This window comes from Trichosurus vulpecula, chromosome 1, assembly GCF_011100635.1.
Source record: "Trichosurus vulpecula isolate mTriVul1 chromosome 1, mTriVul1.pri, whole genome shotgun sequence".
Taxonomy (NCBI): domain Eukaryota; kingdom Metazoa; phylum Chordata; class Mammalia; order Diprotodontia; family Phalangeridae; genus Trichosurus; species Trichosurus vulpecula.
The window spans coordinates 305,876,075-305,991,901 of NC_050573.1; the positions used below are offsets into that span (position 1 = coordinate 305,876,075).

General features: G+C 37.1%; 2 protein-coding genes across 2 annotated transcripts; both read left to right on the plus strand.

Moving 5' to 3' along the window:
• Window positions 1-7,427: 7,427 nt before the first annotated feature.
• On the plus strand, window positions 7,428-31,182 carry SLC7A13 (solute carrier family 7 member 13). Its single transcript, XM_036765704.1, has 4 exons — window positions 7,428-8,235; window positions 18,281-18,412; window positions 27,486-27,847; window positions 30,949-31,182. Exons 1-4 carry the CDS (start codon window positions 7,554-7,556, stop codon window positions 31,180-31,182), a joined length of 1,410 nt encoding a protein of 469 aa, XP_036621599.1. The 5' UTR covers window positions 7,428-7,553.
• A 7,458-nt stretch (window positions 31,183-38,640) lies between these two features.
• On the plus strand, window positions 38,641-110,196 carry LOC118855019 (leucine-rich repeat and coiled-coil domain-containing protein 1-like). Its single transcript, XM_036765158.1, is given in 20 exon segments — window positions 38,641-38,664; window positions 49,825-50,030; window positions 50,405-50,470; window positions 53,102-53,269; window positions 54,895-55,064; window positions 55,166-55,381; window positions 56,311-56,504; window positions 56,815-56,992; window positions 58,866-59,014; window positions 64,648-64,852; window positions 65,679-65,818; window positions 67,165-67,366; window positions 77,775-77,960; window positions 79,531-79,705; window positions 86,497-86,660; window positions 93,793-94,001; window positions 94,401-94,538; window positions 94,677-94,812; window positions 109,818-109,904; window positions 109,907-110,196. Coding segments are annotated over 20 exon segments (3,123 nt in total). The 5' UTR covers window positions 38,641-38,644; the 3' UTR covers window positions 110,021-110,196.
• Window positions 110,197-115,827: the final 5,631 nt, after the last annotated feature.

Here is a 115,827-nt window from a genome sequence, read left to right on the forward strand (position 1 = left end):
ATCCATTTTGCATTTCTTAATGTTCTCTATCTCTTGTTTGGTCATACATCCTTTCCTTCTCCATAGATCTGACAGATGAACTATTCCTTGCTCTCTTAATTTGCTTATGGTATCATCCTTTATTTTTAAATCATGTACCCATTTTGACCTTATGTTGGTATACAATGTGAGATATTGATCTATGCCTATAGTTTCTGTTATACTGTTTTTCAGTTTTCCCAGCATTTTTTGTCAAATAGTGAGTTCTTATCCCAGAAGCTGGAGTCTTTGAGTTTATCAAAAAGTAGATTACTATGGTCATTTACTGCTGTGTCTTATGTTCCTAACCTATTCCACTGATCCATCACTGTATTTCTTAGCCAGTACCAAATAGTTTTGCTGATGGACAGGGGCTATCTTTTGCCCTTCTTTATATCCATAGTGCTTAGCATAGTAAATGGCATATAATTTGTGCTTAATATAGACAGGATATAGATCATAATCCCTCTTCATCTTACCAGTCCTAACGAGCTGCTTTCATCATGTAGTAACCAATTTACTGTTGATAACCAAGGAAACTAAGTAACTTATCTAACACCCATTTCTTTTCCATCTTGTTATGATATTCTAAAACTTATACTTCCTTAATACAATCTTCAAGAACTCAGGGTCATCTCTATGCCACAGTGAAACACTAAAATGGAAGAGTCTCAGAAAACTATAAAAATTTTTGGAAAATGTAATAAAAAAGAACATGCAAAAATTTTCAAATGATCAGTTACCACTTTACACTTGTGGATTTAAATAAGGTTGAACTTTGTAAAATAAGATCATGACCAAGACAACTAAAAGAAGGTATTATCCCCAGATAGACATTTTCAACAGCAATAGAGGTCTGAAAGTTATCAGAATTCTGCTACCTGGTCTAGCAGCTGAAGACTCATGTGTTAAGCAAGAAAGTTGTAGAAAATAATACCAGCCAGCATATAATTGAGAGTATAGCATTGAGGAGCCAGCCAGATTAAGAGTCTATAAATAGCAATAATTTTTATCTTTCTATATCAGTTGTTATCAAAATTTTTGGTCTCAGGATCTTGTTACACTCTTAAAAATTATTGAGGACCCCAAAAGCTTTTGCTTATGTGGATTGTCTATCAGTATTTCCTGCATAAGAAATTTTAAAAATTAAAATTTTAAAAAATATGTATTTTATTTAAAAATAATAAACCCATCACATGTTAACATAAATAGTATATTTTTATTTAAAAAACATATTTCAAAAAAATAGTGAGGAGTAACACTTTTACATGCTTTTGCAAATCTCTTTAAAGTCTACGTTATTAGCTCCCTCCTACCTTTCCAATCTTCTTATACTTTACTCATCAACATGTACACTTCAATCCAATAACATGGCCTCCTGGTTGTTCTATGAACAAGACACTCCATCTCTTCATTCTGGATTTTTCGCTGGCTACTCCCATGCCTGGAACGCTCTCCCTCCTCCATTCCACCTACTGACCTCCCTAGCTTCCTTTAAGTCCCAGCTAAAATCCTCTCTTTTCCTGGAAGTCTTCTATGATCCTTCTTAATCCTAGTGTCTTCCTTCTATTAATTACTTCCTATTTATTCTATATGTAGCTTACTTTGTATATATTTATTCGCATGTTGTTTCCTTCATTAAATTGTAAGCTTCTTGATGATAGGGACTATCTTTTGTTTCTTTTTGTATCTGCAGCACATAACACAGTGACTGAAACATAGAAAGCTCTTAATAAATGTTTATTGATTTATTGATTAAGAAAACTGGATTCTCATGTCTGCTTCTGCATTTAATCTGTTTTGGTATATTGCTTTGGTTGAAGTGTATGAAGAAAATCCAGCCTCATACAGATATATAGTTAGAAAAGGGAGGATTATTTTAATAAGCTAATAATGTCTTAATATTATTTAAAAAATAATTTTGATCTCACAGGTCCCCTTAGAAGGTCTTGGGAACTTCCAGGGGTCCATAGACCCCACTTTGAGAAATGCTGTTCTTCGTGATTGTGATGTCTGGTTCTATCGCTAAAGCCACATCTCTATTCCGGAGTCTTTATAATATGTCATCTAGAAGCTTTCCTGAACATTATAGGCAAATTCTCCAGCAGCAGGACCTTGGAATGTAGACCATCTAATTGAAATGAAGTAATACTCAATGAAACATAATTTTGCATGTATGGATGTGTGCACTCAAATAATATCAAAAAAAATGAAAAATTAGATATTTAGAATTCTATTCCTTTTTACCCTTCAATTAAAGATTCCACTAGTTGTACTCTGTACATTAAGTCACTTTTGTGCTCCCCTCCTGTGTCTTTTAATACAATGACTTGCTTCTCTCAGGAAGCCAGACACCCAAGATAAAATGAAAATGGGTGAAAAGGCCTCCTTTCTCTCTGAAGATAAAATGCATTTAAATGCAGTCATAGTATGTGGACCTGGCAGAGGACTGAGAGATCATCTAGTATGTTCTCCTTGTTTTACAGATAAAGAAACTGAGCCCTAAAGTGGTGAAGGGACTTGCCTGAGTCCATAAACTTTCCAGTGGCATGGTTCAAATGTGAACCAAATCTTTCAATCCCAAATCCAGTGCTCATTTCATTCGTATCATACTCTTTTATAAAACTTATCCAGAAATGGCTTTAGCCACATAGTGCCCAGCTTTTGCGGGGTGGGGGTAGGGGAGTATTTATAAGGTCGTGTTTATTCACTTTGGTTGAAAGTGTTTCTCTTTTAATTTTAAGAACAAAATATTAAGAACAAAAGATGTAACATATGGGAGACCTCATATGAACTCTAGGCTTTGTATCATTTTTATCCTCAATCTGAGAGAAATATAGTATCCTTTAAAGTACTTTTACTGTTTTTGTACTTCTGATACATTGTTTTATCCTTCTAGGAATCAACACAATATAGGATTTCAAGGTCAGTCAAATCCCTTCTCTCTGCTTCAGTCTTAAGTTCGGTTTTAATTACTCCAGGAAAGTTGCCACCAGTCAAGATCCTTTTCCTAATGCTTCTTTTCGTAATTCCCTATCTTCATATTTGCAATATGATAGTCCACGAAAGTCCTATTGCAATTCTTTAGCATGGCATGGAGATTATCTTGAGTTATCAAAGGCTAGCAGAGTGCAAATTCTGGAAGTTTCTATTATGTTGAAAAAGCTTACAGTACAATGATGGATGAGGACTGCTTTCTGAAGGCAGCCTAGCTAACTGCAGAATGGCCCATCAGCAGTTAAGCCCACTTAGTGACCGAAGGGTTGGCCATAGCAATCAATGAAACAAAGATAAATACAAAGTGGCTTTAAGTCCTGTGCAATGACAAGAGCAGTATGGCAAAAAAGGGTTCAGACATGCAAAAAAAAAAATCACATAAGAAGATTTGAAAGGTAGGAGGGAGCTAATAACGTAGACTTTAAAGAGATTTGCAAAAGCATGTAAAAGTGTTACTCCTCACTATTTTTTTGAAATTAAATTCATTCTCCCAACCGCTAATATGGAATCAGAAGATTTAGATTTATATCCTGGTTCTGCCCCTTAATGTCCTGTGACGGGCAAATTTCTTAACCACACTGAGTATCATTTCCCTCATCTATAAAATGAGACACCTGTAAGGGTCCTTCCAGCTCTAACTACATGATCCTATGGTGGTATTTTAAATATATGATTCTTGTGCAATCATTGGTAAATTGACATAACATTGGAGGAATTTGTCAACCAGATCCGAACTGGTCTCTAACCTATGGGTGGCTGGAGCTAAACAAAGCAGGCCAGAAAAGGGAGAGTTAGGAATCAAATAGAAGTTTAATTTCAAGTGAGGAAAGTGCTCGCAAGTACAAGTCCTCCTGAGGAAGGCTTGTGGCTTGTGGCAGGGGTAGGGTTTTTAAGCATGAAAATCACAAAAAGGCAGGATCCAAGTAATTAAGTAAACGGTTCCCACAGTTGGCATTTTTGGGGACAATACAGGTGTTCTGGGGTCCTGTGGGAACAGTCTCTAAATTATTAGAATCATTGAGCCTTGTGATTGTCTCAAGTCTTGAGGGTTGTTGAGCCTTGTGATTGTTCAGCAGGGTACAGAACCAGAGGTAGTGTGGCAGGAACAGGAGTGCAGCACCTGGTTCAATTCACTTAGCAGTTACAGGCTCAGGGTTTGTTCAGAGTGTCAGGAGATTTGATTGATCACTTTCTGCTACAGCATGTCAGCTGTAACCCCAGCTCTCAGTCCAGAATCCCCTGGCAAATAAAGATTAATACGAAAATCATAAATCTCAATTCTGGGATTTTGCTGTGGCTGAGATCATCCAGAGGGTGAGAGCAAAGGACTGTTGTTGTGTCAAGTTCAGGGCACTACTTGTTTGCTGGGCCTTAGCTCTGGGAAACAATATCTTAACAAATTGAATTATATCAATATTGACATTCTAATTATAGTTGAAATTTAAAAAAACAAAAGGAAGTTGCAGCTAAATGAAAAGCTTGCCTGCAGATTCCTGGAGGAACAGGTAGAAGAATTTGCAGAGTTGATTTACAGGTAACAAAAAGAATTATTTCTCAATAATGAGAAACCTGTTTACTCTGAATGTGATACTTGGATCACTGCAGTAGTAGCAGAATTACAAATTGGCCTATGTGTTACCTTCTCTAAGCCTGTAGGATGATGGCATGTGTACTGTTAATGGGAAAGGGAAGATCTTTCCCATCCATTAATAAACCCATGTGACCTGCTTCGAGCCTGGGTCATGTGGAAGCCTGGGTCACATGTAACCTGTGGTGGGAGGAGCTTGCCAAATGGGTGGAGCAGGAAGGGGTGGAGCAGGAAGTGAGAGTGAGGTGGAGCTGGGAGGGAGAGAGTCAGGCACAGGCAGAGCAGCTAGAGTGAGTGAGAGAGGGAGTGATTTTTGCCTAAGGGAGCTTATTTGTGGGGAGGCCCTGACAGAGGGAAGGCTTGGGGATGGAGGTGCTCTCTGCTTTGGTAATGTGTATAAACTTCTTTGTTAGTATGGTGGATTTGTCTTTCTGGTGTTTGACTAAATGTCTTGGTTTCATCTTTGAGGAAGAGGGTCTGTTATATTTTGCAATTCAAACCTGGAAATACACCAGCATATTCATAGCAGCTGCTGTGGGTATGCATTGGCAATGTAGTATGTTACTGCATTAATTATCCAGCAAGTGAGCACTAAGTGAATTATCACAGAGGGTACCCTCCTAGATCCATCTTGATCCATGCTCACCTCAGTTCTTCTATGGCACTATAGCCTTTTTAATAAGCTACAGTATCCCCTCTGGCCAACAGAGCACATTTAGTTTACAGATGTCTTGTTGCATAGTTTCCAATACTGGCAATTCTCACCTGTTTAAACCCATCCTGATTGAGTTCAAATGTTAGCTAGGGGATGATATGGATTATTATTCCAAATATATAAAAAATGAAATATAGACCTCTATAGCCCGCACCTCACAACTGGATGTTCCTCTATATGATCACAACCCCTGAAGCCCCATTTTCAGGACTTGTAGTCTATATGCTACGGCCACGTGGTTTACTGAAATCTTATTTTAATCTCTACAGCACCTCTTGCATCTATCCCCTTCTCCTCACTCACATAGCCACGACCTTAATTAATTCAGGCCCTCTTGCCTGGACTATTGCAATAGTCCCTTTTTTGGTCTTCCTGCTCAAATTTCTTCCCACTCCAGACTGGACATCCTCCACTCAACTGCCAAATTGATTTTCCTAAAGTGGAAATCAAATGATGTCATTAAAGACTCTCTATTACCTCTAGGGTCAAATATAAATTCTATTTGACATCTAATGCCTGAAACAACCTATCTCTAAATTTTTTGGCTTTACTCCAGTTGCTCCCTTCTACACACACTTTAATCCAGCCAATTGACTTTCTTGCTGTTCCTCACACGTGGCATTCTGTCTCAATATCTTTGCATAACTGTCCTTGGTACCTAGAATCCACTCCCTCCTCAACTTCATTTCTCAGTCCCTAGTTTTCTTCCAGACTCACTCAAGCAATACCTTCTACATGAGACCTTTACTGAACCCTATCCCTCAGCTTTTAGGGCTTCTCCCCCTAAGTCACCTTGGATCGATTTCTTATCTATTTTGAATATACCCATGTACTGTATATACCTATTATCTCCCCAAAGTAAACTGTAAGGTCCTTAAGGCAGGGACTTTTGCTTTTGTCATTGTGTCCATAGAGACTAGCCCAGAACCTGGCACATAGTAGGCATATTAAACATGGTCACTGATTGAGTCACTGGTTGATTAGGCATATAAAAAGTGAAAGGGAAAAGGTTAAGTTCTCCCACATGGAGCCATCCACTCCAGCCATCTCTAATGACTTCTTCTGCATGCCTTTCCCATTCTTTGGGTATAATCTGGGTACCTACAGATCAGGAATCAGGACTAAAAGGACCCTAGCTCCAGGTCACAAATTATGCCAAGGGAAATCAAGAGGGGAGCAGTAAAAGAAAACAGTTTTCTCCTATTTAATCACCAGCCAACTGGATCCTCAACAGCTAACCATCTTCAGTATTCAGGACCTTCTCTCTCACTTCTGCACCAGGATCTAGGCTGCCTCTCCAGCCTCATGTCTGATAACAGCTCCTTATTCACAAAAATTAAGTACACGATCCAGAGAAGTTACAGTAAATCAAATGTGTATCTAAGCAGCACTATTATTAATCAAACTTTAAAGAACAGAATAAATTTAAATTTTACATATGCTTTCTCACACAGTGAGAGGGAAGGGACTCATTGCTTCAAAGATCTAGAACTGTAAGGGATTTCTGAGGCCATTTGATCCATTTTACATTTTGCAAAGGAGGAAACAAGGCCAGGGAGGTTAAGTAATTTGCCCAAGGTAATAACTATGAGAGGTAGGATTTGAACCAAACTCTTCTAACTCTGTTGTTGTTGTTCAGTTGTTTCAGTTGTGTCTGACTCTTCATGACTTCATTTGGGGTTTTCTTGGCAAAGATACTAGAATGGCTTGCCATTTCCTTCTCCAGCTCATTTTACAGATGAGGAAACTGAGGCAAACAGGGGGTCACACAGCTAGTAAGTGTCTGAGGCCCAAATATGTACTGTAGCTGGCCAAAGCACTATCCTAATCCAATAGTTAACCATGGAATATCTAAAAATGTTGAATCACCATGCATTTAGTTGTTTCTTAATTCTTGTTTAGTGTTAAACATTAAAAAATGTTGCACCACCAATGGAAAATCTAAGAATTCCTTGACAACTAACGCAAGTTTTAAAGTCTAACGGATAAAACATTTTAACTATGGAATTTAAACATATCACAAATTTCGTAGGTAAACTGTTTCATGTTAATCATTTTTAAGTCATCAAGTAATATAATAAAATGAAGCTCATGTAGTATAACATGGCTAATTCAAAAGGACCTAATGGTTTGACTACAGGGAGCTCTTTGGGACAGATTTCAAAAGTACAGCAAGGAGTATACAAAACAGTGATTGCAGAAGAAACTTTAAAAATACTTCTCTGGACTGAAGAAATGGACAAAAGGAACAAAACACAGCTCCAAAGGGCAATTGGATATTTTCATGGAGTGACTTTCTTACTCAGTACTATAATAGGTGCAGGAATCTTCATAGCTCCCAAAGGAGTGCTGAAATATTCTTCCCTCCATGTGGGCGTCACACTAATCATCTGGGCTGTTTGTGCAGTGGTGTCCGTGATATCTGCTCTTACTTATGCTGAGGTGGGCACAACTTTCCCTCGAAGTGGAGCTCAATACTATTTCCTCAAAAAATCCCTGGGATCTCCATTTGTTTTCTTCTGCCTCTGGACCGGTTTCTTTACAACACCAGCAGGAATTGCTAGTCGAACCTTATTGCTGACTGAGTATGTTATTCAACCTTTCTACCCTGGGTGTTCTGCACCAACATTACCCAAAAAATGCTTGGCTTTGGCCATTTTGTGGTCTCTGGGAATCCTCGGTGTTCAAGGTGTGAAAAAAGTAACTTGGTTTCAGACAATCAGCACAATGATGAAGACAACAGTTCTCTGCCTTATTGCCCTAAATGGAGCTGTGTTGTTGGTGATAAGAAAGGAGAATTTAATCAGGTTGGGGGATGCTTTCAGTTCTGATCTTCCTAATATCTCTCAGATTCCAGAAGCCTTTTTCCAGGGATTGTATGCATATACAGGCTGGGAAGCAATGGTTTCCATTGCAGGTAATTTTTTTTTCAAATCTTAAGGGAAACATTTGTCAGATGAATACATAGTCAAGCTACTAAAATAAGAGTTTTATGCTGAAAAAGAAATTTTGTCATGCCTATGGGTTTGCATATTCTTATCTGACTTTAGAGAGGGGATTCTTAACCTTTTTGTGCCATGGACCCCTTTGGCAATCTGGTGATACCTATGGACCTCTTCTCAGAATCATGTTTTAAATGCAAAAAATAAATGACTTAAGATTACAAAAGAAACTGATTATATTGAAATGTAGTCATCAAAACACAAACAAAAAACAAGTCCACTGACCCCTGGTGAGGATTCTGCTATATAGAATATATATGTGAAACATCATAGCTAATGTTCAATAAATGTTTGCTGCTTGCTTGCTTGCTTATCGGTCTAGATTTGGGGAATTAAAGATTTTCCTAACATATACTAATACCTGGGGTATTCACAGATAGAATTCTGGGCCTACAATCAGAAAGAACATAATTTAAATATGGCCTTAGATGCTTGCTAGCTGTGCAACCTTACGCAAGTCATTTAACCTCCATTTGCCTCAATTTTCTTAAGTATAAAATTGGGTTAATTATAGCACCTACATTCCAGGCTTGTTCTGAGGATTAAATGAGATAATATTTGCAAAACACATATGTGCTTGGCACATGGTAGATGCTATATAAATGCTAGCTGATAATAATAATAATTTGTTAGCCACGTACACATCTGCTCAGTGTGTATATACACTGGTAAACCATTGGGTAGAATGAGAAGCAGTGTGGCATAGTGGAGAATGTTAGGCTTGGCATCTGCACAAATATAGGTTTTAAAATAGGTTCAGATATTTACTAGGTAAGAATAGGGACAAATCACTTAACCTCGGTTTCCTTCTCTGTAAAATGAGGATAATAATACCTATAGTCCCTACCTCCCAGGAATGTGAGGACCTCAGTTTCTGCATCTGTAAAATATGAGAGGCTGACTTAATGATCTTTATGGGCCCTTCTAGGTTTATGTTTCTGTTCTACTACCAGACATATATCCCGAGCAAGTCCATGATTAATAATTAAAGGTCCAATATATACCAAAATATTCAAAGTAACACTCTGTGATAGAAAACAAATGAACAAAACATGAAAATAACATAGCTGCCCATTAATTGAAGAATGGCTAGAAAAAAATGTGTTACATGAATATAATAGAATTTTGTTGTTTAATAAGAAATAACAAATATGACAACTCAGAGAAACAGGAAGATTTCAGTAAATTAATACAAAGTGAAGTAAGCAGAACCAAATTAATGACTATAACAAGGTACATTAAAAGACCACTAAAGGAAGCCAAATGCTGGAAAAGTCACTGAAGGACCTAGAGAACAGATAATGAAATATAACTCATTCAGCATGGCAGAGAAATGGGTGACTACTAGAACAGAAGACATTGGCAAGTGTCATTGGCACTGTATACTATGTTTTGGCTTTACTGGGTTTTTTATTGTTGTAACAAGAAAGCTTTTAATCTAGAGAGGAATAAAGACTTACCCCATCCCCCAATAAATGTAAAGACATGTAAAGACAAAAGACATCAAGAAAATATTTTAAAATAAATACATCTTTTGCCCCAATATGATCTTAGTGCCAATATAATGTAAATGTGGCTTTGTATGTAATCTGTAATGGCTCATGGCTGAGCCAGCAATGAGAAAAAGTTAGAAATACTGTAGCTTTTCTAACTACCTTCACAAAACTTAGTTATCCATCACCTTTGCGGGAGAGGAGAGATGGGGAGCCAAGGTGGGGAGAGAGGTTGGAACAGAAGGACAAGAGCAGTGCTCAAGAATATTTTTCATCCACTTAAAGGTGGCAGGAGAGATTCAAAACTACAAAAACAGGGTCTTGGTTTTTCCTCAACCTAAAGTACTCACAATAGAAGAGAAATGGGTAAATAAAATTTAAAAATGTGACAAAAGATTAAGGTGATTATTTCCCATCTGAAAATCATCCATTTTCCTCTCTCCTTCTATGTTAGAGCAGTCATAGTAATAATTATGCTCTCTGTATAAAAAGGAGGGATGGTGCATTTTGCTAGAATTACTGCACAACTAAAGACATTTAATTTTATTATATAACATATAATATACAACATATAAAAACATATTATAAGACCAACCAAAATTTGAGTAAAGATATATGAAATGAAGAATAAAGTAATGTCAATATGTTATTATTATTTCAAACTGCGAAGTGTGAATAAAAATACAAATTAAAAGTGACTTAAATAAAAGCCAAAAAAGTCATCTATAATTATTACATAATTCATTTAAATTATTATTTCTTTCTTCCAAGACAAAGCATTTTTCTCACTTCATTTGATTTTTTATCAGTATATGACATTTACAAGTTTATAATAGTCATTAGGAAAAGATACTAGAACATATACCCATTATATTACTTCTTCACACTCATAAGATACTCATAAGTCAAATCCTAAAGCAAAGAGAACCCTTACACCGAAGTAATGAAAGGCATGTCTAGAGGGAAGAGGGAAATAAGGATGGGGGCAGAAAGAATGACAAAATGCCCTGATTTTATATCATCGCATTTTGATTTGAAATATTACTTACAGACGTAGCTAAATGTTCATATAATTCAGAGGACTTTGGTTAGAATCCCAATTTGACTGACACTATATGTGACCTGGGGCAATCTGTTTACCTAGCTGGACCTCAGTTCCCTCATTCATAAAATGAAGGGTTTGAACTATTGTACCTTCCAGTTCTAACTTGAAATTAGAAGCAGCTAGATGGCTAGTGCACTGGACTTGGAGTTGGGAAGGCATGAGTTCAAATCCTGCCTCAGATATTTATTTGCAATGTGACTATGGATAAGTCGGTTCATCTCTATCTGCCTCAGTTTCTTCATCTGTACAATGGGGACAATAATAGCACCTACCTCACAGGTTATTGTAAGGATGAGATGAAAAGAAATAATACATGCGAAGTGTTTTGTAAAGTTTAAGACACTATATTGATGTCATCTATTATTATTAAATCCTGTAATAATACAAGTAGGTAGTTATTTTATTCCTAATATGCCTATTTCTCCCACTGCCTGTCAAGTGGATGGAAACATTAAAACATATCTCTTTATCAGAGAATTTTAATCTTCAAGTGTTCCTTATTAATATGAGAATATACCAAGAGGAACCATAATAAGCAAGGGAAAGATCTGGGTTCAGATAGGGAAGTTGGGATTCAGGAAAAATAAGAGGACACTGAAAATGGAGGTAAGAGGGTCCCAATGGTAGATGTGGTCCACATCACAATTTTGCCTATAGTTATGTAGCTGAAGGAAAACATTTGTTCAGTAATTGTTAATATATTCTTTTTTGTATGTGCAAAAATGTTTAAAAGAGGCTTTTAGAATCTTTTTAAAGAAGGGTATACTTTTATAAATACTGCCAGTAATCCTTAGAAAAGATGTCTGTTCATTTAAAAATGAAATTGACATCTGAATTGTTGAAAATGGTAGAGAACTCTAGTTAAATGAAGATCCCAAAACATCAATGCCTTTGATTCACCATGTAGAACATGAGATTGAGAACTGCTGGGTTGGTTAATAAATGATTTTTGTTGCTTGTACAAAGTCTATATTTTGTCCTAGATCTGTATTCCTTCTATGTGATTCTGTGATTTTAACTATCTGAACCTGCAGTTTCATTGATGTGGGTTCCTCCCTACAAAGAATGTCAATTCATAATAGCTAGCATTTATATAGTGCTTTAAGGTGTGCAAAGTGCAATACATGGTATCCCATTTGATCCTCATAACAATCCTGTGAGGTAGGCGCTATTAATTATCTCTGTTTTACAGATGAGAAAAGATAGGCAGAGAGAGGTCACACAGTCCAGTGTCTGAGGACGAAACAGACCTCAGTTTTCCTTGACCCCAACTTCAGCACTCTTATCTACTAAGCCACTTAGTTGCCTCCATAATCAGATAGTCTGAGAAGGTTGCCAGAGACACTAAGAGCTTAATGACTTCTTGATAGTCATGTAGATAATTATGTGTATGAAACAGATCTTGTTGATAGCAAAGCTGGCTCTCTACCTATTATGCCAAGTTGTTTCTTAGTAATAACTGTATATGTAGTAGCTGTAATATTAAATTTTTTAAAAACTCAATAAATATTCATTAAATGCCTACCATGTGCCAGGTACCATACTAAACACTGGTGATACAAATACGAAATAGGATAGCCCCTTCCCTCCAGGACCTTACAATCTAATGGGGAAAGAGTGCACAAAAGGAAGATGAGAGTGGGGGAGAGGGGAAAGACTGCTGGGGACATGATGTTCACGGAGCATGAACCAAGAAGAACAGCTAGTGAGAAATGAAGAGGTAAGTGGCTGGAAAGTTCTGAGCCCTCTATAAAGGGAGACTTTGGTAGGAGGTTTTTACTCCAACCTCCAGCCCTCCAATCAGAGGGGAGAGGCAGTTAAGATTACTGAGGAGGTTGTGGAATAGCAAATGAAGTAGTCATCATGATAATGAAATTTCTGGTGATGACTTTATCCTGGGAAAACATGATACTATAGTAAAACTCAACAAGAATGAGGTAGATAGCCCCAATACAAGCTTACACGTGGGCAATCTGGCCACTTCTCTGCACAATTACTCCCAAATGATTTTCTTAGCAGATTTCCTTGATGTTCTAATACAATAGAAAGAATATTGTTCTTGGTGTCAGGGACCAAGACCACAAATTCTGCTATTCCCCTCCCCTTCCTTTGTGAAGGACACTTATATGGCAGAATAAGGGAGCTATCAGGTTACAAAAGAAAAGAGAAGCATTGAAGCATTAAAAAAAATACACAGAAGAGAACAGGCAGGGAAGACAACTTTGAAAGATACATTTAAAATTTTATATATATATATATATATATATATATATATACATATATATGTATAATATATATGTATATATACTTGAAAGGAAAAGTAAGCTATATGTAACAAAAATTCACAGTTTTGTATATAATCTTGTTTTCTATTTGCTTTGTATATGGAAATGCTCATTTCATTTGGTATTTCTTAAGCTTAGAATAAAAATAAGTACTTTTATTAAAAGCACTGCCCCCACACAAATGTCACACAACCTTTCTTGGCCTCAGTCTCCTTGTCTATATGATGAGAAGTTGGACTAGAGGGGCCACTAAGGCCCATTCCAGTTTCAAATCTATGATACTATGTTCCTAAAGCAGACCCTTAAAGGTTCCGACCAAAAAATGATACTGCAGTAATTCCTTAAGACTAAGAACCCAAGAGTGTCTCTTGTCACTTGGATTGTCCAATCCATAGGACTTCTTTTTAGCCAGTAATCCCTTGTTCCCTGTATCAAATAAGGCTAGATTCTCACTCCTATTACTATCACAGAAAATATTCATTATTTCCAGTCATATAAGAGTGTTTCAACATTAGGAAAACAATATAAATAATCACATTAAGAACAAATTCACCAGACAAAACTTAAGATATTTCCTAGACACCACTTCCCTACATGCAGTCTCTCTGCAATTAGAATGCTTTTGTATTTTTATCTCCAGCACTTAACATAATGCTTGGCAACCAGTAAAGGTTTAAGAAATGCTTTATTGCTTATTCATTAAAACCAGGTAATTGTATCAAAAAAAGAAAAGCCTTTGACAAGTACAGCCAGTCAAACATTTGTTAAACCTGTACCCTGTACTGGGCACTGTACTAAGCATTAAAGATACCAAAAAAGGCAAAAATAGTCCCTTCCCTCAAGAAGCATACATTTTAATGATGGAGACAACATGTAAATAACATAGTACATACAAGTTATATAATGGGTAGGGGAAAGGTAATTTCACATGGAAAGACTTTAGCAGCTGGGGGGACTAGGAAAGACATTCTGAAGAAAGTGAAATTTGGGTTAAGACTTGAAAGAAGCTATGAAAACTAAGAGGCAATGGTAAGGACAGAGAGCAATTCAGGCTTTAGGAGAAGTCACTGAAAAGGCACAGAGACAGGAGATAGTGTGTTGTATTCAGGGAACAGTAAGGTGGCCAGTACAGCTGGATAATAAAGTATGGAGGGGAGCTGAGCTTAAGAAGACAAGAAAAGTAACTAGCTCAAACCCAAGCAAATCTATGTACAGAAGGATATTTTATAGTATGATAAAAAATCTAAATCTAAAAAAATATATTATATGCAATGGGGAAACACAAGCTGTTTTCCCAATAAATTTAAGACTATAGCAAGGACATCTTCTTTCCCCACTATCATTTAACATGGTTTTAGAAGTTCTAACAATAACAATAAAACAAGAGAAAGAAATTAAAGGCATGGACATAGGCAAAAAGGATACAAAAGCTCACTATTTGCAGAAGGGGGGAGGGAAGGAGAAGAATTTGGAGCTCTAAAATAATTTTAATGAATGTTAAAATTTGTCTTTATGTGTAATTGGAAAAAAATAAAATACTATTTTTTAAAAAAGATACAAAATATCCCAATTTGCTGATGATGTTATGTTTTACTTAGAAAACCTCAAAAAATCAGCAAAGAAGCTAACACTGAGACAATTAATATCATAAGTAATTTTCAGGATACAAAATTAGCATACAAAAATCGAAAGAATTTACATATAACAATAAAACCCAAAAGGAACTAGTAGAAGAGGAAGTTACATTTAAAAATACTACAAGGTACAAAAATATCTGGGAGTCAGTCTTTTAAGAAATACTAAAGATCTATACAAATAAAATTATGAAATTCTTCTTAAAAAATTAGAAAGCTAATGAAATAATTGTGAAGTAATATTGTACTCATTGTTGGACTTCACCAATATAATAAAAATGATGATATCAAAATTCAGTTACAGTTTTGGTGCTATGCCAATAAAACTACCAAGGGATATGTTATAGAACCAGACAAAATACCTTCTAAAAATTAATTTCAAAGAACAAAAGATCTCTAGAGAAAGAATATAAAAAATGGTTGAGATAAAAGGGGAATAGTATCTTCAGCTCTTAGATTATACTATAAAGCCAGTAATCATCAAAAACTATTTGGTAGTAGTTTAAAAATGGGAAAAAATAGATCAATGAGACTAGAAAAGGAAGGATTTCTTAAAATTGAACCCACTAAACATTTGATAAAGCCAAGAGCATAAATTACTTGAACAAAAAACTCCTTCATTAACAAGAATTGCTGAGAAAACTAGAAAACTATTGGGTAAAAATTGTTTAGACTTTTATTAGGCCCATAAAAAATAAATACATAAACTAAATATTAAATATAATACCATAAAATAATTATAAAATAAACAAATTGGGTACCTTCAATAGTTATGGCTAAGGAGAATGTTAAGAGATGGAGGCAATCAGAAAAGATCAAATAGATAATTTTGATTATTTAATTGAAAAACATTCCCAAACAAAATTAATTCAATTAGGATTAGATAGAAGCTTGCTGATTTAGTTTATATAAATTATATATGTATGTATATATAATTTAATTTGTAAAAACTGTATGAAACAACCATAAAATAATCAAAAGTGGATGTTAAAAAAATCGGAAAGAACAAGCATGGCCACAAAGAAGAGATGTGAAAACATATTCTTACTCCATTCCTTTGCAGATTTAGGAGATCCACAGGTTTAGAACATTGAATATATTTTCAGACTTTTTTGTTGTATTGGCTGGCTTTCCTGATTTTTTCCTCCTTAAAATAATGTGTTATACAGGATGGAACTTTAGGAGGGAAAAAGAAGAAGAATACTGGGAGAAATTTTGATGATGTCAAAATAAAAGACATCAATAAAATTATTTTAAAATAAACATAACAAAAATAAAATGCATTCATGCATAAAAGTGTAGGAAACATTGTTCAAATAGCTGATTAGAAGAGAAATGCAAATCAAAACAACTTTGAAGTTTTATCTCGTATCTAGCAAATTGTCAAAGATGACAAGAGATGGGAATAGTGAATATTGGAAGGGCTATGGAAAGTAGACACATTAATACACTGTTAGCAGAATTATGAATTAGTCCAGTCATTCTGGAAAACAACCTGGAATTATGCTAAGAAAGTGAATAAAATCTGCTTTCCTTTCAATCTAGAGACTCTACTTTTAGGCATCTGGGCCAAGAAAGTCAAAGATAGAAAGATGAGAGAGAGAGAGAGAGAGATAAAATCAGTCAAGTGATTCAAATTTTGTATTCAAATGCAGTAGAATACTGATAGTTCATAAAACTCAATAAAAATAATTTACTTCTTTCAATAGGATTAAAACTATATAATTCACACACACACACACACACACACACACACACACACACACACACACACACACAAAACTACCCTGCTCCACATTCAGCAGAGAAGCAGTACTGCGTCAGAAAGGTTTTCTACAGGACAATGGGAACACTGGAAGAAAGCAGGAACACTAATTCCCCATAGGCTAGGCTTTTTAGTCCCCTTCTGTATAATTCACCAAATTGTACAGAGAGTTTCCATAAAGAGAAACCAGCCTGAACAAAATCATTGTTGTTCCTACCACATCTCACTCTTGGTGAACAGATCCAAAAAAATCTACCAAGGAACCTACAACCACTTTAAATTTCCTTAAGACAATTCTGACCTTGGGGGAAAGCCTAGTATAAGCTGCACTGGAAGAAGAAATTGATATAAATAATAAAAAGATAAGAATGTGAAGCAATATAAAAGTCTTTTGAAAAAGTGCAGTTCAAGCATTGGAGCAATAAGTAAGGCCATTCATAGTATCTCTTCTGATGTAAAACAGCAATGATAAACAGCAGCAACACCAGGAACATCAGATCCAAAGCAGCTCTGACATAATCACCAAGTCCCATCACAGGTCAGAGTAACCTAGAGCAAGATAGCTGAGGTCATAACTTCTAACATGCTACCTGTCCAGAATGTGGGTATAATCGAAGACAAATGGGTTTCTCTGGGAGAGAACTTCACCTTGAGGAGTCCTCACTGTTTGGTGAGAGAGTCTTTGCTTGGTATAATCATATCTTGAAAAGTCCTAATTATGCTGGTGACTTCACTTCCTGCTCACTCTCCAATCTGATCAGCCTTTATACCTACTACTGCCTTGAATCCATTCAACTCTTTCCTCTCCCCACTTTCAATCCCTCCCCATTACATTTTCTCTTCCCCTTTTAGTCTAAGCTCCTTGAGAGTAGGGTCTATTTTGTTTTCTTGCTTTTTTATCCCTGGCTCAGAGCACAGAGTGTGGCACTTAGTAAGTAAAGATAAATGTTCTACCTATCCATCCATCCATCCATTTAACTATCTATCTACCTATCAGCTCTGATAGTCTGTGTTTCTCCAAGTAAGAATAAGGATCAAAGGACTTGCAAGAGCTGCCCAGATGTCAGGATGGCGCCTAGCAGACTACACAACTAGAACGCATATCTAATAGCATATTTTTAAGATGCCTGTGCTTTAGAACAGAGGCATCAACCACATAGCCCACAATACACCTGAGTGTGGCCCAAACCAGATTAAAATATAATTGAGAAATATTTAACAAAATAAGTAAAAAAATACAATAAAATATAGATAACATTACATTTTGAAATTAAGTCAATATGCAGTTCACAGGGATCCTTACATATTTAGTGGTCCTTAATTCTATTTGAGTTTGAAATTACTACTTTAAAGAATCTGGGGTGAGAGAAGTGAATATCTCCTCACAATAATAATTTCCATTTTTAACAAGATTTAACTTGTCTATATACTGTGAGAGGTGCCATGGATAGGGAACTGGCCTCAGACTGAGGAAGACCTGGGGTTCAAGTCCAGCCTCTGACACATAATGGCTGTTTGACTGTGAACAGTGCTCTAAGAATATGAAATCACAAGTGTAACAAAAAAAATAAGGCTTTTTTGTTTTCTTTCCTTTTCTTATACATCATAAGGAAATATCTTATAAATAGTATGTTTGATAAAATATGCTCTTTATGATGACTTTCTTTCTCTATTTTAGGAGATGTAAAAAACCCAGCTAAGAATATTCCCAGATGCATATTCACTGCACTTTTCTTGGTGACCATACTTTACCTTCTGGTTAATATTTCCTACCTGACTGTTCTAACTCCTGAAGAAATCATCGCTTCAGGTATGGTTCTAGGTAACTGAGAAGAGTTCTCACAGCTGGATGTGATCTCTCCTTATTTTGTATTCTCATTATACCTTGTTTATACTTTCTATGCAATTGAATTTTATCTTGTAGTATAACTATTTGTGTATGTTGCTTATCTTTCTCACTAGAGTGTAAGCACCTCAAAAACTAGGACCAAATTATGTTTATCTTAGCAAGTTTCCTAGAATCTACAACAATGGCACACGCATGTTTTTAGATATTGAGTGAATGCATATGTTAACGGCTAAGAACTAGAGCAGATGATTGGGCACCAGCAGAAATTTTAAAAAGGAAGGTGTCCAAAGTTATGTCCCAAACTCTTACACATCTACCATTTAAAGCCTATATGCTTTACTTATGCTGATAAAGAGAGTCTAAGTTGAGGGATCATTGGAATACCAAGGGAATTAGAGCTATAATGAAGTAGCAAAAAGAACTTTATTAAAACAATAGAAAAGGATAAATGGGGAAAACATGCTTCTAATGGGGGGTGGGGAGCAGGGTGTTCTAGCGCTTAAGCTCCTTATCATAAAGCCTAGTCCAACACAGTTTTACTTTAAGATAAAGTACCTTTGCTGTTATGAGGGCCTATCCAAAAGCTTAAACAAATGAGGCAATGTATACTACACACAAATTCTACAAAATTTCAATTCATTTTCATGATCCAAGGAATATGCATTCAGAAAAAAAATTTCACTAGGAAATTCTGCATGTAAAGAAGAGGAAGTCGCACTGAAGGAATGCATGATTTTCTACTATAAATAACATAAGTAAAGTCAACGTAGAGTATGAGGGAACTCGTGCTCCACAAATACCTTCTTTGTCATAACAGGTATTCATGAGGACTTGGAAGAATAATAGAAGAATTGGAAGGGGGAGAGAAGAGTAGAAAAAATCAGGAGAGAACGATTGCTAGTCTGGTGTACTTGTGCAGGTGTAATCTGACTCCTATCTAGAGGGCTGGGGAGGTCCTAGAACAACCCTGTAGTGCTATGTTCTACAGAAAGAGATGTAATTCTTGATTGAGAGATCTCTCAGCCTATGAAGCTGCCTATGGCATATGTGGAGAGGTGATTTTAGGTTAGAAGAGGGACTTTGGAGAAGGAGAGAGAAAAGTGGAGTTCTAAGAGAAATGAGAGAGGGAGAAGGCAAAAACTTTTGAATGGCAAACAGAAGCCTCTGATATCTCCTACATGTGATTCCCTGACATGCCCCTTGATGCTCAGCACCTGCTTCCCATGGACTGCTCCTAATGAACTTCCCAAATGAGATCATTCTCTCCTTGAGAGCTGAGATAAAATCTCAGCCTTCAAGTACAAGAGTCCATTTACTTTTGAGTACTCTGCTTTAATCTGTAAAATTTACCAATTTCTATTTACTGTTTGCTTCGATAAATATGATTGTTATCTGAGAGTATCTTTTATGGATAAGAAAGAGCTAGTCTGAGAGTAAGCTGTTACTCTTTCCACTTGAGAGGGAGAGGGCAAATGGCTTTTATTCTGAACATCTGTAGCACCAATGCTATCCCCACAGCAGCTGCTATGAATATGCTAGCATGTTTCTGAATCGCAAAATATAACAGACTCTCTCCATGGAAGATGAAACCAATACATTTATTCAAACACCAGAAAGCCAAATCTATCATAGTAATAAAGAAATCCATCATAGTAACCAAGAAGTCTCTACACATTACCACTGCAGGGGGCACCACTATTCCCAAGCCTTCCCTCCCTTAAGCCTTCTCACAAACAAACTCCCCTAAGCAAAATCACTCCCTCTCACTCACTCATGCCAGCTGCTGCTCTGTCTCTCTCCCTCCTCTCTCTCCAAGCTCCAACTCCCTCCTTCTCTCTCCCAGCTCTGACTCACTCCAACTTCCTGCTCCACCAATTTGCCAAGCTCTTCCCACCACAGGCTCCATGTGATTCGTACTCATGTGACTCAGGGAGGTCACATGGGCCTATTAAAGGATGGGAAAGATCTTCCCATTCTGTTAACTATACATTAAGGACACAACACCTAATATGGATTGCTTCGTATTCACTAATAATTAAAGAAATATAAATTAAAACGACTGAGGTTCTACCTCATGTCTATCAGATTAGCAAAGATGACAAAATGGGAAAATGACTAGGGTTGAAGGGGCTGTGGAAACCAGACACATTAATATGCTGCTGGAAGAGCAGTGAATTGGTCCAAGCAATTTGGAAATATACCTCAAAAGTTACTAAACTCTACATATATCCTTGACCCAGCAATACCATTACCAAAGAAGCCAAAGAAAAAGAGAAAAGACCCACAGGTACAAAAATATGTACAGCAATTCTGTTTTGTGGTGGCAAAGAACTAGAAACTTAGGGGCTGCTCATTAATGTGGGGAAGATGAATGATTTTGGTGTATAAATGTAATAGAACATCATTGTGTCATGAGAAATGATGAAAAGAATGCCTTTGAAGAAATGTGGGAAGATTTGTATTACTTGATACAGATTGAAGTGAGTAGAACCAGTAGAACAATTTATACGACAATAATATTGTAAAGACAAACAACTTTGAAAGACTTAAGAACTCTAGTGATCCCAACTACCATTTCACACGACTCATAATGAAATGTGCCACTCACTTTTGTCATATGATAAAGAGGTGATGGACAGAGTCACACATTTTGGAGATGGCTAATGTGAAAATTTGCTTTGTTTGACTATGCATATTTATTACAAAAGTTTTGTTTTCCTTTCTTTTACAATGGGGGTTGGGGAACACGGAATGAAGAGACAATAGATTTTAATTGAAGGAAAAAATTTAATTTAAGAAACAAAAAGAGCTTCACATCTTTAAACTACAAATATACACTACAAATACAAAACTACAAATATAAACTACTATAAACTACAAATATATAACGTGTTGTCAATGTCTAGCCTCATACCCCTCTTGGAGATAGGAAAGCAAAGAAGTGATTGCTCAGCTATGGCTGTCTTACCTACCCCTTCCCCATTAGGTGCCTGGCAGAGCCCCAACAAACATAGACATTGAAATCTCCCTGGAGTTGGGGTACACCAGATCCCAGACCATGTCTATCTAAATATATCCCACAATTAGGGACACCCCAGTTTCCTGAGTTCATAAGTTCAAAAGCTTAAACAAATGAGGCAATGTATACTGCACACAAATTCTACAGAATTTCAAGTCATTTTCATGATCCAAGGAATACGCATACAGAAAAAAAAAATTCACTAGGATTTTCTGCATGTAAAGCAATCAAATATCCCCCTAATGATAATTTGGAAACCCACATTCAAAAAGGCTATGCCTGATTTGTTTAGAATAATAAATTTAATGCAAAAATCTTGCAAATAGGAGGGGGGAAATCACTTCCTTTATTACTTGTTTCTTCTACTTCCCTTTTATTGATTGGCCAGGCCAAGTAGAAGGAAGACGTTCTTCTCAAACTATGTAAGAATAAATTCAGAGAAGTTTCTTTATTGAAAAATTCCTCTCTTTTAAAGGGACTCTACATGGATTAAAGGTTATTTCTTCTCCATAAGTAGATCTAGGTCTCTTTGTGTGCAAAAAGACTCAGATAAAGATGACAGAAAACACTTTTAATAACATTCATTCATTCTACACAAGAAAGAATAATCATCTAAATCAATAAACTACTGGAAACTTTACTCAGGAGGGAAAGAGGAGAGCACTTAATCTATTTCTGTTGTAGAAACAGTTAAATTCTCTTCCAAAATGACTGGAAGGTTTGTTAGTTGGTTAAGTTGTTGGGTTTTTTTTTTCAGTCTCTACATCATTCTCCTTCCCAGGCTTGTTCAGATTTACTAAAACCAGAGGGCAAATGAAACTACAAAAAAAAAAAAATCTACCATGTATCTCCTTAAAGGAATCTCAAAATGAAAAATCTTAGAAATGGTATAGTCAAAATCTAGAGCTTCCACATCAAAAAAAAATATTGCAAGCAGCCAAAAAAGTTCAAATATGAAGAAAGAGTTAAAATTTGAAGGAACCATAGTAAGGAGCAAATTGGAAGGGCCTAAGCAATGATAAAATGAGTATATTCTAGTAGAAGGAAAAGAGATATATCCCTTCAAAATTTTAATATCCTGAAGAGTCACAATGGGAATTAAATAAGACAAAAGGCCTACCGACAAAGTTCTATTTTGATAGTTCAAAGAGGCAAAACAAAATGGGGGACAGGAAGAATATAACAGGGATGAAATTGGAAAGAAGGGGGTAGAACTTACTGTGTCTTATGCTTGAGGTGCAAGAGAAGGAAAGTATACAAACTTGGAAGGGTGTGGGGGAAGTGGGCATCATATGAACCTCACCTCTGAAGCTCTGAATAAGACAAAGGAGGGTTGAGCACACAACCATGCAGATGCAGCAAATTTTGATGCAGTAATACATTACATTTAACATGGAAATAAGAGGAAGAGAAGGAAGGGCATGGGATGGGGGTAGAGTTGGGGGAGAAATAGTCACAAAACAAAGTTCAACCTTGGAGGGTGGTTGCAAAAGGGAGATTGAAAGAAATAAGGACCAGTGAGCAAATTCTTGTTGAGGGGAAGGGAAGAGAGACAGTAGAGTATTTTTATTAATTCAATTACATATCACTAATGTTAATCACATTATTTTTTACCATCCTCTTATTATTTGTGAAGAGGGAAGAGAGGAACAAAGAGAGGAGAAAGGATGAACATATCATGGAAGGAAATATACAATTAAAAACACCCAAAGCAGTCCATAAGGGAAAATATACCTAACATTTTCACTAATAAGAGAGAAAAGAATAACAAATGGAACTTGCAACTTAAAAAAAAATCTACAATACCAACAAATCTAAAAAATCTCCAATTAAACACAAAAATAAAATCCTGAAAGGCAGACTAACAAAATTGAAAGAAAAAAAACCACTAAGTTGATAAATAAAACAGCTATTTTTAAAAATCTAAATAAAAATTTAAGACTTAGCTAATTTTATTTTTTTAAAAGAGATGAAAATCAAATTGCTAATATAAAAAATTTTTAAAAAGGAGAATTGATAACAAATGAGTAAGGAATAAAGAAATTATTAAACCATTTTGTATAATCAAATGGCCACAAAACTGATGATTTAAATGAAATAGATGAATATTTGCAAAAATAGAAAATACTTGAATTAGCATAACAATAAATAGACAAATTTAATAACAATCTCACAAAAAGAAATTGGACATGCCATAAATGAACTCCCAAAGAAAAAATCCCATAGCCAGATGGATTCACAAGAAAATTTTATCAATTCAAAAAATATTAGATATTACATAATTGTTTTTGCAAAAATAGAGAAAGGCTACTAACAAATTCCTTATATGATACAAATATAATGTTGATACCTATAAGTGAGATACAAAGCAGGAAAAGAAAATTAACATCTGTAATTAATATTGACACAGAAATATAGAATAAAATGTTAGCATAGAAGTTGTCATGAAATCATAATAGCTAACTATATAGCACTTTAGGTTTTACAAAGTGTTTTGCTAGGTTACATTAATATGATTATTTAGTGCTTCAACATATGAGAGTATGTATATATTCCATCTATCATATATCAGCACTAATCGAGGCAAACCAAACAACTCATCCCTTTCTATCTTCACATTCTACCTCACTCCCACTCTAAACTTGTTCTCTACCAAAACTTCAATATTTATAACTTGAGTTTTATTTCCTTTCTAATAATTTACTGATAGAAAAAAAACACATACTAGTTTTCTGTAAATAAGGGATACATTTTAAAAATTATTTCTCATTTTTAAAGGAATTTTAGCCAGGAAAGTACATCTAAAAAGGCTATTTATCAGATTCTTTGTCTATTCATCTATCATAGAAGCAGAATGATAATGAATATAGACAGTTATATTTTAGGTCCAAAATTAGAAATGAGATAATTTTGTCATTCAATAGTGAATAAAAGGTTAACTCAAAAAAAGGGTACTCAACAAATATACAGGATGTCCCTAAAGAGTCTGGACACATAGGAAATCTCATTAACATCTCATTAACCATTTCACCAAAGACTCTGTGTTGTTCAGCGACTTCTTTGTCTGGGGTAGGCTAAAGGAGAAGGTGTACTCAATGAAAATCACAAATGCAACACACTTGATTGAACACATAGAGAGTGAATGTGATTAAATTGACAGCGATGTGGAGCTACTGCATTGAGTTCATGTGAATCTTGCAAAGCTCATCAACCTTTGCATCACAAATGATGGAAATCATATTGAAGATATTATTTGCTAATATTCCAATTAAATAAAATGTTGAAAATTTCATTTGTTTCATTTCTTGAAAATATGCATTTTTGCCTATGTGTCCAGACTTTAGGAACACCCTGTATAACACTTGGCATGGATGCATTAGCCCGCTTACCTGTATAGAGAAACTGTCAGACTAGCAAGGTGTGTTGGGACTGAGTCTGAAGGTCCCGACTCCAGATGGGGGAAGGGGAGGAAGAGAGCGATCATTTGATGCCCTTCGGCAACCAGGAACCAATCAATATGGCTTGAGGCCATCAGAAGACCAAGTCAATTTAGGGTAGACTTGAGTCTTAGCCTCTGGGCCAGTCAAGTCCTGAGAACAGTCACCTTGCCTTTTAGGGAAAGAAATAACCTAACCTACATAAAAGAGATGGTAGAGAGAGAGATAGATACCCCAGAAGATACTGGTACTCCCTTCCTGATTCTCCTCCTACCTGACTGCTCCTTGTCTTTCTCCCCTGTTGGATCCTCTTCCAGATCACACTCTCTAACTCGAGGTATCCCCCAGAGTTCTGGCCTGGGCCTTCTTTTCTTCTCCCTCTATACTACTTCACTTGATTTCATCAGCTCCCACGGATTTAATTACCATCTCTATGCTCCCACTTCCATCCAGAGACACCAGTTTCCTGACTATTTGACAAACAAGACATTCCATCTCTTGGCTCTGGGCCTATTCTCTGGCTCTCCCTCCCCCACTACACCTATTCACTTCCCTACCTTTAAGTTCCAACTAGAATGCTTTCTTTTACTGAAAGGCTTCCCCGTCCTGTCTTAATTCTAGGGCCTTCCTTCTGTTAATTACTTCCTATTTGTCCTATATAGCTTGCTTTGTATATATTTGTTTGCGTGTTGTCTCTGCCATTAGATTGTAAACTCCTTGGGAACAGGGACTGTCTTTTGCCTCTTTCTGTATCGCCAGCATTTAGTATAGTGCTTGGCATATAGTAGGATCTTGATAAATGTGTATTGATTGTTGGATTGATTGATCCCTTTACAATCCATCCAAGCAAAGCTCTCCTTTATATGATGATGAGAAATTGGAAAAGGATTTCTGTGGCTCAGCTAAGGGCACATTCAAGATTTTGGGCACCAGGTAAGTGAAGGCAGCATTGTTTTGATGAAATATCTATCTTTAGAAAATTCATTCAGCCTATTTCTAGAAGACTAAGTATAGGTTACAAAACAAAGCTTGTGTTCTAGAAATAGTAAGGTTTGTGCATTTATGTTATTTAGTTTAAAAGCATAAGGTGAATTCACAGAATACAATGAATGAAATGAGAATGTTGCTTCCGCTTTATCACAATTTGTATAACGTAAAATGTTTAAAATTTTTTTTTATTTAATTGGTTTAGGGCAGGGGTATCAAACTCCAATAGAAACAGGACCACTAACCCATATATAAGGTGTGGGTCACAAACTTTTTAAATGTAATAATATCTGTGTTTTATCGTAGTTTTATTTATTTCATTAAAAATTTCCCAATTACATTTTAATCTGATTCAGGTGTATTATGGTCCCAATTCATCCAGGCAACTTGACACCTCTGGTATAGGAAACTCCCATTATGGAAACTGCCTCTACCAATGCAGATTGGCACTTACTCTGCAATTAAGAGTCTTAGAGAATTTTGCTCCCATGAGTTTTTAACAGATGTTCAGACAATTGCAGCTAATGGATAACTAATAAAGAATTCTGGGTAAAAGAGGGGAATAAACAAAGTGGTACTTTGGGAAGACTATCAGGGACTGAGTTGATTAGAGGATATAGGGCCCAGGGGAAAGGTTCCACTTAGGAAGCTACTGTTATGATTTAGGTGTGAGATAATTAAGGGATGGACTAGAATGATGGCAATGGACATGGAAAGTAAAGGACAAAAGCTAGAGATCATCCTAGCTCCATCCTCATTATCTCTTGCCTAATACATTGTGAGAGCCTGCTAAGCTCCTTTGCCTCTATTCTTCCTTTCCCAATCCATCTTTGACACTGCTGCCCAAACCATCTTAACACACATTTCAGTTCCTTTTTATCATTTCTCAAACATTTATTTCTGCAGGTTCCAGTATTGCCAGAATTCTACTTGGATTCTGATGAGATTCCTTAGATTTGGGAGCAACAAATCATTCTTACTCCACATAAATCCACTCCCTTTCCTTCATTCCAACTGCAGCCTCAGCTTGTCTTCCTTCTCTACTGCTTTTTAAACTTTCTGATTCTCAAAAGACATGTCACAAAATCACAGTCCCTACGTTCTGGCATAATCATGCTGGGTCCAAACATCTTTCTGAGAAATGAAGTCTTGGGAATTTATGTTGATAATTGATATTCCCTGAACCCTAGTATTATGAGAAATGCAGTTAGATTAGAATGAAGTCCATTCCCTCAGACTTGCCCCTATTCTAGGAAAATACTGCGAAGTTTACTATTGTTCCTTTTGTAATTATGATTATTATTCACTTTATAATTGAAAAAATAACAAAGCTGATTCAGGGACTTTTCAAATCACAGAGCAAATTAGGAAGAATCAGGGGGTTGTTACTCTACTATAAATTCTTCAAATATAAAGCAATGTGTAATATCCATCTCTTACACAAAATTGCACTATATTTAATCAACCTACTTTGTGATTTCATATACATGTGTCAATCACTACTTTCTGTCAAGATATGCCTTTCTGATGAAACATTTTTATTTTGAATCAGTCATATTCTGAATGATATTTTTTTGTGTTTTTTTAATAGATGCTGTCGCAATAACATGGGCTGATAGAGTAATTCCCTCCTACCAGTGGATCATTTCCATAGGTGTTTCTACTTCAATTCTCAGTGGCCTTTTATCTACTATATTTTCATCATCAAGACTACTCTATTGTGCAAGCCAAGAGGGGCAGATGCCTTTGTTGTACTCTATGCTTAACATCCACTCCAGTCCAGCTTTACCTGTGATTCAGACAATCATCATTGCGTCTGTTATGATTTTTCCCTCAGACTTAATCCGATTGATAAACCTTCTAGGCTTCTCAGGATCAATTCAAATGATGTTGACCATAATAGGTGTAATTAAGTTGAGATACCAGGAGCCTAATTTACCTAGACCTTTTAAGGTAAGGAATGCAGAAAACGTGAGTTTTCTGTTTCTTCTTTCTCTATATATAATTCATGTGTATATTTAATATGTGACAAAAGCTAAATCCTTCCAGACCATTGTAAACCCATTTAATGATCATGTTGCCTTGGCTCCTCATGTTTTGGTTTTTTGGTATGTATACTGCATGGGTCATATTTAACATAAGGGGCAAGGAACTTAGTAAAAAATATGAATTAGTGCTCAACAGAAAAAAAATAGATGATATTTTGAGTACTATTGGGTTGGACACAAGCAGATAATGGTTGTTGAAAAAGAAAGCAACTCTATTCATTTATCTCTGCTTCCCATGCTCATAGAAGCAACCTACTAATCACTCAGGTTCTCAATTTCTAAGTCATCCTTTATATTTTCCTTTCTCTCATCCCCTATAACCAATTAATTGGCAAATCTTATCAATTCTACCTACAAAACATCTAATATCCACCACCACCCCTCTCCATGCATGTGGCTTGTCCAAGCCCTTGTCCTCTCTCATCTGGACTATAGTGGATACAGTGCCGGGCCTGGAGTCTGGAGGACCTGACTCAAATCCTTACTAGCTGTGTGACCCTGGGCAAGTCACTTAACCCTGTTTGCCTCAGTTTCTTCACCTGTAAAATGAGCTGGAGAAGGAAATGGCAAACCACTCTAGGATCTTTGCCAAGAAAACCCCAAAGTGGGGTTGCGGAGAGTTGGAAATATCTGAAATGGCTCAACAGCAACAATAACAACGGGCCCCTGCTTTTCCAGTGTTTCCATTTTCTAATCTTTCTTCCATTTAGTTGCCAGAATAATCTGAATAATACAAAGGTCTGACCATCACACACACACACACACACACACACACACACATACACATACCCACCAAATCTCTACAGGTTCCCTTTCACCTGTAGGGTAGAGCCTGCCACACTCTGGCTCTAAGCCATCTGTCCACACTTATTTGATATTAGTTCCCTACACATAGGCTACATTCCTGGCAAACTGTCTTATTGGTTATTTCTCAAATTCCTTCTCCCATCTACAAGCTGTTGTATAGCCTGACTTCTAATGACATTTCCCTTTACCTCCACCTATTAGAATCCTAAGCTTCCTAAAGCTTAGCTCAGGTGCCTCTTACTAGGCAAATTTTTTCCTGATCTTCCCAACTGCTACTGCTTTCTATTTTCTCAGCTTATCTTGTTTTTAATAATGTGTATACATGTTGTCCCCTTAGTAGAATGTAAGCTTCTTTAGGGCAGGGGTGTTTATTTATCTTTGTCTCCTCAGTGCCTTGTATATCTTAGGCACTTAATAAATTTCTTTATAAACATAATAAATTAGACACTTAATAAATGTTGACTTAGAGGATAAAAACCCAAGTCCACTACTGAAAAACAGATTTTCACCCCATCTTTGTCCATCCAGGAGTAAATGAGTATTTTTTAATATATTTTATTTGCCCCCCAATTACATGTTAAAACAACTTTTAAACATATTTTTTAAATTTTTGAGTTCCAAATTCTATCCCTCCTTCCCTCCTTCCCCTCCCTGTGGCCTGAGATGGTAAGCAACCAGATATAGGTACGATATGTACCTATATGTACGTTTCCATATTAGTCATTTTGTATAAGAAGACTTGAATAAAAGAAAAAGAATAAAAAAGAAAATGAAAAATAGCATGCTTCAGTCTGTATTCAAACATTATCAGTTCTTTCTCTGGAGGCAGATAGTATGCTTCATCATTAGTCCTTTGGGATTGTCTTGGACCATTACTGAAAATAGCTAAGTTCTTCATCAAACAATATTGCTGTTGCTGTGTATAACATCCTGGTTCTGTTCAATTCCCTTTGCATCAATTCATGTAAGTCTTTCTGAAATCATCCTGCTTGTAATTTCTTAAAGCCCAATAGTATTCCATTACAATCATATACCACAGCTTGTTTAGCCATTCCCCAGTGATGGGCATCTTTTCAATTTCCAATTCTTAGCCACCACAAAAAGAGCTGCTATAAATATTTTTGTACATATAGGTCCTCCCCCCTCCCTTTTTTTTTAATGTCTTTGGGATATAGACTTAACAGTGGTACTGCTGGATCAAAGGGCATGCACAGTTTTATAGTCCTTTGGCCATAGTTCCAAATTGCTTAATGAGGAGTGTTTTTAAAATATTTTATAGTAATTATGTAAGAAGCTTAATAGAAATGAACTGCATTGAATTTCAGCCTAAGTGTGATTCCTATGGATGAGGCTTCCACCTTTATTCCGAGTGGAGCCTTAATCAAAGCAATATCTTTCGTTTTAGAAGTCATAATGCAGAAGGTGGAGAAGGGTATTAGGATTGTGGTAATCAAACTTCCCAAAGTAGGGAAACATGCAGTTATGAGATATGAGGCAAAATCTTGAGCTCTTTCTCCCCTACAAGATGCTTCCTCTTTCCAGCATCTTTTGTACTGAAAAAGAAGAGGGATGTACCAGTCATTTTGCATCTAAGTCATTGGACAATACTGATAACAACAATCCTTTCTTTTCCTGAGATAGGATCATAGATAAAATGTACCCATTAATTCTTCAGAACAGAAATGTTTGTCCTGTTTTAGTAAAGTAAGTCAGAAATGATAAATAATTATTTTATATCAAACCTGCTGAAGAATAATCTTGATTCTTTGGGGGTCACAGGTATATTTTTTTTTGAGTGAGCATATAGTGTGAACTGACGGAGAAAGACGGAAGTTGGGAAAACTGTTCTACTTTGAATTCTATTAGTTTACAAGTATCTTAGTTTCTATTTACTCATTTTCCTAAATATAGAACTGAAAATGAGAATCACATATTTTAAGATTATGGCATCATGGATTTAGAGCTGAGGGGGACCTCAAAGACAATCTAGTCCAGTCTCCTTGTTTTATAAATGAGGAAACTGAGATCCAGAGAAGTTAAGTAAAATTGCTCAAGATTACACAGGTGGTATTATGATCATTCCCTCTGACCTTGAGAAATGCTCAGGAAGAAAAAGTTTTGTTTTTAAAATTTCTTGTACTAGCTTCTATATGGGCAAAGTTTAGTCATATCTAACATTATTTTTCTTTTCATCCTCAGGTACATTTATCATTTGCACTAGGAACATTCATTCTGTTTTTCCTCTTGGTTTTGATTCCAATTATCCAATCTCCAAAGATGTACCATATTTACGTGCTTTGCTTTATTCTATCAAGCTTTTTGTTATATCTGGTTTTTGTACACTTCAAGTTTTGTTTTGGTTGGTTTAATGAAGTCACTTGCTATTTGCAATTGCTGTTGAATATTTCACCCCCTGATGGGTCTGAGGAATAGAAATAACTTTACCAAAAAAGTGTTCTGAATTTTCAACAAAAATATAACAAAGATTAAACACTTGTTGAAAAAATGACTTATTAAATTACTGTTTTGGAGCTATCCACAGCTCTTTATGTGTGTCAGACAATGAATGATCCATGAAAACCACAACAATCCACCTGTCTATTACTTGGAATGGGAGTCCACCAGACCTCTTCCTAAAAGAAGGCAAATAGTACCGCATGTGGAATTATTACACTATCTTCACACCTTTCCTCCTTCAATCTACCCCTCTTTCAAACTTCCCTATTTTTGTTGACGGCACCATTATTCTTGCAGGTTATCACAATCACAGTGTCATATTCAATTCTTCACTCTCCCTCCCTCTATATATTCAGTCATTTGCTAAATCCTGTTGACTCTACCTCCCATCTCTGAAACCTGGCCCCTTTTCTCTATCCACAGGGCCAGCTCACACCCTCATCACCTATCACCTTTAGTACTAAAATAGCATCCTTTTTGCCTCTCTTCCTTATGTCTCTCTTCTCTCCTATCCATGCTCCACACAGCTGCCAAAAGGATTTTCCTAAAGCACAGGTCTGATTATATCCCTCTCCTACTTTTCCACCCATGTTCAATAAACTTCAGGAACTATGTATTGACTTTAGCATCAAACATCATTTCATCTGTATCTTGTCCTTTTTAAATATCTAGTTTTGTGTTGTTGTTTGTTTGTCCTTCGTTCTTGAAGGGGACTATGACATCATGGAGGTGATGCCATGACATGCAAATGAATTGGATTTTAGTGAGGGAGGGCTGTGCAAAGTCTCCTCAGGAGCCATTTGAGTCCAGTGGCCAGATACACATCAGGATAACTGGAAGTGGCCCCAAATGTGGTGGAAGGCCTTGGCCCTTTAAAGCTAAGGTCTTTAGCAAGTATCAGTTTGAGTGAAGCAAAGCCTGCCTGTTCAGTGATTAAGGCTGGGTAAAAAAATGAGGCAAAAAATGGCCTCTTTAACCTAGTCCAGAAAAAAGAATCAGACTGGGAGGGGAAGACCTTCAGGGTTTCTGGCCAAAAGAGAAGCAATTCCTATTTACATTCATTCTGAGCCAATCAGGGCCCAAACAATGACCAAGTGGGGTTTGGCCTGGGACCTATTGTTGGCCATTCAGTGAGAGCCAGAGTGATTTGGGTTTAAGGTATGATCCTTAAGAAAGTTTTGTGTAAGTTTTATAATAAACATAATTATTAATGCAGGAATAAATATATATAATTTCTAAATAAGCAAATAGATTTCATGCTCAAAAATGATTTACTGATGGGGCACTTGATCAAAAAAGTTTGAAGACCCTTATTATACAGAGGAATAAGCTGAGGTCCAGAAAAGTGAAGTGACTTGTCCAGTCACACAGGTTTTAAAATAGCAAAGCTGTGATTTAAAACCAATTCCTCTAATTCCAGAACCAGTGTTCTTTCAATTATCTTCGTGTTGCCTCCACAAAGGAAGGCTTTAGAATATGAGCTCCTGAGGACAGTGTTACCTGTTCCTCTGAATACTTATCATGCATAGGCACTCAAAATATGTACATTAATGGTTTTGCTGTTGTTTGTTGTTCAGCCATGTCCAATTCTTCATGACCCTGTTGCAGTCTAGGAGTCTTGGGAACCCTAAAATGCAAGCGCAAAGAGCACGGGTCTGCCTGGAAAGAATTCAACCACTCTTCTGAAAGTCATCTTTCAGCCCAAGTAGCTTATTAAAAAACACAGGTTGGGGTGGGCAAGATTCCTAGTGAGTCTGGGCATTTGTGACACCAATACTAGCAGGCCAGATTTTAAGAATCTGAACAATTTAATGGGGGCAAGACTGACTTTTTTATAGGGAAAAAGATTGTGACAAGATTTGGATGGGATCAAGAAGAGGGATCAAGGACCAAGGAGCCTGAGGTGATCTAGAGGTAACAGAGAAGGGGTCTAGATGGGATTAAGGGGTGGGAAGTAGCCTGGGGTGGTCTGGAGGTAACAGATAATGAAGGGCTGTGGTGGGACCACAATGAAAGGATAGTTGAAAGGATTATTGCGTGTCTAGATGGGGATGTGTGGGCAAGTTGAGAAGCTGGGTTGTGTTTTGGTGGTCCAGGTCCCATAGCCTGTCAACCCCATGGACCATAATATGCTATACCCTTCTATCCTCTACTATTTCTCAGTCTGTCCAAGTTCATATTCATTGTTTCTATGATACAATGTTTCTATGATCCATGTATATAGATGTATAAATATGTACATACGTACAGATATATATGGATCTATCAATATATATCCACATGTGTATGTGAATATGTATATATGCATACATATACATACATATATGTACACTAATGGTACAGATGGTAAATTAGATTGTAAACTGACGCAACAAAACAAATTCACATTGGGGGGACGAAGATTCTACAGAATTTGAGGAAGCGGTAATGGGATATTATTTATAAGGGAAGGCTTTGTAGAGAAGATGGCAATTGATTGAACTGGGCCTTGAAGTACTAATATGATATCAACAGGAAGAGATAGAGAGGGTCCATACAGGCAAAGTTTTATAAACCAAGAGAATATCAGAACAAAGGCACAGAAGATGGAAAGAGAAATCAAGTAAGATGTTTATGATGTAGCATTTGCACAAAAGAATACAGAGAAATGAGGCTAGGGCCAGGCTAAGGGAAACCTTGGATATCAAGTTAAGAAGTTCATCGACGGAATGTTGCACTTGGAGGCAGGAAGATCTGAGTTCCAGTCCTGCCTCAGATATTTAGCAGCTGTGTGGTCCTCAGCTTGACCTCTCTGAGTCTCAATTTCCTCATCTGTAAAAACGGGCATAATAATACTACCCACCTGGTAGGGTTGTCGTGCAGATAAAATGAAACAGTATATGTGACGCGCTTTGCAAACTTTCAAGTGCTATGTAAATACTAGCATTATTCCATAGGCAATGGGTACCTGATGAAGAATTTTGAGTAAAGCAGGGTCATAATCCAAGTGATACTTTGAGGAGATCAGGTGGCCGAGTTGGTTGGAGGAAGAGCCAAAGAGAAGGTTAGGAAGCTATTGTAAAGGTTTAGGTCTGATATAATTGGTGGATGGGCTAGGATAGTGGCAGTGGAAATGAGAAGTAAAGGACAAAAGCTAGAGGTTTTATGAAGAACAAATGTCACCATTCTAGCCCCATCCTCATTATCTTTTGCCTGGAATATTGGGATAGTCTACTAACCTCCTTGCCCCTTCTCTTCCCTTCCCAATCCATCCTTGACACTGCTACCAAAGCAATGAGCCTAAGGACTGACTCTTGAAAGGCCTGACTTCAGATGGAGATCAGAGGTAGCTTTTTATGCCCTTAGATAAAGAAGCCAATTAACATGGATTAAAAGTAGGATACAGCCTTTGCCTCCCAAGCCAATCAATTTCTAGAGACTGTCCCCTCGATATTTAGGGAAAGAACTTCTTTAATCTATGTAAGGCCAAAGTACAGTAGATACTGATTCTTTCACACCATCTAATGGTATGCGTTGCAATCCATCCATGCAATATTCACTTTTAAGGAATGATTAGGCTTTGGAAGTAGATTTTTGTGGAGGCAGTGTTTTCACTCATTTGAATTAAAATGGTGTTTGATGAAGGTAAGCTACTAGATTGCAAACTCCACTATCTGTTATTAAGTGCCTAACACATTAGGCCCTTACATGTTTATTGACTGAAGAATATCAAGTTGAGAACTAATTAATCTCTTTCTCGAAGAATTAATCTCTAGTCCCACATTACTCACTTCTTGGAGATAGTATGTGACTTTCCCAAGGTCACACAGTTACTGAGTGTCTGAGGCAAAATTTGAACTCAGCTCCTCCAGATTCCAAGTCCATCAGAAAATCCTGTATAGCACTTAACTGTCTATTACTGTTGAGGGTACCCATTATCCTCATAGTCATGTAGGCTCACAACTTTTTTGTCAACTTCAATTCCTCACTCTCATTTACCCAATATAAAAATTTCATATATTTTTTTTTCATTTTTACCGCCATAGGTCTCATATAGGTCTCTTCATACAGCCACCATCCTAGTTCAGATTCTCATCACCCCTCACTTAGGCTATTATCATAAGCTTCTAGTTGGTCTCCCTAACTTATCTATCCCCACTCCATTCCATACTATACTCAGCTGCCAAAGTGATTTCCTTAAAGCCCGAGTCTGTCCACATCACCCCTTTCCTCCCCCCTCCTTCCAAACTTCTGTAGCTTACCTCCAAGATAAATTATAATATCTGCTGTTTGGCATTTTAAAATCTTACAACCAGGCCCCTTCCTACCTTTCCAGCCTTCTTATACTTTACTGTTTTCCATGTACTCTTTAATCTAGAGACATCGTCCTCCTTCATATTTCACGAACAGGATACTTAAGTGTATCTCCAAATTCTAAGCCTTTTCAATAACTGTCCCCATGCTCTTCTTCCTTATCCCTCTATCATAATTTCTTTCAAGCCTCAGCTGAAATCTCACCTTCTTCAGGATACCTTGCCCTCCTCTTCCCTCTCCCCTTCCCCACCTGCTTCCTTTCCTCTACTGCATATATCTTATTTATACATGGTTATTTGCATGTTAGAGCAATTAAGTGGAGAAGGAGATAGAAACAAGAAGCCTCCTCTTCATGAATTCAAATCTACCATTAGACATTTACTAGCTGTGTGACGCTGGGCAAACTACTTTACCCTGTTTGCCTCAGTTTCCTCATCTATAAAATGAGCTAGAGAAATAAATGCATTCCAGCATCTTTGCCAAGAAAACCCCAAATGGGGTCACAAAGAGTTGGACACAATTGAACAAGGTGTATGTATCATACACACACACATACATATATATTATTATTGTGAACTTAGCTTTGACCATTTTAAGGGTCTGTGGGGTTTTGGGGCCACCTTTTGATAACAGCTAGCCTTTAGCACTGAGATATTATATGACCTGCCAGGGTCCCTAAGGCCAATATGTGTCAGTGGTGAGACTTAATTATAATAGCTAACATTTATATAGTGCTTAAACATATGCATAGCTCTGGAGATGTGTGTGTGTCAACCTCATTATCAATGTGTACATCCCTGGAAAGTACACTACCAAGGTAAGTGAACTTATCTATAGCATTCAAAACTTCTCCATTTGCTGTAATTGGTGGTGGCTGAAGGAGCACCTGTGTTTTCTTGGTGTTAATTGTTAGGCCAAAATTAGCACAAGCACCAGAGAATTGATCCATACTTCCTTGAATCTCAGTTGCAGAGGCTGCATTTAGTGCACAATCATCTGCAAATAGAAAATCATGCACCAATACTCCTTCCACTTTGGTCTTGGCTTGTAGCCTTTTCAAGTTGAAGAATTCACCATCAGTGTAGTAGCTAACTTTGATGCCATGTTCATCCTCATTGAAAGCATTTGACAGTATGGCTGAAAAGATCATGCTAAAAAGCATAAGAGCAAGCACACAGCCTTGCTTCACTCCACTGGTGACTGGGAAGGCATGAGAGCATTGTCCATTATCTAGAACCTCAGGCCAGCATGCTGTCATGAAATTGATGTACAATGCTGATGAACTCCGGGAAACCAAATTTTGACATAATTTTCTATAAGCCCTCATGACTAATAGTATCAAAGGCCTTGGTCAGATCTACAAATGTTATATACAGACCTTTGTTCTGCTCCTGGCATTTCTCCTGGAGTTACACATTACTAGTGAGGTTGACGCATGCATTGCCAGAGCTAGCTCAGTGTTTGGGAGGCTCCAAAGGAAAGTATGGGAGAGAAGAGGTATTAGACTGATTACCAAACTGAAGGTCTACAGAGCTGTGGTCCTGACCTCATTGTTGTATGCCTGTGAAACCTGGACAGTCTACCAGTGCCATGCCAGGAAATTGAATCGCTTCCGTTTGAGTTGTCTAAGGAAAATTCTGAAGATCACCTGGCAGGGTAAGGTACCAGACACTAAGGTCCTTACTCAAACTAAACTGCCAAGCATTTAAATTCTGCCTCAGAGAGTGCAACTACAATAGGCTGGCCATGTTGTTCGAATGCAAAATGTAAGCTTCCCCAAAAGACTATTTTATGGAGAACTCATGCAGAGCAAATATTCACATGGCGGTCAGAAGAAGTGATACAAGGACACTTTCAAGGTCTCTCTCAAGAACTTTGGAATTGATAGTATGACATGGAAGATTGGCACAGGACCACTCAGCATGGCGTTCCCACATCAGAGAAGGTGCTGTGCTCTATGAGCAAAGCAGAATGGAAACAGCTTAAAGGAAAGGCAGGATGTACACGTTTGGAGTATCCGCCCCAAATATTCACACAGACTATTTGTGTCCGACTTGTGGTAGAGCATTCCAAGCTTGTATTGGCCTGATCAGCCACAGTCGGACACGTTGAATTTTGACTCAAGCCTAGCTATGTCATTTTGGTCCTCTTCGAGAAGGAAGGACAACAACCACCAACCAATATACATACACATACACACACTCATACACTGCTAGTAGGAAGCTAAGTGACCTGATGGATAGAGCCCTGGACTTTGAGTATGAAAGCTTTGAGTTAAAAATCTCTGTCACCTATTGTGTTGGTCCTGGACAAGTCACTTAACCTGTGTCTGTTTCTCCAAATGTAAATCAGGGATCACAGACAGCATCTGCCCACAAGGTTGTTGTGAGGATCAGATGAAATATTTGTAAAAGCATGCCTGGCACATGATAGGCACATAATAAATTTTTATTCCTTCACCCTCAAAATTTAACGTTTTTTATAACTGACAAACCCTCAATTTCACAATTGCATATTCCATATTTTTCATTTTTTTTTAAACTTTTGTATAGGAACTCGATGTGAGGGATTCAATTTGTGGTTCTTCCAAAACTTTGTAACTTTGAAATGAACACCTAATTTGGTTTATTGGAGTTTATGTTACAGGCAGGTGCATGCATATATGCATTATAGGTGTGTGTATGTGTGCATGCGTGCATACACATACTTGGTCAGATAAGGAAGCTGGCCTTCCACTGGATGCTGAGGAGGGGCCCTTCTGTTTCTACAACCTCCACCCCTCCGCCGACACCACACCCCAATCCCTCGAGTTTGGGGGCCTTAGAGCCCGCTCCACCCGCCGCACTTTACGTCGGACCCCAGAAGTCGCGTTTGCCTGCTCGGCCGTAAAGCAGGCGGCTCCCGGGATTCCGCGACGGGTTTCCCAGCAACGGCTTAAAGCCCGGGAAGTCCCGGAACAGCCGGCGGCCCTTTCCTGGTCCCAGCGCCGGCCAGGCGCGTCCCCGGCCTCGCTCGGGCCCCGCGCGCGCTCCCGCCCCGGCACCAGTTGACTCGGGCGCCCATGGAGGGCGAGGAGGAGGCCCGGGGGGCGGCAGCGGGGGAAGCGGGGGGAGCGGGAGGCGGCGGCCCCGTGGAGCTCTGCCTTATGGACAAAGCCATCTGCAGGTAAGGGACGCGCCAGCCCGGCCCCGGGTCCTCCCGAGAGCACCGTCCACTGGACCCTTTGCTGCAACCAAATTGCGGATGGGCCAAGCTACCTTTCCGCCGCACGCTTCAATCCGTCAATCAAGAAGCAAGTATTAAGCTCTTACTGTGTGCCAGGAGCTAGGTATGATAGACAGCATTCATAGAGTGCCGAAAAGGTGTTACACAATCACAAGCTATCTGCTTATCTTACAAGATAATAAGTATCCTGTTATAACATATTGCTAGGTGGCCCTGGGGCCAGAGACCGAGCCTCATATTCCTTAGGTCCTAACTATGTGACCCTGAAGAAGACATTTAACCTCAGTCTCAGTTTTCTCATCTGTAAAATGAGGGTCATAATAGCTCAAATGAAACGATGTTTACTGCACTATGCAAACCTTGAAGCCATATATAAGTCCTGGCTATCGTTAGGATCCTTAGAAACAGCCCTTCGAGGTAGCTGCTATTGTGAGCCCCATCTTTATAGGTGAGGAAGCTGAAGCTTAGAGAGATGGACCTGCCCAGGGTCACACAACTAGGAAGCAAGGCTCCAAACCCTTATCTTTCTGACTCCTAGGTTCACTTCAAGCAACCTAGCCGTAAACATTCAAGTGCTATACATGCCACTGAAAGACTTCAGGTCACTAATCCAATTCATACTTGGCAGACCTGAGATTCAGCTTGCAGAGCGTGTAGTTCCATTCCCTCCTTTTATAAAGGAGGAAAAAGAAGAGGTTAAGTGGCTTGCTGTAGTGGGCAGGTTGTTGGCCTTGGAATCAGGAAGACTCGAGCTCAAGTGGCCTCTTTTGATACTGACTAGCACATAATTACCGTTGGAAAATCCTTCATCTTTCCAGAGCTCATCTCATCTGTAAAATGGGGATGGTAGTAATAGAAGTAGCTGTTTATTTCCCAGAGTTGTTGTGAGGCTCAAATAATGATAATGTGTGTAAAGGGCTTTGCAGGCTTTAAATTATTGTGTAAATGTCAGTAATTATTTTTTTTGTCCACATCTACAATTTCACTGGCTTAGGGAATTCATCATGGGGAAATTCACCTTACCAGAGCAGGTTGGTATCTTCTCAGTGGTGCAGTGGCGTCAGGAAGACTTGCTTTCTCATTTCTTCTCCTGGGCAAATGACTTAACTTCCATTTGCCTCTGTTCCCTCATCTGTAAAATAGAGGTGATAATAATAGTACCTACTTTCCACAGTTCTTTTAAGGATCAAATATGATAATAATAGTTGTCAAGCACTTTGTAAAACCTTAGAAAGCTATGTAAGTGCTAAATGTCTTGCCCACGGATGCACATCTAATATGCTGGGGGTTTTTTGGGGGGAGGAGGGGTGCGGGACAAGGATTGAATCTTCCAGACTCAGTTATTATTATCCAGATTCACACAAAAAACTAGTGGCAGAGACAGTAGCTGAATCCATGTCTCCCGATTTCTAATCCTCCTTGCTTTTTTCCACGGCAGCATGGTGTTAACTGAGCTTAAGGATAGTAACTAGCTCTGTGATTCGTTAGTATGAACAGACTCCCTTTGCCAATTCAAGCTGGCACCTTCTCCACAACTTACAGTTTTAGCAGTTTAGACTCAAGAGCACTAAAAGGTTAAGTGACTTGTCCAGAACCAGTTTGTGTCAGAGGTGGGTATGAAACCAACTCTCTGGGCTGCCTCAGGCTGACTTTCCATGCTGGGGATATGAAGACAAAATGAAAAATGTTCCTTGCACCCAGGGAATTTACAGACTAATATGGAGGTAAGACATCTGCAGACAATTACAGTACAAGTCAGAATGTGTAGAAATACATAGGAAATGTTCATTGGGGAAAGTTGAGAGATTCAAGGAGGGAGGGGTTATTTCTTGGGGGGAGAGGGGAAGGGTTATTTCTAATTGATAAGCAGGAGTGGTATAGGAAAACTTCCTGGAGGAGGTATTTCTTGAGGGGGGCCTTGAAGGAATATAATTTCAACAGGTAAAGAGGTGAAAGGAAGAAAGTACCTTACACATAGTAGGCAGTGGATAAAATATTTGTTAAATTGAAGCATTGAGGGAGTTGGGGGTGCGGTGGCTTGGGGAGACAGGAGGGGTGGCCCACACATAATCAGCTAGTAGTCTAGTTTGAATGGGTTAAAGTTTCTTTTCCCTTATACTCTTGCGACAAAAACAGAGATCATGTAGAAATGTGCAACAGGCTAATCTAGGAAGGGTTAATTCCAGACAGCAATAGGGAAGTTAGGAAGAGAGGAGGGTTTGGGAAGAAAGATGAGTTTAGTTTGAAAATGTTGAGTTTAAGAGGTAGTTAGAAATGCTAGTCTGAAGGTCTGGAGAGAGGTTAGATTGTGAGTTGAGGGAATTCTTGGTGAATGACCTCAATTTTCTATGAAACTTCTAATGAAGTCATACCTGACTTCAGCTGAAAAAGGTTGGAGGGAAGTGCTATGGAAGCTTGAGGAAAGACCTTTTTAATAGATGCTGTGGAAAGAGGGATATGACTTCTATTAGGACGGAATAAAAAGATTGCTTTGCTGTAGTAATAGCACAACTGAGGTTAGATAACTTCTTATTCAGCAGCACCCACGCAGGCAAAGGGTGGAAGTAATTCAGGGTTGGGGTTTGGCAAAGTGTGAATAGTGATTGGGAATCCTTTTGTCAAGGAATTTGAGAGTAAAGAATTGGGTAGAATTGAACTTACTAAAAAATAGAGATTGGGGAGAGAGGGATGTTTAAGTAGAGGAGAGGTATAGAACTGACAAAATATTGATGAGGGAGGGATTAGCAATCATTGTGAGGATCAAGAATAGGTTTAGCAGTATTATCAGATAAAAGGAGTTTCTTGATCATGGAGATGATTCCGAGATTAAGGATGTGGCCTTTTTTTATGTAGCTGAGGTGGATTGGAGGAGCAGATTATAGCATCTGAGTAGATTAAGTAACTGGAAATTAAGGAGGTTGGTATCCCCTAATATGATAGCAGAAATTGAGGTTGGGCATTGAATTTATTAACAGGGTCAGCACAGTGGATAGAGTCCTGACTCTGGAGTCAGGAGGACCTGAGTTCAAGTCCAGCCTCAGACACTTACTGTGTGACCCTAGGCTTAACTGTGTTTGCCTCAGTTTCTTCATCTGTAAAATAAGCTGGAGAAGGAAATGGCAAACCACTCCAGTAACTTTGCCAAGAAAGCCTCAAATGGGGTTACGAAGAGTTGGACATGACTAACTGACTAAACAAAATTGAACTCATTAAGAAAAGAAGGTATCCTGGGGGTTAATAGACAACAACCCTCCGGATCTGATTTGAATGATAAATTTGGATAGATTGAACCTCAGAGAGGAGAGGGTTGCTAAATAATGGTGGTAAAGGGAAAATTTGGAAGTGGCAATGGGGAGGAAGAAGGATTCAGATTCCATCTTCAGGACGACTGAGTTTAGGGGGTATGAGAGAAAGTGAAATTAGAACTGGAAAAGGTCATAGATGTCATCTGCAAGAAGCCAAGCAGGTCTTAGACCCAAAGCACAGAAGAATCATGGTAGGAAGAGTTCTACAATGAATGGGGAAGTTTGTTATATTTGTACTATAGACCAGGACTTCCAGAGGGCATAGTGGAAAGGACTGGCAGGCTTGTAGTGGGACAGTGAAGGGATAGGATAAAATTGAATTGGGGTGAAAGAGTTAGAAAGGAAGAGGTGTGTTCTTTTCAGGAACTAGAAAAGGGGACAGGCTTTTATTTAAGTGACCACTGTGTGTCAGGCACTGTGCTTAGTTCTTTACAAATATATGTCTGTGGCACCAGGATGCGATATGGTAGGGATTTTGAGAATAATCATTCAACAAGTATGAAGCATCTGCTACATGCCAGGCATCATGCTAGTTGCTGGAGATATAAACACAATGAATCAAAAAAACCATACTTGAAAGCTTACATTCTAATGGAGAAAACAAGTACATATATATAAATGTACAAAGAATAAATCTACATAGAGTAAATACAAAGCAGTAAAATACAAGGTAGTTTAGAAGGGGAGAGAACTAGCAATTAGAAAAATCAGAAAATGCTTTGTGAAGAAGTTGGTACCTTGAACTTCCTCTTGAAAGAAGAGAAGGATTCTTGAAGCAGAGGTGAGGAGGGAGTGTATTTCAGGCCTAGGTTATGGCCAGTGCAAAGGTAAGGAGAGAGAAGGTAGAGTGACAGAAAGAAGGCCAGTATGGCTCAGTATGAGAGGAGTAATGTCTGAAGAGGCTGGAAAGATAGGTTGTGAAAACCTTTAAAAGCCTAACTGAGGAGTTAATATTTTATCTGAGAGGCAGTAGGGAGCCTACTACAGGTGATTAAAGAGGGGAGTCACATGGTAATCAAGAAGCTGTTGCAATGATCTAGGTGAAAAGTGATAGGGACCTGAACTACAGTGGTAGTAGATTTGTGAGAATAAGGAGTGGGAGGTAACTAACCTTTGGGGAATGAGCCTTGGGAGAGTGTCTTTGGACTAGAGTTGTTCTTGAAAGCCAGTGGGTGGAATGTTTTGAATCTGATCATTCCTCAAGGACTTGTCTTCTAGGTCTAACACTTGGCTAAAATGGCCTGTTGTTCTTGTTCTGGCGCACCTGTAGCCCTGAGGCAGGAGCAAACAATTGCTTGTTGATAGTCCAAATGAGAGGGATGAGGGCCTGAACTGGAGTGATTGTTACATGAAGATAAAGGTCCCTGTACAAAACATGATGAGAAAGTAGAGTTGACAAAACTAGGCAACTGATTGGGCACGGGAGGTCAGTGAGAATGAAGAGTCGAGCACACATTACTCCATGACTTGTAGGTTGTGAACTTGTATGACTGGAAGACAGAAATAGAGATGTTAGGAGGTGGTATGGGTTTAGAGGGGAAGATGAATTCAGTTTTTGACGAGCTGTTTAATATACCCATGGGATATTCCAGTGGACATGCCTGGAAAATAGAGATGTTAGACTGGAGCTTATGAGCTTATGAGAGAGATGGAAGCTTGAGATGATACTTGAGATGATACTTGAATCTATGGTACCTGATGAGATCACTGAAAAAGTATATAGAGAAAAGAGAAAGCCTAGGGCAGGGCACTGAATACAGTTAGCCATATAGTCATGATATGGATGATCCAGAAACAAAGGAATGGAGAAGGCCTGGACAGATAGGAAAAGGATGGTCACAGAGCAGTATCATGAAAAACCAGGGAGGAAAGCATGCTTGGAAGGAGGAGCTAGTCAGCAGTGTCAAATGCTACAGAGAGGTGAAGAAAGATGAGAACTAAGGACAAAATTATTAGATTTTTTCAATAAAGAAATCGTTAGTGACCTTGGAGAGAGCAATTTCAGCCAAGTGATGGGGAAAGAAGCCAGATTGGAAGATGTTGAGAAGTGAGTGGGAAATGAGAAACTGGAACAAGTATAAACAGGTGTTAACTTTGAAAATTAAGGTAAACTGAGGCAATAAAGTTCTGAGCACATTCATTTTATTGGTGAGACTAGTAGTCAACAACAAAATGGGTCTTGGACTTCTCATCAAGTCAAGACCATGAGGTAGAGCCAACGAGCCTTCATATAGTTCTGCGAAGTACAAGAGAACAGAGGATAGGAAGCATCAGATAGAAAACAATATGATTGGTTACAAAGTCTGAAGTATCATAGATAGCAGTAACAATATGATTGTCTGGATATTTGGAGGTAACAAATCCCATCCTACTGTCCAGAAAGGTTGATTGAGAAGAGTCCTTAGTTGAACAGAGATAACAGACTTCTGGGCAGCCACTTACATTCTGTAAGGCTTGTTAGTAGAATAACAGACCTCCCGTAATTGTACATGGGTATGCAAGGCTGTATAGAGATAAGTTTTCTTTCAATTAAAATGATTTTTCAGGAAACAACTTTTAAAACTTAATTCAAAATGGAAAACTGAACTTCTGGACTCATGAACTTCTGAACTTAACTCAGAGACAAAGAAATGACTCAGGCAGTTAGAGAACAGAATTAATTACAGAATGGATTCAAATAGAAAATGAAAAGTTAATATTTTATTTTTTCACTGTTTTTTCTGTTATCTGTCCCTTTTCTTTTCCCTTTTTTTATTACTGAAACTTAAATATACAACAAGAAAAGAAAAAGAAACATAAACTTAAATATTGAAACTTAAATACAAAGTAAGAAAAGAAAAAAACATGTCATGTGCACAGCAGAACATAAGAGAGGATTCAAAATATATAGCAATAAATTTCCATTTCAAGAAAGCCTGTATAATAAATACCACGCATTGTATTGAGAGCTGTCCATCTTTGCTTCCTTGTTAGTTTTCTTTTGTTCTCTGCTGTGCACTTTTTACTTTGTTCTTTTTTCTCCTTTCTTTTCATCCCACCCCAAGAAGGCTACAATTAAGCATGGATATATTTATAATGTGATATGTAGATACACATATACATATATACGACATACATCTATACATACACATATAGACATATACTTTCCCTAATAAATTCTACTTCTGATCTTTGTTTTTATGTTTGTGCATATCTGTCCTTTTCTTTTCATTCCCATGGCCCCACTCTAATCCAGGCCTTCACCCTTTCCTGGACTATTTCAATATCCCTTGACTCCAGTTTCTCTCCCATGCATTCTGTCCTCTCTACAGCTGCCAAATTGATATTCCTAAAGTAGAAGTCTAACCATATCATTCTACTGCTCAGGATGCTTCAGTGACTCCTTGTGTACTCAGTTTGGCCCAGTTTAAGCCCATTTGAGTCCCTTGACTCAGACCTATCTTTCCAAATTGATTTCTTGTTATTCTCTCTCAGATCTTCCAGTTGAACTGATTTACCTGCTGTTCCTTGTACATGATATTTGAATTCCCACTTTCATGCTTTTGCAAAATCTGTTCTTTAAGTCTGGAATACATCCCCCCATTTTACTTGACAATACTTGATGATAATCAGTGATTAAAGATCTTTCTCACCCATTCAGTAGGCCTCAGGTGGGGCCAGTTAAGGGAGGTTTGATTAGAGGCAGGCCCATACACTTTACTTACTAAATACTAAGCCCCAGGAATGCACCCTTTTGCTGATTGGACATGAAGCCCTCGGGCCCTAAAAACAGTATATATACCCAGAAAGTAGCCATTGTAAGTTTAGAATTCAGCCCAAGGAGAAGTAAGGACTCTTGAGATGACAGAGCTGAGAATCTGCAGACTAGTGAACTACAGAACTCAGCTGCAGAGAGAGTGCAGAGCAAGAGTGGAGACTAGGGAGCTGTGGAGACCAGACAACTGAGGGGGAAGAGAACACAGGCAAATAGACAGTTGGGATTTGGGAGTGTTTATGGGAAGGCCCCAGCAGGGGGGAAGGTTACAGGATGACTTGGTTCCTTGCTGTAATATTGTGTTATAATGTCCTTGTTGTTACACTGAGGTGGACTTACTGGTTTTGGAATACAATTACTGCTATATTGAATTGGAATTACTGGTTCTGGGATTTGATCCTCTGGTATCTAAATAAATGTTGTACTTCCTCTGCCTTCTACTTAGAGAATCTCTTACACTTTGCGATCTTGAACTACGCAGGTATGTTCATGACCATCTTCGAGGTCATGAATCTTGCCTTACTGATACACACTTCCCCCTCTTTAGAATCCCTGGTTTCCTTCAAGCCTCTGCTCATATTTGGGGGAGAGCAAGAGCCTAGTTTAGAGCATGTTGAGTTCGAAATTCTAGTGACACCTGGGTGGAGATGTACAGTAGTTGGAGGTGTGCCCCTGGAGCTCTGGAGAAAAGTTAGGGCTGACAATAAATATTTGGGAATCTCATATAGGTAATAGTTGAAGAAAGGATGAGGTAGTCAAAGGAAAGTATACAATGAGAAAAAACTTTAATTCATTCGTATAGTACCTTAAAGTTTACAAAGTGCTTTCATCACAACAATCCTGTGAGGTAGGCTATATATCAAGGTGGGGAGAATACTCCCTACTTTACACAAAAGAAACTGTGTCTCAAACCTGCCTAAATGCACACAGCTAATGAGGGTCAGAACTCTGGGACTCAAATATGAGTTTTCTGAGTGTTGAGATCAGTGTTTTGGGGGGACAGCACCACCGGGTGCCTTGAGGGAACATTTGCCTTAAAGGGGTGGGTAAGAGAAAGAAAAGACAGTGAGACAGTAATAGGAATAGGAAGAGAATCAGAGCAGTGTGATGTTTTATGTCTTGGCTAGATGTGTGGATGAGCCTGAAAGAGTATCCGTAGGGGAGAGTCTTCAACAATGTCAAAAGCTCCAAAGAGGTCAGGTGATGTCTGTTGGATCTGATGATGATAGCTGAGGCATTAGGGAGAGGAAACGATTAGAAAGTGGCCATGTTAAGCGTAGATCATGTTTTCAAGAAGTTAGCTGTGAAGGAGGAAAAGAAATAAGATGGTGGTTGGATAGCAGCAGGGTTGAGGGTGAAGGAAGAAGAGTTATTGAAGATGCATGAGGTAGAAATGATAATTACTAGACCAGGGTCCTAGACGGTACGAGTGGGAAGGAAGTACAGAGGAATCAAGGTATAGCCTTAGTGAGGAAGAAAGATGAACAAGAGGGAAGGAAAAGAGAATGTATGATAATGCCGAGGAGTTTTGAGGGATAACACTGAAAGATTTCAGAACCCTTATTGATGTCATTATCAATCATTAATTCAGAAGACTGATGCTGAACTATGCCTGCTGACTCTTGGCACAGTGGGACAGACTAGAAGTACAGAATCAGAAATATATTTTCAGCCATGGCCAATGTGTTGATTTGTTTTACTTCACTGAATTTTTTGTGACAAGAAAGAGTTCTGTTGTGGGTGGAGGGAGGGGAATGTGAGTCAGTGGGAAGTTTTGGTGATGTTAAAGAAAGTAACTGTTATGTAAAAAGTAGTAATTATTTTTTAAATGAATTTTAAGAGAAGAAACAAGTTGAAAGAGTTCTTGTCATTTTCTTAATCTCAATGAAGTAGGCAGTTAAGGTCATTGATGTGAGAAGTAGGAAAGCAGTTGAAGAAAGGTGAAAACTTGAGGAAAAGTTTTGGAACAGCTCTGGGGAATAAAACAGGGAATCAGTAAGTAGGGGAAAGAAGACTTGTTTAGCACAGTGAAGAAGACCTGTCTGAAATCATTAGCACTTCACTTTTTTAAAAAATCTAGGATGTGTTGGGGACAATGCACATGTCGCCCAGTTTCCTCTATAAGGTACTGTGTTGAATGCTGTTTTTTTCTGTTCCCTGCTGTTCTGACCTTTCTCCCTCCATATTTCTACAGATACCCATTAATAAAGAGTGATCCTTCTATATTATCCCTCCTACTGATATTTATTTACCTATCAGATTTTATTATGCATTTTGCCCTCTATCAGGAACTAATGTTTTATCTCTGTAGTGCTAGAGAAAAGTAATGAGCTCTGAAGTCTTGTCCACATCTTAAGAGTTTATGCTTCTTTTGTTGTCTAGCCTCACATTTACTTCGTGGTGGCCATAATGGGTTAGAAGACACTTTAAAAATTGTTGAACACCTCCATAATGTCCTTTTCAGTAATGTGAGGGTTTTTTTTTTGAGGGGGGAAGGCAGGGCAATTGGGTTTAAGTGACTTGCTCAAGGTCACACAGCTAGTGTGTTAAGTGTCTGATTCGGGATTTGAACTCAGGTCCTCCTGATTCCAGGGCTGGTGCTCTACACACTGCGCCACCTAGCTGCCCCATTGTGAGTTTTTAAAAACAAAATTGATTGTTTTTCTAGCAGGAATCATTCTTGTGTGGTTCAACCTGAAGATAGAAGGATATTCCATACATATTATTCCATTTTAAATTTAAGGTTTTTGTTACATATTTGGTAATGAAAATGTAACTCCATGAAGCTCCACCCTTATCTGTGTCCAAGCCCACACCTGTGAGCTGCTGTTGGTCCTGCATTCTGGCCACTTCTGCTACTTCCACCAAGGGAGCACATTAATTCCTCAAATAGCTCCGAATTCTTCTGGAGGGAGTCCCTGTTCCCATTGCCTGTGCTGGGCCAGGGAGTCCTTGATACCTAGCTTGGTGGAAATATTTTCCTGAATTTTCTACTTGTAATAATTCAGAATTATCTTTCTATGGCAAGAGAGGTTCCCTTCCAGTATAGAGGTAGGGTCTGAGTCCATGAACTCCAGAAAGCATGTGGAAAGGCTGTTGATACTCTGACATAAGTTCCAGTTGCCTTGAGAGGAGAGGGACCTAGGAAAACCAAGGTTCTTTTTCAATGGCTATCAAGGCAATCAAATTATATTTTCAGACAACTCTTGTCAGAGCTAGAGGAAGGGTCAGCATGTTAAGTAGAAAACACATTGGAGTGAGAATCAGGAGACTTTAGTTCTAGTCCTGGCACTGCCACTAGTTAGTTGTTGTTTAACCTCTCTAGGCAGCAACTTTCTCAACTACAAAATGGGGAGTTCACAGATTATTGATTTAGAGCTGAAGGGTATCTTAGGTTTGTGGAGTCATAGACTTAGAGCCACAGGGGACCTTAGAAGGCCATTGAGTCCAGATCCCTCATTTTACAGATGTGGAAACTGAGGCTGAGAGAGGTTACACAGCTGCTAAACTTCTGAGACCAGCCTTCATGTCACTAAGTCTAGTGCTTCCTTTCAGACATTACAGTACATGATATCTTAGTTCCCTGCCAGTTCTAGATTTCACATGAATGATGCTAATAGTAAGAATTTCAGAGACTTTTTTGCCTGCTAGTGGGAGAAAGATTTGGGAGCAGAAACTGGTTCTTGAGGTACTGTCTTTTCTACTTACCAAGGCTGGTCATCAACTTCTTATAACATGATACTAACATAAAATAATATACATAAAGCCCTTGCAAACCCATAAAGCACAATATAAATATCAGTTTTCATTATTGTGGCCTTGTTACATCTTGAGAAAAATAAGTTTCCAGGCACATTTGCCTCTGCTGTGTATGTCATGTTTTCATTATTGTTCTGAAATGCTGGTTTAGTTTCTAAAATCCACTGTGTACTACGAGTCGTTTTGACGCAAAGTAGGAAGGCTCGTTTCTGTTGAATAACATGATAAGCGTATTAAAACTTATTTTATGTCTTATTTTTTCATCAAACCTATTTTTTATAGCCTGCTAGAAGTATCTTTAAGTTCAAAACTTCATACAATCAACCTTCATTGCAACAATATCTCCAAGATCGAAGGCCTTTGTCATCTTTTGAATTTACGGCATTTAGATCTATCATCTAATCAAATAAGTCAGATCGAAGGACTTAACACACTGGCAAATTTATGTACTTTAAACTTGGCCTGCAATTTCATCACAAAAGTGGAAGGTAAGCAGGTGGTGCTTAATTTTATGTACTACTCCAGACTAGTCTGACTGTTTACATTGATTTGTGTCTTATACAAAAAGAATGTGCATTTTATTACTTTTTATTATTCTTCATTGAAGATTAACTGTAGGGTTTCTTACTAGACAGAATTCTTTTGTAAGGAAAATATCAAGCCTATTGTCACAATATCAACATTTAATTTATTAAGTGTTTTTAAAAAGTTCTTAATAATAATTGATTTTGTTAGTTTTTATGGCTTCATAAGGATCAATGACATTACCAAAAATACTTTTGCTTGTTTTTAGATTAACATTAAAACATCTAGATGTATAATAAAGTGATTCTTATATTGGCTTTTCATTTCCTTTTTTTAGGACTTGAAAAATTATTGAATCTAACTAGACTTAATTTGTCTTATAATCATATACACGATCTTCAAGGTAAGTGGATTGGAAAATAAATGGTCTGAGGCTAAAAAAAAAATTAACCATATATCATGAAGTATTTCAGCACAGGGTAGTTTGAGGTTAAATTTTTGTATATTAACATTTTGCATATATTAAGTACCAACCTTAACAGCATACAGCTTTGGCACCTCATGGACAAAGTTTATATTCCTTCTTACTGTCACTCAAAAATGGGCAAGCTGGAAGCCAGCAAGAGTAGGGTACTGTAGGTACAGTGAATGGGGATGACCTCTGTTATTTAACTTCAACTGCTGAGGGTAACTTGGTGGAAATGGCTCAATTACATTATATTAGGTATGTAAATCAATTTCAACTTGAAACTATTAAAAAAAAACTTAAAAAGGTTAATTCAGAGACTTCTCTTCATAGTGTAATATAAAAAATTGCACGGTATTTTGATATAGTACATAATTCAATTAAAGTTATTTTTTTCTTTTCTTGTCTCTGTACAACTATATTTTGACTAAATTTTATGCACTGAAGAGATGTAGTGATAAATGTAGTAATGAATGGCGAGTGGACATATAAAGATAGTAAGATTGAAAAACTAAAATAAGAAGAATATTGAACTCACTTTTCTCAGGAACCTAATTAACCTTTTGCCCCTTGTATTCACTGCTGCAGGAAGGTCTATTGGAATGCCAGTGGCATAAAACAGTTATGCTTTATTGTTCTAATTTATCCCCGGTTGATTGAGCTTCTTGCTTCCCCAAGAATGGGAATGAGTTCCAAACAAGTTTTTTTCCACTCCTAAATCCTCAAGATATTGAATGTAATTATTATTCAGCCTCTGGTTTTATATAACACATGACACTTGGAGTCATACTTCACCCTTCGCTTTTGAGTGAGACACATGCATCGACCATGCATTGTTATCACAGATCATTTCCATTGAATATTCCTTTCTCAAATGTTTATTAAGAACCTACTGTGTGTGAGACACTGTACTTAGTGCCACAGAGGATACAAGAGAAAGAATAAGACCTAATCCCTGCTAAATACTTAAAACAGTTTTCTATAGGGAAATAAAACACGTATTCAAATAATTATTAATACCGAGTAGAATATGAATTATGTCAAGAGGGGCTAAAATAAAATGCTTTAGAGAATTTGGAGATTTGTGGACTGGAACAGTCAGGAAAGGTATATTGTAGAACATAGTACATGAACTGGGTTTGTAGAATCATAGAAAATTATAGACTTTTATTATCTGTTTCTAATGAGAATGTAGTTATCTGTGTCTCTTTTGCGGGCATATTTTCCTGAATATGAATCATTCACTTTTAATGGTGAAAGTGGCAATTCTTTTTTAGGCTGTCTCAGTAGGCACCAGAGTTTGGGTTCTTGTGGGAAAATTACTATACAGGAAACTAAATTTGCTGAATTAATGAATCATCAATCACAGTGAACTTTTAATGGCACCTGGTACTCCAAGGAGAAAGAAAATTACAGCTGCTTTAATATGCTGAATTAATAAAATATAATAGTGAAACTTTTAATAACACCTAATACACTATTCTATAGTGTAAAAAAATCCCTAAAAGATACTAAACAAACATTAGCAAACATAAACATCCTTAATAAGGATTATTACATTAGCAATTAAGCATTATCACTCAGGACAAATCTGTTTAGAAGAAAGAACTAAAAGCTTCTAGATATAAAGAAAAAATATTTTTAAATAGTACAATCAGTCAACAAGCCTCTATTAAGCTCCTACTATTTACTAGACACTATGCTATGCCCTGGGGATACCAAAGCAAAAGTTATGCAAAACCCTACCCTCAAGGAGCTTAGATTCTTCTTGTGGAAATAACATGTACACATATAAGTGAATACAAACTATACACAAAGCATGTATACAACAGTGTATTCAGGGGAAGGAGGTTGGCCTAAGCAATTAGGCATTTCAAAAAGGGCCATCCACATACACTAGACTACAAGCTTCATGTAGGCAGGGACTCTACCTGTTTTTGTATTTCTTAATGTACTTAACATGGCTCTATACATATTGCAGATGGTAAATAGTTTATAAATGAAGGAATGATGCTTCTTATTATTGCTGTTTAAATTTTATGATTATTAGCCATGTTTCTAAGACTACTATGGATTTTTTCCCAGGAATTTGGACTGAGAATGTTTTTTGCCTTTAGTCAAGTCATATCTGAAACCAAGGCACACTTTTCTATATACTTGCCAAACAAAGGTGAACTGAAATGTACCCTCAGTGGATGCCTTTTAATTGATAAATGATGTCCTGAGAGAATGAAAACCTATTATGTTGAGGGAGATAGCATGGGCAGACTATATTACAAATTGATAAGTTTAATGTTTTAGCTCAAGGAAGGTACAACTGACTGTTTGTGGGTAGAGCCAGGACATATTTCCTAAGCCTGGGTACCTCACAAATTAGTTCGGAATTTGAACTCTGTGTCATCCTACTTATTAGCATGCTACAAGAACTTAATGAGACAGATGGGCTCTTTTTACACAGTAACAAAAGCCAACTCATCTATCAAGATGAATAAAATCTATTTAATGCTTATTTTGAATTAAACATAGCAAAAAGTTCTGTTATAACTTGTTTGTATATGTATATTACAGGGTTTTTACACCTTCGTGGAACCAGGCATAAAATTAGTCACATTGACCTACATAGCAATTATATAAGTAATATTCATCACTTACTCCAATGCATGGTAGGATTACATTTCTTAACTAATCTTACTTTGGAGAAAAATGGAAAAAGTAATCCAATCTGTGATCAGCCAGGTATGAGCACTTAAATAAAGTATATAAATAAAGTATATAAAATAAAATATAGCGTGGTATTAAAGACCCTCAGAGTTTGTTATTTGTTGACCGAAATGTGGGGATTTTTATAGCCTCCATTCCTTCTGGTCTTAAATCCATAAAACAGATAACAATTAAATTAATTAATAAAATAAGTAACTTGATGCCCAAAAGGTGGAATGTTGGGGCTAAAGGATTACTAAATTTAAAAGCACTTATTCAGCTTTGCATCTGGAATTTAGAAACTTATTACTTAAACTTGTGATCTCATCAGTGTGATCTGGTAGAAAGAGTATGATTTTGGATTTAGGAGATTTGATTTGAAATACAGCTCTGACGTTCTCTAGCTACGTGACCCTGGTTAAGACATTTAAATTGTTGCTTAGTTTCTTCATTTGCAAAATGGAGATAAACAAATGTATGTACAACCTATGGCAGAGAGTAGTTTTGAGCAAAGTCACCTGTAAACTTGTTAAGTACTGTATAACTGTGAGTTATTATTGTACCCTCTTTAGTGGTACAGTTTGTAAGTTCCCTTTGCCTTGTTATCCTGTGACATTCTTGACTGTGTCTCTTCTAAAAAGTGTCCATCCAGTGTACTGAGGACTTTCTTCTGGTCCTCTTAGTATCTCATTGGTACCTGTGTAACACGTGGGTCATCCATTTCTCATCCTTACTACATAGCACTTCCTTTTCTAGTCATAAATGTCTTTAGTAATCTCATTTATGTCCAGGAAATAATTTTTGTGTTTCTTTTACCCCCAGGACATCATTGTTAATACACGCCAGCATTCTTACAACTATTGTGTGTCTTTCCATTGCCCTTTGAGTCATTTAAAATTTTACTTTTTTAGATTGTGGTGTTCTATGACTTGTGTTCATGTGGTATCACCAACAGGATCAGAGATAAATTTTTACAGTATTATATTACTGCATTCAAAAGACAAATGGTGTACTTATAAAGCTAGAAAAAATGTTAAAAACCCTCTTGTTGGGGAAATGCCCACCAGTGAAATCATAGATCCTTTGAAGAATTATGATCTTAAATGATTCTAACATTGATCAGGCATAAAATTAGCCATACTTACCTGCATAGTAATTATATAAGTAGTGTTCATCATTTATTCCAATAATTATTATCAACCTTAATTTTCCCAGGTGTTTTACATTATTACATAGGGTAAATACCAGCGGCCTAGCTGTAATTAATACAACATCAGACCTTTCCTTGTCTACAAAAATAAGAAATAGGCAACATTCTCTATGATTGGCCATCTTAAACAGCTAATATCCCCCTATACATGCATATTCAGAGTTTTATGAACACTAAGAGTAAAGGGGTTTGACACTGCCATTTTTTAAACTTCATTAGTGTCTTGGCACATAGTGTTTAATAATATTTGCTGAATAAACTAAAATGTTTTGTGAAAAATTATTTGGTATTAGAAGGGGCTTAAGTGGCTTTTGTAGGAATATTTTATTGTGATACAGAAAATTGGTTTTATCAACTGGAAGATATGCAGTATGATTTTTTTTAGATTATTTTAGAAATATAAGGTATTTTTAAATGTTAAATTTTAATATGAACTTTTTTTTAACTTTAGGCTACAGAGGGATCATTCTCCAGACATTGCCTCAGCTGACAGTCCTAGATGGGATGAATATATTTGGTGAACCAGTAAATATGGCAGAAGGAAATCCATCAGATCTACAATGTTTAGAAAGTCTTTTGGATAATCTAGTTTATTCTGATTCTCAGCTAAATGAAGAGAAGGTCTAATGTTTTTTTTTTTCTCTCTTTATAGAAAAGCTTCCCACTTCCAACTTTTTTAATTGCCAAAATTTTTTTTAAATCTCATCTATTTTGTTCTATAGAATCCTGGTAACTTACCAGGAATCACACTCGACATCAATCAGGAAATGTCCCAGGATCAAAAGCCTGCACGTATACCAACAGATAACACGTTCCATCCTTTTGTAGAAGTTACTTCATCTTCTGAGCCAGAAAGAAATAAGCTTGGTGAAAATAATTTGAACAGCGAGATGAGAATTAAAAAATTAGAAGATCAGATTTCACAGCTCCTCAATAATGTAATTCATTTCTGCCTTATATTTTCCCTTAGGAAAAAGGAATTTGGGGAGCTATAAAAACTGGGAATTATTTGAGAAATGTATTTAAATGATTTTTGTCACTCTAACACATTTTTTCTGTTTAAATATTAACCAACACTCCATGAGGAAATAATTATTTTAGGTGGGTGAAATAAGAGGAGTCCAAATAATGGAATCCTGTGTGGTGAACATCCTTGGAGTCTTATCAAGGCTGCCTTTGAGATCAGCCCCTCTTACCCTCTCTATTGTGATATGATGAAAACTAGAGAGGAAAAATGACCTGTCCTAGATAATACCTGATGCAGGTAGTCAGCAGTAGGGGATTCCTTACTTCCTGACATTAGTGAAGAGGCTTTCATATACCATCTTTGAGCTTTCGAACCTCAGGACTGCTTCAAAATCTTCATTCTCATTTCCTCGGTGTCTTGCCCTGCCCTGTTGCTTTCATTTAAAACCAGCAATACTCTTTATTATGTGTATATGTGTATACACATATATATGTGTATGCATGTGTATCTACATATACATATGTGTATGTGTACATATATGTCTTCGTATATAGTTAACTATGCTTTTAGAGTTAGCGTTACATGATGCTTTGCGATTAAATAACAAATTCACATTAGACTGACATCTACGTTTTGCTCAAACAAGTATAACTTATAAAGCCATTTTTACAATTGACCAATAAAAATATACTGTCTTATAACAAATAAGAAGATATACTTTATCTGTTGTACTTCAGATTAGACTAAAGATTTTCTTTTTGCCTTTCTTAGGAATTCCTTTTTTGAAATTTTACTCAAACATCCAGTTTGATTAACCTTTATCATTGTAAAAATTAAAATTTTTTACATTTCAAATTTTATTTTATAGATTTTAAAAATAACCCCCCCTTTTTGTTACAGGCATCTAATTCTCCCAAAAGTCATACTTCTTTGAAAGTATTCAAACTAAAAAGAGAAACAACTATGACTTCTGAAAGTGATTATGAAAGTGGAAAAGAAAACCATAAGAAAGTGAATAGAAAAACAAAAATCCCTCATTATAGCAAAGCTGTACAGACTTCCAAGCACCGTAATAAAAGCAAACTTTCTGACAGGTACCTCTCATAAATTTTTCTTTCCAATTCTTCAACCTATAGCATGTAATTCTGTGGACAATTCAAGCCAAGAACCAAGAATTTTGTTCGAAGATGTTGAGAACTCAAAATACTAAAGCAGGAGGATCATTATTCTTATTGCCAAAGTACCTATTAACTAGGGAGTTTGTCAGGAATACAATTAAACTCTCTAAAGTAAATATCTTTTAATGAAAATATTTGGATCTATTATTCCAGCCATGAATACTGGAGAGAAAATAGTGTAGACATTCAACATGTTAAATTATTTCTGAATTTTCTTTTCTTTCAGTGGCACAGAGCAGAGTTGCACCAAGAAATCAAAAGATCCCTCCACTAAGAATTTATCTTTAAGATCGTCTTCAAGAAACTCAGATTTAAAGATGGAAAAATCAACTGGAAATCTAGGGTCACAAGGTACTCAAACAGATGAAACAGAAGACAGGCCCACAGAAGAATCTACATACAGGGTATGGTTTTAAAATCTAGATTGGAAAGGGATGGGGTGGGGTAAGTAAATGTAAATATTTTTAAATAGCTTGCATACATTTACTAGTTTACCCCCAAAATATTATACGTATTTGTTTAGTTAGAATAATTTTTATGCATCTCAATAAACTAGTTTTTTTTAAATTTTTGAATAATACATTGATTTTATACTTTTGAGAACTATTATAAATGCAGCTAAAATCCAATAAAATCTTGCTAATTCAGACATCACTTATTTGTTTTAATAATTGAGACATAGTATTTGTGGTAGTTATAGAACAAAAGCTTGAAATTGTTTCTGCAAATGAGAGGAACAGTCATAAAGTGGCAAGAGTGCTAGCATGGGGGTAAAGGAGACCTAGTTCTTAGTGTGGACTGCTTCACTGTATAACTTGGGCACGTCACTTAAGTCTCTTTGGGCCAAACTTCCTCATCTGTAAAATTAAAGTGTGTTGGAGTAAATTATCTTTTCATTCCCTCTAACAGTAAGATTGTTATGTTATCTCAATCTTGTATTTTAATTAACTTTTTCAAAGTAAGGTTTCTGGAAATGAAAGATTCTTTCTATATGCTTTTCATCTTTTGAGTCCAGCAATTTTTAAAAATATTAAAATGTAGTACCCTTTCCATCACTGCCTCTTCAACTTCTCTTCACATTGGCAGACCAGCTGGAGGGTGGCTGACTACTACTCTCAGAGCTCTGGGGGTAGTCCTGAGAGGCTGGATTTCTAGTACTGTCATTCACAAGGACCATTTGATTTGCCATTAATGATCAAACTTAATTTGCTTTTTTAGCAAAGGTATTTCCTATGGTGGTATGGTAAGAAGAGTAGTTTAAAAAGTCATTCCCTCCAAAGCATGTTCTCCCCAAATACATAGAGGTCCTATGAGGAGGGTGGGCACAAACTTGCAGTACAAAAGCAATGAGGCAACACATTTAAAGAACACATGTGGTACAAAGGTAGCTCATAACTCCTGGTCTGTGCAAGTCCTCTTCTCCTATCCAAGAATCCTTAAAAAGTTCCTTTTAGATATAGTTCTCTGCTGGACTCTGAGGCTTGGCACCTTTTTAGAGGCCATAGCTGAAACTTCTTTCTGTCACAATAGGCTCATGGTCCCCGAAGCTGCCTTCCTTTGGGTGACTATTGCTGTTGGGTAGATGTGTTGTCTCGTACTGGTCCAGTATCTCTGTTCACAGCTAGATGCACTTTCTCCTATTGCCCAGTCTCTCTGATGACATGGTCATTGGTGGTCAGAGGGGAGGGGAGGGCAGAGATTGAGATAAATTCTTCCCTCCCCCAAAAGGCTTCTCCTCTCAGGAACTTGACTCTAACTCTCAAACTGGAATACTCCACACTAGTATTCTTCTACCAGTAAGCTGGACTGTTCTGAACTGGATTGATATTTTTATGCATAGCCCAAGAGGTCTGACTTAATGTTTTCCAACAATCATAAGACATTTCTCTGTGACCAGAATCCTCCACGTGTCTCAAATTGATTAACATCTTATTTGCACTTGGTTTACCTTTTTGATTGATTGGTACAATTGATATGTCTAAGCCTTCTCTAATCACATCATTTGGGGTGAGGATGGAACTGTACCCTTACCAAAAACATATGTATTTATAATATACATGTAAAATAGACAAATTTTAAGTGTTCTTGTCTTTTTGCTTTGAAATGTATTTTTTTAAAAAGTTTTGTATGCAGTGTACTTTGAAAAAATAGTCTAGAATTTACAGGTTTCAAAAAAAATTCAGTACTATTTAATGAATTTTTAAAGGTTTATTTACTATGTATAATTAACATCTCATTAGAATATTCCTATATTATATAAATTTGGCTTTATTTCAGACACTTGTGCAGGAACTGGATGAAGAGAGGGAGAAGAGATGGAAAGCTGAACAAGCTGAGAAGAAGCTTGCAGATCATATCAAAGAATTACAGAAACAAGCAAAAGAAGAAAAAGATATTCATAGTATGGCCCTGTTTACCACAGAGAGGTAAGGAGAAAATCCTGGTCAAAAGAGGTTACAAGGCTGAATGGAAGAAGCTTCCATCTTGGAAACTGGGTTCAAGGTTTAGCTTGCCTTTTACTACCATAACTTTGGAACAATGCTTTGCACATAATCAGGATTTGCTGTTTATTAACTGAAGAGAAGCAAAGGTACAACCTCTCTGAATCTATTCCAGCATCTGTAAAATATATACAAAAAACCTTGCATTCCCCAAAGAGTTGTTTCAAGTTTAAATAAAATAATTTCTATGAAAGAAGTACTTTTAAAACTGTAAAATAATCAGCATTTATTTTTATATATCTTCTTCCCCAATTACATGTTAAAACAATTTTTAATTTGTTTTCTTTCAAGTTTTGAGTTCCAAATTCTATCCTTCCTTTCCCTTCCCCTCCCCGCCCCCGATGGTAAGCAGATATAGGTTATACATTTGCAATCGTGTACAACATTTCCATGTTAGTCATTTTGTACAAGAAGACTCTAATAGAAGAAAAAGAAAGAAAGTGGAAAATAGCATGCCTCAGTTTATATTCAAACAATATCAGTTCTTTCTCTGGAGGCGGATAGTATGCTTCATCATTAGTCCTTTGGGATTGTCTTGGATCATTATGTTGCTGAGAATAGCTAAGTTATTCACAGTTCTTCATCGTGCAATATTGCTGTTACTATGTACAATATTCTGCTTCTGTTCACTTCACTTTACATGAGTTCGTGTAAGTCTTTCCAGGTTTTTCTGAAATTATCTTTCAATAAGAATTTATTTAAGAAGCAATATATAAGTATAAATAAAAATAAGCTATCTTATTAAGTGATAATAGTTATTCATTAATTATTTCATTCAATTCAGCAAGCATTTATTAAGTGCCTAGGTACTACAATGTGAGCTCCTAAGGATACAAAAACAAAACCATGATTACCCCTACCCTCAAGGACCTTCTCCTTTGGAGAAACAACATGCACACGAATAGGTTGACACAGAATATGAAAGTGATTTTAGGAGAATGAGAGTGGTGACAACTGAGGGGATCAGCACTGCACTTGCTTGGGAGGCAGCCCTTGAGTTTGGTGAGCCTTAAAGGGGAACAAGGGGTTCCAAGAGGTAAGGAAGAAAGGCATTCCGGGTATGGGGGATAGTCGATGCAAAGGCATGGAGGCAGAAACTGGACTGTCTAGTGTATTCAGAGAAGAGTAAGTAATACAATCTGTCTAGAACTGGCGTCACATAGGGGAGAATACTATGAAATCAGTCTGGAAAGGTAGGCTGGAACCAGATTGTAAAGGAATTGAAATGCCCCTAAGAGGAACTTGAAGTTTGTCCCAAAGGCAGTAGCAAGTCTCTGAAACTTCTTGAGCCAATCGAGTATAAAATGGTCATTTCTGTGCTCACTCAAAGTGAGGTTTTTGGGGGCAGGTAGTTGGCACAGTGAGTAGAGCACTGGCCAAGGAGTCAGGAGGACCTGAGTTCACATTCGGCCTCAGACACTTGACACACTTACTAGCTGTGTGACCTTGGACAAGTCACTTAACCCCAATTGCCCTGCCTTCCCCCCTTCAGAAAAAAAAACACAACAAAGTGAGGTTTTTGGTTTGCTTTTTAGATATATTGCTAAAATGATTTCCAGTTACACATAACCTTACCCTTACCCTTGTAAGAAATAAAAATAGTTAAGGAAAACTGGCAAACACAGAAAGCATATCTGACAGCATTTTGCTCATACAATTTGGCTGTTTTGTTGAGGATGGATTGGACAGGGGAGAGACTGGATGCAGGTAAATCAATTAGGAGCCTACTGTATAGTAGTCCAGACAGGTGGTAATTAGGGCCTGAACAAGGGTGGTGACTATGTAAGTAGATAGAAAAGAATGGATGAAAAAGTTGTTGTAAAAGTGGAATCATTATGCGTGGCAACTGCTTGGATATGGGAGGTGATGGAGAATAAAAAGGATGATAAAGTTGAGAGCCTCAGTAATAGGAAGGATGGTTTCCTCTCCAGAAATAGAGACGTTAGGAAGATGGATGGATTTAGGGGGAAAAACGATGACTTTGGTTTTGGACGTGTCAAGTTTGAGATGCCTTTTAGACATCCAGGGTGGAAATGTAGTTGGTGATTCAGGACTCAGGTGAGAGATGGGTATGTAGTTTTTTAGAGTCAGCTACAAAAATGTTAATAGAAGCCATTGAAGTTGATAAGATCACTAGATAGAGAGTGAAGAGGAGAGGGCACAGTATATCCATGCATAGATAGCAGGACATGAATGATGATCATCTGTAATCATAGAGGCATGCTGCTGGCACACATAAGTAAGAGAGAAAGATGTCAAACATTGTACTCAAGTACAAGCAACTCATACCACGCTGAAAACAGACTGGTGAAAAAGGCTTGTCTTCCCATGGTCTACACGAGCTTGCTATTTGTTGTACAATTTAAAAGGCTTAAATAGGTTAGCTTATACTTAATACTCTTTTTTTCCGATTGATGACACTAATCATTGAGTTGAGTGAAATGCTAATTTTTATTCTTTGTTTTCTGAAGTTAGAAGCAGACATACTTGTGAATATGTTACTGAGGGGAATGAAAAATGAAGTCTTTTTGTCAGATGAACAAGATGGCAAATCAGTGAAAAGAGGGACCAATAATCATTCTTGCTATGTTCACTTCAGTACCTTTTTGCTCTTAAACACTTTTGTTGTAACAGTTTCCTTAGAAGTCACTAGATATACGCCGATCCTCACTTCTTCCTTGATCTCACTGAAGCTTTTGAAACTTTTGATTACTTTTGCCTTCCTTAAAACTCTTCTCCTTTGTTGCCCGTGCCATTGCATTCTTCTAATTCTCCTACCTTTCTAACTTTGTGCGTCTGTTCTTCTTTGATGGGCTGTCTTTCTCCTCTTGTCACCAGAGTGGGAGAATTTTTAAAGCCCTTTCCTTGGACTTCTTTGAACCTTGTTAATAACCATGTGGCTCTGATGTGAATCATATCATTCCCCTAGTCCTTTGTTTCCCCATCTGTAAAGAGTAGATAATAATACTCATGGTTGTCTTAAGAAAAGTGCTTTGCAAACCTAAAACTTATTTATTTTAATGGATCATTATCTTATTGAAGTTAGACATCTACTGAGGCAGATTATAACCTATCTATACCTTTTCATCCTGTGTAATTCTCAAGAAGTCTCTGTCTTTCTGTGAGTTTTCTGTGAAGGATCTAAGCATCATATTGAAGGTATTCGTATAGTTCTTTTAAAATCTTATTGGTATTTGTGCAGTATTAGGGTTGTCTATTTATCACTGTGTTAACACCAATGAGTAGTACTGTGGAGGCTAGAATTAGTTAATCAGTACCTTTCTACTCCCTCAGTACAGAGCATATGTGACTTACTGTGATTTTCATATCCTTGATCCCAGAAGCTAAACTTTCCTTAATGTAGACCAAGATCACATTAGTTTTCATGGCTGCCATATCACACTGTTGATTCTTCATCACCGTTGATGTGTTTGAAGTCCACTAAAAACTCCAGATTGCTTTCTAACCATTTCCTCCCCCTCCAACTTATACTTGTGAAATTAATTTTTAATCCAAATGTAAGAAATAATTCTGCCTAGTTCACCTTATGCCCAAACAAGCATCTTTTTAGATCATACTTGTCAAGCGGTCATCCAGCCTTTACATGAATACATCTAATGAAGAGGAAACTACTACTACTACTTTTTGTAAGCTCAAATTGTAAGAAAGTTTATTCCACTGCTTCATCTTAGAGATTACTGTGGGTCCTCAGAGACTATGCTAGTGGTTTGGGAAGGTTGCCAGCCTGAGAGATTGAGAGAATACTGTTGTCCTTGAAAGTAATAAGGAAGCGGGGGAGGGTGGTATTTAGGGGGAAAATTATTAAGTTTGGTTTTGGACTTATTTAGATTAAGATCCCTACTAGACTTCCATTTCAAGATGTCTAGCTGGAGAGTAATTTACATGACTATAATATTATAAAAGAAAACAACTTTGAAAGACTTTAGAATTCTTATCATTCTAGTTACTGGTCATGATTTCAGAATACAGTTATACATGCTATAACATGACATTTGAGTTCCTAAAAATCACCATGTTATACAAAATCGCACAACAAAAACTACAGGGTTTAAGTCCAACCCTCAAAAACATTGTCAGTGAACATAAAAAATAGAAACCTAACAACAATGGTGGCACATGTTAAACATACATGTTAAATGATTAAGAAATATATAAATATTATAATAGCATCAGTGCCAAAGGCCTTAGGCTATTGCTTACCGTGTTGCCCAGTTCCCACTGGGTCCAGGCTGGCAAAGTCAGTCTCTGTGGGAGAGAGGACAGCTTTGGTGGACCTGGACAATGATAGATGATTGAGGAGAGGCTAGGGGCAGACCAGCCCACAGCTCCTACTGCGTCAGAAGATATGTAATAAATATGGCACTTTGCCTTGAAAAAGACCAAGTTTCCTTGTGGAAGTGAACATCAAAAAGGTTACAACTTGTGAGTTATTATGAAGTGGCGCAGTTCTTGTGTTCTCTTGTTTTTTCTTGTGAATGGGATTGTACACAAGCAAACACAAAATTCAAGTTAGGTTCAGATCATTCCCCAATATATAAATTGTATTGAAACAGATTTGCATCTTCAAGCCAAGTGTTATAGCAGAATTGGCTGTACTGATGAGTCATGCCTGCCACCTCTTGGTAGAGACTAAATGGACTAAAGGTACAGAATGAGACATACATTTTTCAGAAATGGCCAAAATGTGATTTGTTTTTGCTACACTTGTTACAAGGGAGGATTTCTTTTTTGGATGGGAAAGGGAGTTGGGGAGTAGTAATTGTTGTATAGAATAAAGGAGAAAATAAAAGGGTGCCACTGAAAATTTTTTTAAATGTACAGAAGGAAGCTCACAAGGGGACAGAGACAAACTGGGCTGTTTTTTGTAACTGTTGTGTTAAATTTAATCAGACCGTTCGTAATAGAAGTTTACAGTTTCATATACATTTTTAGGAGATTTTCTCTTTCTGTTCTTTGTATAATGAAATGTTCACACTTTATATTTGTGAAATTCATTTTTCCCCTAAATAACATAAAGCTGCCTCTTTTTACTAGATCTCCTTCCATGCAGTAGCCACTGGGGAACCACCAAAAGATTATGCTTGCCATGAATAGTCCATGCTATTGCATGTTTCAAGTCAGAAGATGATATCCCTTAGGTACTGTAGTATGGAATGTATGTAGTGTGGAAGGGATGGAATTTGAGGGCAGTCTAGACTCAGTACCATTCTGGCTGTACTGGATAGCTGGATAAGTGCCTAGCACTAACAATTGTGTAGCCATGTGGATGATCCACTGCTCCGTCTGTGGGTGGGTGATCAGAGATGCCTCCAGAGTAGGCACAAACTTGTGAAATTGACTTCATACCATTCAGGGAGTGCTGAGACAACATTTGCATGTAATCAACTGATTAATAGCATGGTCTGTGGAGCAAGGTTTTGTCTTAAGCTAAGTTATAAGTTTTTATATAAACAGAGAACCTGATATATACTAGTTTTTTGTTTTGTTTATATGCTGATGTATGCTAGTTTTTTGTTTTGTTTAATTTTTTCCTTTAGGCTAAAGGAATTGATTTTGAAGGAGAGAAATGCTAAAGCAAAGCTTCAAACTGTTATCCAGAAATTTAAGAGTGAAACTGAGAAACTCAATAATGAACTAAGTCAATCAAGAAATAAAGAAGAGGAGCAAAATAGAGTTCTAAGAACTTTGGAACAAACATTGTCAAAAATGGAGAAACAAAAAGCTCAGCAGCAGGTTGCAGAGGTAGGTATTTGTTTATTTCAATATTATTTAAGTTACATGAAATAGCATAATTTCATAGGTCTGAATCCTATAGTACACTGTTGTTGAAATGTTCAGTTGTGTCTGACTCATCATGACCCCATGGACCACACAACATGCCAGTACTGCCCATGGGGTTTTCTTGGCAAAGATACTGAAGTAGTTTGCCATTTCCTTCTTCAGTGGATTATGGCAAACAAGGGTTAAGTGGCTTGCCCAGGATCACACAGCTAGTATTGAGGCCAGGTTTGAACTTAGGTCTTCTTGACTCCTGGCCCAGCACTCTGTCCATTGAACCATCTAGCTGTACTGCAAAGTACATTACACTAAGTTTACAATATTTATTACATTTACAAGAAAGAATTTAAATATGTCTTGAAAATATGACCTACAAAAATTAGTTCTATGCTAAGTCTGTCATTGCTTTCTGAAATCATAAATTGTTGTAATACTGGTACATGTTGTGGGAAGGACCAATAAAAGCTCTCAATCTATAAGACATTCTGCAGATTGACCCAAATTCAGGAATGGAGGCAATTTTTAAGAATCTGTAGGGATATAAAATTCTCTCTTCATACGCCTTGAATGGGAATTATCATCACGTGTGGACAAATGGTTACTACCAAAGTTTCTATAAGACATTTGATAGTTATGTATCTACATCATCTGTGAATATAGTATCATTACTATGATGCCAAGAATAGTTGGCATTGTTCTTGATATCTTGAGCAGGCTTCTGAGATTAAACTTGGACGAGGGCTAGCTAATCATTATCAAAATTACTATCATAATTGCTTTTCTCATTCAGATGAAGCGAATTCAAGAGGTAGAACTCAAAGCTTCAGCTTCTGAGAGAGAAATACAGCTGCTTAGAGCATCCCTTCATCAACAGAAAGAAAAGGTACAACAACTTCATGAACTTCTGGCAATGAAAGAACAAGAACATAGGTAAGCAGTAACTAAATGGAAAAGAGAAAAACCATTTCAAATCAGTAATAGTATGAGGAAGTATCCTAGTTTCTCCAGATGCTTAAAATTGGTCTCTGGACTGGTTTCAGTAAAGTTCTAAAGTCCTCAACGTATTGGGTTAAATGTCTAAAACCTTGTCATTGAGCACACGGTACTAGCTGAAAGGAATATCTCACAGACATACCCTTCTCTGTCCCCATGAAACTTTTGCCGTTTTTTGAGTCCAACCAAAAATTAGATGAGATGTATTCTCAGTACTTCAGAAGCAGAGCCAAACCTGAAGTTACAGTGGAGCAGGGCTTGGAAAAGTAGCTCTAGAGAAGAAATATGTCTCAGTCTTTCAAGTGCTATTAAAGAATGGAGGCATACAAGGCGTGTCTGCCTCAACAGTGTTGGGTCTAGGTACCTCGGCCAACTTTTTCTTCAACCACATACCCAGGTCCAACTTTTTTTTTGTCTGCCTGATTTCTGTTTTTGGTTGGGGAGAATAGAAATGAATCTTAAATATTTGCCTTACTAAATTTCAGCAAGATGAAATATTGCAAAAAAATCAAGGTTAATTTTTGGAAGCAGTGTAGGCTACTGTACTTTTACTGGACTTGGGCATGGATGTGTTTCCATTTCCAACTTTAAATGTTGGATATCATGAAACATAGTGTTTGGCCTTTTTAGTAGAAATGTTATAGTTTTTTTTTTAATTAACATAGAGTCTTCACTTTCTCTTTCAAAATCCAGATGTACAGGATGTTCATAAAGTCTGGACACATAAGCAAAAATGCATATTTTCAAGAAATGAAATGAATGAAATCTTCAACAACATTTTATTTAATTGGAATATTAACAAATTACATCTTCAATATTATTTCCATCATTTGTGATGCAAAGGTTGATGCACTTTGTAAGATTCAGGTGAACTTGATGCAATAACTCCACATTGCCATCAATTTTAGCACATTCACTCTTTATGCGTTCAATCAAGTGTGTTGCATCTGTGATTTTCATTGAGTACACCTCCTTCAGCATACCCCAGAAAAAGAAGTCGGGGGGGCTAAGGTCTGTTAATATTCCAAGTATTTCAAAATATGCATTTTTGCCTATGTGTCCAGACTTCAGAGACACCTTGTATTGTCCTCCAGATGACCTTTCATAAAATGGACATAAAGATGGGATGATTAGCAGAAAAGGAAAGGGAAGCTGTTTGAAAAAAGGCATGAGCCATGAAAACTTGCTGAAACTAGGAGGGATTGCAAAGAAAACTGATAAGCCTTTTCTGGTTTGTTTTTAAATGAAAGATACTAGGTAGTTAAATTTGTTATTTATTCCAGGAAGGAACTTGAAACAAGAGTGACTTTGAATGGCTCTGATTTCCAGGATGCTTTGGCAAAAGAAATAGGCAAAGAAGAGAAGAGGCATGAAGAACGAGTGAAAGAATTCCAGGAGAGAATTAATATATTAAACCAACGGTATTTAGAACTTGAAGATGAATTTCGTATGGCCTTAATTATTGAAGCCAAAAGATTTAAAGAAGTAAGAATGGCAGTCAGTCTCAGTGGTAATATTAACTTATGTTAATGTAGTACTTACACTCTATAACAACACTGTCAAAATGGTAATTAGCCTCATTTTACAGATGACATCTTTGAAGTTCACAGATTGATTGGTCTGTTCAGGGCACTGTTTTATTATATTAGCAATCTGATATTCTTTTTAAAATTTTGATTATATTTTTATTTATAAAAGTCAGGACATTTATTTTCTCTTCTTCCGATTTCTATCCCTTAAGAAAACAAAACCCTTAGATATGAATAGTCAAGAAAATAAATCCCCAAATTGACTATGTCCAGAAATGTATGTCCCATTTGGTATATTGAATATTACCTCTAAGGAGTTGGGCAGAATTCTTCTTCATCAATACTCTGGCATCATGGTTGGTCATTGCATTGATCAGAGTTAAATCTTTCAAAATTGTTGGTCAGTAAACATTTATTAAGCAGCAGTTTTCTGCCAGGCACCGTGTTAAATGCTGAGATTATATAGAAAGGCAAAAGACAGTTCTTGCTTTCAAGGAGCTCACAGTTTAATGGGAGAAACAACATGAAAACTATGTACAAACAAGAAATTGGAGGTTATTAACAGAAAGAAGACACTTGAGTTTAAGTAGATTGGCAAAGCCTTCTTGTAAAAGGTAGAATTATATCTGGGACTTGAAAGAAAGTGAGAGGTGAAGAGGAGGAGGGAGAGTATTCCAGGCATGGAGTATAGCCAGTGAAAATGTCTGGAGTAGGAAGATTGAATGTCTTATGTGAGGAATAAAAAGGAGGCCAGTACTAGACTGGAAAGGTATTGAGGAGGGGCACTAGGTTATAAAGGGCTTTGAATGCCAAATAGAATTTTATATTTGATTCTGTTGGTAATGAAGAGGTACTGGAATATATTGAAGTGGGGATGAGGGGGTTATGTTTTCAGACCCAAACTTTGGGCAGATCACTTTTAACAGCTGAGTAGAGGATGGATGGGAGTGGGAAGAGACTTGAGGCTGGCAGACTAACCAGCAAGCTATTGTAGTAGTCTCATCAACTGAGAGCCTGTAATGGTGGCAGTGTCAGAGAAAAGAAAAGGTCATGAAAAGAGATATTACAAAGGTTAAATTGACAGACCTTGGCAATAGATTAGATATAGGGCAGTAAGATAGTAGTTGATGACACCTAGGTAGTGAGTCTGGGTGATGGGGAGTCTGTTGGTACCCTTGACAGTAATGGGGAAGTTAGGAATGAGGAAGGGCTTTTGGGGAAGAGATAACCAAGTTCAATTTGGGTCATACAGAGTTTGAGATATCTACTGAACATCCAGTTTGAGATGTGTGATAGACATTTGGAGATGCACGACTGGAGGTCAGAAGAGAGGGTAGGATTGGACAAGTAGATTTGAAAATCATCAACATAGAGAAGATAATTGAATTTATGGGAGTTGATGAGATCCCCAAGTAAAAAACATACAGAAGAAGAAGAAGGGAGAACCTAGGATAGAGCTTTGTGGGATACCCACTATTTGTGAGCTCATTTTTTGGTTCATTTTTATGTTATTGTTACTGTAGAATTTTACTCCTAATTCTTTTCACTTTCTACATTAGTTCATACAAATTTTCCCAGGTCTCTCTGAAACAATCTCTTGTTATTTCTTATAGCACCATATGTTAGGTATACTCTTTTACCAGGTACCTCTCAATATATACACACATATATGTTGCATATATAATAAGGTTTCATTTGTCTTCATGATTAATTTCTTACTTCCTATTGGGGAATTTCCTTCACAAAGTCCTACTCTGATGCCTCATTCTGATATGGAAATGACACTGGGTTCTTCAAGGCTATGTCAACAGAACACAAGGTCTGGTTGACTCTACTGTATTAGAAAGGTAGTATGGTCCTAGTTAACAGATTAAGACTAACCTGCAAAGATCAACACAATTACATATGGAGAGGCTTGGCACCAACAAGAATGATTTTGTCCATAGCAACTAATGAAACGAAGAAAAATAACAAATAGTCCTTGATCCTGTATCAATGATAGTGACAGGGTGTTAGGAAGTGGGGATGGGAGTGCTAAAAATCACAGTTTTTAGATCATCTATAAACACAAACTTGGTATTTTTCTAAATCTAATGTAGTTGTCCAGTGACTAGCACATTGGAGTAGACATAGGATTATTAGAGGAACTAAATTATATCAATATTCATATTCTTGCTATAAGTGAAACTAGAACCAAAGGAAGTTATGGCTAAATGGAAGTATGGCTGCAGACTGTCTTTGAAGAAGCGAATAACAGAGTTGTCCAAGTTGGATTCATTATATTCAAAGACAAGAAGAAACTTCATTCCATGAGACAGCTGGTCATCTTGTATTGTAGTGCTTAGGCTAAGTAGACCATTATGAAGACAGTTACAACTTATGTACTGGCACATGTTTGCAGAAGATGAAAAAGTATACAAATTCTATAAATAATTCAGTAAGACCCTATTAAATTAAAATCAATATGTACTCAGTGCAGAGGTGTCCATAGAAAAGAACAGCAAAAGATATGTTTGAAATGAAATAGGCCAGAGACTTAGAGACTTTGCAGAAACCATGTCATGCTTATATGTCACAAGTACATCAAAAGAAGAGTTGGGATTCTGTTCCACTTGGTATATGGAAATGTGTTTTTGTCCCTTTTGTGGGGGAGGGTGTTTGTTAAATTTAGAATTTTTTAAAAGAGTTGAGAGATGCTGAGCACCAAATAATAGCATAAAGAATGAAATTGATGATAGGCAGGAAACAAGTGGCTATGAAAGTGGGAGTCACTTCCGTATCAGCTGGCTTTGAATAGTCAGAACATTTATTTTTTGAGATAAAAATTAAACTAAATTAGAAGGGTGAAATGGCATGCAGTTAGTTAAGAACAATTCTAGCCTAACCATTTAAATGAGCTGTTTCATGCTAATGAAAATGAGTAACAGAACAAACAATGGCATAGACCAGACCTGCAAAACATACAGCCTGCGGGCCACTTGTGGTCTACCAAAGGATTAAGGGTGCATGCAAAAAATGTAGGGTTGCCACTTCGCACTCTCTTGCTTGTCATGTGACCTGCAACAACCAGCCATTGTCAGTCTGTCTCTAGTCTGACCTATCTGTGGCCTGAAGAAGTTTACAAGTTGTACAGGTCTGGCATAGACCATCACCATTTCTTAAGGAAATTTAAACCAATCTAAATCAGCACTAATATCAAGGAGGCCAGAAGATCCTAGAACCTACTCCAGAAAGAAAATACTTGACCTCCTTGCTAAAGAAAGTGATAATGGCAGCCAAGGACATCACTAGTTTTGAATCTAAACAAATTTGTAAAATCATGCTAAAGAAGGTGGTTGAAGATTACAAGCTATATCACTTCATAAAACAGCAAGAACTAATAGATGAAAAAACAAATTTACAGAATATTTTGGGAAAAACCACAGTCAGACCAAATCACTCCCAAGAGATTAAGGATGAACCTAGAATTAAAACTAAATAGTTGAAAAATGAGAAGGTTCTGTCAAAATTCCTTTAAGAAATTTTTTTTCCAGTGTTGTAGGAGTCACCACATTTTTGTTCTAACATCACAATCCCTGATACACTGCAGGAAGAAACTGCAGTGGAACAGAAGAAAACAAAGATAGGAAAAGCAGGTAGACTAGAATAAGTACACAGAATTTGCTGTGTGCCTTATTGTGTATCTAAGGTTTTATATATCTTGTTTGACAAGTTGTTTTCTTGTTGAATATCCCCTTCTCACCCCAGTTAATGACTGTGAGCTCCTTGAGGGCAGCAGTTGTTTTTCCTTTTCTTTGTATCCCCAGACCTTGGTGCTGGCACACAGTAGGTACTTGGTAAATGCTTCTTGACATGTTAATGGATCGTCCCCTCAGGATCTCTTAAAGAGAGGAAGATGCCAAAATTTGTTGCTCTTGTTTCCCGAAAAAGGTGATAGTGTGAATAGTAGGAACTATGAGTGTATATGCCTAATTACCCATCAGTGTAAAATCTTTTTATGAGGATAATCTCTATGTGTATCAAGGTTATCTAGGCTGAAAGTTGTGACTTGTCTCTGTTTTAAAGTTAAGGCTGTTCTTCATCTTATAAGTGAAGGCAGTTGGGAAACAGAACACAAGTTTTGCAGAAAGGCATGGTATAAAAATAATGGGGTGCTTTAGTCATCCATATATCATCTGAGGCATTCTCTTGGCCAAAAGTAAGGCATCTAATACTTTGAATCTCCTTTAAAAAGGAGAAGAATCAATAAAGGGAAATTCAACTCTGTATCTGCTTCAGTTGGAGGGCAGCTAGGTGGCACAGTGGGTATAGTGCCAGGCCTGGATCAGGAAGATTCATGTTCCTCAGACACTTACTAGCTGTGCGACCCTGGGCAAGTCACTTAACCCTATTTGCCTCAATTTCCTCATCTGTAAAAATAAGCTGGAGAAGGAAATGTTAAACCACTCTAATATCTCTGCCAAGAAAACCTCAAAAGGGGTCACAAAGAGTTGGATACAACTGAAAATGACTCAACAACAATCTGCTAAAGTCAGTCAATAAGCATATATTAAATACCTACCATGTTAGAGAGAGATCATCCAGAACTAAAAAGGTGATAGCCGTGCCACACTCTGGCCTGGTGAGACCATATCTGGAAAGTTGTTTTCATTTTCGTTTAGGAGGTATATTGATAAACTGGAGAGTGTTCAGAGGAGGGCAACCAAATTGAAAGGTCTCAAAACTTTTGACATATGAGAATTGGTTAAGGAACTGGAAATGTTTAGCATGGGAAGATAAGACATTCAGAAGGAGGAATATGTTAGCTGTGTTCAAGTATTTAAAGGGCTATCATATGGACCAGGGATAGACTTGTTTTGTTTGGTCATCAAGGACAGAACTAATAGTAGTAGGTGGAAGGTACATAGAGGCAAACTTAGGTTTGATGTAGGGAAAAACTTCCTAATAGCCCTAGGAAAAGTAGAATGTGATACCTTGGGAAGAGGTGGTCTGTCCCTCAAAAGGTTGTCTTTTGATCTAAGGCTGAATGACTGTTGGGTATGAGTAAAGGGAATTATATTTCAGGGGTGGGGAACCTGCGGGCCTCAAGGCCACATGTGGCCTTCTAGGTCCTCAAGTGAGGCTGTTTGACTGAATCCAAACTTCACCCAACAAATCTCCTTAATAAAAGGATTTGTTCTGTAAAACTTGGAGTCAGTCGAAAGGCCACACCCAATGACCTAAAAGGCCACATGAGGCTGCAGGTCCCCACCCCTGGTTTAAGTAGATGTCTTCTTAAGTGTCTTCCTGCTCCAAAATTCTGTGATTTTCTGATGTATGAGAAGGAAACAAGCAGGATTTTGTGAATTATTTTCTCTAGTAGGCCTTTTTTTGTCATACAATTGGCTGGAAGATATAGAGGAAGACAAGTTATCATTGTTTATTTGTTGATTTTTTAAAAAATTTAAGGGGTTTAGGAAGGGTCTTGAGGAGGAGTCTAAGAAGGAGCTTGATGGGACCGGGATGAGGTGGGAAATAGCTGAAGGCTACCTGGAGATGAAAGACAACAGAAGGCTAGGGTAAGCAGGGCTAGGGTATAGATATTTTGATCAGGATTAGGGGTGGGAAGTAGCTGGACAATAAAGGGCAAGGCTAGGTAGAGATTTAGGCCTAATGATAATGTAGGATTATAGCCTCAGGCCAAGGTCAGATCAAGTGGGAAGATTCAAGGAGAGTTCAAGGGGGTTCCCAGAGACTGTGCCCTCAATATTCCCCCCTCAAACAAATAGGACCCAAATTCTTTTGGGGTCCAAGGGGATTTCCACAGTCTAAATCCCATCATTGCGGTCAAGCTTTTAAGTACATAGAGACAACACTGTAGGAATCTGAAGCATAGCTAGATTTAATGGATTTTAAAATGGATTGGATCAGGCTTTGAGGATTTGATCCCAGGCAGGGAAAAGAGGGTTTAGTGGCAGGTCACAGGTTAGAGTGCTATAGTAGTTCATTTTCTGATGGACAGCTGGATGGGATTTCATCAGAGAAATATAAGACAAGAAAAAGAGAATAGACCAGTTATGTATGAAGAACAAGGGATAACTGATGGACAGCAATCATGCTTTTCCAGTACTCACACAGTGACAACAGATGTAGAGAAAAGTCACTAGCATACTAGGGAGATACTGTGGAAGATGTGCTGGAGGACAAAAGTAGGTTGTAGTCTATATCATTAGAGGAAATGGCCACATGGATGAGATCAGATATTAATTTAAGTGACAAAAAATTCGCAATTTAATTTTAAATTTACTTTTGCACTTTAATTAAACTTTTTTTGTGCAGGACACATCTGTCCCTACATACATAAATCGGGGGAGATAGAAACTTTACATATGTGTAAGTTATGACTCATGATTCAAATACAAATAAATTCATTAATTCCTTAGCATAAAAACAGTGCCCTTAGCAGTTGTTGCTTGACTGTTGAATTGTCTGTACGTGGCAAGAAGGTAAAATGGGATGGAAAGAAACCAACCTTTGCATTTTCTCAGTGCCAGCAGCAAACTATGCACTGTATAAAATAAAAGGTTTCTTTTTGCACAGAGCAGAATGTTTATAGAATATAAACTTACTGATTACCTGAAAATTGTAATTCTTGTACTTTGTGCATAGTGTTTATCAACTATAATGCAAAGATACAATTCCTTAAGAGTGAGAAATGATTCTGCTACTTACTATGTGACCTTTTACAAGGTCACTTAAGCTCTCTGATCCTCAGTTTTTTTGTCTATAAAAATGGAAATAATAAGTAAAATGCCTGCCTCAAAAGGTTGGTGTGATGAAAGCACTTTGTAAACTGTAAGGCTCATATATAAATATGAGCTGTTATGTAATCAAAATGTTTGAAAAGGATACTACAAGTTAAATTTATTGTTTTGCTCCAAATGCTGTAAAAACAGAGAAAATGAAAGCAAGTATTCAATAAAATTAGATTAACATCTTTTTTTTATGAAAAAATTAGAAAACCAAAATAATGAAAACCACTGATAGAAATGTAATTATACCATTATATTTAGTCCTGGATATGACAGTTTAGGTCTTTCACATCTCTTCATGTGATATAATTTACTCCATTTTGCCTCTCCCTTCCCTCTTCTCCCAGTGCAGTCCTCACTCTCACCCCTTAATTGTTTTTTGTATCATCCCATCTATGTAAAAAAAAATACCCACAACCTCTGTCTATGTATACTCCTTCTGACTGCCCTAATAGAGATACAGTTCTTAAGAGTTAGACATCTCATCTTCCCATGTGGGGATGTAAACAGGTTAACTTTATTGAGTAACTTACATTTTTCCTTCCCATTTACTCCCTATTACTACTTCTCTTCAGTTTTGTGTTTGAAAATTTGTATTTGAAAAAGCTCTGGTATTTTCATCAGGAATGTTTGAAAGTCTCCTATTTAATTAAATGTTCATTATTTTTTCCCCTGAAAGTTTATGTTCAGTTTTGCTGGGTAATTGATTCTTGGTTGTAATCTAAGCTCCTTTGCCTTCGGGAATATCATATTCCAAGCCCTCCTATCCTTTAATATAGAAGCTGCTAAATCCTGTGTAATCCTGACTGTTGACTCCTTGATATTTGAATTTTTTCTTTCTGGCAGCATGCAGTATTTTCTCCTTGACCTGAGAGCTCTGGAATTTGGCTGTAATATTCCTGGGAGTTTTCATTTTGGGATCTCTTTCAGGAGGTGATTGGTGGGTTCTTTCAATTACTGTTTTATCCTCTGGTTCTAGGATATTGAGGCAGTTTTCCTTGCTAATTTCTTGACAGATGCTGTTTAGGCTCTTTTTTTTTCCATCATGGCATTCAGGTATACCAGTAATTATTCAGTTATCTCTCCTGGATCTGTTTTCCAAGTCAGCTGTTTTTCCAGTGAGATATTTTACCTTTTCTTCTATTTTTTCATTCTTTTGATTTTGTTTGATTAACTTTTGATGTCTTATGTAGTCATTAGCTTCTATTTGCCCAATACTAATTTTTAAGGAATTTTTTTCTAAAGTTAGTTTTTGTACCTCCTTTTCTGTTTGGCTAATTCTACTTTTTAAGGAGTTGTTTTCTTTTTCCAAACTGCAGACTCTTTTTTTCATGATTTTCTTCCATAGCTCTCATTTCTTTTTCCAGTTGTTTTTTTCTATCTCTGTTACTTAATTTTTAAAATCATATTTGAGCTCTTCCATGAGGACTTTTAGGGCCTGAGACCAATTCATATTTCTCTTTGAGGCTTTGCATATAGGCATTTTTACATTATTGTCCCCTTCTGAGTTTGTGTCTTGATCTTTCCTGTCACCGTAGTAGCTTTCTATGGTCAATGATTTTTTTGTTTGTTTTTTGCTCATTTTCTGTGACTTTTAAAGCTGAGCTCTACTCCTGGAGTACAGGGGGCACTGTCCCAAGCTTCTTGCACTAGGGACCAGGGAATGGGTTACTGGCTTTCTGTGCCAAGGCCTCCAGGGCAGCTCGACTACTGTGCTGGTGTTCCCTGGCCTACTCCAGCCAGCTGTTCTAGGGCCTCTGGGCCTGCTAGGCTTGACTACTAGCCTGCTGTGCTGGGCTGAAGACCTCACAGTTGACCCACTATGCCACCAGCCTGTTGAGCCAAGACCCAGATTGTTCATCTCTGCTGGGGCTGGGGCCTCCCACTGGCTTTCTGGAGAATGCCTGCCCTGGACTTCGTTGTCCATTTACCCAAGTAAGACAGACGTTTCCTGCAGTCCTAAATTATCTTGGGCTAGAAAATTGTTTCACCCTGTGCTTTTGTGGGTTCTGTGGCTCTAGAATTTGTTTTGAGGCATTATTTGTAATTTTTTCAAGGGAAATAGGGGTGAGCTTAGGCAAGTTCCTACCTTATCTCTACCATCTTGGTTCCACCTCCTGGGATATGACAATATAGACGGGACATTATACACCAGAGAGTGTCTAGATGAAGACAAGCCTTGAGTCCATATGAGGACTATTTGAAGCAATTGAAGATATTTAGCCTGGAGAAGAGAAGACTCAGGGAAAGAGTGATGGCTGTCTGCAAGGTTCTGAAGTGCCCTCGTGTAGAAGAGGGATTAGATTTGCTTCAAATGACAGACCTATCAGCAGTGGTGGAGACTGCAGAGAAGTTAATTTAGTGTTGATGCCAGGGAAACAACAACACCTTTTTAAGAATTAGTGCAAACATGGAATGAGTAAGCAAAGATTTCAAGTGGGGAGTCCTTTTTGGATTTGTATTGGGTTGGACAGTTGCTGAGGTCCCTTCCAACTATAAAATTCTATAGTTCCATAGGAATATGTTTTCAGACTTGGAGCTTATTTAATGCCACTTAGAATAAATCAAGAATGTCCCAAATTATGACAGTTCTGCTAAATATATGAAATTAAATGACAGACCTATTTGAGACAAAATAACAGCCATGAAATTCTTATTTTTCAAAATATATGAAATTGTACTTCAAAGGCTCATAAATTTTGCTGTCCATAAGCCTTTGCACAAAGACAGCACACTCAGACGTCCATTCATGCATTCTTAGATGTACACAACCTGTAGTTAGAGTCATTTAAGGAGGGCCAACTCTGTTGATGTTAAAGAGAAGCAAGAGACTTGAATACTTAGCAACTGCACGTGTATGTATGATGAAATCTTTAAGGCAAGTTCTTCTTTTATTCTAAAAAGTTCCACTGTTTTTAAAAGGTCTTTTATGTCATGCTTACATCTTTTCCAATTGATTTTAGGACAAGTACTTTTCTTACATAGCCCTGTCCTTATCACTTCAATCATCCAGATGAGAATTAGACTATCAAAAGTAACACTTATATCACTCAAGATTTATAAAACACTTAATATACATGATCTCATGAGCCACACAACTCTGAGAGGTATGATTATCCCCATTTCACAGACGAAGAAACTAAGGCTCAGTGACTTGATTATGATTACTGTTAGAAATGTCTAAAATTGGATTTGAGCTCACATCTGCATTCCAAGTCTTGTGGTGCTTCCATTAGCCGCACTGCCTCTAATCCTGCCTCCTTTGTTTTCACGTATTTCTGAGTGCTGTGGTTTTACTATCTTTGTACTTTTTTTGGGTAGACTAGTTCCTCAGTTGCTTTCTAGTCCCAGTAGTTCTCAGCTACTTTGACTGTCATTTGTCTGGATGGCATGGTCTAGTTCACTATTAAGCATCTTATGTAGACTGGTGCAGGAACAATAGTGGTTTACCAATACAACAAACATTGGTTTCTCATTTGTATTAATATATCAATCATACCTCGCTTAGTCATTTTAAAATTATTTGGTAAATCCTTATTTGTAATTCATTTTTGCTTTGATTTTGAAATATAGGTTAAGGATGGCTTTGAAAATATTTCAGCTGAATTGGCAAAGAAAAATCATGCTCTGGCCCGGGCTCAGGAAAAAGAAAATAAATCATCTGCTTTAATTCAAGACCTGACCTCAATGGTAAAAGAACAGAAAACAAGAATTGCAGAAGTTTCCAAGGCAAAATTGGAAACAACAACAAATTTAAAGGTAAGATTGTGACATTTTCTTTCTTTTTTCATACAGGTTTGGAAAAACTTTTAGAAACAACATCAAATTTAAGGTAATATGGTAACATTTTCTTTCTGCTTTCATACAGGTTTGGGGAAACATCACTTTAAAAAAATGAGTTTAATATGATTTAAAAAAAAATCCTGATTTTTTTTCTCCCCTGAACTTAATACTTTGCATTTAAAAGTTTCCTTCATTGCCTTTGCCTACATTTCAAAATAACATATACTAGGGGTTTGATGGGTTTTTTCTCCCCAGATGACACTAGAAGTAGAGATTCATTCATATATCTGCTTGGTGAAAAATTACTTACTGATTTTTACAGATGAATTTGTCCTTTTAGGTTACTAAAGTAAAAGGCATCCTAAAGAAACAGCCATTTAGCCAACACTTAAGACAACCTTCAAAGACTGTACTTAATTTAAAAATTGAACTTTTTTAAATTGTGAAAAAAATTTTTAGAATCTTTCCTTTGTGTGGTTTTGAATATTTTATGCACAAACAAAATCAGTGCAGCTAAGAGTAGAAGGGCAACAGTTAACTGGAAGGAGGGATAATTATTGTATTATGTTTCTCTGCTAAGTCTTATATTTGAGATACATAAGAAACTGATTAAAATTTATAAGACTAAGAGCCATTTATCAATTGATAAATGGTCAAAGGATATGCACAGGTGCTTCCCAAGGGAAGAAATCCTTCCTATCAGTGACCATATGAAAAAAGTGTTTCAAATCACTAATAGAGAAAGGCACATTTAAAGCAACTCTGACGTTTCACGTCAGGCTCATCAGATTAGCAAAACTGACAAAAAAAGGAAAATGATAAATATTGGACAGGCTGTGGGAAAACAGGAATATTAATATGCTGTTTGTAGAACTGTGAAGTGGTCTAACTATTCTGGAAAGCAGTTTGAAACTATACTCTAAAAGTTATTACACTTTGCATACCCTTTGACCCAGTGATACCATTAACTTGGCATTTACCCCCAAAAAGATTAAAAAAAGAGGAAAAGCACCCATATGTACAAAATATTTATAATTTCTCTTTTTGTGGTGGTAAAGAACTGGAAACTAAGGAATGCCCATCATTTGGGGAATGATTGAACAATTGTTATATGCATGTACTAGAATAATATGTTATTAGAATTGCTGGTTTCAAGAGAAACCTGGGAAGACTAGTATAACTGATGCAGAGTGAAGTAAGCAGAACCAAGAGAATAGCATATACAATTTTAGCAACATTGTAAAGACAAAACAACTTTGAAAAACTTAAGATATCTAAGTGATACAATGAAAAAGCCATGATTCCAGAGTACCAACAATGATAATGATAAGCAGTATTACCCACTTCTTGACAAAGAGATGAATTCAGGATGCAGAACATCCTGCAGACATCACCAATGTGGAAATTGATTTTTCTTGATTATGCATGTGTGTTAGAAGGATTTTTGTTTTTCTTTGCTGGACAGTAGGGAGAGAAAGTGGTGGGAAGGAGGAAAGTGAATGTCTGTTAATTGAAAAAAATTAATTAAAATGTTTTATGTATACAGAATCGAATCCGTACCCTTGAAACCATGATTGAGGAGGACAAGCAGAAGAGTGTTCAAATAGAACTTCTCAAGCAGGAAAAATCACAGCTTATTTCTCAACTAACAGCCCAGGAATCAACAATTGATGGTTTAAGAGCAGAAAGAAAAATGTGGGGACAGGAGCTAACACAACAGGGTAAAAATTCAGTTTTTTAAAGGAATTTTAAAAGGGATTTTTAGTTCTAAATCAAAGGAGAAAATTCATTTTGTTACCAATTTTTAAAAAAATAGTGATATTTAATATCACTCAAATTATTTATTGCAGTAACTGAATAATTAAACCAGAAAACTAGAATTTTTGATTATGTTACAGGATCTAAAAAGTAGGAACCTTGATTGATTTAACAGAATTATAAAATTTCCCTCTCTGTTCACAATTTCCTAGCCTTCCACCTTTGTATTGTCTTAGCCCTCCTGATTTTATGTTATTTGTAGAACATAGTCTATCATGTAACAGATTTATAGAACATATTCTATTCTAATAGCATCCTCCCAGTCTTTGATGTCTTCCTGTTCTCACAGTTTGTCATTCCTGTTATTGCTTCACTTCAGTCATCCAGTCAGCAAGCATTTATTAAAACTGTTGTGTACCAGGCACTCAGCTGGGAACAGGGGATACAAGAAATGAAAGTCAAACAGTCTTAATGCGTATAAGAGCTTATTTAATTCTATTTTGCAGCTTTGATCCTGTAGTTGATCATTTCAACATGTGATATCCTTCATGTCAGAAGGACAAGAAGTATACATATTGTATTTTCAGACAATGCAATTGCACAATATATAAATGAGTAAAACCCACAGAAACTGAAATTACTTTTATAACATTATGAAATGACATTGAAACTGAAAATTAATTTATTAAGCAATAATTAGCTTAAAAAAAGACATTAGAAAAACAGTAAAAGCATAGCTGACAGTAGTATCACACATATTAAAATATGTAATATGTAGCCAAAGCACTTTATAGAGGCCTGTTTATATCTCAGACCTGTTTATGAATGAGAAAACAAGAAAATAAATAAATTCAGTTTGTATTTAAAGGAATTAGGGGGAAGAAAGCAATAGTCTAGAAGAAAGACTTTTTTAAGATATTGTAAGGTGGAAGAGAAATAGAAAGTGAATTTTTTAAAATTGAATTGATAAATTCATAAACTGGTTCTGTGAAAAGGACAGTCACATTGGCAAGCCATTAACAAATAGTCACAAAAGTGAATTAGCATGAAATTAGCAGAAATGAATTAGCAAAATTACAAATGAAAAAGGAGAAAATACATAATAAATTGTGAATAGTATTAGGAAATAGTACATGCAATTTAGAGGCCTAAAGGAGACTGAAGTTTTTCTACAAAAATACAAATGATCAGAATTGAAAGAACAGTAAGTAAATATCAGTCTCAAAGAAAGGAACAAGACAGGTCAAGGAACAATTATCATGCCAAAACAAAAACAAAACTCTGCTCAAATGGATTCATAGGTGAATTATTTCAAACCTTCTAAGAATAAATAATCCCTTATATTCTTAAGCATAGATGAAAAAGGAAATATAGCAAAATACTTTTTATGAGGGAAACAACAGTATTGATTTTAAAACTTTATTGCCCAGTTTCCCTAATGAATATGGATGCAAAAATATTAAATGTTAGTAGAATCAACAATCATTTATTGTTTCCTACATGCCAGGCACTGTGCTGAACCCTGAGAATTCAAATATAGGCAGAGAGAAAGGTATAAGCTCAAGGAGCTTACATTTTAATGGGGGAAGATAACATAAAAATAAACTAAATGGTGGGGATTTCAAGGGAAGGTACCCTTGAGGGGTAATGGTAGAGTGTAAGGTTAAGCAGGGTGGGACTTTTTTACTGTTTTCTCTTTTGGAGCACTTATGAGTCTGGCCTTTGTTTCTTTGATTAAATCAGGAGTCTTTGATGACCTCCTTACCTCAAGGGAAAGCCTAGTTTACATGGGTTTGAGTCCCATGGTTGTGATGCCCTTTGATCCTGAAGAAGCTTTTAGGTCACATGGTTTTGAGTTGCATGGTTGTGATGCCCTTTGACCCTGAACAGGGTATATAAACTCAGAGGTTAGCGTTTTGTTTAGGGATCTCACTGGAAGAGTATTGGTGTGGAGACTCTGGGTAGCCAGTGGAGGCCCCCAGCTTTGAAGAAAACCCAGATGTTGGTGCTTCTCTTTTTGGTAACTATGTATGTGATTTTTTGATCAGACAAAGCCTGTCTGTTGAATTGTGTTATTTGATCTCTTGATATTTTCTGTTTGTAATTTCTGTTTGTATTTGCTCTGAAGTTCAGGGTGCTGGCTTTTCCTCCTGAACTGAGTGAGTGGTATATGTATTTTTTGATTAAAATGAGATTGTTAACCCCTTAAGGTTGCTTTCTTTAGAAAAGTAGATCAAAGTACCTGTGCAGGCAGCTCTTGTTGCTGGTCTTGTTGGGTCTCACACCCCTACAGCAGCTGCTAGCCACATTGTTGTTACATAGAGCACAGGAATGAATGAAGACATGGCTGGCTTGGATGTGTTTCTTAAAATTGAAGTTCCGGAAAGAACTAGTCCAGGGGTGGGGAACCTGTGGCCTTGAGGCCACATGTGGCCCTCTAAGTCCTCAAGTACAGCCCTTTGACTGGATCTAAACTTCACAGAACAAATCCCCATAATAAAAGGATTTGTTCTGTAAAATTTGGGTTCAGTCAAAAAACCACACCCAACCAACTGTTCGTTAATTATTAGCCAATTAGCAGAAGGGGAGGAATGAATTTCCAGGTTAAAGAGGTTGTCATGGTATGGTAGAGAAAATCTAGAGACAAATGAGTCCTCATTGATCAAACAAGCTTTATAATAGGCATGGAAGACTGATTCAACATTAGAAAAACTATCCCTTCAATATAACACATAAACAACAAAAACTTGTATCAGTAGATGCAAAAAAAGGCCTTTAACAAAATCCAGCATTCATTCACTCATGATAAAAAACATTACAAAGGATCTGAATAGCCAGGCATGCCTGTAATCCATTTCAAGGGAGGTTGAGGATGAGGCTCCTAGATTGATTGAATTTGGGAGTTATGCGCAATAGTTGGACTAAACAGGTTGATGTTCACCCTCACTCTAGCACCAATATGGTTATTTCTTGGGCAAGAGTTGCTGAAGGAAGGCTGAATCAGTCAGGTTAGAAATAGAGCAAATCTTTGCTCCTATACATGTTAGTAGGATCGGTCCTGTAAGTTAATGCTGAACTTTCAGCTTGGATGAGATAGGGAGAAAGTCTTAAAATATAATAAATAAAATAAAGTCTAAGAATGGAGATATTTTTCCTAAATACAGTGGGAAGTATCCATTATTCTTTGTCCACTCTATTGATACCATTCTTCTCTAGTCCTGTTAAGTCTATATGTTTCAAAGCTCTGTCTTCAGCCTTCTTTTAATCTCTGCACATTAATCTTATCTACTTCCATGCCTTTGATTATTACCATTATGGAGATGACTTCCAAATCTCCATATCTATCACCAGTCAGTTTCAGCTGCTTTCTAGACATCTTTCTGCTCAGTATGACCAAAGTCAACTCACTGACTCCCCTACAGCCCCCTTCCCAACTTCTCAGTTTATGTTAATGGTACAGTATCTTCCCAGGCTCTAGAAAAATGTAAGGGCTCAAAATCTGAGGAGTCATCTTCAATTGTCTTACCACATTATTTGCCAAGACTTTTTGATTTTCTTTTCTCAGTATTTCTTACCTTTAACTTCATTTCTGCTAACACCAATAGAAATATCACTGAACTTAGAACACTTAGCACTCCTGGTGCCTACACTGTATGTCCGTATAGCAAGGTACTACAGTTCTGAGCCAAGTTTCTTTTTAATGCATCAATTCATTTGTTTTGGCATAAATGATACTTCCCTAGAAACAACTAAACAAATCCCAATAAACAGTTTATTATGAGTAAGGGAGAAGTACCTTTTAATTCAAGACAGTACAGTAGTGACGTTGACCATTGTATTTTAACCAAAGTTTTGTTACCTCTCCAAGCTGACTTTATATACATTGTAGTGGTTCTCATGTGTATTGCTTTGCTTATGCTTTCCTCACTTTCTATGACTTCATACAGGTCTTCTTTTTAAGCCCAGTGTCCTAATCCTTAAGTGATACATGTACTAACTACCTCATAACTGTTGTGAAGATAGCACTTTATAATCTGCAAGACAGCATGTTAAATGTGATTTGTTGTTGCAGTTGTAGTTCAGGTCCTCATTGCCTCTTAACTTTAATTATTATAATAGCCTTTTCATTAGTTTCCTTGCCTTTTTCCTCTCCAATCCATCCTTCATAGGGCTGCCAAAATAATTTTGTGTCTAGTGTAACTATAGCTCAGCAACCAGCATTGGTTCCCTGTTGCATAGATGATAAATACAAACTCCCTTTCTTGGTGTTTAAGGCATTTTATACCTACCTTTCCAGGCTTATTTCATAGTACTCCTTTTTGTTCAGCCTTTGCTCCAGCAGAGAATTAAGCTATGAGTTATCCCCATATTTCACCTTCTCTTACCTTTCTACTTTTGTATAGGCCAATTTTACTTTTTTGCGTACCACACTTGGAACACACTTCTTTGTCTTGAGGTGTTGAAATCCTTTTCTTCTCTCAAGTTCCAACTTAATTGTCATATCTTCCTTAACACCTTCACTGGTTTACCCCAGCTGAAAGTAATCTTTCCTTTCTTCAATTTTCCTAGAGAACTTTGTCTAGAACTCTCATTTGTATCCATAATGTTCTATCTTGTATTATACTAATTTGTGTACATGTCATAATTCCCTTTAATTGTAATCTCCATGAGGACCAGAATTATGACAGTTTTTATCTTTGTATTTCCAGTGCCTAACATATCTCTTGCATACTTTAACTTTTTAATTGAATTTTGTATTTCCTTGTCAGATCAATCACCCCTTTAGAATAATGACTTTTTTCAGGAAATGTTTAATATTGAAGTTAAGCAAGAAGTTGGGAAAAATTTTTTATTATATGGTATTTTTGTGTGTATGGTCAGAATCATGCAACCTTTGTCACATATCACATATAGAAACATATAGTAGTAGTAGTAGTAACCAGTAATGAAAAGACTACCTTTTATTAAAACATTACCTCATTTTACTTTTACTCTTTGTTACCAAATGTAGTAGAAAAAAAAATACAGCATCACCTTGTCAGGATAATAGATTTATAGCAGGAATGGACTTCAGAGGTGATCTAATCCAACGCTCTCAATTTGTAGATGTGAAACTGAGGCCCTCAGAGACTCTTGCCCAAGGTCATTAGCTAGTAATTGTCAGAGCTAATATTTGAACCTAGGACTTGGAATTCCAAGTACATTAGTCTCCTCTGTACAAGGATGCCATCCATGTTTAGATGTTTAGAAGTTTAGATGTATTCACCGACTATTTGATAATGGATACTAAGGGTTTTTTTTTTTTGGCCTGAACATACGATTTCATTGGTATAGGGAACTCCCAATGAAGGCATTCTCTCTTACCAATGCTGATAGGCCGCAGACTTTCAGTCTTAGAGTACTACTTGGGGCACTGAGAAATTAAGTAACTAACTTGACCTAGCTCTTCCTAACTACCAGTAGGCTACTTTTCTAGTCACTAAACCATGTTTATAATAGCAGTGTTAAGGATTATACTGTCAGCCAATACTATTAATATTTTATGCATCATATTGATACCTCAACCACTTAGAACCATTGGCTCAGCTCAATACCACTATTAGGCCTATATACCAAAATGATCAAAGGAAGAGAAAAAGGACTCCATATGTACAAAAAGATTTATAGCAACTCTTTTTATAGTGGAAATGAACTAAGGGAGTATCCATCATTTTGGTAATAAGTGAAGCAGCCCTTTGTAAACAGTGAGCTGTCTTCCTTTCTCAACAAACCTTTTTTGATATGTTTTTTTTTGTGTATATTTTTATAATTCAGTGTTCCAATCCCATCCCCTTGCCCTCAATTTTAAATATATTGTTAATTCAAATACTTTGTTGTGCATGTGATTGTAATAACATACTGTTGTGTCAAAAAAAATAATAAAAAGGGTCATTTGAGAGAACTTAGAATGCAGAATAAGTCATATGTTTTTAGATGTGACCAGTGTGGGGATTTGTTTTACTTAGCTGTGCATATTTGTTGCAAGGGCTTCTTTTTTTTTAATTTTGGGGAAGGGAAAAAAAATAACTACCTTTTCATTGAAAAATTAATATTTAAAGCCATTTAAAAATACTATAGAAAGAAAATAAGCAAATTCCAACTCAAATGCCACTTTCCACTTGAGAGCCCTTCTGATTCCTCCAGTTGCTAGTATCTTCAAATTTTTTTTTGTATTTACTTATATTTTCATTTAACAAAATATAAGCTCCTAAGGTAGGCAACATTTTTGTTTTTGTTCTTGTTTTTCCAGCATATGTAGCACAATGCCTGACATTTAGTTGGTGCTTAATAAATACTTCTTCATTGATTGACTGATTGATTAATAATTAAAACAGTAATAGTAAATTAATAATAAAAATAAAATATTAATAATAATTAAGATAGTAAAGTGCCATTCAATTGTTAATTGAATTTATTACATAAATTTTCTAAAGTCATTTTGATTGTGCCATATATTCCAGTCTAGCAGTTCTTAAATATCCAAAGTTTATAACACTATACATTCACTCCTACTTGGAAGTTTTAAAAACAGCAGTGTAAGTAACTAAAGGAAAAACATTTTGGATTTTTTTTTTTTTGCTTTCACAATGAAGGATAATAATTTCTTTAATTCAGAGCTATTTCTTTTTAAAAAAGAATTTCCTACAATTTAAAAAAAATTGTTTGAACTATACTGATGCATTACATTTTAATATTGTTTAAATTTTTTATTTAGGAGCATCTCTAGCCCAAGATTATGGAAAATTGGAGGCAAAAATTGAAGTTTTAACTACAGAGAATGAATCTCTTCGGAAGCTAAGTGCACGTGAGAGTGATTCTTTAAAAATTAAGGTCAAAATTATAGAAGACCAAACTGAAACCATTAGAAAATTGAAAGAAGTGAGTTTGACATCATATTTGATATTAAGAACTATTTTTTTTCTTAAGAAAGAAGTTGAATTTGTTTAGAGTCTTTTTTATAGGTATTTGGAGGGGTTTGGGGGAGAGCTCAAACCAAGTCCCTGCTTTTACTCTGCCATCTTGGCTCCGCCCCCAAGGAAGATGTGGAGAGGGGTAGATCTGGCAAACATTTATAATAGCTGCTATGAGTTAGACAGAATTTTGGTATCTAGAAGTTTAGAATTTTTTGTATGTTATATTTTTGTGACAGGTTACATGTCAACATCACATTTTGTTTATCCTTTGTTTAGCTACCAATTCTATATTTTCTTATTTTTATCTTTCTAAAGTTAACTTTTCGTGGACCCACAGAAGAGCTAGTCAGTTCTTTTTTCCTACCATTTGTGAAGCAGCCCTTTGTAAACAGTGAGCTCTCTTCCTTTCTATACAAACCTTTTTTGATATGGCTTTTTTGTGTATCTTTTTATATCTCAGTGTTCCAACCCCCCCATCCCCTTGCCCTCAATTTTAAATATATTGAATTAATTCAAACAGTTTGTTGAAATTAACTCAGGTAAAATGTTCCTTATAGAAAATTGTTAGATATAGCTTTTCTAGGCCCTAAGCCTCAAATATTCTTCTCTCCGTTTCTACTCCTCCTGCTCATCCAATTAATTTTAATACCAGTTTTTTCCAGAGTAAATAACAATTATAATTTTTAAACCAACCTAACCATAAACTAGGTGCTGGGGTGAATTCATAATAAATTCTCTACATTATTAATCCTTCTCACTTCTAATACAGACTCTCCCTTAGTGGGACCCCAGAGGCTTTGGAGCTCAGTTGATCATTTTTTAAATATATTTTTATTTATTTCATTAAATATTTCCCAATTAAAAGTAAAAAAAAAAATTAACATTCATTTAAAAAATTTTTGAGTTGCAAATTCTCTCTCTCCCAACTGTCCCTGCCCTCTCCTTGAGAAGGCAAGCAATATGATATAGACTATGCATGTGAAGTTATGCAAAACATTTCCATATTAGCCATGTTGCCCCTCCACCACCACCACCACCATGCCCCCCCACCTCCACACACACAAGCCAAGAAAAATAAAGTAGGAAAAGTTGCCTCATTCTGCACTCAAGGTTCATCAGTTCTGTTTCTGGAAGTAGACAGCAATTTTTCATTATTGGAGCCTTTGAAATCAACTTAGATCACTGTATTGCTCAGAGTAGCTAAGTCTTTCACAGTTGATCATCATAAAAATATTGCTGTTACTGTGTACAGTGTTCTCTTGGTTCTGCTCACTTCACTTTGCATCAGTTCATATGAGTCTGCCCAGGTTTTTCTGAAACCATTCTTCTCATCATTTCTTACAGCACAATAGATTTCTATCACAATCATAGAGCATAACTTGTTCAGCAATTGCGCAATTGATGGGCATCCCCTCAATTTCTAACTCTTTGCCATAAGTATTTTTGTACAAATACTATAGATCCTTTTCCCTTTTCTTTGATCTCTTTGGGATACAGACCTAGTAGTTTAATTGCTGGGTCAAATAGTAGTATGCACAATTTTATAGCCCTTTGGGTATAGTTCCAAATTATTCTTCAGAATGGTTGAATTGGTTCACATTGCCACCAGCAGTGCATTAGTGTCCCAATTTTGCCACACACTCTCTAGCATTTGTTATTTTCCTTTTCATCATGTTAGCCCCAGTCTGTCAGGTTAGGTAATATCAGAGTTGTTTTAATTTGCATTTCTCTAATCAATAATGATTTTGAACATATTTTCACGTGACTATTGATAACTTTTATTTCTTCTTCTGAAAACTGCTTGTTCATATCGTTTGACCATTTATCAATTGGAGAATAGTTTGTATTGTTTCATTAATTTGGCTTAGTTCTCTATATAATTGAGAAATGAGAACTTTATCAGAGAAAGTTGCTGTAAAATTTTTTCCCAGTTTCCTGTTTTCCTGCTAATTTTGGCTGCATTAGTTTTATTTGTGCAAAAACTTTAATTTCATGTAATTAAAACTATCCATTTTACTTCCCATGATCTTCTCTCTCTCTTGTTTGGTCATAAATTCTTCCCTTATCCACTGATCTGACAGGTACGTTTTTCCATGCTCCCTTAACTTACTTATGATTTTACCCTTTATGTCTAAGTCATTTATCCATTTTTACCTTATCATGGTCTGTGGTGTGAGATGTTGATCTATGTCTAGTTTCTTCCAAATTTCTTTCAAGTTTTCCCAGCAGTTTTTGTCAGTTGGTGAGTTCTTGCCCCCTAAGCTTGGATCTTTGGATTTATCAAACATTAGATTACTGTGGTCATTCGCTACTGTGTATTTCTGTACCTAATCTATTCTACTGATTCTACCACTCTATTTCTTAGCCAGTACCAGATTGTTTTCTTGATTACTGCTTTGTAATATAGTTTGAAATCTGGTACTGCTAAGCTACCTTGCTTCACATATTTTTTATTGATTCCCTTGATATTCTTGACCTTTTATTCTTCCAGATGAATTTTGTTATTAATTTTTTCTAGCTCTATACATTAATTCTTTGGTGAATTTGTACATTTTTCCCCATTTTTTGTGCTTCCTTTACCAAGTTATTCTTTTTTTTGTGATGCTCTTGCATCACTTTCATTTCTTTTCCCAATTTTTCTATAACCTCTCTGATTTTAAAAATCCTTTTTAAGCTCCTTTTAGAGTTCTTTTTGAACCTCAGACCATTTCACATTTTTCTTTCAGGCTTTACATACAGGCATTTTGACATTGTTGGTCTGTTTTGATCTCTCCTGTCACCATAATACCTCTCTATGGTCAAGTTCTTTTTAAAGTTTTTTTCTCATTTTTTCAGCCTATTTTTTTTTAACTTGTAACTTTATGGTAAAGTTGGGTTCTGCTGTTGTGGTGGAGGAAGTGCTGTCCCAAGCTTCTTGTATGGCTAGGGCCTCCTTGCTGGGCTGTGCCAGGGGTCATTAGGGCCTTACCTCTTGGCTGCACCAGGGGCTACATGCTTCAGGGCTTTGTTCCTGGCCTGTCCCATAGCTCAGGGCCTGACTGCTGGCTTGCCCAGATGCTGCCTGTATTGGACTATGCTCTCCTTTTACTCCAGTGGGACAGACCTTTCCTGCTGACTTTCTGAGTTTTCTTGGGCTGGAAAATTGTTTCACTGTATGCTTTTGTTGGTTCTGCAGCTTCATAATTCATTTTGGGTTGCTATAGCTTTTGGGGGGTTAATTTGGAAGAGTTCAAGTAAATTCTTGCCTGAACCCATTCCCCTGCTTATCTCTTTTAATTAAGTCTATTTTTGCTTTTGCTTTGTCCAAGATTGCTCACCTTTATTTACTTCAGTTGAAGCATAATAGATTCTGCCCCAGCCCCTTATTTTAATTCTGCGTGTATCTCTCTGTTTCAAGTGTGTTTCTGGTAAACAACGTATTGTTGGATTCTGGTATCTAATCCGTTCTGCTGTCTGCTTCTATTTTATGGGTGAGTTCATCCCTTTCACATTCAGTTATGATTACTAACTCTGCATTTCCCTCCATCCTATTTTCTTCTTCTCTCTTTTCATCTTGTTCCTCCTCCAAAGTCTGCTTTACTTCTGACCACTGCCTTCTTTTATCTGCCCTCCCTTTTATCACCCCGCTCTTTTCCCTTATATCCTTCCCCTCCTATTTCCTTGTTGGATAAGATATATTTCTATACCAAATTGACTATCAATATGTATTTTTTCTTTCTTTAAACCAACTTAGATGAAAGTAAAATTCAGGTATCGCCCACCCTGCAGCATCTCCCTGCTCCCATTCCCCCCATCATTTTTCCCTTCATCATAAAATCTTTTTCTTTCATGCCTCTTTTATGTGAGATCATTTTGCCCATTTTTCTTCTCCTTTTGCCCTTCTCCCAAGGAATCCTTTTTTATCTCCTGTCTATTTTTTTTATATCATCCTAACATGAACAACTCACTCTTGTGCCCTCTGTCTATGTAGACTTTTTCTAACTGCCTTAATAATGATGAAGTTATTAGGAATTACATGTATCATCTTCCCATCTAGAAATGTAAATAGTTTAATTTTATTAAATCCCTTATGATTTTGCTTTCATGTTTACCTTTTTATGCTTCTCTTAAATCTTATATTTGAAAGTCAGTTTCTATTCAGCTCTGCTCTTTTCATCAGGGATACTTGAAAGTCTTCTATTTCATTAAATACCCATTTTTTTTCCCTTGAAAAATTGTATCAGTGTTGCTGGGTAGATTATTGCTGGTTGTAATCCTAGCTTTTTTGCCTACTGGATTATCATATTCCAAGCCATCCACTCCTAACATGGTAGCTACTAAATCTTATGTGATCACTGTAGTTGCATGATGTCTGAATGGTTTCTTTCTGGCTGCTTGAAGTATTATCTCTTTGAATTGGGAGCTCTGGAATTTGGCTATAATATTCCTAGAATTTTCATTTTGGGATTTCTTTCATGTGGTTATTGGTGGATTCTTTCTATTTCTATTTAGCCTTCTCAATTTCTGTTTATCTTGGCTCCTAGGATATTGGTGCAATTTTCCTTTATAGTTTCCTTTAAGGTGATGTCTATGTTCTTTCTTTGATCATGGTTTTCAGGTAATCTAATGATTCTTAAATTATTTCTCCTTAATTTGTTTTTCATGTCAGTTTTTTTTTTCAATGAGATACTTAACGCATTTTCTTCTCTTTTTTTCACTCTTTTTACTTTATCATTTTTGATGGCTCATAGAGTCATTCACTTGCCCAATTCTAATTTTTTTAAAGAATTATTTTCATTGATGAAATTTGGTACCTCTTTTTCCTTTTGGCCTGTTCTGTTTTTTTTCCCCGATCTGTTTTTTTGTTTGTTTTTTTTGGGGGGGGGGGAGTTTGGAGGGGGCAGGGCAATTGTGGTTAAGCGACTTGCCCAAGGTCACACAGCTAGTGAGTGTGTTAAGTGTCTGAGGCCGGTTTTGAACTCAGTTCCTCCTGACTCCAGGGCTGGTGCTCTACTCACTGTGCCACCTAGCTGCCCTGTGATCTGTTTTTTAAGGTGTTATTTTCTATGTATTTTTGGTGCCTTTTAACTGTCAATTGTCCTTTCATAATTTTCTTCCTTCACTCTCATTTCTTTATCTAATTCTTCCTCTACCATTCTTATTTGATTTTGAAAATCATATTTTAGCTCTTCTAGGCATTTTTATGAGCTAGTATCCAATTTGTATTTTTCTTTGATTGTAGTTATTTTGACTCATTGTCTTCTTCTGAGTTTGTCTCTTAATATTCCTTGTCACCATAGTAGCTTTTTATCATGAGGATCTTTTTGTGGTTTGTTTTGTGCTCATTTTTCAACCCTGTTTCTTGGCTTTGAACTTTATGTTAAAGTTGGGCTCTGTTCCCTGCATGGTGGGTGAAGTTGCAATGTCTCATGCTTCAGGCTTTTTCACACTATTGTTTTCAGAACTAGTTGTTTTGGGCTTTGGAAGTTTTTGATGCTTCCAAAATGCTATTTTCTAGGGAGAAGTGTGGTCACTGCTCTCTTGGTCTGCACTGTGGTCTTTACCCAGGAAGGGCCCCTGATGTCTTAGGATTGGAAATGATATTGTTCTTCAGGGCCTTTGTTTTCTCTTGACCAAAAATGCTTCTTTCTACTCTTGAACTGTGATTCAGAAGTGAGTATAGGCAATGGAGCTGCCAAATACCATCCAGTACTATGTCTAGTACTAGCACATTGGTCCCTTGTAATCTCTTTCTGACCAGTTCCTATGTATCTTTATCATGTCTGGCTTGAGAGCTCCTGAAGCTGCTGCTTCCTTACCTAGTCTCACCACTGGTTTTGCATCTATATGGTCTGTGGGCTAGCCTCCACCGCTATCACAGATCTCTTCTTAGAACCTCCTAAGATTCTTGGGTTGGAAAAATGTCTCTCCCTGATCTTTTGTTGGCTCTGCCACTGCAAAATTTCATTTGAGGCATTATTTCAAAGTTGTTTGGAAAGGAATGTTGGGAGAGCTTGGCAGAGTTCTTCTTCTACTCTTAACACCTTAGCTCCACCCCACAGTTGATATTCATAATAGATTTAGAAGATAATTACAATCTACATTACCATGGGGTTCATGTCTCAGCAAAAGGTGGTAGTCCTCTAAGTTCTATGGACACAAAAATTGACATTTTGACTATGCTTATATGTACCCATGGAGAGCTAAGGGGAAAGTTGAAAATAGAAAAGTAGCATCTAGTAGGATTTTGATAACAGTCTTTGTAGTTACTGTTTTCATCATGTCAGTTATAGTGTGAGGTGAAGAAAAGGGTAGTAATTAACAGAATCAGATGAAGTCCTTACCTGACCAATAGGAACACATTTTCCTTGGGTTCACTTCAAATGATGCACAATAGGATGTGAGCAGTAGTTCCTATTTTTTCCTTTGTTTGATGGTATGAGTGTTCACCATATGTCTGTCAATTTTCCAGATTAACAAGTATCCAGCATCTTGGACACTGAAGCCCTCTCCTCCTCTTTATAAAGCTCTTGTAAACCACCACTACCACCACCCCAAGATTTTTTTTAGCAGAGATTTAGAACATAATGGATTTAATTTTTATTTTTATTCATAGCTCACCCGTATTCATAACCTTTTTAGAATGAACCATCATATATTTAGTTTTAGTTTTTAACTCCTCCACCTTCTAAAACTTCTACATAATGTATATTTCTTAATTTCGTACTTAATCTGAGTTAATTTTGCATGAGGCATTACATTTTATTATTTTCATCATACTAGACCATTAAAATTGGGATTCTATCAGGATCCTAGAGTTTATTTAAAAAAAGAAATGTATCTTTTTCATAATTGATCACTTAGTGACATAATAATAATAAATATAAAAGATAAAAATACTTGATAATGCTTATTCACATTTAATATAAATAAATATTGGTTATTTGTATTTTTTATAAATTTCATAGTAAATGTTTTCTTAAATGCCTTATACACTAAATTTCCAAATTTTTTTTTAACTTTTAAGATATCTTTTTCTTATATTATTATTTTGTAAAATCGCAAAGACATCTAAGGAACAGTAAAAAAATAAACAAGATACTGATTTTTCTGCAAAGAGCTTACAGGAAAGGGATGAACACATTAGAAAGTTACGAGAAGAAACCATTGAAATGCAAAAAAATACTCAAGAACAGCTTGATGACAAAGCTGCACAACTAGAAGAGCTAATGGAGAAACTGGAGCGGCACTGTGAGAGAAAAGAGGACCTAAAACAGCAGTTGAAAGAAAAGCAAGCAGAACTTGAGGAAATTGGGAAAGCCTACAGGTATGAGACAACAACATCAACATCATCGTCATTGTCGTCATCATCATCATCATCATCATCATCATAGCTAGCATTTATTAGGCACCGACTACAGACCAGGCATTATGCTAATAAGCACCTTAGAATATTAGCTCATTTAATCTTGGGAAGTGGGTGTTATTGTTATTATTATTCCCGTTTTACAGATGAAGAAAGTAGGGCAAACAGAGGCAAAAATGACTTTTGCCTAAGGTCACACAGCTAGTACAGACCTTTGTTTGGATTTGGATTCTGGCTTTCCTAACACCAGGACCAGCACTCTATCCACTTACTGCTGCCTTCTAAAGGAATGAAAAGCTATTATGGCACCTTAAATTAACATGAACATTTCTTTCTAAACCCTTTCAATTTTCATTTCAGTGCAATTAATAAGAAGTGGCAAGATAAAGGAGAACTACTAAGTGGTCTTGAGGCACAAGTTAAACAAATGAAAGAAAAATTTGAAACCAAGGAAAAGAAACTCATTGAAGAAAGAGACAAAAGTCTTCAAAATCAAAAGTAAAATGTAGTTTTAAATAACCCTTGGAATTTTTTGTGTTCAGAAGTAGACATTTATGTTTGTAGAAAAATACCCTTTTAGAAAATAATAAGTAAAGCCACCAAAGAAAAGGACTGATTTGTATATGCTTCCTATAGGGCTACAATGGAAAGGCTTCATTCTATGGATGATAATTTTAGAAAGCAACTTGAATCAATGGTTGCAGCCCATCAGGCAGAACTCCTACAGCTGACAAATGAAAAACAAAATCAAATTGATGCTGCAAATGAAAAGGTAATATTGATAAAGATGTCTTTTAACTACCATGTCCAGGGTAACATTTTATAGTTAAGTAGAATAACTCATACAGTTGTGGTAGAGAAGGAAAAAAAGGGCAGATTTGAAGACTGTGAATGTAAAGAATAACGTCTAAAAGCAGTTGGTTCCAAACCAAGATGCTGGCAACACTTAGCTCAGTGAGAGCTGCTGCTCAAGAGACCATTTACTAAATTTTTATCTCAATATGGACCCACTAGTGTACTATGTTCTACAATTGAGCATTGTATTCTTAGGCATAACCAGCTATTTCACAAGAATGTGTTTGGTAAGAGACCGTGAATGGATTAGCACACCCCACTGTTACCCTTTCAGAAAAAACTGCTCAAAACAATTGCCTTTCTGATGGAGCATCATAGGCATCTTCTAAAGTTTTTTAGTTACAGTGACAATTTGGAAGAGAGGAAATTTAGGAGAGGCCAACAATAAACTGATTTTCCTTATTAATTTTCAAATGGTAATGACAAATTCATATATTTATATCAGTATGACAGTTAAAGATTCAGAATTGAAAACTGGGAAAGGTGTCAGAAATAGAAAGGCAAATCAATATCCAGAGTAAAAGTGATACTTAAAGTTTTAGGACTAGGTCATATCACCTGGGAAATATACAGAAAAAAGAGAAAGTAAGAGAGCTACCACTTAAATTGAGGAAGGTTGGGGCAGCTAGGTGGCGCAGTGAGTAGAGCACCGGCCCTGGAGTCAGGAGGACCTGAGTTCAAATCCGGCCTCAGACACTTGACACACGTACTAGCTGTGTGACCTTGGGCAAGTCACTTAATCCCAATTGCCCTGCCAAAAAGCAAAAAAAAAAAAAAATTGAGGAAGGTAAGTAGTATAATTTACTGTTTTTTTACTTCAGAATGTGGTTCTTAAATTCAATTCAGCAAATATTTATTGAATATATATTACATGCTTAACACTCTCTTAGGTTCTATGAAGAAATTATAAATAAAACAAAAACAAAATAACCCCAGCATAAGATAGCCCTATGCAGCAAGCAGCAGTCACTCTAGTAAAGGAGGCAGGTAAAGCATTCAGTCATGAAAATAAAATAATACGAAAAATAGTACCTAGGTAGGTAGTAAAGACAGCAAGAGGAGAAATCTTTAGAGAAGGAAGAAATCTAGGTTTTAAATCATAGATTTAGAGAGAGAGAGCCTTTCCATTTTACAGAAGAGGAAAATGAAGCCGAGAGAGGGTGTAGCTTAAGTCACATAGCTAGTAAGTAGCAAAACTAAAACTTGAACACAGGTTGTTTTATACTCCAAAGCCAATATGTTTTCCCTTGCATCTGTTCTTTGAAGAAGAGGAAGGTTATGGAGACCAGCAGATGAGATTCAAAGTAGGAGAAACAGAATGAGTAAAGATGCAAGGACAGATGTTATAGAGAGTTTGTTTGTGGGACACTGAGTAGACTGAACTAACTGGAATTGAGGACTGTCCATAGGGAATGATAGGAGGTAGAGTTGGATAAAAATTGTGTTTCTTATAGATTTAGTGATCTTAGAAATTATCCAGCCCAGTGGAATCAAACTGAAATAGAAATGGAACCTAGTGAGTGTCTTACTGACTTGGAAAACCACAAATTAACATTATGTTGTGTTGTAGTTTTATTTTGTTAAATATTTCCCAATTACATCTTAATGTGGTTCCCTTGGTGTTATGGAGTTTGACACCTCTGATCTAGTCCAACCTTCTCATTTTATAGATTAGGAAATTGAGGCTGGGTCAGGTAAAGTAACTTTCCTATGAGTACACAGCCATTTATCGTAGAGCTAGGACAGGCACCTAGGTCTCTGGATTCCAAGTACAAAGTTCTTTATACCAAACCACATTTATTTTCTTCTTAGGAAAGAGTGGGGCCAGATTTGGGAGGACTTTGGAAACCAGACAAGAGAACTTGAAATTCTGAGGACAGGGAGGGTTACGAAATGTTTTTGAGAGAACAACATGATGAACATCATTTTATTTTTAGACAGATTAATCTGCTAGCAATATACAGTACACATAAAGCAGCTAGCTGGCCCAAAGGAAAGGGCACTGGACCTGGAATCAAGAAAACTTGAGTTCAAATGCAGCCTCAGACACTTATGATCTCTATAACCCTACTCAAGGCACTTTGCCTCTGTTTTCTCATCTATAGAATGAGATAATAAAGCAATCAACCTCCCAGGGTTGTTGGGAGCACAAAATGAGATGATAAATGTCAATCACTTTGCAAACCTTAAGGTGTTACATAAATGCTGCTATTATCGTTATCATTATTATTACATTAGAGTTGGGCAAAGTGCTGGAGTAATCTAAGCATTCTTAATAATAGCTCATAATTATATATCACTTTAAGGTTTACAAAGCATTTTAAATTCATCACCTCATTTGATGCTCACAACAATCCTGTGAGGTAAGTACTATTATTATCCCCATCTTATAGGTGAAGAAACTAGGGCTTGTCATTTCTTATAGTACAATAATATTCCATTACAATCATAGACCACAACTTGTTCAGCCATGCCCCAGTTGATGGGCATCCCCTCAATTTCCAGTTCTTAACCACCACAAAAAGAGCTGGTATAAATATTTTTTTTAGAAATAGATTCTTTTCCCTTTTTAAAAACCTCTTTGGGATATAGATCTAGTGGTATTGTTGGATCAAAGGTTATTGTGCATATCCTTTGACCCAGCAGGTGTCTACCTCAAAGAGACCAAGAAAGAGGAAAATGACAATATTACAAAAATATTTATAGCAATTCTTTTTGTGGTGGCAAAGAATTGGAAATTGAGGGGGTGCCCATCAATTGGGGAATGGCTAAACAAATTATGGCCTATGTATGTGATGCAATGCTATTGTGCTGTAAAAAAAATGATGAAGGGCATTGTTTTAGAAAAACCCGGAAAGACTTGTTTTAACTCCTACAAAGAGAAGTTAGGTGAACCAGGAGAATAATGTATACAATAAAAATGTCATAAAGTCAAAAAATTTTGAAGGACTTAGGATCTCTGATCAAGACAATAAAAGCAACCACAGTTCCAGAGGAATCATGATGAAACATGCTATCTTCCTGCAGATCTAGAGAGGTGATGGACTCAGAGTACAGATCAAAGGGTGTTTTATTGGACTTGGCTAATGCAGGAATTTGTTTTGCTCAACTATACATATTTGCAATAGATTTTATTTTTCTTGCTTTCTAGATGGGAAGTGAAAGGGAGAGAATTTGGAATTAATAAAACAAAATTGAATTTTTTTTTAAAGTTGTCGATGTGAAAGTGGAGTATAAGTGAAAATAAGGACCAGAAGGACAGTCTTGGTAGTTATCCTGTTTCAGCTATTAGAGTAGAATAGCCTTCAGATACAGAGACTGGAGAAAATAGCAGGAGTCCAGCTTGTTCAGAAGAATAACAACAATCAAGGAACTGGGCAAGAAAATAGTAAAAGAAAGACATTTATTGGGTAATGAAGTAGAAAGAAAACCAAGTGTATTATCAAAGAAATTAAGGGACAGTTTTCACAAGAAGATAATTAACATTGTTAGATGTTTAAAAATCTACCAAAAAATGAAAATAGAGAGAAAAGCCATTGCGTTTGGTAAGGAAACTGATCCTCAAGCAAACATTTTCATTATAATGGACAAGTTGGAAAGCATCTTTAGGATATTTTCTTTTTATAGAAGACTTATCTTAGTTTTTTTTTTCATTGACAATGATCTTTATTGTTTTTTTTTTTTTTTTAATTTATTTTTTATTTATTTTTAGTTTACCACACACGGTTCTACATAGTTTTGAGTTCCAGTTTTTCTCCCCTCCCTCCCCCCTCCCTCCCCAAGACGGCATGAAGTCTCATATAACTGTCATGTATAACTTCGCATTGAATTAATTTATGCTCTAGTCAAGTCGTGGAGAAGAATTTTGACCAATGGAATGAATCATGAGAAAGAAGAAACAGAACCAAAAAAAAAAAACAAAAAAAAAACCCCAAAACCAAAAACAAAAGAGAAGCAGAAAAGGCGAGCATGTAGTAGTGTGCCTCAGTCTGTATTCAAACTTCGCAGTTCTTTCTCTGAATGAAGATAGCATTCTCCATCGTGAGTCCCCTGGAGTTGTCCTTGCCCCTTTAGGTTGCTGAGAGAAGCGCAGTATGTCAGGGTTGGTCCTCACGGAATCCACATATCTGTGGCTGTGCACAACGTTCTCCTGGCTCTGCTCCGCTCACTCAGCATTATGTCATGTAGGTTTTTCCAGGTTGTTATGAAGTCTGCATCATCCCCATTTCTTATGGCACAATAGTATTCCATCACCTTCATATACCACAGCTTGTTCAGCCATTCCCCAATTGATGGGCATCCCTTTGCTTTCCAATTCTTGGCTACCACAAAGAGAGCTGCTATAAATATTCTTGTACATATGGGTCCTTTTCCCGCTTGCGTGATTTCTTTGGGATACAACCCTAGAAGTGGTATTACTGGGTCAAAGGGTATGAACATTTCTATAGCCCTTTGGGCATAGTTCCACACCGCCCTCCAAAATGGCTGGATCAGCTCGCAACTCCACCAGCAATGCAACAATGTTCCAATTTCCCCACATCCTTTCCAGCATTTATCATTCTCCTGATTTGTTATTTTAGCCAATCTGACAGGAGAGATGTGGTATCTAAGAGTTGTTTTGATTTGCATTTCTCTAATCAGCAGCGATCCAGAGCATTTTTCCATATGCCTGTAGATAGCTTTAATTTCTTCCTCTGAAAACTGCCTGTTCATATCCTTTGACCATTTCTCAATTGGGGAATGGCTTGTATTCCTATATATTTGGCTTAGCTCCCTGTATATTTTAGAAATGAGGCCTTTATCAGAGATACTAGTTGCAAAGATTTTCTCCCAATTTTCTGCTTCCCTCCTAATTCTTGTTGCATTGGCTTTTTTTGTACAAAAACATTTCAATTTGACATAATCAAAATTATCCACTTTGCATTTTATAATGCTCTCTATCTCTTGTTGGGTCATGAATTCTTTACTTTTCCACAAATCTGATAAGTAAACTATTCCTTGCTTTCCCAAATTACTTAGAGTATCAACTTTTACTCCTAAATCATGAACCCATTTTGACTTTATTTTGGTATATGGTGTAAGATATTGGTCTATGCCCAGTTTTTGCCCTACCATTTTCCAATTTTCCCAACAGTTTTTGTGAAATAGTGAATTATTAGCCCAGAAACTGGCTTCTTTGGGTTTATCAAAGAGTAGATTGCTAAACTTGTTGATTTCACCTACTTGTGTACCTATCCTATACCACTGATCCACACCCCTGTTTCTTAACCAGTACCAGGCAGTTTTGATGACTGCTGCTGTGTAGTACAGTTTAATATCTGGTGTGGCTAAACCACCATCCCTAGCATGTCTTTTCATTAATATCCTAGATACTCTAGACCTCTTGTTTTTCCAAATGAATTTTGTTATTATTTTGTCCAGCTCAGTAAAAAAAAATTTTGGTAGTTCGATTGGTATGGCACTGAATAGATAGATTAATTTAGGTAGAATTGTCATTTTTATTATATTAGCTCTGCCTAACCATGAGCAACTGATATTTCTCCATTTATTTAGATCTGATTTTATTCGCGTGAAAAGTGTTTCATAGTTATGTTCATATAGGCCCTGGGTTTGTCTTGGCAAATAGACTCCCAAATATTTTATAGTGCCTTCAGTAACTTTGAATGGAATTTCTCTTTCTATCTCTTGCTGTTGGGCTTTGTCAGTAATGTATAGGAATGCTGAGGATTTATGTGGGTTTATTTTATATCCTGCAACTTTGCTAAAGTTGTTTATTATTTCAAGTAGTTTTTTACTTGATTCTCTAGGATTCTCTAGATAAATCATCATATCATCTGCAAAAAGTGATAATTTAGTTTCTTCTTTTCCTATTCTAATTCCTTCAATTTCTTTTTCTTCTCTTATTGCTACAGCTAATGTTTCTAGAACCAAATTGAATAATAGGGGTGATAATGGACATCCTTGTTTCATCCCTGATCTTATTGGGAATGCATCTAGTTTATCCCCATTACAAATAATGCTTGTTGATGGTTTTAGGTAGATGCTATTTATAATTTTGAGGAAGGTTCCCCTTATTCCTATGCTTTCTAGTGTTTTTAATAGGAATGGATGTTGTACTTTGTCAAAGGCTTTTTCTGCGTCTATTGAGATGATCATATGGTTTTTGCTAGTTTTGTTGTTGATATGATCAATTATGCTAATAGTTTTCCTAATATTGAACCAGCCTTGCATTCCTGGAATAAATCCTACCTGGTCATGGTGTATTATTCTCGTAATGAGTTGCTGCAATCTTTTTGCTAATATTTTATTTAAAATTTTTGCATCAATATTCATTAGAGAAATTGGTCTATAATTTTCTTTCTCTGTTTTAACTCTACCTGGTTTAGGTATTAGTACCATATTTGTGTCATAAAAAGAATTTGGTAGGACTCCTTCTTCCCCTATTTTCCCAAATAGTCTGCAAAGTATTGGAATTAGTTGTTCTTTAAATGTTTGATAGAATTCACATGTAAAACCATCTGGCCCTGGAGATTTTGTCCTAGGGAGTTCGTTGATGGCCTGCTCAATTTCTTTTTCTGATATGGGGTCATTAAGAAATTTCACTTCCTTCTCTGTTAGTCTGGGCAGTTTATGTTTTTGTAGATATTCATCCATATCTCTAAGGTTGTCAAATTTATGGGCATACAGTTGGGCAAAATAATTCCTAATTATTGTTTTGATTTCCTCTTCATTAGAGGTGACCTCACCCTTTTCATTTTTTATACTGGTAATTTGATTTTCTTCTTTCTTTTTTTTAATCAAATTGGCCAAAGGTTTGTCAATTTTATTGGTTTTTTCATAAAACCAGCTCTTTGTTTTATTTATTAATTCAATAGTTTTCTTGGTTTCAATTTTATTAATCTCTCCTTTGATTTTCAGTATTTCTAATTTGGTATTTAATTGGGGGTTTTCAATTTGCTCTTTTTCTAGCTTTTTCAGCTGTATGCCCATATCATTGATCTCCTCTTTCCCTATTTTATTCATGTAGGCATTTAGAGATATAAAACTTCCCCTAAGAACAGCTTTTGCTGCATCCCATAAGTTTTGGTATGTTGTTTCATTATTGTCATTCTCTTGAATGAAATTATTGATTGTTTCTCTGATTTGATCTTTGGCCCACTCACTCTTTAGAATTAAATTATTTAGTTTCCAATTAGTTTTTAGCTTATTTTTCCATGGTGCTTTATTAAAAATGATTCTTATTGCATCATGATCTGAAAAGGATGCATTGACTACTTCTGCTTTTCTGCACTGGATTGTGAGGTTTTTATGCCCAAGTACATGGTCAATTTTTGAGTATGTGCCATGTACTTTTGAGAAGAAAGTATATTCCTTTTTATCCCCATTCAGTTTTCTCCAGAGGTCTATCATATGTGCCTTTTCTAAAATTCTGTTTACCTCCTTAACTTTTTTCTTATTTATTTTGAGGTTAGATTTATCAAGTTCAGAAAGGGGGAGGTTGAGGTCTCCCAATATTATAGTTTTGCTGTCTATTTCTTCCTGTAACTCCCTTAACCTCTCCTCTAAGAATTTGTATGCCTTACCACTTGGTGCATATATGTTAAGCAATGATATTGCTTCATTGTTTATGGTGCCTTTTAGCAGGATATAATGTCCTTCCTTATCTCTTCTAATTAGATCTATCTTTACTTTTGCTTTGTCTGAGATTAGGATTGCTACACCTGCTTTTTTTACTTTAGCTGAGGCACAATATATTTTACTCCAGCCTTTTACCTTAACCCTATGTGTATCCCCCTGTTTCAGATGTGTTTCTTGTAAACAGCATATTGTAGGATTATGGTTTTTAATCCATTCTGCTATCTGCTTCTGTTTTGTGAGAATGTTCATCCCCTGCACGTTCAGGGTTATGATTTCTATCTGTGTCTTTTTCTCCATCCTAATTCCCCCTGTTTATGCTTTTATTTCTCCCTTTCCCCTTCTCCTCCCCAACAAAGTTTTGCTTTTGACCGCCGCTTTCCTCAGTTAACCCTCCCTCTTTATTCCCCTCCCTTATCTAACCGTTACCCACTTGCTACTTCTCCTCTTCCTTCTGCCCTCCCCCCTCCCTTTTTCCCCCTTTCCCTCCCACTTCCCGTAGGACAAGTTAGATTTCTAAACTTATCAGAGTATGTTATTCCCTTCTTGAACTAGATCAGATGACAGTAAAGCTCAAATACTGCTCTTCTCCCTCCCTTCTTTCCCTCTACTATAATATGTTTTTTTTGCCACTTCCTTTGGTGTAATTTACCCTTTTCTACAACCTCCTTACCACTTCCCTCATAGCCCTCCCTTTATATCTCTTATTTATATTTCATATCTTTACATCAGTTAATTTATACAGGCATTCACAACCTATGTATATCCCTTTCATTTGTCACAATAGTTGTACCATTCACAAGAATGACTTATATATGTATATGTATATATATATACATAAAAAACATACATAAGATGATATAATCCCACATAAAGATGTAAACAACCTAAGCTTATTGGTTAATGAAGTTTGTGGGGTTTTTCCCCCGGTTACCTTTTTATGTCTCTCTTGAGGTTTGTATTTGGAGATCAAATTTTCCATTGAGTTCTGGCCTTTTCATCAGGAAGGTCTGGAATTCCCTTATTTCATTGAATGTCCATCGCCTTGCCTGGAAAATTATGCTTAGTTTTGCTGGGTAGTTGATCCTTGGTTGTAGTCCCAACTCCTTTGCCCTTCGGAATATCATATTCCAATTTCTCCTGTCTTTTAATGTGGAAGCTGAGAGATCCTGCGTGATCCTGACTGTAGTTCCACGATATTTGAATTGCTTCTTTTTGGCTGCTTGCAGTATTTTCTCCTTAAGTTTATAGCTCTGAAATTTGGCTATAATATTTCTTGGTGTTTTCAGTTTGGGATCTCTTTCAGGGGGTGATCGGTGAATTCTTTCAATGACTATTTTGCCCTCTGGTTCTAGGACCTCTGGGCAGTTGTCTTTGATAATTTCTTCGAAGATACTGTCAAGGCTCCTTTTTTCATCGTGGATTTCCGGTAGACCAATAACTCTCAAATTGTCTCTCCTGGATCTATTTTCCAGGTCAGTTGTTTTGCCAATCAGATATTTCACATTTTTTTCTATTTTTTCATTCTTTACATTTTGTTTTATTACTTCTTGATGCCTCATAGATTCATTAGTTTCCACTTGCTCAAGTCTAATTTTAAATGAGTTAGTGTTTACATTTTGCTTTTGAGCCTCCATTTTCAATTGGTTGATTTCACCTCTCAGGGTGTCCTTTTCTCTCTCTAGATTCTGAATCTCCATAGCCATTTCGCCAATCTTATTCTTTAGGGACTTGATTTCGTCAGTGGATTTTTTCTCCCTTTTTTCCGTTTTTTCCATATTTTCTTTTAGCTCCCTAATTTGGTTTTTAAAATCCTCTTTTAGCTCTTCCAGCAGTGCTTTTTGGGCTGGAGACCAGATCATATTAGCTTTTGAGGTATCTGATGTATCTACCGTGTCATTGCTATCTTCTTCTAAGTCGATATTTTGATCCTGCCTGTCTCCATAAAAAGAATCTATTGTCCTCGGTTTTTTTGTGTTCTTCTTCATGTTGGATTGCCTTTTGCTGGCGTTAGAACGAATTTCTATCTGTGAGTCTCAGGGCTTTCTGTCCCAGCTTTCTTATTCTGGGGGTTGTGAGTCTAAAATTATAACCTTCAGTTTCCTGAGGTGTGGGGGAGGGGTCTGGCTCCCTGGCGTCTCACTCCCTATGGGTGCTCTCCAGCACTTGCTTTTCAGTAATGGTCTCAGCTGTTTGTTGTTTGAGCTGATGACTGGCACTTCCCCTGGGGGAGCAAGGTTACGTCTGGGCTCCTGGCTTGGCCCCCTGCCGACTCTTCCCCTCTGGGACTAATGAGCTTCTAGTATTTGTCCTGTGAAGCCCCGCTACTCTCTCCTCTGTTTCAGTTTTTTTTTTTTTTTTCCCGAGGAATTCTCTGGGTGAGGGGGGGAGGGGTTAGAGCCGCTTACCTAGCCATTGAGTCTTCCGGAAGTTCAAGAGGCCGAGATCCTGGGTTTTGCAAGCGTCAGAACTGGGTGTTTTCGCGGCTGTTGGTGTTGCGCTGCCTCTCGTCGCTCCCAGAGACTGCCGTCCTGTGTTGGGAGCCCTGGGGATCTCTGCCGGTTTCGGGCGCCCAGCTTTCTCCCAGCTCGTCTCCCACGTGGATTTCCCGGCCGGCCGCTTCCGCCTTGGTCTGGAGCAGCTCCGCACCGAGCACTCTCCGCGCCTGCAGGTTCGTTCCTCTGGCCTTTCAGACTCTCCCGTCTCGGAAATTTGCCCCACGCAGACTGCTCGTGGTTTCTGACTCTCTCAAATCTGCTCAAATTCACTTTTTTATGGGAATCTGACAGACCTTGTGAGAGAGCTCCGGTAAGAGGCTGCCTTCATGCGGCCATCTTGGCTCCGCCCCCCGATATAAGTGTTCTTAAGAATTGTCTATTGTTTTTTTAATAGTATTTTATTTTTTTTCTCAGTTACATGTCAAGAAAATTTTAAGCATTCATTTTTACAATATTTTGATTTCCAAATTTTTCTCCCTCTCTCCCTCCCCTCCCCTTTTCTGAAAATGGTAGGCAGTTTGATATAGTCTATACATGTGCTATAATGCAAGAATATTTCCATATTAGTCACAGTTATGAAAGAAGAAACAGATCAGAAGGGGAAAAAAGAACCATGAGAAAGAATAAAGTGAGTGAAAAAAATATACTTCAATCTGCACTCAGAGTCCATCAGTTCTTTATCTGGGGATGGACGGCATTTTCCTTCATGAGTCCTTTGAACTTGACTTGGATCATTGTGTTGCTGAGAAGAACTGAATCATTCATAGCTGATCATCACACAATGTTACTGATACTGTGTACAGTGTTTTCCGGTTCTGCTCATTTCACTTTGTATCAGTATACAAGCTTTCCAGGTTTTTCTGAAATCTGCCTGCTCATCATTTCTTATTACACAGTAGTATTCCATCACATTCATATACCACAGCTTGTTCAGCCATTCCCCAATTGATGGGCATCCCCTCAATTTTGCTGCTATAAATATTTTTGCACATGTAGGTCCTTTTCCCTTTTTTGTGATCTCTTTGGAATACAGACCTAGTAGTGGTATTGCTAGATCAAAGGGTACACACAGTTTGATTGCCCTTTGGGCATAGTTCCAAATTGCTCTCCAGAATGATTGGATCAGTTCACAACTCCACCAACAGTGCATTAGTGTCCCAATTTTCCCACATCTTCTCCAAAATTTATCATTTTTCTTTCTTGTCATATTAGTCAATCTGATAGGTGTGAGATGGTACCTCACAATTGTTTTAATTTGCATTTCTCTAATCAAAAGTGTTTTAGAACACTTCTTCATATGCCTATAGATAGCTTTGATTTCTTCCTCTGAAAACTGCCTGTTCATATCCTTTGATCCTTTATCAATTGGGGAATGGTTTGTATTCTTGTAAATTTGACTCAGTACTCTATATATTTGAGAAATGAAGCCTTTATCAGAGACCCTTGCTATAAAGACCAGTTCCCATCTTTCTGCTTTCCTTCTAACCTTGGTTGCATTGGTGTTGTTTGTACAAAAGTTTTTTAATTTAATATAATCAAAATTAGCCATTTTACATTTTGTAATGCTATCTCTTGTTTGGTCATAAATTCTTCCCCTCTCCATAGATCTGACTATTCCTTGCTCTTCTAATTTGTTTATGGTGTCACCTTTTATGTCTAAATCATGCCAAAGGTCTGTCATATCTAACTTTTCTAATATTCTATTTACCTCCTCAGTTTATTGTTTAATTTTTGGTTGGATTTATAGAGTTCTGAGAGGGGCCAGTTGAGGCCCCCCCACTAGTGTAGGTTTGCTGTCTATTTCTTCTTGTAACTCATGTAACTTCTCCTTTAAGAATTTGGATGCTTATACCACTTGGTGCATATATGTTTAGTACTGATATTGCTTCATTATCTATAGTACCCTTTATACCAAGATGTAGTTTCCTTCCTTATCTCTTTTAATTTGGTCTTTTTTTTTTTGCTTTTACTTTGTCTGAAATAGAATTGCTACCCCTGCTTTTTTAACTTCAGCTGAAACACAATAGATTCTGCTGCAGCCCCTTAACTTTACTCTGTGTGTGTCTCTCTGCTTCAAGTGTGTTTCTTGTAAACAACATATTGTAGGATTCTGGTTTTTTAACCCTGCTATCCACTTGTTTTTTGGGAGAGTTCATCCCATTCACATTACATTTATGATTACTACCTTGTGTATTTCCCTCCACCTATTCTTCCTCCTGTCTGTTCTCTCTCCTTTCACCTTTTCCCTCCTCACCAGTGTTTTGCTTCTATCACCTCCTTTGATCTGCCCTCACTTCTGTCAGTCCCTAGCTCCCCTTTACTTGATCTCCTCCCCTCCTATTTCCCTGTCAGGTAAGATAGATTTCTATATTCAACTGATTTTGTATATGATTCCCTCTTTGAGCCAATATTGATGAGAGTAAGGTTTAAGTGATGCTTGTCACCCAACCTCCCATCTTTTCCTCCACTGTAATAGGTTTTTTACCTCTTCATGTGAAATAATTTGCCCCATTCTACCTCTTCCTTCAGCACCCATTGTACTCCTCTTTCTCATCCCTTAACTTATTTTTATGCCATTCCCTCAAATTCACCTTATTACCTGTACCCTGTGTCTATGTATATTCCTCCTAGTGTACTATTAATGATCTAATTTTCAAGAATTACAAATATCATCTTCCTATGTAGGGATATAAATAATTTACCTCTATTAACTCCCTTATATTTTCTTTTCCCTTTTTATCTGTTTATGCTTCCCTTGGGTCTTGGTATTGGAGGTCAAATTTTTGGTTTAGTTCTGTTCTTCTTTTTACAAAAGCTTGAAATCCTTCTATTTCATTGAATGGCCATTTTTCCCCTTGATATATTATGCTTAATTTTGCTAGGTAAGTGATTCTTGGTTGTAGTCCAGCTCCTTTGCCTTCCAAAATACCATGTTCCATGACATCTGATCCTTTTCTGTTACAGCTGCCAAGTCCTGTGTGATCCTCGTTGTGACTCCCTGATATTTAATTGTTTCTTTCTGGCTACTTGTAGTATTTTTTCCTTGACCTGATCGTTCTGAAATTTGGCTACAATGTTCCTTGGAGTTTTTATTTTGGGATCTCTTTCCTGAGGTGGTCAGTGGATTTTTCAGTGTCTATTTTGCCCTGTGGTTCCAGGATATCAGGGCAGTTTTCCTTGATAATTTCCTGAAAGATGCTATCCAGGTCCTCCTTTTGATTATGGCTTTCAGATAGTCCAGTAATTCTCACCTTGTCTCACCTGGATCTATTTTCCAGGTCAGTTGTTTTTCCAGTGAGTTATTTTACATTTTCTTCCATTTTTTCATTCTTCTGAATTTGTTTAATTGATTTTTGATGTCTCATAGAGTCATTAGCTTCCACTTACCCAATTCTAACTTTTAAGGTGTTGTTTTCCTCAATTAGCTTTTGTACTTTCTTTTCCATTTGGCCAGTTGTACTGTTTATGGAGTTATCTTCTTCAGTGGATTTTTGTATCTACTTTTCTATTTGGCCAATTCTACTTTTTAAACAGTTTTTCCAAGCTGTTGACTCTTTTTTTTTATAATTCTCTTGTATCACTCTCATTTCTTTTCCCGTTTTTTCTTCTGCCTCTCTTACATGATTTTTAAGTTCTTTTTTGAGCTCTTCCATGAGTTTCTTCTGGGCTTGAGACCATTTCCTGTTTTTCTTTGGGGTTTTGTCCATAGATGTTTTGACATTGTCCTCTTCTGAGTTTGTGTCTTGCTCTTCCCTGTCCATATAGTAACTTTCTATGATCAGATTCTTTTTTTGTTGTTTTTTGCTCTTTTTTGGCTTTTTTCCTTTCTTTTAAATTTGAGCTCTGCTCCTAGGGTGGAAGGGACACTGTCTCAGGCTTCTTGTGCCAGTGGCTGCAGACCCTGGATAACCTGGTGCTACACTGATGTTGCTCTGAGGCTTCTGAGGGACCCTCATGTCTGGTGCTATGCTGAGGTGATGGGATAGGGGGTGGCTGGTGCTGCTGGAAGCTGTAGGGGTCTGACAGCTTACCTGGTGCTGAGCTGGGGTCTTAGTGCTAGTGCCTGGCATGTGCTGAGGCCCAGTGGGGTGTTTCTGTTTTTCCCTGGGGCTACACTCAAGCACATGGACGTCTGGCCTATTTTCTCCTTATGCTGGAGGATGCATGTTCGCCTAGGCCTACAGTGAATCACATGGTGGTTCGGGGAGCTGGAGTCTGCCAGTTCCCCTGGATGTGCTAAGGCACATGGGGAGTCCTGATGTTGGCATTTGCCTGCTCCACCACACTGGCGGGTCTCCCATTGGTTTGCTGAGGTGGGGCTTGCTGCTGGCTTGCTGGGATGCTTCCTGTCCTGGAATGTGCTCCTTTTTTGCCCTAGTGAGAGATGTTTCTTGCTGATTTTCCAAGTTTCTTGGGCTAAAAGATTGTCTTGCTCCATCTTTTTGCTGGTTCTGCTATTCCAGGATTTGTTTTGGAGCGCTATTTTATGTTTGTTTGGATATGAATATGGGAGAGTTACAGCTCTTTATTGCTTACTCCACCATCTTGGCTCCCAGAAGTTGTTAATCACTCCTCTTAATTTTTTAGTAGATCTACTTTAGTAATTTTAATTTTCACTTTATTTTAGTAACAGTAATTTTAAAATGTCACAGTGTAAAATTTCTAAGGGGACAGATTCCATGTACTAAATAGATTAACCCTTATACATCTTTCTTCCATTATTCATTTTTAAAACACATGTTGATATTAAGAAAATTGTAAATGTTTTAAATCTTGGTTGTCAATTTAGGTTTCCCAGGTTGAAGACGAGATGCGTCAACTTCTGCACGAAACAGCACAAAACAAAAAAATCATGGAGGAAAAAATAAAGCGACTTTTACTTTTGCTTTAAGTGATGTTCAGCAAGAATTTTGGTGGTCCGGAGACTTCATCAAGTTGAAATGTCCTTACAAGTCTAATATAAATCGTACTATCAGCAACCAAATATTTTAACTGCTGTGCCTTAAAACCCTTTTCTACACATTCCAATATAAATATATTTTAATGCCTTTTTTGATCAAGTATTTACTAAATATATGTACAGTTTTTCTTAAATTATTTATACTTATGTTTCTGGGAACGTACTGTCAAAATAAACTAGAGGCACTTCTGTCTTGTTTCTGTAGTAGAAGTTGTGTCCAAATATACATTGTATTTTTAAAACTGGATTTTGTTGCTTTTCTATGTGAGGAAAGGTATAAGTAAATGCAACAGTATTTTTAATCATTATCACCACTCCATACTGAATGCTAAGACTATACCAAGGGATCACTAGGTTGATGTTTTTAGCAAAACACTGAAAGTGGCTGGAAAGCTGACTCATGTCAATCCATCAATATTGATTTAGTTCCTGTACTATGTGCTAGGCACTGTGCAAGGTGCTCGGGCTATGAAAACAAAGGTGAGACAGTTCCCTTGAGAAGCCTACAATTTAGCGGGGGTGTGGGAGAGCTATTAACATGTACCTCTGTTTACAGGTATATATACAAAGTAGATACAAGGTAACTGGCATGGGGAGAGGCACTAGCAGCCAGGGGATTGGGACAGGCTTCATGGAGGTGACACTTGAATTGAGCTTTAAGAACATTGGGCTTTCTACAAGACCGGATGAGAAGGAAATAGATTCCAGGTATAGATAATAGCCAGTACAAAGGCACTGAAATTGGAAATGGGAATGTACCCTCCAGATAACAGTGAGGTCAGTTTGTCTGGGATAATGTGCAATGACTGGAAAGGTCAGTTGGGGCCAGGGTATTAAGGGCTCTCAGTGCCAGAGAACCAGAGGTGTCTAATCTTGAGCCCAGAAATAATAGGGAGTCTCTGGGGTTATCTCATTGGGGTAGTGACCTGATCAGACCTGTGGCCTGTCAGAACAACTCTGGCAGCTGTAGAGAAATTGAATTGGAGTAGAGAGTAACTTTAGATAGGGAAACCATTAGGAATCTGCTTCAGTAGTCTAGGCAAGAGATGTTGAGGGCCAGAGGTAGGGTGGTAACTGTGAGTGAAGACAGAAAGAGACATTGTGGAAGTAATGATATCCAGGATTTCTGCAGCATTTTGTCTGCAAAATGCTTTATAGATATCCTCACAATAACCTCACAATAATCCCCATTTTACATATAAGGAAACTGAGGCAGGCAGGTAAAGTGGCTTGCCCAGGGTCATAGCTAGTAAGCATCTGAGACTGGATTTGAACTCAGGTCTTTCTGACTCCAGGTCCAGTGCTCTATACACCACAATACCTAGCACTTCAGGAAGAAATGACAGGATTTGTTGTTTCTGACAGATGACTGGATATGCTAGATTAATGAGAATGAAGAATGGAAAATGATCTGAATTTGGGTGATTAATATGGTGATACCTTCACAGAAGGAATTTCCAAGACTGATGGGTTTGGGGACAAAATAATATAATGAGTTCTGTTTGGGGCATGTTGAGTTTGAGATGCCAAAATATCCAATTTGAAATGTCCAAAAATGGAGCTCAGGATAGAGACAATATAGAGATGATGACTAAATCTGTGGGAACTGATGTTACCAAGAGAAAGAGTATTAGAGAGGAGAGAACCTGGAACAGACTAGAAAGCAGTGTGTAGATGATGGTCTAAGTGAAGGAAACAGGAGGAGCCATCAGACTAGTAGTAAGAGAACCAGGAAAGAACAGTGTTGCAAAAGATCAGAGGTGAAAGTATGCTGGAGCAAGTGATCAACAGGGTCAAGAGACTTCCAAAGTTATCTGACTTTGTGACCTTGGGTACCTTCTTGATGTTTTGAGGGCTCAGTTTACTCATCTGTAAGATAAAGGAGTTCACTATTTTATTCCCCCATCTCCCTACCTTTGTCTAAGCTGTCCCTATGCCTAGAATTCTCTCCCTGTCCTTCTGATTCTTAGCTCAGGTAGCAGCACCTCCTTCAAGAGTCTTTTTCTGATTCCCTTGTTAATGCCCCTTTTCAAAATCATTGCTTATTTTGCACATATCCTATACTGACTTGGAACAGCTAGGTAGTGCAGTGGATAGAATGCCAGGCCGGAGTCAAGAAGACTCATTCGAACTGTGGCTTGGGGGTGGAGCCAAGATGGTGGCTGTAAAGCAGGGACTTGTTTAAGCTCTTCCCCCAAATCCCTCCAAACACCTGTAAAAAATGGCTGTGAACAAATTGTAGAGCTGCAGAACCCATGAAATATCAGAGGGAAGCAGGTCTCCAGCCCAGGACAGCCAGGATGGTCGCTGGGAAGGGTCTATCGCATGTGCTGGAGAGGAGTGGAGCACAGTCCAGTATGGGCTGCACCAGGACCAACCAGAATGGGAGTCGGCTGGAGCAGGACTGAGGGCCATGAATCATTGAGCTATGGCAGTTACCAAACTTCTCAACCCACAAATTGTAAAGACCACAGAGCAGGTTAGTGGGAAAATTGCTGGATCAGGGGGAGAGTGGTCTGGCCCCAGCCCCAGGGTGGCAGAGGTGGTGCTGGGGTGGCAGTAGCAGCAGGAAGCTCCTGCAACTGCTTCCAGAGCTCCAGCTGTAGCTGCTTCTGGAGACCCTGCCACACATGGTGGGAGGAATCAAGTGGCCAATGGGAGTGAGAGGGCAAGGAGCACTTTGCTGGCACAGAGGCAGGTTTTCTTACTTTGCCCTGCTTGGATCTGGGTCATGGTCCTGGTTGGTGGTTCTTGGGGAAGGAGGAGCGCTGCTGTGGCAGAGCTTGTGGTAACGGTGGAGTAGAAGTAGCTCTGAAAACAGCAGCACAGTCCCTAAAGCTTGGGACAAAGTACTCTCTACAAGCAGTCATACCCTGACAAAAAGCTCAAGGGTCAAGTAGTTGGCTGGAAACATGAACAGGCAGCAAAAAAGGATGCAGACTATTGAATCGTTTTTTGGTGACAAAGAAAACCAAAACATACAGCCAGCAGAAGTCAACAAAGTCAAAGAGCCTACATCAAAAGCCTCTAATTAAAATATGAATTGGTCTCAGGCCATGGAAGAGCTCAAAAAGGATTTGGAAAAGCAAGTAAGAGAAGTAGAGGAAAAATTGGGAAGAGAAATGAGAGTGATGCAAGAAAACCATAAAAAACAAGTCAATGACTTGCTAAAGGAGACCCCCCAAAAATACTGAAGAAAATAACACCTTAAAAAATAGACTAACCCAAATGTCAAAATAGCTTCAAAAAGCAAATGAGGACAAGAATGCCTTGAAAGGCAGAATTTAGCCAAATGGAAAAAGAGGTCCAAAAGACCACTGAAGAAAATACCATCTTAAAAATTAGATTGGAGCAAGTGGAAGCTAGTGACGTTATGAGAAATCAAGATATTATAAAACAGAACCAAAGGAATGAAAAAATGTAAGACAATATGAAATATCTCATTGGAAAAACCACTGACCTGGAGAATAGATCCAGGAGAGATAGTTTAAAAATTATTGGACTACCTGAAAGCCATGATCAAAAAAGACCCTAGACATCATCTTTCAAGAAATTATCAAGGAAAGCTTCCCTGATATTTCAGAACCAGAGGGTAAAGTAGAAATTGAAAGAATCCACAGATCACCTCCTCAAATAGATCCCCAAAAGAAAATTCCTAGGAATATTATTGCCAAATTTCAGAGTTCCCAGGTCAAGGAGAAAATACTGCAAACAGCCAGAAAGAAACAATTTGAGTATTGTGGAAACACAATCAGGATAACATAAGATCTAGCAGCTTCTACATTAAGGGATCCAAGGGCTTAGAATATGATATTCCAGAGGTCAAAGGAGCTAGGATTAAAACCAAGAATCACCTGCCCAGCAAAACTGAGTATAATGCTCCAAGGCAAAACATGGATTTTCAATAAAATAGAGGACTTTCAAGCTTTCTCAATGAAAAGACCAGAGCTGAATAGAAAATTTGACTTTCAAATACAAGAATCAAGAGAACATGAAAAGGTAAACAAGAAAGAGAAATCATAAGGGACTTATTAAAGTTGAACTGTTTTGTTTACATTCCTACGTGGAAAAATGATATGTGTAATTCATGAGACCTTTCTCAGTATTAGGGTAGTTGAAGAGAATATACACATATATAGACAAAGGGCACAGGGTGAGTTGAATATGAAGGGATGAGAGAGGAATATATTGGGAAATGGAGAAAGGAAGAGATAGAATGGGGTAAATTGTCTCACATAAAAGTAGCAAGGAAAAGCAGTTGTGTTGGAAGGGAAGAGGGGGCAGTTGAGGGGGAATGAGTAAATCTTGCTCTCATAGGATTTGACTTGAGGAGCAAATAACATAGACACTCATTTGGGAATCTTACCCCACAGGAAAGTAGGGGGAAGGGGATAAAAAAGGGGGGATGATAGAAGGGAGGGCAGATAGGGGGAGGAGGTAATCAAAAGCAAACACTTTTGAAAAGGGACAGGGTCAAGGGAGAAAACTGAATAAAGGGGGACAGGATAGGATGGAGGGAAATATAGTTAGTCTTTCACAACATATGATTATTGTGGAAGTGTTTTGCATGTGCGTGTGGCCTATGTTGAATTGCTTGCCTTCCTAGGGAGGGTGAGTGGGAAGGGAAGGTGGGAGAGAAATTGGAACTCAAAGTTTTAAAAGCAGATGCTCAGAAAAAGTTTTTTCTGCATGCAACTGGGAAATAAGATACATAGGGAATGGGGCATAGAAATCTATCTTGCCCCATAAGGGGGAAGGGGATGGATGGGGAGTGGGGTGACAGAAGGGAGGGCTGACTGGGGAATGGGGCGATCAGAATATATGTCATCTTGGAGTGGGGGGGGGAGGGTAGAAATGGGGAGAAAATTTGTAACTCAAAATCTTGTGGAAATCAATGTTGAAAACTAAAATATTAAATATGAAAAAAAGATAAGTGTGGCTTATGTGTCAACATCTGGACAGGAGACAGAGAAATTTCATGAAAAACTCTTAATTTAAATTAATACATATTTTTAATACTTGTTTTACATGCATAAGTAGGACTAGAGAAAGATAGTGAAAAAATATATTGGAAAATATGAAAGAGGCTACAGGCTGAGGAGCTACCTCCCCTTACTCTTTTTCTGAGGTGAGGGATCCACTGATGTGAAATATTGCATATTATTCTTAGTTTTTTTGGATGATTTTACTGATTTTTCTTTAAAAAAATAATTCATTATAATGGAGGCTATGAAGGGGCAAAGATAGAAGGATACACACAGAGAGAGATACAGGTGTTAAAAGATATCAATAAAAATTTATTTTTTTTTTAAAGAAAGAGGCCAAAGACTTAGAGACTACTAGGAAACCTCATGCCTATATACCATGAATACTTTCTTCAACAAGAACTGGATGGCGCTGGACATGATCATGAAAAAATATATCTTGATAGTAAATGACTGATTCCTGAGTAATATTCAAGTCAGTTATCTGTGTTCAGTCCGACGATCAGCTTCTTAAAGCCAAGATCAAAATCAACTAAACTTGTTATGGAATAAAATAAATTAAAAAAAAAATTCAACTATAAATTAAAGGGAAAATAAAGAAGACTCATCTTCCTGAGTTCAAATCTGACCTCACTAGCTGTGTGATCCTGGGTAAGTCACTTAACCTTCTTTGCCTCTGTTCTTCATCTGTAAAATGAGCTGGAGAAGGAATTGACAAACTACTCCAATATCTCTGCCAAGAAAACTCCAAATGGGGTCACAGAGAATCAAATACAACTGAAAAAAAGACAACTATATTTATCTGTAAATATTTATACATCCCCCTCTCCAATAGAATGTAAGTTACTTGAGGG

Excerpts from the sequence above, each read along its gene's own strand:
- SLC7A13 (XM_036765704.1), top strand. The coding sequence starts at position 7,554 with ATGGACAAAAGGAACAAAACACAGCTCCAAAGGGCAATTGGATATTTT. Across the intron at positions 8,236-18,280 it reads AGCAATGGTTTCCATTGCAG|GAGATGTAAAAAACCCAGCT; the intron begins GTAATTTTTTTT and ends TCTCTATTTTAG. Across the intron at positions 27,848-30,948 it reads ATTTACCTAGACCTTTTAAG|GTACATTTATCATTTGCACT; the intron begins GTAAGGAATGCA and ends TTTCATCCTCAG.